The 121,896-nt window shown below is 41.8% G+C and overlaps 5 protein-coding genes and 3 non-coding genes across 9 annotated transcripts; 3 read left to right on the top strand and 5 right to left on the bottom strand.

Moving 5' to 3' along the window:
• Nucleotides 1–11,796: 11,796 nt before the first annotated feature.
• WDR43 (WD repeat domain 43) lies at nucleotides 11,797–35,821 on the bottom strand. The gene is made up of 18 exons (XM_059469159.1): nucleotides 35,604–35,821; nucleotides 31,084–31,221; nucleotides 28,602–28,723; nucleotides 24,806–24,926; nucleotides 23,527–23,666; nucleotides 22,942–23,044; nucleotides 21,802–21,866; nucleotides 21,265–21,433; nucleotides 20,676–20,762; nucleotides 18,836–18,967; nucleotides 18,247–18,384; nucleotides 17,360–17,446; nucleotides 16,084–16,115; nucleotides 15,214–15,277; nucleotides 14,250–14,363; nucleotides 13,719–13,788; nucleotides 13,056–13,111; nucleotides 11,797–12,958 (listed from the first exon to the last, which is right to left on the bottom strand). Exons 1-18 carry the CDS (start codon nucleotides 35,796–35,798, stop codon nucleotides 12,839–12,841), a joined length of 1,953 nt encoding a protein of 650 aa, XP_059325142.1. The 5' UTR covers nucleotides 35,799–35,821; the 3' UTR covers nucleotides 11,797–12,838.
• On the bottom strand, nucleotides 19,832–19,908 carry LOC132071898 (small nucleolar RNA SNORD53/SNORD92). The gene has a single exon (XR_009418241.1). It is a non-coding gene; the product is annotated as a small nucleolar RNA SNORD53/SNORD92 (small nucleolar RNA).
• Nucleotides 23,343–23,426, bottom strand: LOC132071901 (small nucleolar RNA SNORD53/SNORD92). Its single transcript, XR_009418244.1, has one exon. It is a non-coding gene; the product is annotated as a small nucleolar RNA SNORD53/SNORD92 (small nucleolar RNA).
• Nucleotides 28,130–28,207, bottom strand: LOC132071900 (small nucleolar RNA SNORD53/SNORD92). The gene has a single exon (XR_009418243.1). It is a non-coding gene; the product is annotated as a small nucleolar RNA SNORD53/SNORD92 (small nucleolar RNA).
• A 169-nt stretch (nucleotides 35,822–35,990) lies between the features above and the next one.
• On the top strand, nucleotides 35,991–42,270 carry TRMT61B (tRNA methyltransferase 61B). The gene is made up of 7 exons (XM_059468193.1): nucleotides 35,991–36,536; nucleotides 36,642–36,744; nucleotides 39,209–39,399; nucleotides 40,585–40,676; nucleotides 41,081–41,316; nucleotides 41,897–41,977; nucleotides 42,159–42,270. Exons 1-7 carry the CDS (start codon nucleotides 35,991–35,993, stop codon nucleotides 42,200–42,202), a joined length of 1,293 nt encoding a protein of 430 aa, XP_059324176.1. The 3' UTR covers nucleotides 42,203–42,270.
• SPDYA (speedy/RINGO cell cycle regulator family member A) lies at nucleotides 41,744–49,358 on the bottom strand. The gene is made up of 7 exons (XM_059469636.1): nucleotides 49,275–49,358; nucleotides 48,473–48,719; nucleotides 47,403–47,461; nucleotides 47,066–47,151; nucleotides 45,303–45,474; nucleotides 44,112–44,403; nucleotides 41,744–42,556 (listed from the first exon to the last, which is right to left on the bottom strand). The coding sequence occupies exons 2-7, from the start codon at nucleotides 48,699–48,701 to the stop codon at nucleotides 42,468–42,470; spliced, it is 927 nt and encodes a 308-aa protein (XP_059325619.1). The 5' UTR covers nucleotides 48,702–48,719; nucleotides 49,275–49,358; the 3' UTR covers nucleotides 41,744–42,467.
• An 11,243-nt stretch (nucleotides 49,359–60,601) lies between these two features.
• EPCAM (epithelial cell adhesion molecule) lies at nucleotides 60,602–66,132 on the top strand. Its single transcript, XM_059469203.1, has 9 exons — nucleotides 60,602–60,849; nucleotides 61,173–61,280; nucleotides 61,860–62,100; nucleotides 62,380–62,445; nucleotides 63,666–63,729; nucleotides 64,093–64,194; nucleotides 64,347–64,544; nucleotides 64,932–64,973; nucleotides 65,631–66,132. Exons 1-9 carry the CDS (start codon nucleotides 60,786–60,788, stop codon nucleotides 65,670–65,672), a joined length of 927 nt encoding a protein of 308 aa, XP_059325186.1. The 5' UTR covers nucleotides 60,602–60,785; the 3' UTR covers nucleotides 65,673–66,132.
• Nucleotides 66,133–71,992: 5,860 nt separating this feature from the next.
• MSH2 (mutS homolog 2) lies at nucleotides 71,993–120,645 on the top strand. 2 transcript variants are annotated; one of them, XM_059467808.1, is made up of 16 exons: nucleotides 71,993–72,212; nucleotides 74,391–74,545; nucleotides 74,885–75,163; nucleotides 75,469–75,615; nucleotides 76,617–76,766; nucleotides 78,932–79,065; nucleotides 97,841–98,040; nucleotides 103,037–103,146; nucleotides 105,167–105,290; nucleotides 106,305–106,455; nucleotides 109,305–109,402; nucleotides 110,950–111,195; nucleotides 112,678–112,882; nucleotides 113,686–113,933; nucleotides 118,025–118,197; nucleotides 120,240–120,645. In XM_059467808.1, the coding sequence occupies exons 1-16, from the start codon at nucleotides 71,993–71,995 to the stop codon at nucleotides 120,408–120,410; spliced, it is 2,811 nt and encodes a 936-aa protein (XP_059323791.1). In that variant the 3' UTR covers nucleotides 120,411–120,645. The 2 variants fall into 2 exon arrangements, with proteins under 2 accessions (XP_059323791.1, XP_059323792.1); XM_059467809.1 differs by lacking the exons at nucleotides 109,305–109,402; nucleotides 113,686–113,933; nucleotides 118,025–118,197; nucleotides 120,240–120,645 and having other exon boundaries at nucleotides 112,678–112,883.
• The last annotated feature ends 1,251 nt before the right edge of the window (nucleotides 120,646–121,896 follow it).

Raw genomic sequence — 121,896 nt, 5'->3', positions numbered from 1 at the left:
CAGCTTTGTTGTAGATTCTTTTTGATCTCTTTGTAGCTAGCCTAGCTGCTCTGCAAAACCTCTCTCTATATTCTTATTAGTATAACTATAATGTATTATATCATATATTAATAAATTCAGCCTTCTGATTCAAGAAACAAGATTCACCGTCTCTCTCTCACCAGCTGCGCCCACACAGGCGCGGTAATATCTGGTGACCCGACGTGTGAGAGCAGAAATTAATTTAATAAGACCAGAGGAGCAAAATTGCTGCACTGGGTAAAATCCTGTATGTGTGGCATTTGATGGTTGCTTTGAAGTGACCACAGAAAGTGGATTCAAGCCAGGAGCTGAAGAACTGAAGATTTGGACAGAGTTCACAGCCAAGGCTGACCACAAAGAGAACCTTCTTCTGGAAAACAATCAGGAAAGATGATGGAAAAGAGCAGCAGACCTGTGGAGCTGGCCAGAGCTGGACTCTTTCAAAAGGTACTGTTCACTTTTCTATCCCTGATGAACCAGCCCTTCGTAGCTTGTGGCTTTTCGTATGGCAGACACATGCCTTGCCAGAAGAGATTCAATTGTCCCCTTCAGAGGAGAAGCTTATTGCCCTCTGGAAACATTGGTGCAGGGAAGACGGTTTCCTTTTGTCAGAAACAGATATCTATGAATTCTTTCGATGGGCAAAGCTTTTTGGGTTCTTTGCTGATGTCTTATATGCTTTAGATGTTTTTGTCTGGGAATGCATGGACTCCATTATCCAGCGCGTCTACATTGAGGGACGCGTGTTGCCTTCTATCTACCCAGCATTTATAAAGCTTTTCCCTGTCCTGAAACGCAGAGCAGCTTGTTTTCAATGGATCTCTAATTGTTATGGCCAGGCTCCGTTTCCACCACCCTTGGCAGAAGACCCGGTGGGTGATGACTTTGGGCTTTTTTTCCCCCCCTGCTTCACGGCGGGGGGGGCGAAACTTCGCGGTGCGAAGAAGTTTTTTTTTTACTCTTGCTCCGGAGCATGCTCAGATGGAGCCTTCTCCTTCCCCCCCTTCTCTCTCTCCGGGGGGATGGGAGTGGCCTCTCAAGCCAGTGCCGGCCTCTCAGACTCCGCCTTCAGACATGGGGGCGGCACCGGTCTCTGAGGTTTCCTCCACGCCCCTGCTAGAGCTGTCACTCCAGGAGATCCCGTCTCCGCCTCTCCAGGTGGTCCCGCCCGCGGTTTCACCGGCCTCCCCGCCCCCGCCAGATCCTGTGTCGGAGAAGGCAGAAGAGACAGCACTTCCGGCGATTGATCTGTTGCTAAGCAACAGCGACGCTCCGCTGCCTCTCCCGGCTCCGCTGCTGCCTGTTTACGCTGCGACGGAGACTGCGACTGCGCCTCCGCAGCGGACCCCAGAGTCAGCGGCAGAAAACGCCGCTGAACCTGCGGGACCCTCGGAGCAGCCCGCGGCGGATCCCACGCTCAGCGCGGTTCCCTGCCCAGTTCCGGTTTCCCCCCCGCTGCTTCCACCGGACGTCCCAGCGGCTTTGCCGTTGTCAGAGACTGCCCCAGCAGCCGCCCTGGTGAGGGGTCTCTCCTTCCGTGGAGCGGGGGCTGCCCGCCAGCTCACTGTTGTGGCAGTCCAGCTGCCTGTTTTTAAGATCAGCATTCTCAGCGGTTTGGGGGGTGGTTTTTCAGGGATTGTCCCATGGAGGCCGCCGCCTCTCTTGTGCCCTAGTGGCATGGGGGCGCAGGTGCATCCAGAGAGTTCTGCCTCTGATCCCCAGCCCGGAGGGGATGGGGATGATGCTACGGGGCGGATGAGAGACAAACCCGATGCATTGCAGAGGGAGAGGGCACAGTTGGAGGAGACCATAGCTGGTTTGCTGTGGGAAACAAACATCTCCAGACCCCAGATGGGATTGCTGGGGAAGGCTTCTATTTCCCTGCTGCTGGCATGCCTCAGTGGTTTAGGGGAAAGGAAGCATCTCACTACCCGTGCTGCCATTGTGTTGGCAGCAGGGTTCAGGCCTGCGGGAATGCAGAGCCTTCCTCATGGGTTTGGCCTGGGCCGTTTGGCTCAGGAAATTCCTGGGCCAGGGCCATCACTTGGCCTCCTTATGTTTTTGGGGATTCTGGTTTGTCCTACCGGTCCTGGTCCCCCTTTGGGAGCCAGTTTTGGGGTTCCTGGTCCAGCATGGGCCAGGGCCCCCAGGGCCTTTCCTTCTCTGGCACTGCTCTGCCCGGCTGCTGCTCTTTTGCTTTTTGATAAAAAAAAAAAAAAAAAAAAAAAAAAAAATTAAAAATTAAATAAAAAAGATTGAAAATAGTGGGCAGCAGCTCTGAAGTGCTGAAGCATTGAAGGGCCAGAAAGGACATTCCAAAATTGTTCAAATTGTTTTAAATTGTTTTAAATTGTTTAAAATTGTGTTATGACTGTCAATGGTTTTTTGATACCTATTGATGGGATTCCTTTTGCAGCAAGTTGTTTTCAGGACCAAAAAGGACTCTCAGATATTCCAAGGGAAACAACTTCGGCTCTTGGACTGTTCCTGAAACTCAGCTGCATGGACTTCAATTTCCTTTGCATTGTTTTTGGCAATTTTCTTATATTGTAGGATTGTTTTAGTGAATTGTTAGTCTTCTATATTTTATAGGTGAAGGAATTTCCTGTTCATTCCACATCAGCATTTTTCTTTTATTTTTATACAATTTAGAAAGGTGAGATGTCACAGACATTTCTCCACAGAAATCCTTTCTTTCGGATTTCTGTGTCTTCGGGAGGCCAGAGGCCTCCGAAGACAAGGTGAACAATTATTATCAGCTGCTGGGGAATGCAACAGGGGCACCTATTTTGATTGGTGATTGGTTCATGTTTTATGTTTATAATTAAGGGCCAATCACCAGTGCAAGCCAGGGGACTGAGTCCTTGGCCACAGCTTTGTTGTGGATTCTTTTCAATCTCTTGCTAGCCTAGCCTAGCTGCTCTGCAAAACCTCTCTCTATATTCTTATTAGTATAACTATAATGTATTATATCATATATTAATAAATTCAGCCTTCTGATTCAAGAAACAAGATTCACCGTCTCTCTCTCACCAGCTGCGCCCACACAGGCGCGGTAATATGCCTGGGCTTGGACAAACAGATTTCTGCCAGGAGAGCCCTGCAGACTGCTCCTCATATCTCTCATAACGGCCTCAAACAACTACAAACACTCTGCCTACAGCAGCTTTCACAAAGAGCTGCAGAAATCCAGGACAGCTTAAAGTGAGCGGCAGAAGGCTTTTGTCTTGTTCCTGCCACCAGAATTCTTGATGATCTGATGCAATTTGATTCAGATCTAACATGGGATCTGAGTTTTTCCACTGAAATATTTCATGATGAGTAACAAGCCTTGGGAGCAAGACGTACAGGACTGACATGTGAAACCATGAGCATATCCTCCAAAGTGACCAGTTTAATTGTCCATTTTATTACTCTTGTATTTATTGCACAACTAATCAGCAAAACCAAGCTTTGCTTGGAGGCAAAACAGGCATGGGATAAACTACAGTCCCTTACAGGGTCACCAGGGCTGGCAGTGACAAAGCAGGCAGTCTGCTTCATTGTGAACCACTACAGAGCTAGATCCCAATGTGGTTTTAAGTAGTATGGTATTATTAAGCCCCCTTTTTCTGCATGAGATACAAAAAGGAGGTCTGTTGTGGTTTGAGAGGAAGTAAGTTTTCTGCGATGCTGTGGTCAAACCAATGGGTGTTCAGATTTGAATATTGGCACCTGGTGTGGCCACTGAGGATATGGATACGCCTCTGAGAACACAGGGGTTAGAAGCAGAGCACTCCCGGGGCAAGCTCTCTTGGGTTCTGGTGGGGAAAGGGTTCGGACCTCCCCCCGGCCCAGCTGCTGCTGCTGGGCGCGGGAGGGGAAGCCATGAGGCCGAGTGAGGTAGGCCGGGCCTTGGACAGAGATGGGAGGTGAAGAGGCCCTTGAGGATGGAAGGGTGGAGAAGCGCCAAGAGGCATCGGGCAGCCACCCCCCCCCTCCAGAGGAGAGAGAGAGAGAGGGGGAGAGAGAGAGAGCAACAGCCTGTGCCAGTGCCACCTTGAAATTTGATAGCATGGCCTGGAGAAGGAGAAGGGGGGTGTGGCGAGAAGGTGCCAGCAGGGCAGTGGGAGCCCTGAGCAGGCAGAGCCTGAGATTTTAACCCCTTTCTCAAATAATGGAAACCTTACAAACACTGATCCTCCTGGATCTGAATGAGAAGAGGGATAGATGTGAAATGGAGGAGGAAATGGGCAAGTGTGATGAAAGTTCGTGCAAGTGAAGGATGTCGGAAGAGTGGAAAAGAATCTTAGGTGGGAAGAGATGATGGAGTGGCCTTAGCTGCACTTTTCTTGTATAGCCATGGACAGAACCATGTTTCCAGTGACACAGAGATTGCGTCCAGGGGGAGGCAATGGCTCAAAGCCAAGAGAGTTCAGTGTTGAGACCCCTCGGCCCGAGGGGGTGAAATTTGGGGGGGACAGGTGTCCCAAAGGTGAGAGACTGTGCTCTTTTTGCAATGGGACAAAGCATCCTTAAAAGGAAAACCCTAGAAATAGCTCTGGTCCATGTGCAGTGGTGAGAGCACTGGGCATGGAAGGACGAGGTCACGATGGCAGATGTTCTCTGGGCGGTGCCAAGAATGATATGGAAACACACGAGGTTTCAACTGTGTTTCCTGGGGAAGCCTATGATACAAGAGGGACTCCTCTCCTCTTGATGAACTGAGAATTGATTACCTAAAGGGTGGTGATGGACTGAGAGTTGGTGATCTTAGGGATGGATGTAGTGGAAATTTGGTGGGGGGAGGAGGAAATGTTTTTGGAATGTTTTCATTTTTCCTGTGTGTTTCTTTTTATATATAGTTGTAAATAGTTAATAAATTTTTCTTTTCTTTAATTCTAAGTGGGGGTCTGGTTTGCTTATTCCTGGTCACATCTCACAGCAGACACCAGGGCGAGTGTATTTTCATGGGGGCACTGGCATTGTGCAAGCGTCAAACCATGACAACGTCTCAAATTATTTTCATGCAAGCATGCAGTAAAGAACTAATCCTGCTCTCCTAAGGAACCTTTGGCTTTGGAATTACACTCTTCCCATTCATCTTTTGACTCAGACACTCCAAGTTGCCCCCACACCCCTGCAAGGCTGGCAGTCACTGTTTCCCATTTACTGTTCTTCCCTAGAGCCAGTACAGTGGTTGCTTTGAAACTAAAAGCCCCGAGATCTGGATATCTTGAAGGAGCATGAAATGCTATTCAAGTGTTCCCATTGGTAATACCCAGGTCTGCACTCCCCAGAGCTCTGAAGCAGCAGCAGGACGACCATGCGTCATTGCTGTTTGTGGATGTTCACGTTTCTGGTGTGCAAGAGCAATGGCTTTGAGGAGGGACAAGAATGCCCCTCTTCCAACAGTGGCTGTGAAAGGAGATATGAAGTTTCACTGCCTTTTCTAGGATATTTCTGAAAGATATAAGAGAATATTGCAGCATAGAGCTGGTCCCTAATTGTGTCTCCAGAGAAATCCCCAAAGGAGACATTCAATCTCCTGCTGATGGCAACCCCATAAGCTCATGGACCAGTTTTCCCTGAAACATGCCACCCTGCCTGGGCTTTACTAGGCCAGGACTAAACCCATAGCTAAGCAAACACATGCAGCCATAGAGTTTTTCCATCAGAAAACATAATTAACACATTCACATGCAGTTTCTTCTGTAACATCAGAAGCTGGCAACCATGAGGACTTTGCTGGCAAAAGGTTGCAGTATGCACTGGGACCAGAAGTGGTTTTCTTTAAGGCAAAGCAAATTGAAATGTGAAGTATAAAAGCTTCAAATGACTATGAAAGAAAACTGCAAAATAATTTCTGGATAGGTGTTCTGGTTTGAAAGCAAAACCAGTGAGAGACTCCAAGTAAGAAATACAATTTATTAGGAAAAAGGGGGGGAAAAAACCAAAAACCAAACCAAAACAAAACCAAAAAAAAAAAACCACCCACCCAAAATACATGCAATAATGTAAAAGAAAAACCACTGACAGAGTCAGAATACAAGCTCTGACACACCGTTGGTCAGGGTACTGGTAGCAGCCCAGTTGGATTAGTGGCTGCACTCCTCCTGGAGTGGCACATGTGAGCCTGTAGAAGGGTATAGTCTTCCTCTGAAGATCCAGTGGAAAAGGCGGCCGTTCCTCTGGGAATCCAGTGGAAAGGCTGCTTGTTCTGTCCCAAACTCCAGATTATATGCATCTCACAATGGGCTCTTATCATTCCATGAGTCATGGGATGGGTCCATGAGACAGAAAGGGCTCCCAGAGGGAGTCATCTCTGAGTCATGGGGAAAGGCATTGGTGGGCCCATTAACAGGAGATAAGGAAAAGAACAATGCCACTCCTGGTTTCAATAGCTCTTGAAGATGGGAATAGAATACATCTTTATATTGTAACCAAGGACATTAGGAAGCATTGTCAATGATCATGCAGCCCACAAAGAGCTGGAGCTGAATCCAGAATTGCTTGCTCCAGCTACACAGGAATTCATTGCACTGGCAAGCACGGCCAAGGGAACAAATGATCTCTCATATTTGGGATGAATGGCACCCAGACTGGAGTGTAAATAGATTTGAGGAACCCTTGTCGCTTGTTTTTGGCCTCACAGTCCACTCATCCTTCTGCAAACAACTTGCAAACAACACAGCTGGACTGCTGTCCCGGATAAATATACATACAGATGGCTTTTCCAAAGCAGTGCATCATTTCCTAGGGAAATACACAACCTCTTCTTACCTATGAAATTGTGATTGAAGACACCTGAGTGTCGCAGACATTTCTCCACAGAAATCCTTCCTTTTGGATTTCTGCATCTTCGGGAGGCCAGGGGCCCCCGAAGAGAAGGTAAACAATTATTATCAGCTGCTGTGGAATGCAATAGGATTCACCTTGATTGGCTCATTTTCTATGTTTATAATTAAGGGCCAATCATCAGTTCAAGCCAGGGGACTGAGTCCTTGGCCACAACTTTGTTGTGGGTTCTTTTCTATCTCTTCTTAGCTTAGCTAGCTGCTCTGCAAACCTCTCTCTATATTCTTTTTAGTATAACTATAATGTATTATATCATATATTAATAAATCAAGCCTTCTGATCAAGATACAAGATTCACCGTCTCTCTCTCACCAGCAGCGACCCACTCAGGACGCTGTAATACCTGAGAGCCAGATCTGTGTGAGATTGCAAAGGAGCAAAGCTTTGCCATTTGGGCACACTTCTCTTTGTTTCTTTGCTCAGGCCTTTGGTGAGCACAGAACACACCCAGCTAGAAAACTTTTGACTAGACAGGATCCTTTGGATGCATTGTCCCCCGAACATATGAACAGGTGGCCCCTTTGTTACTTAATGCCAAGTAAGAAAGAGCAGCACAAATGACACAAAGAAAACAGGGCAAAAGAGGAAGAGGAGAGGCCCAGTGAGGAAAGGATGTGGTGAGACACTGGCACATCGAGTGAGCTGCACTCCCAGAATCTCTAGGCTAGAAGGTCCGGGTCTTGAATTGTCTTCTTGGTTTATTGGAATTTATTTTATTTAATTTTTTTTTAATCAAGATAAAATACATACAATTAAAAATATATCATAGAAATTTAAAAGATAAAACACATTTATTCAAAACTACATCTAAATATCAGAACATATGTGCATCTGCAACTTTAAAGCCTAACACAAAAATTCTCTTCTTCAAACACTCTTCAGGCAGGTGGCAGATTCTTCCTTCAGTTGTCTTTCCTTTTCTAGTAGAATCCATCTTCAAACCCGTGCTTCTGCCAGGCAGAAGTGTCAGGGTTTGAATCTGGGATGGCTCTCGGAGTTGGCAGCGACGGGAGCTCGGTCCCAGCCTCAGAACAAGGCCGGGTGACTCCAATCGCCGGCGCTCGGCACACAGAGGCAGAGCCAGACGCGTCTGCTGCCGCTGGGGCCGTGTCCAGCACAACCTGCACCAGCCCAGTTCTGGGTTGGGTTTTACTTTTTGGGATTTGTTTGTCTCTCTTCACAACAAAAAGAGTGCTGGCACATGAACAATAGCACCACATGTTAGAAGTAAAAGAAGCTTTGCACTCCCATTAGATGTCCCAAGTATTCAGGGAGCCTCATCTGCGGGGAACAAATTGACCATCCAAACATTCCACTTTTGCTCTACTTCCTAGTTCCAGGGGCTTATTCCCTGCTTGCTTTATTGCAGAGACACCAAACCAAACATAAACATGATCTGCCTCAAAGCATTTCTGATCTTGGCAGTTCCTAACAATTCAAAACTTTCTTAATGGAAATAGCACAGGGGAGGTCATTCTGAAATACTGTCCAACAGAGCTGTTAGAACTCAGAGAGCTAATCATTCTTTACAGGACTTCACAAAGGGTAAAACCATGTGGCAGCCAAGCAGTAAAAAAAAAAAAAATACCTTTCTTAAATCAGGATTTTTATCCCCTGTAGAACAGCCAGGTCAATAATAAAAGAGCAACAAGCAAGTTTTAATGTTACAGCCCATTTCTAGTCCAGAATTTATCCAGCAAAAACATCACCTAAATTACTAAGCAATACTTCTCCCCAGCTACATTCAGTATTCCAGCTGCATATCAGCAATAAAGGAAGCATTCCAAGAGGGACCATGCCCAGGATTTGGAAGAGCTAAGCCTGAGCAAAGGGACCAGAGGGTCTGCTCCCTTTTTCTGCATCTGTGAAATTATTTCTTCAAGTCTCATCTCTCCTCTCTGTTCAAAGAGGGTTTGCACTCTGCATCAGATGCCCCCAGTGTTCAGTGGGCTGATATGATCAGTGTATCTGTAGGGTGCAAACTGGCCATGTGAAGCTCTTCATTGTGCAAGGGGTTTATTCCTGCTGTCTTTCCTGCAAACACACCAAAACCAACCATTACAATATCTGCCTCAAAACAACTCTCATTTTGACTGTCCCTGAGAATTCAAACCTGCACTCAGAGCATTTTCCTGTCCCCAGGGACAGGCTTCAAGGCTGGGTTCTCACCTGCACAGAATGCAGAAGAGCTGCTGCACTTGCCAGCGGCTCCGGGGTCTCGCTATCAGCGCTTGGAATGCAGCTTTGGTACACACTCTGCCCCCTGAGCCCAGCAGCATTGCTGGGACCCTGCAGCACCACTGCAGGCCAGCGTGCTCCAGGCACAGCTGCAGGAAGGAGTTTGCAACAAGTCCTGGCTGAAGGAGTCTCCAGGCTGCCGCAGCCCTTCCCCTGCGGCGGGATCATCCCTCGCTGCCGTGGGGCTGACGGGCTCTGTGCAGATGAGCGTCTCCTCCGTGTGCTGCTGCTGCTGGGCTGATGCAGCTGCTGCTGCCTTCCCCCACAGCTGGATCAGGAGCCTGCCTGGGAAAATAACACTGCCAGTGCCTGTGCCAGCCACCGATCCCTGCCAGGACCCTTGCACACAAGGCATCCTGCCCACCAAACTGCTCCACTCAGGTGATGTCAGACAACATCCAAATACATCCAAATGATGTGTTTTCTACATTCTGGCATAATCATGGCCATACAGGCCACATGTTGGAGGCAGACTGCTGTTGGCAGAATGGGGGAAGCCTCAGCAGCTGTTCTGCCCATGGCTGGATGGCCACGGCAGCAGAGGCAAGTCTCTCTGTGCCCACTGCCAGGAATCAGGAATTCTCTAAGAACTAGATGTGCATCCCAAACCTTTCCTTATTTTCTCCCTTTCCGTGTCATCCTCCTCCTCTTCAACAGCATGTTTTACTTTTGTTTATACTTTACCAGGGTCATTGAGATACTTGTTTTGGGACAGAGAAGCCATTAGCAAAAGTTTTTTAGAGGATGATCCCAATTGCTGGGGTTTTTTTAAAAACAAATAAATCACTTCCCATAGCACAGAGGGAGGCTGAAAGTAAAACATCCGTAACTCTGACACTGCACAACATTTAACAGACACAGGTGCTCATCCCACATGGGCAGCTCTCATTCCTCTATGAAACTTGCAGGAATCAGACAGAACATTGAAATACTTAGGAAGGGAGGCAACAAACACTTCTCACCCCCAGTGCTGGTGGGGTACTAAGTCCCTTTGGAAGCAGGAGCATAACAAGAGGCATGAACGTGAAGCACCCCGCCTTACAGCAGGGTGCATCCAGTACCGACGCGCTTACGCCATCCACAAAGGCGAGTCACGGGCTGTTCATGTGATGCAAAGAACTTTGTGGAGCTGGTCTGGCACCCGCTGGCCACCTCCGGTATTGCTCCTTACCACAGTCAGTTTGTCTGCTTCTCTAACTGGGAAGGCCACTGCATGAAACACAGCAAACAAAAATCCCAGAGGCCCTGCAGTGGTGCCTGGACATACATTAAACACACACCTATAAATGAGACATGGTAATAGCTGGGCAAATAAAACCCAAAGTTACACCTGAGGGTTTCCATCCTATTGGTTTCTTGGCTGCTTAACTGCAGAGGTTTGCACTGGACTCCTCACAAATTCTCATCCAACCTCCACTGCTCCAAATGAACAGCTGGTCTGTCCTCTTCATTCTCTTCATTGTTCCCAAACTACCAGGATTAGATTAGAAGGGAGGACCTCTCCCATGTCCAGTCTCTCTAGACAGACACAGTTTAGTCCTCGACTGGCCAAGACCTTGGCTTTGCAGATAAAGTTTTCAGGATTACAAAGTGCCCAGCATGGTCAGTTGGCAGCTCTCAGGTGAGGGCAGTTTCTGACCAAGGAGCCCAATTGTTTGCAGCTGGCACAGCCAGTGTCACACAGAGCAGCTGCTTGAGGGCTGAAGACAGGGTGAACTGATTGTCCTAACCCCAAAGCAGGAGACCAGAACTCACCCCCTGCCACCAGCTGGCTGTCACTGAAACAGATTCACAGGATCTAAATGTCTGTGAGAACCAAGAATGAACAAAATGCTCTTAAGATCCCCCTGCTCTTCCTGCTGCCAGGTTCTCCCCCAGCTTCACTCCTGGAACAGTTTCTGGTGCATAGGAATGATGGGCACAGGCTATGCCAACCTTACAGGTAACAAGGGGCAGTGGTGGCAAGTTCCCAATGCCACCATTGCCCACACCTGAACAGTACAAACAGGATATTCTGCTCTATCACCCCAACCCAGGACTTCTGCTTCAATTCCTGGAAGGGCTGGGATGCAGACACAGGGAGGACCTTGCAGGACTCAGACACAGCTGGCTCCTTGTATTACTCCACATATCAAAAGCTCAGCAGACCAGCACTCACCCCAAGGGAACACCCCTCCATTCCCACCCCTCTTTTGCCCAACCCAAAGCCTGCCTGCACACAGTGACAGCAGAATTGCCTGAAAATCTGACTCATCAGTTCAGCTTCCTCTGGGGGCTTGAGTACAATGTACAAGTGTTGGCACTTTCACAGCACCTCAGAACTGAAAACAAACAAAGCCCAGCTGTGTACAGTAGTAAGACTGATTCACTGTCAGTTTAAAGACTGTGAAAGCTTCCACCTGCTGCCCTTTTACCTCCAGCTCTCCAAATCCAAGAACATTTCTCCCAGCTTTGTCCATGACACAATGCCCTCAATCCAGATAGCGCTGCAACCCCAGTGCAAGCCAAGCTGTGGACAAATCCATGGATATGACTAAAAAGGAGGGAGACAAGTCTGTAACAACAGGTGCTTTGCAGAACATCATAACCTTTTAGGCTGCCTTCCTCTCCACTAGAAATCTGCTTTCTACAAGCATTTCATCATTAACCACCACCTGAATCTACCCAAGGTCTCTCTCAACAAACACCACAGGACAGGTATTTGGTAAAAGAGATGTATATTTATTCACTTTACAAAGAGGGTGGTATTTAGTTGCAACAGCTCCATTTATAGACAAATATATTATTGTACATTATAGTGGTGAATGGCTCAAACCTTTACCTTGTTTTGCTCTTAAAAACGTGTTTGCACCACTTCAGCTTCCGTTAGCTGAGCAAATAGCTGTCCTTGTTCTGCCACTGAAAGATTAAAAATCCATAAGAAAGGTATAGCTCTGTGCTATGTATTCACAAGCATTCACCTTCTCCTTTCCCTGTGCCACTCCCCTCTCCCCACCCAACTCAACTTGGTCTGGCCTCTGGGTTAGCATTAAACTTATATACAGCCTCCATTAAAACAAAATTAGGAGCCAGTGATAGTTCTAATGTCCTTTTAAAGCACAAGAAAAGTCATTGATTTACACATATAAAAGTCTTGAGTTCAAATTTGTTAAAAAAAAGGAAAAATCCATTTTTAAGTCAAGTTGGCATTTACATATTGCCAACATATGGCTAAGCCAATGAAAGGGGGGAAAGAAAAGAATTTCAAGACAGAATTTAAATATTACAAAAATATCTTTTTTTTTCTTTTTTCAGTTTCCTTTTTAAAAAAAAAAAATCAGAAGGATGCCCACTTGCTATTGCTAACTGAAGCATGGAAAGAAGGTACAGACCAGTTGTCTTTGATCCTTGAATATCTGAAACAAATTCAATGTAAAGCTGAACCAAGTTTCCCACACAAACAGCGGTGGCAGATTTATTTCACTTGAGATACAAATGCATGTCCACATGACAGGCATAATCTGACCAGGAGGTGGAGGAAATGTTTCTCTAAGTAAGCGCAGGGAAGGAGGGCGAGAGAAGGCTGGCACGGTTAAACATTCTGGATTCAGAAATGCAGTGCCCCACAGGTGCCTCTGCACACAGGCTGTGCAATGCTCTGCACTCCTGATATGCAAGTACAGCATCTTTCAGCAACAGGATCCAGAATCAAAGAGCTTGGTGGCCCACTTGTTCAAACCGCTAAAATTACTCTTTCGTGCTGTTACTCTTCTTCACTTTCATTTTCTGGTTCCAAATCAGAATCACCATTGATTTCCTTTTCAACAGTCATGTCTTGTTCATCAGATTGCTCCTCTTTTTCTTCATCTTCATCCCAGTTTTCCTGGGGGGAAAAAAAACCCAGAAATGTTTGAACCTTTGTCAGTCACACTATTTCTGCTACAAGCAAATGGGAGAAGATCTGGTCCAACTCCACTTACGTCAGAGTCTTTATCGGCAATCATCTCATCATCTGAGCCTTCCTCCTCTGAGGACTCTGCAAAAAGAAAGCAATCTCTCAGTCTGGGGAACAGGCTTTAAAATGTCATTGTACAAACAAAGTCCAGTCCCACGTGCTGCCAAGTGTTCAAACTGTGCTATTTCCATACCAAAACTGACTCTACCTGGAGATGAGGTAACCAACACCAGTTAGAGCAGGTCACTTCTGTTACCAGTACACAGGCGAAGATGCAGAAGGAAAAAAGCCAAACTGGAAGTACACACACATAACGGACATCCCCTATATTGATGTCCTGCTGACTCAAACAGAGCAGTGCCTTCACCTTAGCACAAGGGCAGGTAACATTAGAAATTTTAGGTTACCAGGTAAGTTAAAGAAGCACACTGGATTTCCAACTCACTGATTTCTTCATTTGTGAAGCAAGGCTGGGAGGGAATTAAAGGAGATAAAAGGAAGGCAAGGAAGGAGTAACTAACTACAAGATGTCTACATCATTACCCACTGATTTTCCTGACATCTCACAAAACCCCTCAATCTGCAGACTGTACACTGTAGATAAGCACAGGTGCATGGTGAACAGCCATCAAGTGTAGGCTGTCATGTGAATTCAGGAGATGAGCTACACTTAGCATAAAACACTTACCATCCTCATAGACCAACTTTGCAGTCTGATTAACCTCAGGTACATCCTGAACTGTTTGTGATGCTGCAACCTAAATGGAATTTAAAGATTAGCCTTAAATTAAATAATATATTTCAACCTTAAAAGACAACAAAACTCCTAACAATGTAAATTAAATCTACATTAAGGGTAGCACGCATTAATTCACTCACAGTGCTGGTTTAACAGCCAAAAAAGTACAAATGAAAAGTAAAATCAGAGAGGCATCTGCTCCAAAGTGGCCCAGTGCCCCCTATGTACTCCTCTTTCAAATTCTATGGGTGAGCAGATCTATTTGACAGGACAAAACAGTCCCAGTGAGCAGGGACTGTTGGTTCGGGTTTGGGTTTAACTGAACTGTCCTGTTGACAGGACAGTCAATTGATGGCCTGCTCTGAGCATTACCAACATTCCTGGGCATTAAGGTGCCCAGGACACATCACATCAGCTGCAATCCCAACAGGAAGTCAAACAACATCCCTGCACATCCCATGTTATGTAGTTGAAGCTCACCTGGGTGACAAGAATGAAGAGTCTTCCATGCAGACGGGAAAGCTTTTGCAAAGTTTTTACTCTGCTCTCCATCAACTGGTATAACATTCCCAGCTGAGGAATAAGGTCTGGCAACTTGGGAGAAGAGACAGATAAAAAAAAAAAATGAAGCTGTTAACAAACACATCCCAAATGTTTTTGTTTTTTAAACTACTTTTGTATGTTTGGAACAAGCAACACTTGCTTATATTATTGTAGACAGAAGGGGGAGAGCTGAGCAACCACCTCCAGCCTGATCAATTAACACTTAGCCATGTTTAGAAGTATCATCTACTTTTAAAGCATGGCAGTTCTTAGCCTCCTCCTTCCCAGTCTGTGCCACACGCAGGGGCAAAGCACCGCTCAGAAAGCTGTGAACATACACCAGCGTCCCAATGCAGCCTCAGCAATGGTGCAAGTTCTGCTGCTCAGCAATGCTATAACAAATGGCAGAAAGGACTGACACTGCCCAAAAGTCTCTCTCTTAACCCAGCAAGAGTGTTGCATCCATCACTTGTAAGGCAAGGCTGGACTTCCATCCAGAAGCTACAGCTTCGGCACCCTTACCCTATAAATCTGGGCATGCCCAAGACAGCCTCAATATGAGCATTTTAAGAACACAGAAAATTTAGTTCTGTAAGATCTAGTGACACAGACTAGATTACTCTTTGGCAGTAATTTTGCTCCCTCTCACAGGTGTGACATAACCTATCTTAGTTTGACTTTGGGATGGCTATAATTATGTCAGGGATGACCGAGACAAACAATTTATCAGCAAAGTGCAGTGGGCTCAGCAAAAGTGGTGTAAGCAAAGCTCTCTATACATTGATTTGGGCACTGCCATATGCAGAGAGCAGGAGATTCTTGAAGAAAGAAAATACATTTATTTAAGCATTTAAACATAGTTTTTTACTTAAGTGCACGGGCATGAATGAAAAATACTTACTGTGGAAAGGTAGGATGCATGTACGGTAAAAACAGACTTCAGCCATCGAACCATTAGTGAGGCACTGGAAAAGAGAAATAAATTATATCCAAGAGATACTGCCTGAGAGACATCCATTTCACATCCTAGATGCTAAATAGTTCTATATAAAGTTCCTCTTTAATTAGAGAGCAAGATAAATGCTCTCTGCAGATGGAAATGTAAAGTTTGGCTATCCTCACGAGGTATGCAAGTTATTTGTTAGGAAACGAACAGACATTTCAGTGAGGGACTAAACTAGGCAAGCTCAGGGGTCTGTGCTTCTGAACTCTTTTATGGATGGTCCAAATGAATAAAAGATCAAAGCATGCTACTTTCTTCTCCACCTACAATGGGGGAATTTAAATCTAGAAAAAATAAAGTCAAACCCAAACCAACCTAACCCCCACAACTCGGCACAACCCATCTCAACAAAGTTGTCCTTATGGCAACATAACAAGATAGAGGGGGAAGCTGGTTCTGTAATTAAACGCCACATGAAGAGATGTCTAAATACATTTGATAATTACAAAGTCTCTACACCTGAGAGTTATTTTACTTATTGATCAGGTCAATAATGTAAATATTTGGGGCCTTCAGTTACATTCTCAGGGTTACATGCTTATTTCAGGTATCCTTTTCCATTTTTATTTCACTTCAGCCACCCTGACCAAGCACTGCTTTAAGTGTTTAAATTCCTCTTTTCACCTTCAGCAAGGTGAGTTTTTACCTCTAGATGGTGGAGTTTAATTGCAGTTACTATGAAAATCTATCACACACATGGTAGGAGGGACCATAGCACACACATGAGAAGTTTTAGGTGAATTGAACTGTAGCTGAGCTGTCTCTTACCTGTATGGGTTGCCTTGCAATCTCTTTGTAAGCTAAAAGGACAAGAAAATCCAGTCAGCAATAAGTATCAAACATGGTGAGTTTAAAACCCCAACATGAGATCATTTGACAGCCCCAATACTGAGGCAGAAAGTTCTCCAGGCATTTGAAGCATGCTGGGATTAACCACTGCCAGGCTTCAGAAAATTACACTGCTGGCTCTACCACCCTCTACACAGGCTGGCACCTTGCAGAAGCTGGGTTTCAGTATTACAAGAAAGCTGGAGCTTTTAACATGCAAAATATCCACTGAAGCTTAAACCTGGCAGGAATAAGTAGGAGGAAACCTCTTACTTTTCATCTCTGTTAATCTGCTTAGTAGAGCAGTTACAGGGTGGAAAAGTTGGGGAAACAAGTGAAGAAAGTAATGGCCAGGTAATGACCATTTCACACAACAAATCTCAAGCTTCGGAGAAGACAGTTACACAAAGGTCTGACCATCCACTGAGATTATAGAGCTGAACATTTGTCCTTAGATCCCCTGACAAAGTTCCCAGGGAAGAAACACAGCATCTCATTAACATAAGCCTAAGGAGGTGGTGTAAGACCAAACATTCAGCACCAGGTTATCTGCATAATTCAGTTAAGATCAGTACCATTTAAAAAATTTAATCTTATTTGTGGTCAGCACATTAAAATAGAAATTAAAAAGGAAATTGAACCATTAACTTATGCAATAGAGCATCATTCACATAACTAAGCAACTAAGCAATGTTTGGTTTAAAAAAGTAATGTCTAGTCAAGGCTAATCATTACAGTATTTCTGTCCAAATAAAGAGTTTATTTAATATCACTGAATAAGCAGTTCAGAAGCCAAACCCCTTTTAAAATTACTACTAAGTGATGTTCAAAGTTTAAGTACAGCAAAATGGACTTTCTGATCCTTCTAATTATCATCCATGTTAGTAGTTGAAAAGAAGATGTAATGGTGATTATTTGCCATGGACTAAACAAGCTTTTGCTTAATCTCTTCCCTTTCTTTTCCCACATAATCATTTAAGATCATAATACACTATCTAATGCTCTGACAGTAAGCTTTGACAGTGACACTTGGTCCTTTGGTTAAGCTTAGCCAGAAAAGATAAGAAGTGAATCAGGAATAAATTAAGAAACATTTCAGTACTCTTATGGCACCAAACCAATTTCAAAAACAAAGAGCCATATCCTGGATTTCAGCAGCTGGAAGGCAAATCACATGTGGCTTGTATGACAGTACAAGATGTGCAGGCTCTCTTACCTCATGCAGCAGTGGAATGACAGCATGTATAGGCATTCTGGCTACTGTGTTCTTTACTATATTTTCTTTCCTTGTGTTAAGCACTTTCTGTTAAAATGAAAAAAATATGATCAGAGAATAATTCAGCTTTAATATATGTATGGGCAACGAGGAAAATCAAAAATTCCTGCCTGTATCTCTCTTCCTACTCCACTACTTTTTATGCTGAGGATAATGAGTGAAAGATTAGCTATTAAAAGGAGTTTCATTTTCCAAGTCAGGTACAATTAACAAAGTCAAGGCACTCAATAAATCCATCTAAAACAATCTAGCACTGCCTCTAGTCCACCTGCCACATGTTAAAAATTATGCATTACAGGCACATGAAAATCTCCCTTGGTATTTTCTGACTTCCATAAATAAATGCCTTTCACTAGCAATTGTGACAAGAAATTTCTGTTCAGCATCAAATTCCTAACAGTTCTCTGCCCCAGTACTATTATGTCCAAATGTAAAGATAAGCTTTTCAAGTGAAACTTGTCATCAATTCATTTTTCAAACAGTACCTGCCTGAAAAATGTACCCTCAGGAGACTAGGCACAGATTATGCTCCAGTCCAAGCTAAAGGGAGCAGAGGTGCATTGGTAGCACCATTTGTAAAACATCTGAACTGTGACATAACAAATTTACCATAAACAAAGTGCTTTCAAAGATCAGGGACTGACTCAGAAACCAAAGCAGGTAGCAACAGAAAAGTAACACCAATTCATAATAGCACTGCCTTGAGCAGCAAACCAGCAAAAAGCAGCTGGGAGAAACAACAGGCTCTGAACTGTTCAGCCTTCCCTGCTTTCAGGGAGGCTCCCCACCAGTCCCAGTGCACAGACTGAACAGCTTGCAAGACTTACATTTAGGATTTCTGCATCATTGCTTTCCAAGCCCTGGACCAGCAGCACAGCAAAGCTGTCTGTTTGGGGAAGGCCACCGGGAGTTTTGACTTTGCTCACATCAATGTCCAATGCCCCGAGGCGCTCCTCGATGCTCTCCTGCACAGGGGAAATAAGGCAGTGCTGTCTCAGAGTGGCTTCTCACAAATGTCAGCTGAAAGCAAAGTACCTAACCTGGAGCATTCTCACTAGTTCTGCTGGAGAAGAACACAAATTTTGTGTGTTTTTTTAAATGTACTGACAGAAGATAGCATAAGAAAACAAAAGCAGATGAAGTTTTGGCTGAAAAGCACTAATCTGTCTTGGCATAGGCAGCAACAAGTGTGTGACAAAGTTCTGCAACAAGCTGGCAAAACCACAGGCAAGGCATAGAGGGCTTGAAAGAAATGTTTTGAGAAGGGGTAAGTCTCTTTCATATAGAAAGATGGTAACATTAACCTTTCTTCCACAGCAAACAAAGCAAATCCAAGTTCACCTAAAGAAGGTATAACGATAATTTGTGATTCTAGTCTCTCCAGTCTTGCTGAGTTTGAAATAAGAAGCCTTTTACCTCTGTCTCTCCTGGTTTCCTCTTGTTCTTCTTTTTCTCCTTTCCCAAGGCTGGAGTTTTAACAGCTGTACTGTGTCCTGGAATGCCAGGTACTAGAACTTTGGCGTCCGAGTTCACCACAGGTGTCTTTACCTGGCACACAGAGAGAACCACATTTGCATGAACTGCTGGCATCCTGAGCTTTCTTCCCATGTAAAATATGGATTTTATTCTGCAACTCTCACACATACGGTAAAACCAGCCTGACACAACCCATTTTCTTGACATGAATATTAGGCAAATCCAACATATTTAAGAGAATTAATAACCTCAAGAAACAGACAGTTACTTTTCATAATTAACTAAAGCAATGGTCTCTTGGGAATAACCTGTGAACCACTTTTCTTACAAGCTTTTGCTGTAACATTCCCAGAATTGTTTGTATCAAACAACATTTACTTGGATGTTTTGGTGGCAATAGATAGATACCACCTGTGCTACCATTCAGCTCCATAAAACCACATGCAGATTAATTCAGCATGCACTGGAATGCAATAACTGACCAAGAAAAGCAACACAATGTAACAGCAAAAGGAAGTCACTATTCCCTTCAATCCCAGCTCTCCTCTTCTAGGGATTGCTCACAGAACTCAAGTTGTCTGAATTAGGCTGTGACCAGTGACAAAAAGAGACACCTTAGTTTATACCAAACAAGCTGAGGCACCATCTTCAATGAACACAAAGGAGGTGGAATTTTGTATTTAACAACCAAATGCTCCCCTGACTCACAGAGAATGTAGAATATCAAAAGTGCATTCTCTGCTACTTCCAGAACGTTTCTCTAAACCATAGCACTTCTATGCAGGCCGCTATAAAAGTATAATCTTCCAATAATAAACTTCCAATTTCCAAAAAGTTGATTTTCTGCATCAAGAATTTTACCACAGCACACCAGTGGCGATAAAATACTCTGCCCTTAGCTCACCACACTCATCACTGACCTTCTCCCCACAGGGCATGCTCAGACAGCCAAGAGATGTGTCTTCACTGGAATTCAGCAAGAAGCGAAACCAAGATGGGTATCATCACTGCATGCCACACTGGCCCTGCACCTGGCCCTGCTACCCACCAGCCCCAGGACTGAGCAATCAGCACAAAACCCTGCCTGGCTGATGGAGCACCAGCTCCAGCAGATAATAACTGAAGGGTCAGAAAAACAGCACTGTCTGCTCACTTCACTGGAATTTCAAGCATTTCAAATCTTCAAGGCCTTGAATATGCACAACGTTTAAGAACTTTACAGCCTGTCTCTAAACACCCAGGGGATCCTGCATGAGAGAACACACTGCCAAGTGGCCTCAGTGGACACTGCTGCCATGCAAGTGCCAAGCTCACATTCCCAGGTCCCTATGAGCAGGAACACATGAAGGCCACACCAAGAAAGAGCAAAAAGGACTTGCCCATTAAGGCTCCACTACTTTTCATTTAGACTCTAAAACAAAGTCATCCCACCTTCACCCTAAGCCATCAGGGTCAAAGAGGTTGTACAAACCAACAGACTCCAAGGGAAGGACTGATCTGAGGCAGGAAAGCCACACCAATCAGTCCTGTCTCTCAAGCAGATCTGCTGAGTTACAAGAGGGCCACTGTGTGCTCTTGCACATACCAGGACACACAGGAACCATGAAGATCTCTTTGCCCACACCTGCCTGAGTGCTATGAACATCTATAGGTATTTCTGCAGCTCTGAACAGGTCCATCCAGAAATCCAGTCTCATTTTAAGAGAGCAGTGAATATTACCTTCTTAATTTCTGAAAGAAAAGAAGAGAAGCAACAAAACCACACTTTATGCAAACTCACCTTTGTTACAGCAGCATCTGTTTTAAGTGACAACACTTTCTGGATGTCCCGTACCAAACATATGTGGGATTCACTGGTGTTCAAAGACTAGGAGGACAGGAACAAAACCAGTTAATATATTTGGCACTCACACCTGTGATTCATGATGCTACTGAAAGCTGAGAACAAATTCCAATGGTATAAATAAGAATGAATGTTTTTTTCACTCTAGAACAGCAGCTCCTTTGCATATCTGCCTTTTGTTACCACATCTCTATGCTCTCCAAAGACATTTACACAGGTAAACTGGAACTGTATTAAAACCAGTTTCAATGGCCTAACTCAGCAAGAGCTGAAATGGCAAGAAACAGTCAGCAATGGCATCAACCTGCACTCCAACTAAAAAAATGGAAGAATACAAATTGCCTTTCCAAACAGCTTGGGTCCAACTGTTACACCTCTCAAAACAAGGGCAATGAATATATGTTGTATGCTTATATCATTTCAAAACAGTAAAAATAAAAATAATAAACCCAAACATTTTTCCAGCTGGAAGCAGCATGCAGTGCATATTACAGAATGCAAACCCCCTCTGTTAAGTTTTACATACCACTTTCTCTATGATGGGCTGTAAGGCGTTTCCATACACCAGCAGCAGAGACTGTTTGTCTGTGCAAAATGCAGCTGCTAGAATAGGGACTGGCTTTGGTGTGGAGTCCCCATCCCCAGGTGTTGCTATCTGAACAGTACAGTTTGATGTTAAGGGTTTTTTGCAATAACTGGAAAAAAAAAATTAAAAAATTTCAAGATGTTTAGCTTGAACACTTCAATATTTTGCACATTTAAGCATCTTTCATTAGCAGGTCCTCAGCAAACTCAGCCATTTTACACCTTTTACAGATGGCTAAGATGAGGCACAGACACACAAAATCTGGGTTAAAGCCACACAAAATACCAAAGTGCAACACAGTTCCCAACAAGTGAGTGCTTCAAAACCTTGCCCAGTAACCCAAGACAAAGAAGCAGCTGGAACCTGATTCTTGAGCATTTATGAGCTTAAAGGCAGCAGCATAACACAACTGAGCTTTGCCTTGCAGTAACCCCACACCTCTCCCAAAGACAACCCTCCAGGTGAATCCTAACTTACCCATTCAAGATATGTTCAAATAAATGCAACTGCCCATCTCTGCACACAACTGCTAACTTCACAGGCTGAAAGAAGGCACAGTAAGAGAGCTTCATTAGATCAAAGAAAAACCCTCCTGGAAGTTCAGGACATCAAGAGACCCCCTTCTGAAAGTTTAGGACATCAAGAGACAGCTGTGTAGCTACAATCTGAACTTTTTCAGTATTTAAGAACATTACACTAAATCTGAAAAGACCAAAGATGTAATCACTCAGGAACATTCAGTACAAATGTTAGAAGATTAATAAAATAACTCACAACTGTACTTTATTACTAGTAATATGCACTGAGTTAAACAGTTTGCACAGTAGCAGACACATGTCTAGAGGCTCAGCTCTGCAAAGGCACTGACTCTGTGAGTATGCTTAGAGGAAAGAAAATGAGATGACTCCTCTGAGAAACTAAATGACAGGGGCACGTTACTGAATACTCTCCCATACATGCAGGAAGAGGGAACTGGAAATATTAGAAAAATACAACATGAAATACTGCTCTGAGAAAAGGAATTTAAAGGCAGCAGGAGAAAAACGTTTTAAATAATTATGGGAACAGTTTGTGAACGTGTTTCACATTCACACATTTTTCAAAAGGCAACCACTTTGAAAGACTTGTGCTGTTAAAACTGAGAGACTTGGCAAATGTACACTGCTACTTTAACTCATTCAAAGCTAGTTAATTCCAAATGCAGTTACACTGCCAAAAACACTTGAATTCAAGAAATAAACCAGGACCATACCCAAACCAGATTTTTAGAAATAATTTATTTTGTGTTTTTCTTTACTGCCAAGTTGAAACAACCATTTTAATTACTAACTTGTTCTAAATAGGAAGCAACTGACATTTCTGCCATCATGACAAACATTTCTGAAAAAGCACACTGGATTTGAAGTTAGTAGCTTTGAAAAGGAGCACTTCAAACTACCAGCTTTATAAATGCACCTGTAATAAATATTCTTAGACCCATGAATTGGTATTTGGATCTCAACTCTGCATAACAGAACCCAAAAGGAAACCAAGCCTCTTTCTTTACACCCTTAAAAGGAAACTGATGTGGTAAGTGAAAATTGTTGAATATATTTGTTTACAAACTACTGCTCCTACCTCTTCTTTGACTTCTGATACAGTCAGGTCCACAAAAGTTGGTTCATCTGTTACTGTGAAAGACATCACAGCATTCTTTTCTTTCCTATCTGATCTGATCTGCCTGGAAGACAGAAAAAACAACACATTATTTACCAGAGCACAAACAGCATCCTCTGCACCAGACAAGCATTACAAAGCCTATAAATCGCTAGTAAATGTGGCGCTATCTCCTATATCCAAAAGCACCACACTGACATTTCAATGTTCAGCTTACAAAATGTTCTAATTTTTAAGAGCAAAGTAACTCCACAAACTGAGCAAGAAAACTGCATAAACCTTACAAGAAGTGCAAAGAACAAGGAGGTTTATTACACAGTATGTTCTGGCACACACTAGTGATGCAAATGGCACCTGGAAGCATGCTCAGACACAGCCAAGGAAAATCTCGTCTTCACTCAACAATCAGTGAGTCGAAACCACCAATACAGAGATCATCACTGCATTTTTCCAGAGTGCCCCTTCTGCTTTATCTTGTGTAATCACAGTCACTTGATGGCTCTATGCTCAAAATGATCAGTCACAGATGATGAAAAGCTTACATACCACACGCTCAATAATCGGTCATGTATAGCTCCAGACAAGAAGTAAAGTCCTGTAATTCCATCAAAGGGTTTACTCTCATTTGTAGGTTTCACTGTGGTAAACATTAATGATGACACTGATGTAGCATGGCCTGTGAAATGCTAAGAGAAAAAACAGGACCTTTCCATGATTGTTGTAAGCAGTCATATGGCAAAAATCAAAACATTAGTTAACAAACATTAGGAGAGATTCAAGCGTTACTAAGTCAACAAGGACAGCTCAGTGGTTTGTAACAAGTGATCAGTTCCCTTGCATTTCGATACATCAAGGAAGCTTTTTCTGACCTGCCAGTTATTTATCAACATTTTAAAACTTAAATGGGGAATCAAAGGCAAATTCAGTGGGACTAAATCCATGCAAAAGAAATGACATCCACCTGCTGTTACTGTCATAAAGCATTCCCCTCTGCCCCCCCAGCTTTCCACTTCAACCTTTCCAATGGAACTAGATTCAATTGCATTCTCAGCTTAAACAATGGACACACGTGTGCTGACACTAAACTTGGGCAACACACCACCCCCAAGGGCCCCCCAAAAATTGGCTTTTCAATCTACTTTTGCAAAGAGTGGTTTTGGTCATTCTAGAATGCAGACATACATGGTAGCTGCCATGTGCCAGCAAGCCCACAGTAACAGCACATGTGACACACTCACCTGACAGGAGATTCAGAGACTATCCCTGTCCTGTCTGCTAGCAGGCAAGAGAACACGGCAGCATTCACGGATCAGCTAAAGCATGGCCATTTGCTCAATGTCTGAGCCCTGCTCAGGGAACAATAAGGAGTTGCTCCTATGCCTTCCAACTGTTTCAACAGCAAAGCTGATAATGCCATCAGTTACATGAAGTTTAGCAAGAAAACTCGAAGGCTTTGTGGAGGGACTCATGATAAAACCCATGCCAGCAGTAACTGATACGGTGGTGAACAGAGTTCTCCTGACAGAAGGGTATCAGACAGGGACCCAGTTAAAAAGAACAGCATCCATCATTTTCCTACAGCCTTGAGAGAGGATGCTGGCAGCATGCTCAGAAACAAAAATTTAATGTCCTGATTCAGTTCTCAGCAAGTGGAAACCACAGTTTAGGGTACCATCACAACAAAAATGTCCAGCAACCCCAAAACTGCTAATTGTATCCTCACACACAGTGAAATGTTTTAGATGTCTGATCAGGAAACACGAGGTAGGCAGTGTCACCAATCAAGAAGGGCATTGATTTGCACCTAGTTAACAGAGGTACTTACTCTGTAGACTTCTTTGGTCTCCAAATCCCACAGTTTTATAGTTCTACCAGCTGACAGCAGCATTTTTCCATCTGGACTGATGCATAGACAGGTGACACTGCTATTGTCGCCTTTCCACTTACTAGAGTTTGGATGGAGTTTTTGTACAAAAGGAGAAAGATGGAGAAATAGAAAAAAAACAGTATTCATTAGGATAATCTCAAAACCACTGTGATGGAAAATTTAAGGTAAAATTTAAAAAACAGTGATTTAAGCAGTCAAGAAGTCAAAGCTATTCTGCTTCTGCATTTTGCTTTCAAATTAGTTTACAAAAAAATACAACTCAAAAATATGAAGTTATTCAATCCTGAACTGCTGACTTTTTTAACACTTGCTTACTCTGTTCTGAATTCCTCTCCAAGTTTTCTACTTCTGAAACTAGGGCAAGAAGAGCCATACCATTTTCAAGACTTCTCTATTCACTAATCCATTCAAAAAAGTCTTCTCAACACTAAAATTCAGAGTTTCAAAGCCTGTTCAGTTACTGACCTTCCTCCCAAGTCTCTGAAGCCACTGACAATAATAAACTTCACCTTAATATTTTGATTGTAAACAGCCTTCCTGGAAATATTTCTAAATAACTTTCACATGCCCAAGAAATTCCTCTTCTGTTTTCTAAAACAGGGATCATTTATTGTATCACCTTTGATAGAAGCTGAAAATTTTATAGCCCACAAATATGGACAACACTGCACCTTACAGAGAGTATGACAAGATTTTGTGTTCTCTTCTGAAGACAAGATCATGACTTAAGAATTTAAACCCTTTATTAACATAAATTAAGAAGGTATTTTTAAATGTACTAAAAAGATGAGTCTAAACTAGACTTCAGAATATAAAGTACAGCAAAAATACCTTGGTTTGCACTTTGGATACTCTTTCTATAATTTTTACAGGAAAGAGTTTTAAACAGAATCTCAAAAAGGACATGTCCAGAATTCCTCCAAATAGTCAAGAGTGTTTATGACATGAAAAAGCTACAGAGTGACAAGAAGTCATCCAGAACGTTTCAGTCTATCTCTCTACAACACCTTGCTTGGCCTCTTCAGCGACTCTCTCTTCCCCAACAGCTTGTCCCTCTGCTTTTTCATGTGTGCTGCACACACCTCCTGAAGTGGCCCTATGGAGTACTCCTACAGTAGCAGGTGTCAATTCCCTTCCTAGCAGTCCATACCTCTATAGGAACATGTCTACAAGCCTGCAAATCAAATTTAAAAACTTTTAATACCACTTCTCTACCCCAGGAGCAACATCCTGATTTCTCTGTGGGTTACACAAATATTAATTTCTGGGTCCTGACAGGTGTTGAGGAATGCAGGCACCCTCATGTGTATATTGGGTGTGAGCAATTGATGTGGATAATTTGTTCCTTCTGGTAGGCAAAACTTTAGAACTGATTTCTTCTACTCTTTCCAAACTGAGTTACCTTTGGTAGGACTCATAACATTAGCACAGAAAATTTTCAGGTAAAGACCATGATGTTACATTGCTCATGTACTTTCTATCTATACACTCTGGGAATGATTTTCTGTTGCCATCTTTAATTTTAAAGAATACAATGCTTCAAATTACATTTCATAACCACAGTCCCCCCATTCCGTGGTCCCTGGTATGGGAGGGGGCAGAGGGAAACATCCAAGATGTATGGCAGCAAAAACTCTCCCTTTTCCTGGGCAAGCAGCATGGCTGGGACACATCTCCAGTACTTGTACATGAACACACACACTGTGGGATACAAACAGGGTGAATGAGAGGTCCATGGGCAGCTTCAGAGCTTTGATGTCACTGGATTCACAGAACAACAGTGAGATGCCTTGCAAGACAAGGAGCTTTAGGAAGGCACTTCAGCAAAGACATGCCAGGAAGGCAAAAAGAAGAGGGGCTTCTCCACAGAGAAGTGTAGCACAAATGCATGGAACATTCCTTTGAAACAAGGAAAGAACATAAATGCACAGAATAATCCAGGAAATGAGAGGGAAGGTTATACAACAAATTCACCTGGAAACTATTTCCAGGCACTGAAAGGTCAAAAAAAGTTTCTGGGCACATCCAGCATAGAATTACAAATGGCAAATCATGTCTAACCAACCTGATTGCCTTAATGAGACAATCTCCTTGGTTGATGAGGAGAGACACATTAAAGTTGTCAAAAGCATTGCTGAAGCCAAGGTCTCACACATCCTTGCAGCCAGACTGGAGATCTATAGCCTGAATGGATGGTCTCTAAGGAAAGCAGGATCAGGCTGCATCACTGAGCTCTACCAGCTGTGATCACTGGTGTTATGTCCAGCTGGTGGCCAGTCACTGGTGTTACTCCTCCTAAGGACATCCCAGTAGTGCTTAATATCCTCCATAACTGCCCCAGTCTCCATTAATGATCTCAGAACACAATGCACACATAACTTCACACTCAATCCCAAGTTAGGGAGAGCAGCTGATATCCTGGAGGACAGGGCTGCTACTCAGGGGCATCTCAGCAGGCCTGAGAAGAAACAGGCTGTCAGAATCTCAGACCTGAAGAGGACAACAAAGTCCTGCAGGCTGGGGACAAAGAGCTAGGAAGGAGCTTTGAAGAAAAGAGACTTGCAGTCCCCTCACAGTACAGCTGAGCAGGAGCAAGCAGGGAGTCCTTGTGGCAATGAGCTCAGCTGTGGATGATCTGTATGATCTGCATTAGCCAGAGCGCTGTCAGCAGGTCAAGGAATGGGATCCCTCTGCTCTGTGCAACTCCTGAAACTGCACCTGAGCACTGTGTTCAGGGGGACAGGACACAATGTCACTGACATGGTGGAGTAAATCCAGCAGGGGGCCACGAGGGCACCTCAGGGACTAGAGCACATAATGGAGGAGGGAAAGGTGAGGGAGCTGGGAGTGCTCAATTCTGACAGAGAAGGCTGGAGGGGGATTTTACAGCCATCTCCTGCTACTTTACATAGGGCCTAAACATTATACAGCCTAAAGATCTCTTTCCTAGGGATACCAAAGAGGCTACTGATGAAGGGCTGCTTGCAGTGCCCATGCCAGCCTTAATAAAACCAGGAGCACTGCAGTAATAACCAACAGTGGGAAACATCACAGAAACAACATCAAGAGAAGGATCAATGGGCTATCAGTAGGCTTTTATTGAAGAAAAGGAACCAGGATGTTCATAGAAATCCTGGTTTCTTCTTTAAAGTTTAAGAACAATTTGACTTCATTACAGAAGAAAATAACTGCCTACACCAGACATTTTGTTACTCTGCAGTAAGCTCAGTTTTGCTCAACAGTACTTTTAACAGTAGCAGCCTGCTCAGACAGCCAAGTGGAAGTGTCCCCACTGCACATCAGCAGCAAGCGAAACCAAGTGGGTTATCATCACAGCAAGGCCCGTTGAGCAAAGCTGGGTGCATGCAGCAGGCTCTACTGGAATGAGATCTTCCAGTATCTAATCAAGGATTTTTTTCTAGAATTTAGATTTTTCAGCATTAGTGGGACTTTCAGTCTTTCAGTGTCACTAAAAGTTAGCATGGAGGGATCCCAACCCCTCTCAGAACAGTTTCATCGAGCCTTTCCAACACACAGAGGAAGATACCTAACTATGACAACTATACTTTCATTCCTTAATAAAACCACTTCTGATCTCAGAAAAATAACAGCCAACAGTCACTTTGTGGGCACAAAGCCTGGAAAGTAGAGTGCAGCATTTCCAAAACCTGCAAGGGAGAAAGCACACAAAAACAAGAGTAAAAAAATTCAAGTGAAAAGCAGCACCACTCACCACTTTACTTTGCAGGTCTGTGTGTTCCATTCCACAATGTGTTTGTCATCTGAACAGCTATACAAGCAGCAGCTCTCTTGATGCCATCTCACACAGTTTACTCTACTCTCATGACCACCATCCTACAAAAGATAACACAGGGTCAACTCACTGGAGTAGTCTTGACAACTTGTCCACACCAACAATGTGAACAAGGCGCTTTTGAGAGCTAAATTCCAATCACTGGCATCTTAAAGAGTGTGTGTGATTTTAAAGAACATACATGACAGTTATATAAATTAAAGGTATTTCACATTTTGGTACATACACATAAGTATTTTGGCTTGGGTTATAGAGCCTAGAGGAGAAGAGACATTGTCTGCAGTTTTCTCACACAGGGAAGCAGAGGGGCAGGCGCTGATCTCTTCTCTCTGGTGGACAGTGACAGAACCAAAGGGAAAGGCAAGAAGCTGTGTTGGGAGGTGGTGAGCCAGGATGGATATTATGAAAAAGTTCTGCAGAGGCTCCCCAAGGAAGTGGTCACAGCCCCAAGCCTGCCAGAGTTCAAGAAGCATTTAGACCATGCCCTCAGGTGCACGTGTGACTCCCAGGGCTGTCCTGTGCAGGCCACGTAGAAGACAGTCCATAAGATAATCTGATGTGTGTGTCTCAAACACTGACAGCCAGACTGCCAGGGAGCCAACCAAGGACTGCTGGTAAGAACACACTGGGAAAGAACAGGACATGGCTGGAGGAGGGGGCATGCAAAGGAAGGGCAGCACTTTGCTGGTCCAGCCTTGTTCTGGCTCCTGATGATCAGCACAGCACAAGCACAGGAAAGACTCAAGAACTGGGCCTGGACTGTTGATAAAGGCATTCCCAGCAGGGGGGATCCAGACCACCAAAAACCTCCCAAAGCCCTCCAGCCCATTTCCAGAAAGGTCTAGAGCAAACTGCACATGGTAACTAATTCTCATAGAAAGTGACAAACTCTGCTCCAGGGTGAGCAGAGCTGGTCTATAAGAAATGCTCCCAACATTGAACAATGGCTGCCCCTGGACACCCCATCAGCTGGTTTGATGCTGGAGCCAGGACTGGTGACTTTTCTTTCTTCATTCCTTCCTTTCTCTCTCTCTTCTCTTTTGCCCTACCCCTTATTCAAAACCCACTGCAGTGCACTTAAATTAGAAGACACCAATTTCCATGCCAAGTGTATAATTCACTGATACAACTTTGTAGATTTTGTGGGGCTTGTGTCTTTTGTCATTCCTTTTTGACCACAAGCACCTACACACCTGCATGATCCCTTCAGTTTCCAGGTGGATGCTACTGGACAGGAGACCGATTTTGTTGATCCCTTCCAAAAAAAAAAATTGTCTTGCCTGCTGTTTTTACACACACAGCCAAACAAGGCCAACCATATGAAATCTGCTCAAAGGACAGAACAGCCACAGGTGTCTTGCTGAAGCGATCTAAGTGCCTCCTTCCTTAAGGGCACTCAGAGGTGAGTAGCCTTCCTTCCCTTTGTATTAGCATTCAGGAACAGACTGTCATCAGACCAGAACACCCCTTAAGCAGTATCACTTCTCTTAACAACCAAAATCTCTGCAGCTCCAAATATAACCCTGAATTATTTATGAAAATATTTAATGGAGTCCATTTCACTATTTGGATTGTAACAACCTGCTCAGATTACTCCCGAAGGTATTGATGCAAATGAGCTTTGAGCAAGACAAACTACACTGCAGCAAGATACTCTGTTCAATAAAGATAGCTAAAAGTAACATCTCTTATTTTAACAGGAATAATCTTTTAATTCAACCTATATGTAAAAAGCAAAGTACTCATATAACCTGTTATCTTCTATGGAAAAAGAGTGTTTTCAAACAAACTACAACTACACTTTTCAAACACAGTTCTTCCATATGATGGAGTTGATATCATTAGTTACTGACACTTGCAAGCATCATAATTCTCAGAAGCTGCTCCTTTCTCTAAATTCATGTATGTTTATCACCCTACCTACAACTTTTGAGTTTAGAAGCAAAAGTATACCCAAGTATCTCAAAAGTATTGCACAGCCATTCATATGGATTTATTTTGCTTGTTATGTAACCCACAACTAAAATGGAGGCTTGGGAGTTTAGAAAGGCAAAATTAAAGTCACTGTGTATTATTCAAAAGAGATCATGTGCTGAGAGCTCAAGAGCTTCCACAAGGGAGGTAAATTTACAGAACAGTCCACCAGTGTGACACCTCCCCAAGCATTGATGAGTTCTCTGCCCTTCCAGAATGCCATGCAGGAACTGAGGGTACAACAGTCCCACCAAGGATTTAACTCTCCAGTGAGGAATTTCATCATTACTGTTATTTTTAATGGAAAGTAGCCAATCCATGGACAGTGTTAAGATGTTGCACTAACTTAGAAACCAAGATTTTTTTGGCCTAAACTGACTGAAACCATCAGTGTTTGGTAGCATGTGATGAAGAGTGCAATACTTACTAGCTTGCTCTGTAATTCTCCTTTTACTGTGCTGTACAACAAAATGCTACCAACTGCTGTACCAATAGCCAGGATATCTAACTGCTTGTCCACTTCTCCTCCAACTTCAGACTTCCGTTTTTTCCTCTGGGGGCCATCCTGGAAAACCAAAAGAGACAAACTGTGAAATACATCAGTCTGACTGGCTAATCTCAGTGTTAAAGCAGAGGGAAGAAAAACCTTGAGAGAAGTCTGAGATCCAGACAGCCTCCACAAACACCAATAAAATAATGAACACTGAAGGGTACACAATCCTTGAAACTCATCTTGCACCTCCATGAAAAAGGGTAACAAACTTGCTATGAGTCACTTGGAAACACCTGGTATGGACCATTTTGCTACCACCCCAACCACATGCATGTGGGGAAGAAAAAACACATCAAAGTTTTTTACAAATTTCTTGTCCAGAGGCAAAAGTAAAGATTAACACATTCAGAATACTTCATCCACAAAATGGAAATGCTTGATTGTGATCAATTTAGTTTTTTCTCAAAAGGGTCTTGCAAATCTGAAGCATTCATAATGCTTCTTACAAAGAAAGTGCTACCACATCCACAGAGGGAAGTGACTGGGATTCAGAGGAAAGTGCTCTGCCCAGGTCCTGCTGTCTGCACCAGAGGTCCTCAGGTGATCAGGCAATTCATGTCTCCAAACTCTTGCTCTGCAAAGCTATCAGCCACCTCAAGGAGGGATTTCACTTTGTCTCCCTTAACCAAAAATGTGAGAATGCAGATCACTGAGAACGGAAGAAGGAATAAAACTGGTTCTTAAGCACATGAAACTGAAATAAATAAAGAGGGCAGAAGAAGTAATCATATTCATTCTCATTGGGTTAATCACTAATTGCACACACACACAAAAAATAAAAAACTATTCAAGGACATGAAAAGAAAAAAAATCACTAATGCCACTGATTAGTTTTTAAATTGGACCTTGGTAAGCCTCCTTACATTTCTTATATCACAGCAAAGCATTCTCCCCAGTTTAAAAATTACACACATGCTAATGCTTCCTCTGCACAACAGATCTATTTTCACTGACAAGCAGCCTGAAGAAGCCCAAGGAGACTGATAAATGTGAGCAAGCAGCTCTGCTCAGATTCCATGTCGTGTAGCTCATCTGTTTTACATGACACATGACACAGTGAAGACAATTTCTACTCAGGTCCAGAAATATGTCAATCAGGATGTGGTAATTTTCACCACAAGTAAGATATCAAAGTTTGATAGTGAAGGATAAATATTTTGGCTCTTTGAAAAAGGATTTTCTATTCCTTCTGTACTTAACAGAGTTAACACCTTCTGCAAAGAAAAGTGTTTTGGTTTAGGCCAAAAAATACAAAGTTGCTGTAAAGATAACTTTTACATCAAAAGCAGACTATTGAGATAAGAGATTACAATTAGGGGTGTTTGCAAGTATTTGTTTAGGCTTTATCTTTGCTGAGAAAGAAAAATACATTAATTATAAAATATTTATAAAATATTGAAGGATATTTATAAAATATAATTATAGGATCTATTTATAAAATATTAAAAGACAGATGCTGAGAAACTAATGGCAATTAATTGAAACTGCAGTCTGACATGCAAAGCCAAAGGCCACAGAGCAGAGATGCAAGTACAACCTCTGTGTTTTCAGGTACTTTTCCATCTTTTTAAGTAGTTTTAGCAATCAGCCCACACACCCCTGCTGCAAAGCAAAGCCAAACTTAATAACAGACTTTATTCTCTTCCCCTGAATAAATCTTTCAACTGATTTTTTTTTTTCAGTTTGCCATAGCAAATTTCCCTGGAACAACTCAAAGGCACAAGAGAATTCCCACAAGTACAGAGTTATTTCCAGGGTCAGGAAAAAGCAAGGGACAGTAAAGGTTTCTCCAGGTTTTTTTCCCACATGGATCTCTTTACTGAGCACACCTTATCAGCAATATGAGGGGAGTGCTTTATCAGAAAGTTCTGCACAAAGAAATGCCAGTGGAAAATTCAGACACCTGTTAACATTTGAGATTATTTGGAAAAAAAAAACTTTAAGAACTTAAAAAAAAATCTAACTTCTCCTCCCTACATTAAATTAGTACACAGAGCAAATGACCAGTGCCCTTAACATCCATGTGGGATTCACTTGTGGATGAGGGTCTTAAATAGAAGAAAGAGCACCCTGTTGTCATGGACAGGATAAATATCAGTTTCCCTGTCATTTGATTTTTCAGATTTATGGAAGCTTATTTAGAAATCCTTCAACTTTGCCTGAAAAAGCACAATATTTTAATTAGTAGACATATTAAAAAGAAGTTACTTGAAAAGGAACTGTGCACACATTTTTCCATAATGTTCTTCCTTGACTTGATAAGCCACGGAGACTTTCTAAACAGAAATCTGCTGCTCACAGGTGAAATGAAGCACTTAGAGCACTGAAATGGGGAGAAATCTAAAGGTCTGGACACCTGACAGTGACAGAGCAGCTGCAGCTTGTTGGGAAGAGAATGGAAGGAGGTGTTTTGGATGCTGGAGGTGCACTCCTGCACAAGGCACCCCGTGCAGCAGGAGGTGATGGAGCTGCACACAGGAAGCACTGACTGCCACTGGAAGCTCGTGGGCAGGGAGCATCCCAGCAAAGGCAGCCCTGCATCAGCAATTCCAGAGCCTGCAGCTCCAAACGTGAGCTCTGATATTCCCCTGCAACACACGGCCTCCATGAAGGTGGCAGCAGCCCAAAACATACTGAGTTTAAGTGTAATTTGGCCAAACACCATTTATAGCTACCCACTGGCAGAGCTCTACCCCTGACCACCTGATACAGAACTAGACAGATATCAACTCTCCAGGAACAAAAGACTAAAAAACACCAAAAAAAAACAGATCTAATAAAATGGTTTTGGCATAACTATGCCAGTTTTAGTTCTACAACTCAGTCTAAGGGAAAAACCCAATGAATTTTAAAGGTTTTATGGTACAATTGTTGTAAGAAACAGCATGTTTCCCAGCTCCACTTCAAAATGGACTCGCTTTGGAGCAGGGGACAGGATTCAAACTACTGGAATAACTAGAAAGCACTGAGAGGTGCATAAGGTTACTTTCAAATAACCTTAAATCAGGTTAAATTCAAAGACTTGTGGGGCTTAGGAGTGTGCCTCTAGAAAAGGTTATTTTAAAAAAACAGTTTTAAAAGCCCCTCAGAAACTTCCTGTGCTTGACTTATGGCACCACAGCAGCACAGTGTGCATAGTTAAGTTTTGTTTCATGCAGGACAGATTAACCCCATTTCCACATGCCAGCTTCAGTGAACTTAAGAGCAATGAACCTATACAGCTTTGCAAGTGATGAACGGATTGTTCTTACTGCAAAACTCCATGAAAAAGGAACGGGTTCAGGCCACCTAAAACTGACTCTTTCTACTTCATTCTTCACATGTCCTGGGAGGTTTCAAAGCTGCTCAATGGATCAAAACAATATTGCACTTCTTTGGGTTGATAATCTGTGTTTTAAGCATTTTAAAACAGCTTGAACAGCATTTAAAATACATTGAATTGCTGATATACTGAAACACACTTTAAAAACCCTTCCCTACTTCTTATGATAAAGGGGGTGGATTTCTCATATTTTATGCAGGTTCTGCATTCTTTTTTTCCTCAGGAAATGGTATATTCCAGCTAAAAAATTACTTCAACATAAAGAAGACCAAAAGGCACCCCAGTACATACTCTAGATATTTTCAGGTTCAGCGTTCACCTGAGGTGACGTTAACTAAAACTCGATCCAAGGTGGAGAACATCCAAGCACTCCCCGATGCACGCTGTGAATTAAAACTACTGAGCACCTTCTTGCAGGATTCCTGGACTCGGGAAGATGAATCATAGACAGTGTAGCAGCTTGCACGGGAGTGCTTCCAAGGCTAAGGAAGCGTGGAGAGAGCCTGCCTTTACCGGAGAGGTACCTAAAGGGGTGCACAGCAGCTGACCCGCTCTGCAGCATCGCCTTTTCAATTACTCAAGACGTGCTATCAATTAACATACCTCGCTTCTTCAAGGAAGGCTTCGTCCACGCAGATAATATGAGAGACAAATGGTTTTCAACAGTCAGTGCTTCAGTCGAATTTTTGTTTTAAAAACCACAAAATTAAGCCTCCAGCGCCGCCTCCCCCACCGACACGTGAAATTTACCATAAGCAGCGCAATCCTGGGAGGGGGAGCGGCTCCCCCCGCGCCCCCCCACCCCAGGGCGCGCCACACGTGGGCACCCCGCACACCCCGGGGCCGCAGGGGGACGCGCCGAGCCGGTGCCCGAGCCCCGCGGAGCTCCGGGACCCTCGCCCCGCTCCCCGGCCCGCCCGGCCACATGGCGCCGGGAGGGCGGGGTGAAGCCGAGCGGGCCGCGGCCACGCGTCAGCGCCGCTGGGGTGGCCGCCATCCCCATCCCCATCCCCATCCCGCTCCTCACGCGTGCCCCCCTCCCGCCGCCTCCCCGCTCCCTCCCCGCACGCACCTTGCTGGGGGGCTGCCGCGCACCCGCCGGGGCCCAGGCCAGGCACGTACAGGCGGCGCTGAGGTGGGCGGAGGGCACGTACTCGTGCTGCAGGCGGCTGCCGGCCGTGTCCCACACGCGGAGCCGCCCATCGGGCCCGGCCGAGGCGAACAAGCGGCACCCGCGGGGGGAGAAGGCGCACGGAGAGGCCGCCATGGCGCGCGCGCTCCCCTCGCCTCTGCCCGGCCCGCCCCGCGCGGCGCATGCACGGCCCGCGTGCTCGCCCCGCGCGCCTGCGCCGCACGCCCCGATGACGCCGTATGGCGTCATCGGGGCGTGCGGCGCAGGCGCGCGGGGCGACGGTAGTGAAGGGGAGCCACGCCCCCTTTTCCCGCCCCCGGCCGCTCCATGAGGGCCTGGCGCGCGCTGCGGCGGGCGGTCGCCTCTTCCTCCTCCTCATCATCCTCTTCCTCTTCTTTTCCTGCCGAAGGGAAGCCTCGTAGGCGGGCATGGGAGACTTCGCTGTCGCCGCTGGAGCGGGTAAGGCGGCTGCTGCCGCCCGAGGAAGCGGCGGCGGTGGCGCGGGGCGCGGCGGCGGCAGTGCCGGAGCCGCCTCAGGCTCGCCCTGAGAAGGAGGAGGAGGTGGCCATGGTTGCCCCCCGTCAAGCGCTGGCTGGTGCGGCGGGTCCGCGCTCCGGCCCTTTTCGCGCCGGGGAGCTGGCGCTGGCGGAGATGCCGAGGAAGAACAACTGGACGCTGAAGGTGTTGTGCCGGCTGGCGGCGGAGGCGGTGCTGAGCAGCCCCGGCGGGTTCCTGCCCCACCGCGACATCATCGGGCAGCTGCCCGGGCAGGTGCTGCGCACGTCGGCCGGGAAGCGGCTGCTGCTGAGGCGGCCCTCGCTGGACGAGTACGTGCTGCTCATGCCGCGGGGAGCCACCATCGCCTACCCCAAGGTACCGCTGGTGGCTGGCAGGTCGCTGGCCGAATCTCACCTTTAATTTCACCTTTAATAATATTAAAGCGTTAATAGTAACGTGCCATGGTTTTCTCGCTCGCAGGATATAAGTGCTCTATTAATGATGATGGATCTCCACCCGGGAGATACCGTGCTGGAAACTGGCAGCGGGTCTGGTGCTATGAGCTTGTTTCTGTCAAGAGCAGGTGAGAACCTGGCTTTAGACAACACAGTATTCATTTATTTCCTTATCACAACTTGGGGGGTTTTTTTGCCCAGATACTTATGGTTCTCGTGGTCCTTACTGTTCAGCGTATGAAAGCTTTGCTGCAGTTCATGTATATTTTGTTGATTTGAAGGAAAGTTATATCAGCACAGGGACTACAAACCATTCTGACTGTGCTTAGAGGGCCGTAGTGTAAATGGTTGCTACCAAAGGCCCTGCAGAAAGCTGTTTCAGCTATGCCTCAAGATCGCTCAGCTGCAGCTGGTCTTGATATATTGGGCCCAAGTTTCAGGGTCAGCAGTTGCACCTCTGCTTCCTCTCCATCCTTCTGCCTCCTACTGCTATTGCTTGGTTTCTTCTGATCATCTTTGTGGAATAAGCTGGTGTCTGGGGTTTTTAGTTCCATTGGTATTTTGAAGCTAGCATAGGATTATCCTCAAAGCAAACATTGCTGCTCTAGGAGCTAGAAGCTGACTAAACAGCAGATAAAGATCAGCACTTCTCTTTCCATTTAGAGAGAGGGAAAGTAGGAGTCCTTAGCTTTCCCCAGCTTGCCCTTCAGGCAGACCCAGAACCCAAAGAGATGGAACACCTGCTACTGGCTAAGGCAAAATACAGCAGCTGATCTTTCTGCCCTGGGTATTCAGCCTGCTGTGGCCATTTCATACAAGCACACCTGAACTTGCCAATTATTCCTCTCATTTTTCAGTCTTGTCCAACAGTTTTTTTCTAATCACTTTAATTTAGCTGTAAATGGGCCAAGTTGGCAGAATCATTGGCATTACCAGGCTGTTAACCCTATCCAGGGAAAGAGTGCAGTTGTCATGTGCCAGATCAGCTCTATTTGAGGAGTGGGAAAAAGGTATAAAATTGCATTGCTATTTTCAATTTATTGAATTTAAATTGGCCCCAAATACAGCCAGTTTTAGTCACAGCTGAACACACTTTGGTGCTGACACAGAAATAAATAGATTTGATTTGCTGGTTCCTAGTGGTGGCTGCTTTTGCCCCCATTGAATACACACCAGTGATACCCAACAAGGAAAACAGCTGCTGTGTGGGTAAATGCTGGAATCCAAATCCAATGTCCATGGAATTATTTAATTTCCAAAATTCTTGTTGATTCAACAGATTTCATTCATCTCTTAATTGTTATTGCTTTTATATTTTCCATTATTTCTTTAATAATTCCCAGAAACTGCTGACATGAAACAGGAGAGTTGAGAGAGTGGTATTTGTCATGACTTTAAAATCTTTGAGAACTGGAAAATATGATGTATGCAAATTGTATGTATACTGTAGCTTCACAGTAATGAAGTTTTGCCTAGCTATTTCACCTTTTTCTTATTTTTAAAAAAGCATTTTCAAAAAGTAGAAAATACTTTGAATGAGTAGGGGTAAAACTGACCCCCCCCCCAGTGGGAAGAATTTAATTTTTCTGATGTTTCTAAACTGATAATCTAAGGTAACAAGGAGTTGGCACTGTGACTCTACAACTGCTTCAGGTGATCAAAGGCAATGTGCTGCAACCTTCTCTTTCTTACCAGCTGGTTCTGGCCTTTGTCTGATGTGGTGTGAGCTGGATCAAGGAAAAATCCATCCCTTCTTTTACTCAGTTATCTGAATGGATTCGCAGTGGGATCACATAGGTGAGGGAAGGGACCTGGTGACTTCAAACTGAAATGGCTTAAAAAGGCACAGAAGTGACCTGGGGAGCTGCTCCTTCCTGACAGCTGCCTGCACCCATTCCAGAGTAGCAAGGAGAGAGAAGTGAGCAGTGACATAGGCTTGAGGAATTGGAGTAATACAAATATGGAATAATACAGCAGTGCACACCCTGCTGTCTGCCTGCACAGCCTGGAAATGCATCCTGTATGAGAAACAGTGTACATTGGACTCGTGGTAAATTTCAGAACAGTAAATTTAGTCTTAATAATTTATTGCTGTTGCAGACAGTAACAGGAAGCTTACACAAACCTGGGTAAATCAAAGAGTACACTGGAAAATGTGTCTGTGTGGCTGAGATCAGTGAGCAGGTTTCTGTGAGCACTGGTGCAGCATTCCCAGCTGGTACCTCTGGTTGCTCTAGCAGAAGGATCTAGCAGGGGCCACAGATGCTCTACTTGTGTTTTGCTGCACGAGTGACTTCAGGAGAACATCTTGGAACAGTCTGTACTACCATAACTACACTTTATTTCATCTGTGCATTGATGGATTGCTGTCTGTGAAAGAACTGACATGGCACTTTTTCTGCATGTTTGTTTGAAATGTAAAGAAAACACAGATTGTTATTGATTGTTTCATGTGTGATAATTTCCCAAAGTGGAGATGGAAAGGTGTGCTTATGTTATAGGCTATGGTTTTTGCTTTTGTTGGGTTTTTTCCCCAAGTCCTTGTAACAGCAGTGTAAAGTGGTGAGTGGAGTGTGTTCTGTTTGTTTGCAGTTGGGCCCCAGGGCCGTGTTCTGAGCTATGAAATCAGAGAGGATCACCATAATTTAGCCAAGAAGAATTACAGGCACTGGCGCTCTGCGTGGGGAATCGGACACACGGACGAGTGGCCAGATAATGTGGAGTTCATTCTGAAGGACATTTCAGCAGCTGCTGCAGATCTGAAATCTGTAACACTTGATGCAGTGAGTGAATCCAAACAACTCCCCCGTGTGACACCTGGCTGTTCTCCATCAATGAAAACCTCTAGTGCTCATGCAAGGGATTCCCATATCTAGCATGAGAAATAACACTCCAGGTCCTCATCAGTGAAAGAAACATTGTAATTTTTTTGTCAGATACAAATGTTTTCAAGGTTCCAGTTACAGGTTGTCAAATGAAAGAGTGATAAAGCTGTACAATAGAAATATTACAATTAATTACTGCTGTCTTGTAAGCAAATACCAACTTGCTTTCCTGTAAATTTGAGAAACTGATATTTTTATGAGATACATATTTCAAGCATTAAATTTCAGAAGAATACAGAACCTTATTTATATGCAACTATGTGACCACTTTTCTATCAGCTGTATAGAATGCACAATGTAACTACACCATAATTTAGAGAATGCTGTGGCTTGTTCTCCTGTCCTGCTTCTTTGTATCCAGATTTCCTAAAAGGAGTTTTGCTGAGGAAAATAGGTTGATGTTTACCATTCTTCCCTGTAAAGCTGACAAACTACTTACAACTACATACTAAATGCTTTAAACAAATAGCAATTTTTAAAGTGGTGCAAGCAAAGAAATATAAAACATAGCATAAAAATACCTTTTGAAAAATGTTTTAAATAACAGTTCTGCAGGAAGGATCAGATATTGCATATCCCATTGTTCTACAATCTGGATAGCTTCCTAGCAGAAGATGGATAAATTACCAAAGACAAGAAGTAGTTTTAATCTTGAAATTACAGCAAGTTAGACATTGTGACCATCATGTGTTCTTTTTATACATTTGAACAATCTTTTTCTTTTTTCATATTTGAGAAATAGGTATTCAAATGTGTTAGTAAATGTAGTCTTTTAAAAGTTTTTAGTATTGTCAGGATTATGTGATTTAATTACTAGGAGGCTTAACTTCCTACAGACCTACTTAGTTGGCCAAATGCTACTTGCTGTTTTAATAGAAATTCATTTGGAAGTAGAGAGGACTTCATTTTGTGTAAGTGCACCTCAGGTTTTGAGAGGCAGTGATAAAACTGGAGGCTGATTACACACTGCTGTTGTATGCATCTCTTTTCCATAACCTTTTATCACCCCAGCATTGCTGTATGTTACTCTGGTAGAGGTACATATGTTCTCCCAGTGTACATTAATATGTCTTTCTCTTGCAGGTAGTTCTGGACATGCTGGACCCTCAGTGTGCTCTGCCTGTCGTACACCCAAGCCTGAAACAAGGTGGGGTGTGTGCTGTGTACTTGGCAAAGTAAGTATTTCTTTCTGGCACCTTTACTCAGGCATTACCTGGCCTCAGTACAAAACCAAGCATCTTCTGCAATACACATCCAGCATTAATGAAATGGTTAACAAAGTTGGGATTTTCCCCATGTAACTTTCTTTGGGAGTTGTACTCAGTATAAATTACACTTGGCCAAATCCTTTGGCAGCTGCCTGGGGAATGTTCTCATTCTGGTCAGTGACGTTTGACCTTTATGGCATCCTCAAAGTAACTGCACTGTTCTCCAATGCAGTAGTCAGGTTGCTCCTTTACCCTAAAACTGAAGGACTCATGTAACCCCAAAGGTAAAGAATGTGCCAAAGTCAGTAAAACTGAAATTTTGTGCTTTGAGTTTTCAAAATACTACTTTACCCTTTGCATTTCTTCAAAAGCATCACACAGGTTATTGACCTTTTAGACAGAATACGGAGCTGCAAGCTTCCCTTTTTGTGTGAAAGGATAATTGAGGTAACTCACAGGAGCTGGTCAGTACTCCCTGCTAAACTCAAGCATAACAAATCAAGCCAAGTGGTGGGAACTCAAGAAAATATTGAAGAACCACCTCAAAATGAGTATGAAGAAATCCATATTCAGGATGAAGCAGTTCTTAAGGAGAGCGAATACAATGGTAAGGACTTCACTGCTGGTGAGATCCCCTATTACTGCACTTTGATGATCCAGTGCTTTTACCTAGGTCAGCTGAGAATAGGCAAGAACGCCCTAGAACTTGTCAGGTTTAAAGAAGACTATTAATTGTTATTTAAGTTAAAATATCCTACTAAAAATCTGGGCTAAAAAAATAAATTTCAATCTGCAATAAAGAATGACTGCCCTTCTACTACTGTTCTCAAATTTTAGATTCTTAAGAAAATTCAGTTCTTTATACTCACCACAAAGCTGCTTTAGAGGACCCTGATGTATTTAAGGATTCCTTAGGAGAAACAGTGGCCAGTGAGCTCTGTTTTGGAATTATGCTGTTCTGGCAAATCCAAAAATGCTGCCATATATATATATTATATTTATATGACAAATGTAAATATATATACTGTATAGATCTGCAAAATGCAAAGAGTTCTGAATATTCTGATAGGTGACAACAAAAAAAAGAACATATCAGAGAAAAATATTACATGTACGTTGTCTACTCTAGGCTGCATGTAGGTCTTAAACTTGTGGGAACAAAATAAAAAGAAATGTCCTTCTCACAGAGTCACTCAGTGCTGCTGCTGAAACAAACCACTCAGTGCCTTACATTGCCCGACCATCCCACTGGCAGGAAGCTCATTCAGGTGAGACTTGGAAAAAGTTTATCTTAAATGTTTAGTGGTATTTTTATTTCAAATGACCTTTTTTTTTTTTTTTGTATTAGTATTTGGTATTTTCCTATATCATGAAACCATCAAACTTATAATAATAAAATAATCATTGTGTATTGAAATACTAAAGTAGTAACTTTTGTTTTTTAATTAGCGTTCCTTACCAAGCTGAGAAAGTTTCAACCGCTGCTTTCTTGATGCTGCTGCTGCCTCCTTAGCTGCTAATTTGAATATTGTATCAGAATGAAATAAAACATAACAAAGTAGATGCTACATTTTGCAAGTTGTGTAACTTTTAAGCAATGACTGCTCTGATTTCTACCTTACATCAGGTTTGAAACACCAACTGTTATCCCACTACGTAAAGGGAAAAGTTTGAAGTGAATCATCACATCTGGTGTTGTGATGCAGCCCAGGTTGTTCTGCAAATCACAGAATCTGTTTCTGTCTTATCAGGTGCACTTCATTCCCCGTTGCTTGTAAACCAGTCCATAGACTTATCCTGATCCAGGGTGCGGCATGGTTGCCTTTTGCTGGACAGCCTCAGACAGTCTGCCAGAAAGAAGGAGAAAAAATTTTAGTAACGAAATGAGGGATCAAAGGCTCTCCTTTGAAATGAATATTTTGCTGGCTTCCAACTATAGGTTTCTTTAAGAACAAAGTTCTTAAAGCATAACTTTAAGAGAAACTGAAATTCACTGAATGTGTTCACTTGATAAAGCTGTGCTTATTTCAATACCAGAACAGTTGTTGACAGGCACAGCTTTGGTTCCCTTCCAGCACTCATGCTGCCAGTTGCCTGCTTATTTGTGAATAAGCTTCATATAAGGTATTCTCAAGTGGTTGGAGGAAACACCATTTTTTTCTGGCCCTTGAGAGATGAGAAGCCAGATCTCTCAAGTAAAAACAGACTTGAAGTCATTTTAGGTCTTCCCTGAGTAAGTGGTGATGTTTAACACATTAAATTATTAAGTTTTGTTTTGTAAACACCTGACTTGCTTTATATCTCAGGAAATAGTCAAGTGCAATTTTTTTCCAAGTTGAGAATCATATTTGTACTAAAGCTGTCAAAAACAGTAACAATCTTGCTGTAATGGTGAAAATTTGGATATTAATGAGAACACATGCAAATAAAATATACAGAGCTATAAATAACTACCTCTGTATTAGATAAGTATAGTAGGAACTCTGCACTGGTTAATTACAGGAGAGTCTTTGCAGAGCTGAGGCCTTATCCAGATGCCTGAGGAAGTTTACATCTCAAGTGTGTTTAACTTCTAATAATAAATTTAATAATGGGTTGCCCCACAGCTGCTGTATGTAACAGAGGGCCCTAATGCAAAGGCTGAGGATGCCATTGTGAGTAGATTAATGGGCAGAGATTCAATTCTTGCAATAAGATCTTGTTTTCTACTCATACCCCAGTATTAAAACAGTCTTGTATAAATTGTCAACAAATCAGATACTTAGAGGAAAATGGAAATTGTGATTTAACCTATGTCCAAACCCATACCACAAATGAGCATCCTAGCCTGTCTCAAAACATGCTCTCAGCAAGAGCACTTCGACTCACTTTACACATACCAGTATTCTTATTGTTCCAGCCATAAAAAAATCATTTAAAACAGGACTCTCAGTTTCTTTTAGAATGCAAGAATAGCAAAAAAATGCCTGAGTAGACTGGAATGCAGCTGAAATCTAACATAGTAGGTGAACGAAGAGACTCACTGTAAAACAGTTGGTAACTAAAGCATGCAAATATACTGAAATACTGAAATGTGCCCAAAATGTACCGTAGTAGGTGAAAGTAACATGAAGAGACTCAATGTAAAGCAGTTGGTAACTAAAGCATGCAGATATACTGAAATATTGAAATAAGCTCAAAATCTACTGTAGTAGGTGAAAGTAACATGGAGAGACTCAATGTAAAGCTGTTGGTGCTTCCAGGAAGTCAAGATACACTATGTGAAAATGAATCCATGAGGGTAAAAGCACAGTTCTGCTGAGGTGTAATAGGGAGGGACAGAGCAGTCCCTGCAGCACTCAGAAGGACAAGTATGGAAAATTATTCACAGCATTTTCCTGTACCATGAAACCCACACCATACCTTGGGCTTTATGAGAAGGAGAGTCGATGAACATTTTGTCAGTGGCAAAGGCATCCTTTGATTTCTGGGAGGAGTGCAGGTCCATCATCTCCAGCGTGTCGGTGGAGGAGGAGGAGGATGACAATCCCAGCCGTACAAACCTGCCCTTCTTCCCGCACAGCAGGCAGTCTGTGGGGGTGGCACTGGGGCCCCGGGGCAGCTGCACCCGATCCTCATAACTCCTGAGGGCGCCGCTGTGCTGCACCGAGCGCTCTCGCTGCCAGATGTAGTGTGTTGGAGCGATGGCCATCACCTGTGGGAACAGCCATGGTGGCATCAGGAACAGCAAACATGATGGGGAAACACACAGCTGAAAACTAGATCCAGATAGGGTATGGCAGGGAATTAACCTAGCTGAAATGGGCATCATCTCTTATCTGTCTCACTGTCCTTAGGCAGGGGTAAGTAATCCTGATACAGTCAGGTGTGGAAACATCCCAGCTTCCAGCCCTGTATGTTCACCTGAGTCATCACAAACAGCAGCTCATGTTGGACACAAGCTGGTCACTTTGGCCAGCTCCAAACATCAGCTGGCAGTGTTCATCATCACTGAAATAACACTGGTGGGAAGCTGGGAGGGTGTGCAAGGAAAAGCATCCTGCACTCGCCTTGTTCCTTTTGCTTTTCCCATGGCATCTAATCCCATCCCCAGAAATGGGCCTCTAGAGTAAATGGGAGATTTTATTTTCCACCATCTGGAAGTAAACATTATGTTCTTAGAGCATGACAAGGGTTTTTCCAGATACACACTTCACCTGAAAAGTGAGAAATATATTTTTTCCTTATCAATTGTAAAGCACACAAAATTATTTCTAAAGTGGATGAAGTGAAACAAATTAAGGTAGATTTTAAATAAAAAAAAATATTTGCACAAAGCAAATACTAGTCAATAGAAACTTCAATTTTAACAGTAGTGCAATATAAGATATTCTAGTTTACTTAAAAAACACTGTTTCAAATAATGTATTTTAAATGGAGAAGGAAAAACTATGGAGGATAAATAGACCATTATGTTTTAGCAGCATCTTTTCTTTCCCATGGGTTGTCTGTTTACTTTAGGGAAGAAACTAAATTAGCTGTACAGAGCTAAATTGCAAGCTGGTGTTACTTGTTATGATTTCAGCATCTACAATATGAAATCTCCCTCCCTACCTCTTCACAGCAGCGTCTGCTTACAATAGCCCTGTAGTCAATTCTACTCCAAAGTTGATCCCTTAACTTTAGGAAATCAGGGAACAGCTTTCTCCAGGCTTTGCCCAAAGCCCATGGGAAAATTTCATACTTTGCTTCTTCATTGTCTTCTTCAACTGTGTTTGCCAGATACCTTTAAATATATATATGTTTATGTTTGTAAACATTATGCAATCTTATAGCACTATATTAGAATGATTTCTAACATAAAGTAACAGGTGTGTTGCAGTGGTTCTTTTTTCTAGTATTGTGAGGAAAAAACACTAACAAAATACAGCCTTCTCTCTGGAATACAGTATTTCTTAATTAGTTCCATATGCATCCTTTGGGTAAAAAACCCAAGCTTCTATAGAAATTGTTTTACTCTTGAGTTTCCTAAATTAATGGATAAGCAAGAACTAATACATCCTGACATCCTTCTCCAAGCTGGCAAGAAACCCTTCAATAAAATGAACAATTTCTGATTGATGCTTTAAATTCTTTAAATAAGGCTTAAAACTCTCCTGTGAATTCTTAAACTCTTCACTTTTTACTTTATGGAATTTAGCTATTCTTGGAAAATTACATTGCTTATATTAAATTATGAGCAAACAACTAAATACAGGTCTACCTTTAGTTAGAAATGCAAAACTTACTTTTTTAATGTCTCTGTTCTTCCCTTTGTTCACTACCTAGTTACTTTTAGTTTTAAATTGTCTTCTCAGACAACAGGAAAATGTTTATTTCCTCTGGACCCACCTGATACTAAACTCCTGTAAATCACACTTGAAAAATTAGGACTTTTGGTCTCCTCCCCAGTTTTCTCACTTGCTCCTGACCCCAATATTCTCTCTAGTCCCAGCCTCACCACACTCTCTGTCCCCCTCTAACCTTTTCACTGTTCTGGCCTGGCTTTTCCCCCTTCAGGGGGCTCAGAGGGCTCCCTCCTCCAAGCTCTGTGGGTGTCACCCACAGCACCAGTGACAGCAGAAGGAACAGCCACCTTTGCCCCCTTTGTGTGCAAATCAGAGCATCTGAGAAGCAATGGAACAAAAGATGACCTGAGCACCATAACACTGTAAAAATAAAAAAAAATTGCAGAACACTCTGCAGGTATAGCCAAATAGAGAGGGTTATGTAGGCCTGGTAAAGCTGGATTACTGATTCCACCACTGTTTCAAAGCATAGGCATTTTACAACTGTTCAAAAAAGTTCAAAGAAATTCTCTAGCAATGTTTTTACAGTTGATTTAAATATATTGACAGAAACTTTAATAACAATTTACTCCTGAGATGCCATGGTGAAATGTTTTGATACAAATGCCCTAAAGGCTGGCAAAGATATGAAATAGGGTTTTATATGAGCACCTGGGAGCCACCTACATGTTGCAGTGTATTGCCTTGAATATATTTCTTGAAATGCTTTAAAAAGCTCCCAGATTCAGTTTGGTGGGCAGAATGCTGCTGTGTGTATCACTGCACAAATGCAGGCAAGCCCTGCCTGCTGCTCAAGCTTGTTCCATCTCAGGAAGAACAGTGACTTTGCACTGGTTATGTACAGTATGTAGATTATCACAGAACCTCAGAATGGTCTGGGTGGGAAGGGACAGCCCCCCTGCCACCCCCTAGATCAGTTGTTTCTATATTCCTCAAGGAAGTCTCATCACCTATTATAGTTATCAGTGTCAGAAAGAAATACAATGCAAAGTTTATTCTAATAAAACCAGATAATTTTAAAGTACTTACAGAGCCACAAAGAAATTGATTCTGGTATGCTCGCTTGGTGTGAAGTTAGCTCTCTTGAAATAAACGAAAGTCATTGCCAAGAGATACTGTTTTAAAATGTAAAATGAAGTATCAATGTGTTACTTAGATACAGTATTTCCTACATCGATTCACACATCTTGCACCAAGATATTTTCATCATTTTTAACAATGAGGAAAGCATGAAATAACTTTCTTGAAACTTCCACCTGAAACCATTAGAAAAAGATGTTCTGTATTTGCATTAAAGTATCAAGTAACTAAGGGCAGATTTCTCACTCAATGAATGTTCTGTTTACTGAGAAGGAAATACACTTACCTTGTCTGCAATTTCACAGCAACAGTCCATCCAAAGGAAGTCTTGGATTAGATCATCATCTGTAACAAGAGAAAGCTGTAGTATTTCAAACACTAAATCTGTTTATGTCAGCAGGTATTTATAAATAAATAGCAGATGGTCTTTCATTAAACCAAATGAAAGAAAAGAAGCTAGACCAGCCAGCAGGGAACAGAGAAACTGCTCCCTACTGCAGTAGGAGAGGTTCAGGTGTGAAAAAAGCTTACATGACAAAAGGAAACAAACTCTACCAGAAAGGCAAGGTGGAAAATCTGGTGGCTGCATTTCATCCATTCTCAGTAACAGCAGGTGAAGGTGGAAAAATAACCAGTATTTTTCCTATTTGCATAATTTCTTCCTGCATTACATGCTTCCAGGTGGTAGCACACCATTATTTCAGAGGAACTGCTGAGATCCTGCACCTTCATTACCTGGCAGCCTTTATAGGGCAATACTTGCTTATTTTTGGTCAGTGCTTCATTGTCCATGACCATGTACTGCAATTACCAGCAGCTCTCTCTCATTCACTTCTGTATTTAAGGGTCAAATAAAAACCAGCTGTAATCTTCCACTATTACTTAATGTCTTGCTAAATTAAATAAATACAAAACTTCATGTGAAAGAGACACAAATAAAGAAGAGGTGCTCCAACTCCTTAGATCATTCCACTTCTTCCCCCAGAAGTTTATTCCCACAGTAAAGAACACATTTAACAGACAAGGCTTTTTTTAAGCCTTGTGTAAAACAAGATGCACATTGTTTTACATGTATTTGTTGAAATATAAGAGAAAATAGTAAGGAAAATTATAATAAAATAAAAAGTAGCAAACCACCTTGGTTTCATTTGTAATTTTAAAAAGATACTTTTCATCAATTTGGTAGCCCTTGTATTTTTAACTTAAACATTAAATATTTCTATACCAAACTATAACAACAAAACCTTTTGATAAAGAACTGCCATTACTTTCAATATGAAAAGCACTCTCAAAACTCCTGAGCTCAGAAAACATTCTGTTCAGTCAATTCATTCATATCTCACATTATTAACCTACCAAATAATTTAAAGAAAGATGTCATTTCCTGACGCTGAATAACTAGGCATGGTCCCTTTGGACATTTATATTTCTGACTAGGAACCCCTTTTTCACAATTTCCTTGATGGTCTTTAAAAGCAGGTCTCTTTAGTCTAGTAAGTTTTTTTTGCTGATGTGATCTGGATGCACTCGATTTTACATGAACAGTGACAGTGGGAGGTGTCTGACACACCAGATTGTGTTTCATTTCGTTTAGCAAAGGTTCCTGTTAAAGAAATAAGAAGAAATTAACTACAAAATTAGTCAGTTTCGCCACTAGTACATTTCTTTTGTTCACATGAACTTTCAGTAGAACTTCTGTCAGATGATGAAAAATTAATTTCATCAGTACTGATTATCTAAGTTTTATGCCCTGAGACAGCCAACTAAATCAGAGTTCTTTGATTTAGTTCTAATTTTATAAAGCTTTATTTTTCCCCAGTAGAAGGAGCCTTCAATTTTGCCTTTTTCTATCAACTTTGGAAAATAGGAAAAGATGTGGGAAAAGCTGCTGTTTGTCAGATCCTTGTAGCTCCACACACTTCCTTAGATCTACCAAAAAACCTGTGTTCTCACCCTCCAATTTGTGATTGTGTCTTTTTCTTTTTTTTTTTTTTTTTTTTTTTAATAAGGAATATTAATAGAACTAAGGGAGCAGAACTGTGATTGAGCCATGTTGATAGATTAAAATCAAGTCTTGAGCTCCTAATTGCCCTTGGGAATTAATCTTATCCCTCACGCTGGACATACCCTGAAGGCACAGGCAAGGAAACCAACATACCTGTGGTGTTTGTAACCGCGAAATGTGAGGGGATACCAAAGGGACAGTGAGCAAGGGTATTTTTTGGCGGGATGTATAAATGTATTTAAGCCTTCAGGAGGTCTCCCAGCAGGGGGCTGTCGGAGGCTGGCTCACCGCAGCCTACCTGGCTCCCCAGCTCTCGGGTGCGTGCCGCATGAGCACGGAAGGGCCCTGAGGGGACGCCGCGCTCTCGGCTCCCGCCGCCACAGCCCAAAGCCGCCCCTGTCCCTTCCCTCACGCCTCCGCGCCTCGAGTGGCGCCTCTCGCAGCCAATCAGCGTGCGCGGCGCACCGCTCCAGCCAATCGGATGGCGTGTCGCTCTCTCTTCCCGCCCCTCCTGTTGGCGCCTGGGGCGCGGCAGCCAATGGGAGCGGGGCACGGCGGGAGCACCTCCTGCTCGCCTCGCCGCCAGGTCAGGGCTGCCTGGGGGCTCTGAGAGCGCTCCCTTCCCTTCCCTTCCCTTCCCTTCCCTTCCCTTCCCTTCCCTTCCCTTCCCTTCCCTTCCCTTCCCTTCCCTTCCCTTCCCTTCCCTTCCCTTCCCTTCCCTTCCCTTCCCTTCCCTTCCCTTCCCTTCCCAGTAGGCTTAGATTAGATGTTCGGCAGAAATTCTTCACTCTGGGAGTGGTGACAAGGCATAAGTTGCCCAGAGGAGCTGTGGATGCTCCATCCCTGGAAGTGTTCAAGACCAGGCTGGATGGGGCTCTGAGTAACCTGCTCTAGTGGGAAGTGTCCCACCCTGCCCATGGAATGAGATGATGTTTAAGGTCCCTTCCAACCCACATTATTCTGTGATTCTATGATTAAAACATCTCCCCAGACTGATAAACGTCTCCCCAGGAGAGATGGGACACGAAGGAGAAGGGATACCTGACTCTAAAGATCATTTAACATAGAGGTGCAGGATGCACTGCTGCTACACGGGCAATTAATGCAATTAGTCTAAGGCAGTCTATTGAGACGTAAGAACAAGAATGAAAAAATCCTTTTGCTAATAAGATTCAGTGTGAAATCTTACTGTTGCCTTTTCTTAGAAGAGCTAAAGATTTATCCTAGGAAGATGGCAAGACATACATCCATTTCACTGTTTCCCCCTGCTCAGGCCAATTAAAGTGTAAGTGGCCTCATTTGTTATGGTAATGAGGAGAGAGGCCTCTTTACACCTTCCTCATATTCTATTAATAATTTGCTAAATTATTTACGTGCTCTGAGTTAGATTAAGGGAAAGATCATGTCAAGTTTCTGATCAGGGAGAGAGATAAGAAAAATACCAAGTGGTAAATGCAGCAACAACATCTCTGTATGGAACAGACTGAAGGGTGGGGACAATACCAAATACATGGGCAGGGATAAAGTCTGCTTCTTTGAAATTCTCTCTTCTTGGACACATATTCACAGTGAGTTACCTCACTGTGAGGTAATTGTTCTCTCTCTTTTTTCTTTTCTTTTTTTTTTTTTTTTGCATATTACTTTTCATCAAGGAATTTAAAGTACTCATCAATTGATAACTGTGTAAAACAAAGGAAGGGCAGGTTACAGAAACTTACACCTAACCATCTTAATCTTTTAAACCAGGAAAAAATATCTTCTTTTTTATTCCCTATTGCAAAACATGAAGCTGCAACGATAATTGTGACATGCATACTTCCTTATTCTTTACACCTTTACATCAATAAAAAGTGACTTACAGTGTCAATCTCTACCCACACAGAGCTTCCTGTAGGTCTTCCATCTCTGAAATAATTTTTGAGCTGGTGGTTCAACAACAACAAAATATTAAAATGCTTCTTCTTTTTTTCACTCAAAAATCTGTCACAATCAAGTCACTGAACAGCAATTGTGACCTTCCAGCAGTGTATTGTCCCCAGCCTGCCAGGACTCGGGTCCTGCTCTGATTCAGAACATTGCACAGCACTGGATCAGACCCTTGAGGAAACGGAACCTGTGAGAGGGAGCTGTGAGAATGTCTGGGACTCTGCCTTCCCTCCCTTGCAGGACTCTGCAGCCTGAGATAGAGCTGAGATGGGGATGACTCACGGATTCAGCTTGGAAGCATGATGGAAAAACATCAACATGGAAATGCTGATCCCTGAACCCAGTGAGAATAAGGAAACAGAACTTTACCTGACTCTATAGTCCAATTAACTGGTTCCCAACTTTGCTTTTTATTAACTACAATTTTCAGAAGGATGTTGAACAATTCATCCAAGAATACTGGGAAGAGTGGATGGAGCTTCTGGACTTCCAAGCCGCTTGTTGGACATCAGGGAGCGCTGTTTCACCACCAGCGATTTGAACCGAGACAATGCAGCGCTTGTTACACGGAATTTCATGCTGTACCTCTTTCCTAACCCTTCCTGTAGGTGTCCTTAAATCAGTTTAGCCACTCTTCATCTCTATATGTAATCACAGTTTGAAACTACATTTTTAATATATACCAATTTATATATATATTTATATTATGTATTTGTATTTCTATTTCTATTTTTATATTTATTTCTATATGAATTTATAAATAATTTTATATAAATATGTGTGTATATATTGTTTTATTTGACATAATATTTCTATGACTAAAATGACTAAGACCTGGGCTTGAAAGACCTGGGATTCTTACAAAATCTTATTTCTGGAAAAAACAATAATTTGACATATAAAAATATATAAAATAAAAAATAATAATTTGAAATATATACTGAATAAAAGTTTTATATATACACTGGAAAAAAAATATACACTGAAACTCCATTATGAGATATATAGTTATATACTTGTCCAGAATTTGGTCCAAAGAGGCAGCTGCAGAGCAGTTTGATTCCTTTAAATAAAAAAAGGACTTAAAGTTTTTTCAGTGAATGAGTTGTTTACAGATAGATCAGGAAGCATCACTGAGGAAAAACACAGGGATAGTATTTTTATAAATTACATTTAGGATATAGATACTTTTTTTTCAGATTTTTATATTTTTGAAATGTCTTTGGCCTCTGATATCCTTTTCAGTGAACTTTTTTTTTTCCTTAAGAAAGATAATACAGGTAAAACACCTGGTATTTCTTTTCAAACAAAATCATGAAGAACCACCATTGATTCTTACAAATACAGATGATTATACCAAATAAAATATGCATTTTTCGATTAGAGACTTTTCCTACTTCCTGCAGAGCGCAAAATAGGAAAAAAACCTCTCTTTCCTGTAGAGATGACTGCTGATCCTGCTGGGGGAACCTGCCTGGCCTCTCAGTCAAATACATTTTAAAGGAAATGCTCATGGATTGAGAGCTCCATTCCCAAAGACCCATTGTGAAACTGAAACACACATCTAAAAAGCAAATTTTGGACATGAGGTTAATTCTTTCAGAGTAAAGGGTGTAGCAAGTAACAGGATTAAAGTAAAGAGGAACAGATGAACCACCTGAACCCACATCTGTCACCAGAAACCTGTTTCATATGTGGGAAGAGAAAGGAAGGATTCAGATGAGTTGTGAGAAACAAATTTTTAGGGCATCAAGGTGCCTGGACCAAGACTAAGTATAACAGACTGAGCACATTTTACCAGTTTGCTACTGGAGCAAGTAAGCAAGGATTCTGGAAAGGTACCTTGCAGTTAAATCCTAGTTTTTGACAAAATTACAATATGATTAAAATTAAAAATAGTTCAGTGCCACTTAAGTATATGTCACTGATGGATTAATGGGCAGGGAAATTGCTTCCTGTTTGTTTACTAGAAAAGAACATCTGAGCATACAGCAGTGTTGTCTAATATTTAAGTACCAGAACAGCTGTAGTTATTCTCAGCTACTGAGAAATTCAGGAGCAGCTCTAAGGAAAAAATGATTTGGAAATTATGCAGTGCACAAGGAGAGTGGTGACTAGGCTAACAGAGCCAGTGGTAAAGGAAAGTGGAGGCTGCCAGCAAACACAGTGCATGTTTAAACATGCTGCTCCTGCATACTGCAAAACAGCCAAGCTGCAAATCTCCATAAATCTCCAGGGACATAAGTTTGAACTTGTTCATTCCTACTGTAAATAGACTGATACATCCTGTAAGAACTTAACTAATTCCAAGCAGACAGGGGAAGCCTTTAAGATTTATTTTTAAGGATTGGCATCTATATGCTGGTTGTAATTGAAACAAAGTAGTCTTACCTGAAAAGTTCCAATTTCTCTGTAAAACTAAATAGATTATATAGACTACATTAGGTCTTCACCATCATGTCACAAAAGATGAATGATACCTCTCAACATCAGTACCTCAAAACTAGCCATGCATATTTTACATTACAGGGAAAGGAGATGACCTGCAGTGTTTTCCTTTAGATGTTTCTGAACCTTCTGACATCATCCACCACATTCTAAGTATTTTTTAGCCACTGAAGATTGCATTTTGGATTTGCAAGTATTTAATAACCATGGCTATATTTGTTACCCATGTTGTTTCTTCATGCTGAATTGCACAAAGAGCTTTAATAAACAGGACTCCTCTCTACCTCCATGGCCCTGGAGCCATTTGTTCCAGCTGCCAGGAGCAGGAGGCTTCCTGAGAGGCAGGTGCAGGAGCCAGGAGCACATGGAGACAGGTGCAGGAGCAAGGAGCAGGTGTGTGCAGCTGAGCCCAGGGCACTGCCCTTGTGCATGCGCAGAGGGGCCGGGTTGCCTACGTTCACACTGCAAAATGGGAACTTTCCACCCCTTCCTTTCCTCTTCTTTCCTCCCAGAAACAACTAACAAACACCAGACTTCGAAAATCTCCCAGCTGAAAAGGTAGCTGGACACAGAAAGTTTCAAGAATTTGATGTAAGAAATCTTTTTTATAAAATGGCATCAGCTAAAAAGTGTTTCATTCCACCTGGAAATTAACAGAAATGCTTTGCCTCGCTGATGTAATGTTTAGGTACACATTAATACACTAAACTACAAAACATCCAAGCAACCCATTATCCAGGAAATATATCTTATGTTATTATCTACGGACATCAAAAGTAGAAAAACATCGGTGCTTTCAAAATAAGATCCTAATCCTTTTCCTGAAGGCAGGTTTCCTAAATAATGGCTGTTTGAATGGCTAAAGAATAGGTGGGAAAGGTTCAATGGTTTAGCTAGCTGGCTTGTGATTCTATAACTGGGCAAAATGTGTAAATTTCATCTAATCTTTCTCATCTTGTTTTCCAGTTTCAAAGTTTACTGGTCACATAGGTCACGAACTCTTTCAAACTCACTATCTATTTATTCTCTGTTTTTATAGTGTTGAACACAATTGAATTTTTGCCCATGACCCTTATAATATGAAACAATAGTGGTGATTAAGACAGGACAATTTTTCTGTTGTCAAGAGCTGTATTTGCGTGGCATGGCATTCAGAAGACTCACCCCATGAAAGGATTAATCAAAAGTAGTGTAGCTGTAGTTTTTGAAGCAAGAGGAAATTGTTTTCATAGGCAAACAATTTGGCTCCCATGCTCTTGCGCTGCTAGGAAAGGAGCAGCATCAAGTTCAGTAGTGGGAAGGCAGAACTTCAAGGACAGCCCTTTAGAGACTAAAACCAGACAAGTTAAAATGTGACCTGGAAAAAGTCCAGGATTTGCTTTTTTTACCTCCCTTCCAATGGTCCAGGCTCCACACAGTTAAATTAGAACTGCCACAGTTTGTTAAACATTGAATGCCCCTCCCAAGTAGCAATAGGGTCTATAATTACTCCACAACAGGTCAAAAAGCTTTCTTGTTTCACCAAGTTCAGTAATCACAGGTTGTAAAAGTTCCCTCACTCCGAGCTTGAAGCAATAAAGTGACTAGTACAAGGACTGTAAATTAAAGTGCACAGAGAAACAGATGAACTTTGGTAACAGCTTTTGCTAACTGGAAAAAAATAAGGGAAACTCACGACCTGTGAAAGTAGTCACAACACAAAAGCAATTTATTTCAGTGAGGAACAAAAAAAGCAAAACACCAATGACATGCCCAGCTCTTTTAGCCCCACTCTCTGCTCTCCATTGTGTCGGTGCTTGTGGGATGAGATTTTCTGCCCAGCTCATGGGTGTATTTATTCACCTTTGCTTGGGGTATGACTGTGCACACAAATTAGAGTGAGGCAAGAGTGGGTGGGGATTTACAGCATGTTAACTGCTCCCTGGAAACTGCCTGCTGTGTGCGTGCTGTGACCCTGTTTGCATCGAGGAGTGCATGGCTTCTGCTCCCTGCCAGGCACAGCCCTGTATGTGGCTCCTACTGGGGGTTACCTGACAAACTCTAAGTCCATGCCCTCACCACCCCATGGCAGCCTGCACAAGCCCAGAACAAGCAAATTCAGTGGCAGGCAGGTTTTATGGCAGCAGAACTCAGTGTGCCTTCTGATAACACCACCCTGAGGGACAGGACAACTGTCTGTGCAAACATTTGCTTCAGTTCTGCCTACAGTCCACAGATGTTGTCACGCAGCAAAGCATGGTACAAACTGCTTGGGACCATCTCAATTTTCAACAAGTGTTTTGGCAAAGTTTCGTCTCTATCTTCTTTCACAGAGGGAAAAAATAAAGGATCTTAGATATCAAACTGTAATAATTTTAATGTAAAAAGAGCTTCTTTTACTACAGCTTGTGATCTCGTGTTTTCCCCTGAGCCGTTTCCAAACACTACAAACTTGAGGAATTGGGCACAGTATGAAATTAGGTTTGCCTCGCTGCTGTGCATTAGTCTGGGTGAGGAGTTATTACAATTTTTACCTCTAATGCTGTTTATTTTGAGCAGTTTTGAATGCTGACAAAAGATGTTCTAAAAAGGCTGTCAGTATTAAAGCCATGAAAATGAATTTTCAGGTACTTAAAGATGAGGGTGACAAACCTGTTACTGGCCCCACCCTCTGCAGTTAAGACTAAGCCCTGGCAGAGAGGTGAGGATGCCACAACATATCAGACATGTTGGTTTCTATAATCCTCAAAGACACAAATAGAACATACATTAATTGCATGAGCATTTCTCTCCTGTGGCTACACCCTGTCTAGTTTTGTGAACCTCTGAACCAACAGCCCTGTACCTCTTAGCAGCTACCCTTACTTTCTAAGGTCTCCAACCTTGTAGAGACCCAAGCTGTGGGGTTCTGGAGCTGAGGACAGCTTTGTCAGGGTCGCCACTGCCTCTGAACTAATTTCCTTCTTCAGTGTGCATGACAGTCTTGTCAAAATGCACAAACACTGTGTTATTATTTAAAAAATAAGTCATGATCTAGAAACAGACCAAAAAGACCCAAACATGTAAAATAGCTTAATTTTTTTTCCTGTTTTGTTTGTTTGTTTGTTTTGGGTTTTTTTTGTTTTGGTTTGGTTTTTTCTTTTTTTTTTTTTACAGTGTTTGGAAGTAGTTTAACAGTCTAACAGAAAGGCATGACTGCTCTTTTTTTTTTTTTTTCTTGGCTCTATACTTGACCACCTCCATACAGACAAGACATTTAACTTCTCCAGGACTCCAAATGTTCTCGTTATTCAAATTCAAATCCGTGTAACAAGGCTTACCTGCTTACTAGTGGTTTTCAAAAGGTAGGAAAAGTAAAATAGCAATAGAAGCAGCAGTTTTATTACAGTCCTTTGAGCAGCAACATGTGTCAATTTATAACAACATGGGATCTTCAGAAAAACACACAATGCATAAGGTACTGTACATGATTTCTCAATATTGTCCTCTTCCTACAGTTCTTTCAAGGTTTCATTCTATGCAGATGATGAGGTCTGACAAAAAAAAAAAAAAAAAAAAAAAGTTGAATGTAAGCATTCTGAAGCTGTCCTAATAAAAAGTTCCTAAGCAAGTCTGTAATATAATGACATATGTAGCAATGTCTGCTGTCCAAAATACCTGTTGGCACTTTTGAGCATCAGTGTTTCTGGTTGTTTCTACCTTTGCCAGCCGTAACCAGTTAAAATTCATGAATTTTCCAAAGCCAATAATTTTGTTCGAAAAAGACTAACAAGACTCTGCTTCCCAATTTGGTGTCATACATGGCCTATTTTCTAGGGATGAGACTCTGGTTATCTTTGGGAGGGTACACCCAAAACCAATCAGGTTTGCAGCCTCTGAAGAATCTCAGACCGGATTGCCAAACACCCCAGTGGCATTGATCACGCTGAGGCCACTCATCTCTGCGATCTGCTGATCACAGTGCATGTCACAGCCCCACCTTGCATGTTTCCTGATGCCTCGGGAGTGACTCACACATCCTTTCGACTTTCCCTGAAAGGAGATTCTGTCGCTTTTCTGTGCCTGGGGAGTTTCAGAGACCCCACTTACCTAATTTCTAGTGAAGACCTGGAAATGACCTCACCTCATAGCCCAGTATCACATTAATTCTTACTGGCTTCAGCAAGAGCTGGATTTATTTCCTTGGATCTGATTCCAAATTCACTGAAGTCAATAGAAAATCTCCCCCTGGAGTCAATGCCTCTTGAGTATTTTAGTGAACTAATACTTCATTCTCCAAACAGATCAGGATCCAATGTAAATTACAAAGCAAAAGTAGAAAAATACAGATCACTTGAGTTTTCCTAATGTAAGCTTACATACTTTTTGTATGTAGAGTTTAGTGACCAAAACATTTTTTCTTTTTGCTATAAAGTAGAGCCAGTAAAGTGCTCTTAGCATTTAAATTATAATTTGTCTGAGCTGTAATTATGCTTTAGTAAGAGAAAGCCACAATGAGCCTACACTGCCCTGCCTAATCAGCAGTCAGCTATTTGATAAGAGGAGGTATCTCCAACAGTCGATAAAATTATCCTGTTTATAACCAATATGCAAGGCCTTACCTTTAGAGCTGTGTGCTGAGGAAAGCTAATATAGAATAGCCATTGAACATGGTCATGTATTTCAGCACAAAGAGGTACAAGCACCACAAAAGGCACAAAAAATGACACTGCCTCCCAACACCCCAGACATGAGTGTCATAAACTTCAGCACTCAGGCCCTTGTACCTGTTTAGCCTCGTGTCTGCTCCAGTGGCTTTGATTCTACTGAGAAGATGCCCTCAAAATAATGTGGAAAGAGGGTAAAATTAATTCTGCTGTGAGTGGTCCCTCATTTCCATTGCCTTGCTGGTGAGTCTAGAGCAACTCTCCTTCAAAAATACTGAGCATCATTTAAAAAATCATTTCTTCACATCTGGAAATCTGGCAAGACCACAAAGTAGCAAGGTCTTTATTAACCCTGCAAACTGGAGCCAAATTAAATGTTATCCTACAAAAATCTGCATGATGCCTCTATGTCTGTAGCAGAGTTACCAAAGTACTTTCTACAGGCGCTAACTCACATTTTACTCCATGTCACAACATAACAGTGCCAAAACACACTGTGAGAGGCTCTAGTCCACACAGATACTCTAAGACCATTCAGCTCCTAGATACTAAAGGTTGTAGCTATTTTCTGATAAAAATATGCCTATGTGGTATTTGAAGGTGCTTGTAGAAAGAAGGAGGGCAACTTTCAGTAGTAGTCACTCCAAGATTTCAAAACTGCTTAGATTTGTAAAACTAGGCACAGAACAAGGATCAGGAGAAGAAAGGGAACTAGCTGTACCCAGCCTGTTCTGTTCCTCAACATTTTACATATTAAAAAAATAAATTAAATAAAGGCAAAAGCCTGTCATAAAGTTTATTGGTCCCTTTTATCAAGGCTTACATAGGTCAGCTTGACAATTCCATAATGACAAGAGAGCTCTTCTGTTTTTGTCTCATCTTGACAAAAACAGTACTTTAACATGGAGTAAGAGGTTTTTAGTAAGGCAGGCATTTCTGAGCTTATTGATCCTACTCATCTTTCTGGAAAATGCCATCACCTGATGAAAGCCATACAAGAAGTCCATATCTGAGACTTTAGCCTTGTCAAGTTTTCATATTGCTAGGCCAAGCTTTCCTTTTGAGTCTTTGCCAAGTGTACCTAAGAATATACTTATCGTCAATCAGAAATCACAGAAAACCACACAAAGAATCAAGACAAATGCCGCAAAACTCTGATTTGGGCTGTACCAGGAGCAAATCCAAAGAGCAAAACCATACTCCTTTAACTTGGACCCATCTGAGACAGCAGCAGGGCTCTGGAGATGAAAACAACACACAAAACCAGGTACAACACAAACACAGCTGCACAGAGACAAAAACACCAAGATAGCTCACCGGCAGTTTCACTTCAGTCACACAAAGTTTTCAAACAGTTTCACTTACTGACGTCTCCACATGCAAAAGCAGAGACATTTTTTTGTTGTAGAGTGAACTGGTAAGAGGAAGCTTCAAGTCTTTGGGCAGGATGTCATTCTGGTTATATCCTGTACTAAAATAACTTGTTTTTCTAGGGTGCTAACGTAGCTACCTTTTAGAAAGATCCATGCATATTTTTAGCTGAATAAATAAACTCAAGGCTCATAAAGCATTTCCAGAGTACCATACCTATCTTTTTTCTTCCATTTTGACATTGCTTTTACACTTTGGAAAGCCATCTTAAAGCCTGCAGCCGGCTTTTCCTGGGCAACCTGGCTGGGCTCTGGCACTACCTCCCATTTTGTAGCTTCCCACAAAGCTGCGCTGCTCAGAAACAAAGCACCCGGGACTGCTTTTCCCCGAGCGAGGAAATGAGGATCCTGCAGTACCAGGAGTGAATCTTCAGGGCAACCTTGAGCAAATAGAGCAAATCTACTATGTATTCCAGAAAGGAACCAAAACCGAAAATAAAAACTAAACGCGTGATCAGTGAAGAACCTTACGAAAGTATTTATTCTATACAGGTAAGCATTTTAATAATAATAATAAAATCAGCTTTTTAATTTACTGAGGAATTATCAGAATTTATGTCAAGCTCGGAGTAGTTCACACGGCCGCCTGGATGCGAGCAAAGCTCACTATAAAGTGCGAGCATTCCCTGCCCCTTTATGTCCGCTCTCAGCTCGCCGAGCGGGGAGTAGAAACACCCCTGAGGGAAGAGCCCGGGGCCCGCCCCGAGGCTCCGAAGGTCAGCGGCGGGCGCGGGAAGCCCCGAGCCGGGAGGGCTCCGCTCCCCTGCCCGTGTGTCACAGGACAAACACGCCCGGGAGCTCCCGGGATGAGTAACACTTTCCCCTGGGCGGCGGGGGCCGCTGTCCCCCGGCTCGCCACCACCCTCCACCCAGGCGGGGCGGTTTCACAGCACGGCTGCGGAGCGGGCACGGCCGCTCCCCCATGGCTCCCGCAGGAGAGGCGCTGCTGAGGCCGGGAGCGGGCCCCGCCCTGCCCATCCAGTTTCGCCCAGGTGCGGCGAGAGGAGGGGGCGGCGGTGGTTTAAGAGCGCGCCCGGCGGGCTCGGGGGAGGAGCCGCCGCCGCCGCTCCCCCCGCGCGTCCTCCCAGGTGTAACCGGAGCCGGGAGGGCGCGGTGCAGCCAGCACCAGCACCTGCGGAACCTGTCGGGCGGCTCACAGCGCTCCGCCGCCGCTCCGCGCACACACCGCTCTCGCTCTGCCCGCGGCCCCGAGAACTCCCCCGGCCTCCCCAGCCATGAAGCTGCTCTGCGGGGCCGCGCTGCTGCTGCTCTGCCTTGCCGCCACCGCCGCCCAGAGCCGTGAGTGCCCCCACCCGCCCGTCCGCTCCGCACCCCGCTCCTGAGGGAGCTCCGCGTCCCGGGACCCCTCCGGGCCCCGCTCTTGGCTGGGCGCCCTGTGCCCCGAAGGCGACACCATTCCCCCGTAGCGGGCAGGAGGGCCTGGCCCCGATAGCGCCCCTTTGTCCGCGCCCCGAGGGGAGCCCCGCCGCTCGGGAAGGGAGGGAAGGAGGGAGGGAGGCCGGGGGGACGCGGGGGACGGGCACGCCACGCCCGGCCGGGCCGGGGCCGCTTTGTCCTGCTGTGGCATGGCGGTGCCCCTCACGGCCGCGCTTCCCTCGCAGCGTGTGTGTGCGAGAAGAACAAGCGCGTCACCGACTGCAGGACGGACGGCAGCGGCCGGTGTATCTGCCAAGCCATCGGCTCCGGAGCCACCGTGGACTGCTCCACCCGTGAGTAAAGGGCCACGGCAGGGTGGGTGGCACGGAAGGGAGCCCGCGGAGCGCCGGGGGATTTGTGGGAATGACCGCTGAGCTCCCAGCAAACAATGGAGGCAAGGAAGGAGTTGTTCTTCCTGGCCTCCCAGGTCAACTGGTGTTGGAAGAGAAGCGATCAGGGTTTCTCTGCTTGTACTGATGTAGGCTCACGCCTGCTCCTCAGTATTTGTCCTCCAGTGGCAAGAATTTCTTGGAAGATGAACGTTTAGCTTCCTTACAAGCGCATATCCTCACTTTACCTACAAATCTAGAGGGGACACCTCTAGACAAGACCCACTCTGGGTTCAAGCTCAGCTGTGAGGAACGGAAACTGTAAATCCCAAGGCTGGGCTTGTTGGCCTTTGCCTTGAGAGGCTGCCATAGCCCAGTTGTATTGATTTTATACACGACCTACACATCAGCCATCTGCTCTGCCATGCAATGGCTTCGGATCTGGTTGTCGCTGGTGTAACCCGGTGTTTGTGCGGACTCGGAGCTCTGCTTTGGACATTCGTGCTCTGCCGCTGCATAACGCGACTTTCTGGCTGTTTTTAGTGACTTCGAAATGCCTGCTGATGAAAGCAGAAGTGATGGGCTCCAAGTCGGGTCGTCGTGAGAAACCAAAAGATGCGTTTGAAGATACCGATGGTCTTTACGATCCCGAGTGTGAAAACAGTGGCGCTTTCAAGGCGAAGCAGTGCAATGGAACCACCTGTTGGTGTGTGAACACAGCTGGAGTTAGGAGAACTGACAAACACGATGCTGACCTGAAGTGCAATCAATTAGTCAGAACGATGTAAGTTTTTCAACAGGGTGTGCTGTGACGTGAAAACATTCCTGTGTGAGGCTCTGCCTTGTGTGAATGATGCACTGGGGATGAATGAAGATGGAGCAATCAACTCTTGGTTATTTGGCTGAGGTGGTTTTTCCTTCAGAAACAAGGAGATGTTGAGTGGGTTTGGAAGAGACTTTGCTTGCCTTGGTTTTGTCTCATTGTTCTGGTTTTTTAGCCTGGGGTTAGTTTTTTTGTTTTGTTTTATATGCATGTACTTCAAGACTATTCATTGTACTTCAGGTGGATCATCATTGAAATGAGACATGCTGAGAGAAATGCTCCTCTGAACGCTGAATCTTTAAAGAAGTAAGTGATGATAGTAATATGTCATGGTAGTGTATGTATGTCCCAGTAGATATCTAGTGTGTTTCTAAATAGTTGCTATAAGCAGTGACAGACCTGTGAACTCACTTGTAAGACATTTTAGAAGCAAGCTGCAGATTCTTCATAGAATTGCTTTTATTTGTATTTGGAAACAAAGTAACTGCTAAAGAGATTCCCTTCCATTTAAAATTGCTAGTTTTTTCTCCCCTCAAATCAATATACTAAAAGAAATGGAAGGTACTGGGTGAAACTGATCAGGAAGCAAACTGACAAAAATGGCAGAATGACTACATAGAAGCAGTAGGAGGAAAAGGAGAATTTAGCTTTTTTTTCTTTTTTTTTTCTTTTTTTTTTTTTTTCTTTTTTTCTTTCCATTTTGTTAAAACCCCACTTGTCGCTATTAGGTCGCCTCCTTTCCAAATCAAAAGCTGCTGCCCTCTAGCTCTTCTTCTGAGCTTTTCACACTGTAAAGCTCTTTTGTCTAACACAGGTGATTATTTTACAGTAAGTGCATCTTCACTGTTTGGAGTTATTGAACTCTAGCATGAAGAGAGTGCACTGGGTTAGGTTGGGGCAGAGTTAATTTTTTTGGTAGCAGTTGGTGTGGTACTGTGTTTTAGACAGAAACTGTGTTGATGAATTCACCAGTGCTTTAGCTGCTGCTGAACAGCACTTACATAATGCCAGGGCCTTATCAGACTCACTCTGCTGCCCCAGTGAGTAGGGTGGGGATGGGCAGGAGGCTGGGAGGGGGACAGGCTGACCTGAATTGACTGAACAGATAGCCTATATTGTATGATGCCACGTTCAGCAATAAATCCGGGGGAAAGTCTTTTGCCAAGTGGCCACTGCTCAGAGGTTGGCTGGACGTTGATCCACCAGTGATGACTGACTGCTTTTACATCACTTGAGGTTTTGTATTTCCCCCACCCAGCCCTTTCACTTCCCAAACTGTCTTTATTTTAAACGATGAGGATTGTTTTGGTTTTTGGTTTTTTCCCCTTACTTTTACCTTTCTGATTCTTTTCCCGATCCTGCTAGGGGGAAGTGAGTGAAAGATGAGGTGAGGGTTTAGGTGCTAGCTGAGCTCCACCCACCACAGAGACTGCAGGAGAAAACAATTGCACCAGTCTTCTCTACTTGTCAAATGATACATGTGACAAAATGCAGTTTTTACAGCCATGGCTTTGGTGTCCTTGCAGGTTTTTCACGGACACCATCATCAGCCGTTACCAGCTGGATGGCCGCTACATAGCCAATGTTCTGGTAAGGGGCACAGGGAGTGTAGCAAAGTATCAGAACTTCATTTTGTTTTCAAAACTCATGTTTGACTGATGCAATACAGCATGAGTTCTAGTAGAAGCTCTCAAAATGGTGAGCAGTTAGCCAATGGCTGTATCTGAACAGAAATGCTGAGAAATGACACTGCTCTCCTTAGTCTGTAGATAACTTCTTTGCTTCACTAGAAATGGAATTTGAATCCTACTGTAAACAGTTGGCTTGAGTTCAAGAACTCTAGACTTTATCCAGGATGCAAGTTCACAAACTGGATCATAATGTTTTGGTGATTATTCAATAGCTGGATTCAAAGTATCTCTTTCTTAATACCACATTATTTTTTTTTTCCAGTACGAAAACCCTTTAATTACTATTGATTTGAAGCAAAACGCATCACAAAAATTAGCTGGAGATGTGGATATAGCTGATGTGGCCTACTACTTTGAGAAAGATGTAAGTGTGTCGTGGGTCAAACCAGAGGCTGGGTTTGTGTCTTGCACTGCACTCGGGTGTGCTGGCTAAAGCCAGGTGAATTATTCCTGTGATGAGATAAATGCCTTACTGCAATGTGAATGAGCAAGTCTGTCTTTTCCTCTCTGCTTTAGGTGAAAGGTCAGTCCATCTTTCATAATAATGCTGGGATAAACATCAGCATTGACAACGAGCCAGTGAAGCTTGAGAAGACAGTGGTCTACTACGTTGATGAAATAGCACCAGAGTTCTCTATGAAGTCCCTGACCCCCGGCGTCATTGCTGTCATTGTGGTGGTACTGGTGGCAATAGTGGCTGCAATTGTTGTCCTGGTAAGCTCCAGCAAAGCAGAATGGTGCTGGTGACAATTTGGGAAGTAACAGCACACGTGTTTGGGTTCTGATGGAAAGTCTTCCTTTGTAAATTGGCCTGTTCTTTCAGTCGTGGGAGGTGGGAAACTGGTGATGGGCACGCTGTCACTATTTCAGGTTACAGCTGAAGGGTGTCACCCGGAAAACAAGTACTGGGAACAATTCACAGAGGTGAACAAAGTTCTTCCTGGTTTAAAGTAGTTGAGAGTGACAAACAACCTCCTTTGTTCCTGCCTCACATTGGAAGGATAGGGAACAGGCAGCTCCAAGTTGGTGCTTTTCAAGTCAAAACCAGATAAAGTTACTTGTATTTCAAGACTTTAAAAATATTGCATCCTTCTGTTACAGGTCGTGACAAGGAGGAGGAAAGGGAAGTACGTGAAAGCTGAGGTAATTAATTTCTGTTCCTGGTGTATGTGTGGGAAGGAGCTTGACCACAATCCAGAAACTTTAAAGTTTGCTTTAGGTTAAAAACTGGCTTTGGGTGCCTCAGGTGTGTTCAAGGAGACTGAAAGTATTCAAATTCTGCAGCCAGTTTTCACCTCTGTGTAGTTCTGCACTAGTTTCAAAGGCAGCTGGTGATTGCTTTTCCCAGGGCTCAGGGGGTGGGGTTCGGTTTTTCTGCAAGTTCTGTTTTACATTTGTATAGCAAAGGGCTGTGCAATCCACAGGAAGTGCTGATAGTCTTGATCTGTGACAAGGCCTTTACTGAGGTATTTGCATTGATCTCTCAGTTCCCATTGAGAAGCTATTCCCAATGGTGCTTCACCCAGGTGTGGAGCCTTTTGTGGAGGAATCCAAACAATGTTGTAGCAGCTAAACAGTATTGCCTGCTTCCTGCATGTGCCCGAAGTAGTGATTATTTTTCTCCTTTTTTTTTTCCTCCTTTTTCTTCCTCCCGTGGGTTTGTCACGATTGGTTCTGTTAGTGTTGCATCAAATCTCTTTGCTAATGAAAATCCAGGCTTTTAAGTCCTAATGATTTACTAAGCCTTAAAGTTTAGAAACAGCACAGATGTTGATCTCTCCTCTGCCTCCTCCCCTCCAGGTGAAGGAAATGAACGAAATGCATAGAGGGCTGAATGCTTAACTAAATCAACTGAAGGCAAACCAGATTACAAGAAAGAAGACAACAAAAACGTTGGAGGCATGAATCTTAATTTCCTCCTGAAAGGGAGGCAATTGTGCTCACTTAATGATTGTTAAAACTCTTTTAACAGCCAAGGCTGGTAACCATTCAGCTACTTTTACTATTTGTTGAGAGTTAAATGCCCCATCTTACTCAAGTAAAACTTAACTGTTGCTCCCTGATTTTATTTTTATGATGATGAAACGAGTCAACAACTGCTGTTACTAGGGTTTTGGAGCATACATGCCTAAATGGTTATTTTACCCTTGTGGGAGTTTTATTGAAAGTAATGATTTTGTAGCCATGTTGTAATGAGACTGTCTCCTGTGTAACTGAACACAACCTTTTTATGGCAGTTTGTACATATTTGAAGTTGCTGTAACTTTTTTATGACTTGAATTAATAAAACTTTGAAACAGGCTTCTAATTCTTCCATGGTGAAATGATAATCTGCTAAATTATCATGCTTACAAATTTGTAGTTTGATTCCTTAAAGCAGGAACCTCAGCATAGTTGAAAATATTCTAGAACTCCAATTAGTTTTTATTGGCCATCTAGTATCTCACTAGCATGATATTTTTTCTAAAAGCTGTGAAAAGTATGCAACAAGAGTGAAATGATAATACACAGATTGTTGTATAAAAAAAATCAGCAGGCTGAGGATGCAGTCATTTCAGGAATTCACAGACTGATCTTTCCAATGCTATGTAGCTATTTAAAATAAACCTCTACCCTAGGACATCTCTGTTGCAGGGTTTTGGGTGGGCAGGCCTGGCATCTGATGGTGAGAGCAGTTTTTACCGCATTTACTGTGATTTTGTCTGTGGCAAAGCTGCAGCACAGCAAGGAGCTGTTTCTGCTGTTATTCCTGTTCTCTGCCATAGCTGTGGCCCAGACTTCCATGGGCTCTGAGCCTCCCAGGACAGGAGAGCCTGCTCTGGCTGTCAGGAACCTGTGCCTGGGATGTTGGCTAGCAATCCCTCCAGCAAATCTGATTTATAAAGGAAATGCTGTAACTCCTGTTGCCAAAGAAATAATGAGATTCAAGATAAAGAGCTGAATGACAAATCTTGTTACTAATGTGGTGTTTTGACCTACCCTGGCTAAAACAGGAAAAGTAGGATAAGCTCCTGGGAGGATATTCTGAAATGAAATGTGAAGCATGCCCCATCAGTGTGCCTGCTGGATACCACAGGGATCTTGCTGAACTGTGCTGGTGTCACCTCCACTGTCACAGCTCACCAGTGTCCCCTCTGCCTCTCAACAGGGTGGTACCTCACATGCATGCATGGCTGTGGTGGAGATTGCCCAAAAATCCTAAAGTAGGGAATTTACTGGAATGTTTTGCAGCCTTTTCAGGCAGCTTTGTCAATGATAACTTCTGCAGGGCAGGCTCTCCCTCTGCTGATCTGTAGCATTCCCTTTCTCCCCAGGTATGCAGGCTGTCTGCTGAGGTGTGATGAATTTTGTACCATTCTGTAAGCTGTTAACCAAATAAAGCCAAGTTTTCAGTAAGTTGTTCTTGTGGTGAGCTGTGTGTATTTCTGTCTTCCCCAATGCTTCAGTCTCCATCTCTACTTCCTCAAATGTCTGCAATATGGTATCCTCATCATTTCTTTCTTCTCCACAATATTCTAATGCCATTGTTTTCTCTCTCCTCCTCCCTCCCTCTCCATTTCTCACCAGGTTTGTTTCTGGCCTGTGGGATGGAAGGAGGTGTTGTGTGCTGTGCTTGGGCTGGAGCTGCACGTGTGCAGACTTGACTGGACAGGCTGGTCTGTGGCTGCTCTGTGGCCTGGACCTTGTCCCAGTTGGTTTGTTTGAACATCATCTTCTCCCTGCTTTTCCCACACTGCAGGGAGGCATTCAGATAGTTTTTCTTTCTTTTTTTTTTATTTAGTGGAGCTTTTCATGTCAGATATGAAGCTTAGTGCTGTCACCTTGGTGCTGTATTATTGTCTTCTTCCTTGTCAAATTTGCCTGAAACTAGCCAAGGGATTAGAAAAGCAGAAGGTTTACAGAAATTCTTTAAAAAACAGAGTTTACTTAAATCCACAACTGAAACAAATGCACAGTTTCTAAATTCAGTTACTATGGTACTAACATGGTGCTGCTCAGCTCTCAAAGTGGTGGTCAGTGATAGTTTTTTCGTTAGTTTCCTGTTCTAAATATTGGCTTTTGTGTTGTTCTATTTACTAAACACTGCACTTTTTCAGCTGCATAGAAGCGTGCATTTATAGGAAAATAGAAAAGGATGAGGGGGAAAATACCTCAGAAATTAGTGTATTGGTATCCTGCAGCTTATTGTGTTTTATAGATTTTTATACCAAAAGGAGTCTAATGTGATGAAATTCAAATGGAAAAGAAAGTCATTATCAGATTGTGTCAATTCTCCACATATGCATGTGATAGTTCTTTTCATATATAGAGCAGTATGGCAAAAAATGATTGCTACTAAAAATTAATATGGTATTAAATACCAAAATATTAAATGGTCTCAATTTTAATACTTGGACGCCATTTCTAATACTATTAGAAAACATTCAGCAAAGTTAAAAAGAGAAACGGACAAATAGAACTTAATAAAGGACTAGTAGTCTCTGCATCAATTTTTAACTAGGTAAATATTCTGATACTTCCATCTGCCTTATTCATTAACTTCCTTACGTGAAGGAGCATATTTTTAAAATCTAAAGCTCCCCACAAAGTTGAGATACCACGTTTCCTCTCTTTTCACATAATGTCAATTTTGAGAAAGCATGTGAAGGGTAGATTGAAGGTGTATTAAGACTGGATAAATGAGGGGGTTTTGTTACAGAGAGGGGTAGACACAAACTGCAAGAAACCCTAGTAATAATACATATCTTAGTGCCTGTGTACAACACAGGAAAATAGTGTTTGTATAGGCAAGGGCAAATCTATTACTTCCTTATGAATTATTACATTAGCAAATATGTATTATTATTATTACTGCAGAGTAAAATTAAATATATGTTTATGTAAAGACAATGACAGAGTTTTTAGAAGAGGGTATGCTAATAATATATTTGAAAAAGCATGACCAATAAAGTCTATACAACTTTATTCAAAGACCTGAGTAATGCCAAAGCACATTTTCCACAGCTAGAAAATGAAAGGTCAGTGTTGCATGTGTGGGGTCTGTTGACTATACCCATTACCCTCCTGAACAGTCAGAGTAGTTTCGTAAGAGAAAAAACACTGTTTGTGAGCCATGTTTATTTATATCCTCACCTGCTGGACTTTGATCACCAGAGCACACTGACTTTGGAAGACATGAAATGGCCAGAAGAATATTCTAGGAAACTGAAAATGCTAGCAGCTCTGCTGCTCCAGCTTTACAAGTGCTAGTCAGGGAATTCTAGCAGCTCCCAGGAGAGGCTGCAGTCTGGTCCAGGTCCATGCCAGGGCATGCAGGCAGTCAGCCACACTGCAGGGGTGCCCTGTGTGTTGGGAATTGTTGATCCCAAACCCATAGATTTTTATGAATTTTGTTAAAATCCTTGTCTTAGCAGGATCGTGCAAGGGCAGACATGCACAAAAAGGAGGTGGTCTGTGATGGTGGAGGAAATGCTGACCAGTTCAGAGTGTGTGAAAACCTCACTCATGTAAGAAGTTATTTTTTTTCCTCTACTATCCTCGAAACACACTGCAGAATTCACACTTGCCTGCCAAGTAGAGCATGGCTGTGCCAAATCTGAGTGAAAAAAGTAAACAAAAGAAAGTTAAAAGGTTCTCAACAAGGCAACAGCCATATTTTCTATTTTCAAACTTACGTTATCTAAATATTCTTATCCTGTTAGTGTTAAGTGTCTGCTGCACAACGCCTGTGCACACACAGTTACGCATCAGTCTGATACCAGATCTTCTGGTGACATCCCCACCAGCTCAAAGGCATTAGAGCTGCCACAGATCACAGCTTATACCAATTAACCACTGGTGAAAATAATTTATTTTTTCTCTTTTTTTCCCCTGTAAAGTGGTTAAAGGACACCCATTTTCCTAACTGAAAACCAATTGTAACTTTCCTCTATATGCCTAAGAAGGTTTGTGGTGGTGTTCACAGGGGTCCCAGGATGAGGGAAGAGACGAGAATCTGACTCCATGTTTCAGAAGGCTGATTTATTATTTTATTTTATATATATATATTATATTAAAAGAAAATTATATATTAAAACTATACTAAAATAATAGAAGAAAATATTTCATCAGAAGGCTTGCAAGCAAAGGAAAAGAATGGAATGATAATAAAATGTTGTGACTGACCAAAAAGTCTGAGCCAGCTGGGCTGTGATTGGCCATTAATTAGAAACAACCACCATGGGCCAATCACAGATGCACCTGCTGCATTCCACAGCAGCAGATAATCAATGTTTACATTTTGTTTCTGAGGCCTCTCAGCTTCTCAGGAAAAAAATCCTAGCAAAAGGATTTTTCATGAAATATCATGGCTACAAAGGCAAAAACAATAATTCAGATCTAGGGTGGCAGCAGTTTTCCACCTGCCATGGGCATAACAATTACAGACATCTCATTCCTGTTGCTGCTGACAGGCAAGAGGAAAAGCAGGGAGTGTTCTGGTGCAGCACAGGGAAATAAATGGTCCCAGTTCAGAGCTGAGCTGTGTGGAGCTGCCCAGGAAGAACAACGACACACAGAAACAGGCAGGGGCTCCAGGGGAAGGCGATGGGTTGTGAGAGACAAAGTCTAAAATTGTCACAATTTTAAATTTTGAAAATTTAAAAAGGTTTATTAAACCTTAACAAAAATACAACAAAGGACTACATAAGGAAAAAGCTGCAGTGCTGGGAACTGCCCCTTGGTCATACACATAGCTTGTTCATCTTAAAGAAGGATGCTCAGTGTTTTATACCCCCGGGGGTTGCATCAGCCAGCCCTGGCCCCTCCCAACGTCTGTCAGTCAGCTCTTCTTTGCCATTTATCCGTGGAAACTGCTTTCTAGTAACTTGATTGGAGGTCAGGTGTTGCCATGCTGCACCCCCTAAGCAACAAGCCTTTCTGTGAAAAATGTGTATTTTGTGATTGGCTTTTTTGCAAATATTAGAATGAATATTATATGTGTTGTGTTAGAAAGTAATGCTGTATTAATTCTCCTAAGTAGTGTGTTAAATATAGATTTAGGTTATAACAAAATGTTAAAATAGAAACTATGCTAAGTAGGATGCTTTTTTTCTAAAGAAAGGACTCGCAGTGAGATAGCAGCCACAGGACACCTAAAATCTTTCACAGAAAGAGAATTTATTGCTCCATTATGAGGAGAAACGAACTTCTTCCTGCTTTGCTCAGGTAGGACGACGCTGTCAGGATTAAGAGGAAGAAGCTGACACTGACCAGACAGAATCCTGTGTTTGAATGGGATTTATGCATCATGTATGAGCTGTATGAATATGCAACAGGCTGTTGCTTTTAAGGGTTAATCCTCTGTTAACGTGTGTCCTTTTTTGGGCTTATTTTGCCCAGAAAAAGGTACCCAGACGTCAGTAACTCTTTGTTTCTATTGTCTCATATTGTCCTAATCCTCATTGTCCAAATTATTATTATTTTAATTATATTGCTATTTTTGTAACCATTTTATTGTCATACATGATGCATAAATTCCTTCAAACACAGGATTCTGTCTGGTCAGTGTCAGCTTCTTCCTCTGAATCCTGACAGCGTCTTCATGACTGAGCGAGGCAGGAAGAAGTTCGTTTCTCCTGATAATGGAGCAATAAATTCTCTTTCTCTGAAAGATTTAGGTGTCCTGTGGCTGCTATCTCAGTGAGAGTACCTCATTCCTTTCTTAAAAAAATATCCCACACACATAGGTCCTGTTTTAACTACAAAAGTTACCTTTTAACTACAAAACCACATTTATCGTACTATTAAAATGTTAATACAGCACTACTAATCAACACAACAAAACATATAGAGTAAATATCTGCGTAGTGACATATAATATTCACTTTTCACAATTCTGTAATTCCGAGATGAAGGAGCGCGGACCCCCGGCCACGCGGCCCCGGCGTTGCCATGGCAGCGGTGGCGCGCCGGGCTGGCCGCGCCTGCGCGCTCCCGCCACGCGGGCGGCTCCTCAGAGGGGCGGGCGTGACGCGCGGAGCGGGCCCCGCAGCGATTGGGCAGGGCGGGCGTGACGCCAGGCGCGGACCGCGCGGCGATTGGGCGCCGCTGCTGGCGCGCCGGCGCGCGGCGTGCTTGGCGGGAGGCCGCGGCGGCAGCAGCAGCAGCAGCACCGGCACAAGATGGCGGTGGAGCCGCCGCGGGAGGCCGTGTGGCCCGAGGGCGCGGGGGCCGAGGCGGGCTTCGTGCGCGCCGTGCTCTCGCTGCCCGAGAAGCCCGACACCACCGTGCGCTTCTTCGAGCGCGGCGACTACTACACGGCGCACGGCGCGGACGCGCGGCTGGCCGCCCGCGACCTCTTCCGCACCCGCGCCGTCATCCGGCAGCTGGCGGGGGCACCGGGTGGGTGCGGGCGTGCGGGGAGCCCCGGGAGCGCGCCCTGAGGGACGGACGGACAGCGGCGGGGGGGGCCCGCCTGCACCAGGCCTGGCTGCGGCCGGCCTCGGGGGCCGGGGGAGCGGAGGGAGGTGGCGGTGGCGGTGGTGGCCCCTGGGTGCTCCGGTAGTCCCTGGAACCCCCTGGCAGCCCCGGGAGGCCCTGGCAGGCGGTGCCCTTTGCCAAGGCCGAGGCCTGCGGGTGTCACAAGCTCGGCTCACGGTGGCATTGCGGGGGTGGCGTGGGCCCAGGCCGGGGCGGTGCTGCCGGTCCCTTCCCGCCCTCCCGGCCCGCGTGGATGCGGGAGGGGAGATGCTGAGAGGTGGCCGTGTCCCGTGTCCGCTCTGCTTCATGGAGGCCGGCAATCACTGAGAACAGTTCTTTACTTTCACGTGTTTCTGTGTGCTTCATGAGATTTCCTTTTCCATCCGCTCCGTGCTGCTTTTTGTTTATCGCTTGGTGTAAGGCAGTGCAGCTTGCAGGTGTGGGTGTAAGAGCATCATGATAAATTATCTTGTCAGACGGTACAAACCTTAATATTAGCCTTAATCTCGAGGAACACAGTGTTGTGTAATTGATTTATTGTGTTATCTGAGTTAATGGCTCAGATTTTGCAAAATAAACCTCTTTTAATGAATCGATTTTTTGCATGTGCAACAGCATTAAAACATGGCATTCTCCTATGCTTTTTCCTTTGTATTGTGACTGATGAGGTCACAGGTAAGAAAAACTGACATTTAAATACCCCAGCTCTCCTCAAAGCTTGATGTGTCTTCCAGACTGAAAGCATGCATCAGTATCATTGTTGTATTCAGTTTAGAAGTTATTTTGCAGTTATTTTACATGATTTTGTAATCATGTGATTATCAGCTCCAGTATTAAACCCTCTAAAGCCTTATCTACCATATGCAACTAAAAGCATAAAACTGCACTTGTTGCTTTCAGGATGATTTCAAAGTACACGTGAACTTCAGCTGCTCCCCACCCCCTGCTAGTGTATTGCATTGTTTCAACTGAAAAAATAAGAAAAACTGCTTTGTTGGGACAGTTCTACACTGGGAAAGAGAATATATGTTAAATGAGGGGTTTTTTATCTGTTTCAAAAAAATCTTACTAGATGTTTGAGGAAAGAAAATGAAAAAAATCCTATTTAAAATAAACCCATAAGTTCCTGTGGGTGTGGAAGTTTGCTGTTTAACATTTTTGATGGAAAGGGAGGAAGAGCCTCAAATGTGATTAAGGCATGCTGCTAAAAGAGAGATGTGATACTCCCCGTTGCTTGTGCTTACTTGGTGTCTCACCTAACTCCAGTGTGTCTGATGCCATTCTGAGTTATTTCCACTTCCCAGCCTGGCAGAAAGCTTAATCTATTTGCCTGCAATCCCCATTTGCTCAGCAGTGGAATTACCTTGTTCTGTGAGTAGGCTGCTGCTGGAGTTGGGGAGGTGGAAGTGGTGTTGCTCCTCTGGGCAGCTCCATGGAATTAAATTTGTTCAGCTGCATCGTCTGCTTGCACATACAGGAGCAGAAACAAGAAATTGGTCAATTAGGCACTTTCTAAGTTAGGTTTTAATGAAAACTGGTTTTTTTTTTGATGATATGTTGTTTTTACTGGATAAATTAGGATGAGAGAGAAGTGTCTTGGCACACATGTTGTGTGAGTGTGAATAGGGTGGCAGTCTCTCTTGTCATCAGAAGCTGCTTATTCAGGAAAGACAAGATGTACAGCAGGAGAACCTGTAGCAGACTTCTAATCCTCATTAAATCAAAATGTGTGAAATATTGATTAGTAAACTAAGTCAAGAATATTGTGAGAGGGGAAGGGTGAGAGGAACATATCCTTTTGTATATATTAATGTGAATATTGTACATTATATCTTATACTATATTATTTATATATTATACTTATTAAGTGATATTAGGAATTGAACGTTGTTTTCATTTGGAGAGAGAGAGTATGCTTTCTTCATTAGTATTAACCTGTTTTAATGTTGTGGATTTTTGTTGTTTCATGGATTCTATAGGTTTGCTTCTTTGATGTTAAGACAGTATCTACTGAAGACTTTTCTTGGGGATTTTGATTATAGAAAATAAGCTTTATTACAAATTCAGGTATCTCATAATTTTCTTTTTGTTTTTGGGCAGGAACTGAGAAGCTTGAGAGTGTTGTGCTTAGTAAAATGAACTTTGAATCCTTTGTGAGGGACCTGCTTCTGGTTCGTCATTACAGAGTCGAAGTTTACAAGAACAAAGCAGGGAGCAAATCTGTCAAAGAAAATGACTGGTATTTGGCTTACAAGGTACAATTTTCAACCTTCCTTTATAGTTGTGAGATGAAAGAAAAAAGCCCCATAGCGTTTTCCTGCTTGGAGTTTTGGGATTTTGAGGGACTGATGATGAAAAGTCATGTCACTGTATTTTCTACTGCTCTAAGGTTGAAAGAGCTTGCCTTAGGTTGGGAAATAAAGGAAACCTAAAGTGCTTTCCTCTGTGTTAGATTCAAATGGTTAAAAACCAGAATAGCTTTGTATTTTGTATGAATGGACTGTGCAACTTTGATCAGTTGTTATTTTGAAAGAAAGAAAGCAGGTGTGTGTGTGTACAATTATTTTAATAAACATTTCCCTTTTTCTCACTAGGGTTCTCCAGGAAATCTTGCCCAGTTTGAGGAAGTTCTCTTTGCCAACAATGACATGTCCACAGCCATTGGGGTTGTGGGGGTGAAGCTGTCTGCTGCTGATGGACAGAGGGTGGTAGGAGTGGGCTATGTCGACACTACACTGAGAAAATTGAGTGTTTGTGAGTTCCCAGATAATGATCAGTTCTCCAACCTTGAAGCTCTGCTGGTTCAACTGGGCCCCAAGGAGTGTGTGCTGCCAGGAGGAGACACTGCAGGGGAGATGGGGAAACTCAGACAGGTAAGGGAACCACTGTGGCTGACAGACAAAACCTCTAAAAAGCTTAGCTCTGCTTTTTTAGCCAGGCTCTGATTTGTGGAAAAACCAAGGACCAATATCTTAGTTCAAGGAAGTTTTGATTTATGCATACAAAATTTGATTTATTTGCCCTTTAATCAACAAAACTTCTAAAATCTTGTCTGTCATTCCTTTCCCTGCAGCCTAGCAGTAAATAAGTATCACTTCAGGGTTTGCTTCTATGTGGTCAACATCTGTCCCTTAAATATTGAAATTAATGGGTGACTGTGTGTGTTTGTGAACAACAGGTCATTCAGAGGGGAGGAATCCTGATTACAGACAGGAAGAAGGCAGATTTCACAACAAAAGATATTGTTCAGGATCTCAACCGCTTGTTGAAATCAAAGAAGGAGGAGCAGCTGAACAGTGCAGCACTGCCAGAGATGGAAAAGCAGGTGAGCAGTGTTCAGTGTGACTCTCTTTAAAAAGTGGAGTGATGTGTGCACCTGGTGTGAGCTGATCTCCTCTGCATTCTTGCTGAAGTGTTCAGCAGTTCTGCTGAACTTGGGTCTGTGTCAGAGCTGGATACCAGGGCTCCTGGAGGAAATGGAAATGGAAAAAACATTCACTTATGGCTTTAAAGGAGAAACTAATAGGTAAGCAAATAGGCTGCAGAAGAGGTGCCTCCTGTTCATAGTCTGTCTAGCCTAAGGACTGAAATACAATACTCTGGTTATTTTGCATGACAGGAAAATTGGTATTTGAAAACAGAGTAATGTTTATGATAATATTTTTGAGTTGTCTTACGGCTTAAGTATATGATTTAGTGCCTGCATGTTTGTTCTCAGCTGCAAACAAGAGGCAATTTGTTGAGATAAACAAGTTTGAAAATGGCCCGCACTGCTGATGCTCACTGCAGGTGTAAGGTTCACAATTATCCTCCCTTAATGTGTCATTTCATAACAGATTAGGGTTGTTTGAAGTGTGTTGCAGCTGAACAAGCCAGTCGTGCTGCTGCCTCTCCTTTGTGCTGGCACTCAGCAGTGCTGTGCAGTGAGTCAGAGCAGATGCTTGTTCTGGCTGAAAACTAACCCTGAAACCATGTCCTGAGATGATCCAGCATATCTCGCTGATCTGTGCAGTATTACTGGTTTGTGTTCTGAGCTGGAAGCATCCTGATAACAGCTTTGGGAAGCTGGCAAAGGTGTGCAACTTCACATTTTGTTGATCAGATTATGCAGATGGCTCGTGTGTTGTTCTTGCACCTGCCTAGAAAGACGTAGAGCGCCCCTGTGGAAATGAAGTCTTGTCAAACAGGATGAGTCTCTCATAGCCCTGCCAGAGTTGGCATGGCTCAGAGTCCTCCCCAGCTGTAATTTTCTAGGAGCATTTATCAAATCCTCTTGGATTCATGGGTGTTTCTAACTAGAATGTGTTTTTTTTAAAACAACTTCAGGTTGCTGTTTCATCTTTGTCAGCTGTTATCAAGTTTTTGGAGTTGCTGTCAGACGAGTCTAATTTTGGACAGTTTCAGCTGACTACCTTTGATCTAAGTCAATATATGGTTCTAGACAATGCAGCTGTTCAAGCCCTCAACCTTTTTCAGGTAAGAAATGCCTGGTTTACAAAATACTTAATTACTTTGCTGCTTGATAATGAGCCAGACTGCCCAATTGCAATTCCCCAGATCCTGTTGAATGGCAACTTCTACATTTTAGCTTTGTTCTCAGTTACTCTCCTGCAGTGTGTGTTTTAAACATTTGGATACTCTTACCACCTTTTTAATTTTTGTTTCTTGTTGGTTTATTTTACATGTAGAAGGGGAGAGAGGATCATCAAGGAGGCCACAATAGTGCTGTTCTTGGGAAAAGAATGCAAACCTCAGTTAGATGGTGTTACTGGAACGTGTAACACATGACAGGAGCAGTGCCAGTGGTGTCAGGAAGGGAGGGCTGGCAGCGAACAGGACAGCACTTGAGAACAGTCTGAAAGCACCATGTCATGTTAACTGTCATGTTTTGATGTCAGTTTTACCTGTTTTACACACATTTTCTACAAATCCAGACAGATTGACAGACTCCTTCATACCTCCTGCCAAGTCTGCTTTTCTGCTTTGCCCATTCCTGCAGTTAGAGGAAAGCATGGACTCAAGGTGGTGTGTTGTATCAGCTTTTGTCCTGTTTCCACATTAGTAAGCCCTGCTTAATAATCTTTGCTTGGACCTAATCTGCTTGCATTTCAGATTTATAGGAAGATATCACAGATTATGGCCCCTGTTTACTTTGGAGGAATTTCTGCAGGTAAACAGCATATATTCAGCATCTGAGCTGGGTTAGCCCCTGAAGAGAGGTGTTCTGAATTTTGTCAATTTTTTTTTTAATTTCCTGCTGCTGTGTGCCTCTCTAGGGAATGAAGCAAAAATTATATTTCTTCTCAAGCATTATGGAGGGTGTTCTAGGAAGTTCTATTTTAGCTACATTCCTTTACAAGTCCTTGCAGGTGTTGCATGTTTTGTGATAGGAGATATGCTGCTGTGTTTTCAGGGGCTTTTGTTAGCCTTGGAACAAAGGTTTTCCCATGCAGCAGGAAGCTGCCTGCATGGTAGGATGTGTATGTGGAGGTTTTTGGACAGAAGTAAAGCAAAGTCAAATTATTTTGTAATTTGAGTTGCTCTGTGAGGTGTGTAGGTAAAAATCTTATGGAGCTGCAGATGCAGTTGGTGGGATGGAATGTAACCCTAAACATTGGATGTGCTGAAGTAGGTAATTTGTGTATGATATATGTATGTGTTCTGTGACACTTTCTTACACTCAGAAGTTTTTAGTATGTCATACTGCCCAGAACACTGAGAATATACCCATACACTTTAGATATCAGATATTCTAGGGGCTGAATGTGTCAGTATTGCTTCTCATGGTATTCATTTCCTCTTCTTGTGACTCCAGATCTACATACAGGAGCATCCAGACCTGCTCCTGGTTGGATGTTTGCCTGCTGTTTTAATTGCAGCTTTTCTCTTGTAGAGGGGGTTGAGATTTTAATTTCAAAGTCAAGAGTTGAAACGAACTTGTTAGTTCAATATTAACCAAAATTTTTGCTTTGTAGCTGTTTGTGCGAAAACCAAATCAAACCACAACAAAAATTCCCAAAAGGCTGTCTGAAGTCCAGCTAATATTAAACCTGAATTATGGGTAACGAACTGTAATTTGAGCAGAGACAAGTTTAGAGGTGTTTATAGCACTGCAGAGATGATGTGGAGAAGCTTGAGAGAATTCAAGTATCTGTTCTTGAGAATTCAAGTTCTTCCCCACTGCCTGATTCTGTTGTGTTGTTCCCCCCTCAGCAACCCCAAAGTTCTAAAACCAAACCCCTTGAACTCAAGTCCTGTTCTTGCTGTTTTTGTGATGGACAGGACCCCTAATTTTTGACTTTAAGAAGAGCAAACTAGCAAATATTGTAGATATATTTCCACTTTTGCTACTCAAAGTGCAAACTGCCTCATGACTAGGTACACTTTTAACTTTGCTGTTCAGTCAGGATTGGCTCCAAAATAGACAAACCTTCTCTTTCCTTCCCATGTTCCAGGGACCAGAGTGTAAGTACTTTAGTGCTGTTTCATTTACCATTTTTGTGGGCATGCTGAGTTTAATGGAAAAAAAACCCATGTTCTGTTCCTAAATAGCTGTGTGTCATTCAGTGGGTGTCAGTAAACTTCAGTAACTATTTTTTTTTTCTTTTGTTCCTTTATTTTTTTTCTTTCATTTCTTCCAGAGTTCTGTGGAAAATGCAAATTCTGCCCAGTCTCTAGCTGGATTACTGAATAAATGCAGAACCCCTCAAGGACAAAGACTGGTTAATCAGTGGATCAAACAACCACTTATGGACAAGACCAGAATTGAAGAAAGGTAACAATATTATGTGTTTAATAGACTTAAACACTTTAGTAACTATTTTATATAAGGCCCTTTCTTTTAAAACACAGAGTGCCACAACCTAGAAACAGTAGTGTTTGGAGTCTTTTGTGTGCTACCCTGTAATGCATTGCACTTAGAGCTGAATATATTTTTCTTTGAGATGCAAATTGACAGGTTACTGTTAAATTAAATGCTTTCTACAATTATACATTTTAAAGAGGAGGTGCAATATGTTTAGATGATCTGAATGATGCTGTGCTACAGGCTAAGGCAGTGCAGCAGCCACTTACTGACTTTGTTCATATGCAAATGCTCAGTCTGTATAATAATATTTTGATGTCACTTCAAGTTTACCAGTTAAAAAAAAAAATCAACAAAACACTCAAAGAATTAAGCAGTTGTGACATGCTCCTGTTCCCAGAAGAAAGCTATTTTTGGTTACAGTGGGTCACTCTAATCATGCCTAGATACTGTGGGGGCTTTTTCTTTCCTGCCCTTTGATCTTGACCTCTGTCACAGTGTGGCTGCCCTGCCAGTAGATAACAGTATCAGTTGATAAGAAGCCTTAGAGAATCTGGTAAATCTCTGCTGAGAATGCACAGATGATTCTCCACCCTTCTCAGAGAGGAAAACTGCAAAGGCTGTGTTCCTGCTGTGTGTGTTTGTCTTGAGGATGTTCACCACACAAATACAAGTTACATTTTTTAAACTACTTCTATATATACTGTCTTTTAATGATCTAAACCCAAATTTCATGCAGCTCTAGCAATCAGCACTACAAAATGTGTATTAAAGTGTATCTTGAAAAAGTAGAAGAGGCTGAAAAGTTGAGTTTAACTTTGATAGATTCTCTAAGGCTCATATTTCAGATAGGGCATTGCAGATGTATCTGTATATGCTCTTGGGCACAGATCCCTGCTACCAAAAAAAGAAATCTTGGCTTGGATGTGCTGATATTTAAATAAGTTATGCAAAGAGTAGTTGTTTAAGTCCAGCTGGCACTAAGCACAGAGCTACCTGCTCACCTCCCTGGTGGAATGGGGAGGAGAGGCAAAACACAGCACTGCACTGGCTACTGAGAAAAAATAAACTCTGTGCCAGCCAAAATCAGGATGATAGTTTTCTCTCTAGATTTCTGGAGACTGAATTATTCTGCTTCTTTTCAACAAGTTTTTCTACTCTACCTTTCCTCATCATTTACAGAATGGTGTGTAGTAAGTAACTTGATCAGAGCCCACTTAGAAATGTTGTTAATGTGACACTGAAATATTTGTTCCCGGGTTTGTTGAATGCTGTATCTTACTTCTTCATGTGTTACAAAAGCTTTCATTGTTGGTTCTTGACTAAGTATCCAAGATCATCTTTGGCTGTCAGATGATCTGACAGCTTCATATCTGAACCAAATTTAATTTTATGATTTTGTTGGTTTTAAAATTTTGAAGGTTAGAACTCCCGTCTTGTAACTTTCTTATGTCAAAGTAAACATTAGAAATTTAACTTTTGTGTGACATGTTTGCTTATTACTGTACATCAGAAATCTTCCAGGTTTGGAAGAGACAGTATTTTCTTTATAAAACTGGGGTCGAGTTGTAGGCAGAAAATGTAACTTGACCTGTTTTGTAGAGTTACTGTCACCTCTGGGCTTTGTGTTGCTATTCTCTGTGGCTGATGTTGGCTGCATGTAGGAAGAGGTGTATTTAAAGGAGGAGGGGAGTAATTAAATAAAGTTAAGCTCTTAGTGAAGCTGTAAAGGTCATTATATTCAAGTGCTATGAATTTGAGAGAAGTCCACTGATAACCTCCTGTATCTTGCCCAGCTGCAGAGACCTTGGAGCTGCAATTTGTTAAAAGTGCTTTGCTTTAACCTCTGCTAATGGGCACTGAAATGCCATAGAGACCCTTTTCACTTCATTCTGCTGCATTCTGTCTGAATGCATTTTGCTTTCAAGTACTACCTGGATGAGCTCAATTCTCTGAGATAAAAGCAATGTAATTTACTTGTAAGCTTCATCCTCCCAAACTTTATGCTTTTCAGAGGATGTAGGACTGTTCTTTTTTTAATCCCAAGGAACAAGTATGATGAGAGAAGCTGTTAGTGAGATGTACTGACAGATTTAAATATCTTTTAAAAGATAAGATGCGGTTGCCAAGTTGTTTTCTGAAGACTTCACAGTATATTGTGGTTGTTTTAAGGATTTAAAACCACAGTTTAGAGCATAAGGTGCCTTGAGAAGGAAATACCTGGACTGTTGTTCCTTTACATCTCCTTTGTCATCAAGGGGAGCTCCTGATTGTTTCTCAGCTTGGAGTGTGCCATGTTGAAGGACCCCATTTAACACTAACCAGAGCAAAAGTCCTCAAACCATGCAGAACTTTCCAAGCTGGACGGATGTTCAGTGGCTGTTTTGAAGGAAGCCTCCTGTTTTGCTTATACAGGAGGTGTTAGACTTAACTGTTGTCCCAGTAGCGTAAAATTGGTGTCTGAAAGTTTTACTTTTTCTTTTTTCCCCCCCCAAAGTTAGATTGTTGTAACCCTCTGCTAAGGCCTGCAGGTGGTGCAAGTCATCTTTTGGAGATAAAGGAATGCACTTGTTTCAGTAATCTGCAGCGTGCTGTTAACCTGCATGGAAAAATGGAGCACAGACTTGAATCAGCAGTCCATGTGGACTATTGATACAGTAACAGCACAAATTAAAGTACATGGTGCACATGCTTCAGATGAAATTATATTTACTGACAGGAGCAGCTCCTGATGAGAACTGAGGAAACAGAGGCTCCTGGTAGCTGCCTGTCTTGTAAGACTTGGGGTTCTGCCAGTATCCAGCTGGTTTTCCTTGATTAAAAAAATAATTATCAGTCATAAGTATACACAATGCAGCCCTACCTCTCCTGTGTGGTGTGTTCAGAAGGCAAGTACATGAGGTTCTTGCTCCTCATCTCACAGTCAGCATATTTGAAATTAAAATGTAGTCGCAGAGGCAGCATGTGCAAATACAAGTATTAATTGCATAACCAAATTGACTGCAATACAGCTTCAGTATGTCATGTTTATTCTCCAGGTACTGGAAAGTCTGAGCAATGTGGCACAGTGTAAAATAGAGCTTGTTCTGTTATGTCCTGAGAAGAGAGTTCATGCTGAATATATTTAACTTTTTTTTCTGTGTTTGGGATAAACTCTATCTGACATTTATACACCCCATAAATAAAAGATTCCAGCTCACCTTTTTAATGCTTTATGTATACTGTGGTTGAACCTCTTATGTGCCTGTGTCCCATGGAGAAGGTGCAGGGGTCTCAGAGGAGCTGAAGGCTGTACTCAAACATCACTTGCTCTGAGCCAAGCCTATTTTGAGCTTTCCTCCTGTGTTTCTAAATATCATGCTGCATGGAGGCCACAGTGTAGAAACAAACCCTGTCTCTGGCAGAGTCAGCAAGTAATGCATTTCGGAAGCTCGAGGTGAATAAATGGCTGGAAAGGTAAAACTTCCAAATTTGTAGAACATTTTCATGCATCGTGATTATTTAAGTAGCAATTTGTTTAAAAAATAAAGAAAACCCAACCATAGCTTGTTGCTTGAGACAAGAAGAAACATAATCCAAGGCCCTGGCACTCTTGGAGCACATTGGGTGAGGTATGGGGCTGGTCAGACTCTGGAACGTGTGCTCAGAGGGGTGAGGGCATCTCTGTTGTTGCTCAGTGTTTGGCTGAAATTAGCCTTGTTTTGAGCAAGGGCTGTAACCAGAGGCCTGCAGTTCCAGTGGGGGCTGTTCTGCTGTTAAGGTTTCACTGCTGTTGTGTTCTTTTCTAACCTGCAGCTGTCCCTGCAAAGCTTTGTTGCTTTTGTTGTTCTGGTTGGGAGCTCTGCAGAGACCTCCAGTGCTTGTCAGGACCTCTCCAGAGGCACAGAGTGAGCCCAGCTGCATTAGCAGTGTGTGCTGGCTGTGTCCTCACTGAGGGAGGGGAAGATGTGACCGCCTTGGAGGTTTGTGACCGTGTTCACAGGGGTCTCAGGTTGAGGGAAGGGATGAGAATGTTGACTCCATGTTCAGAAGGCTTGATTTATTATTTTATGATATATATTACATTAAAACTATACTAAAAGAATAGAAGAAAAGTTTCATCTCAGAAGGCTAGCTAAGCTAAGAATAGAAAGGAATGAATAACAAAGGTTTGTGTCTTGGACAGAGAGTCTGAGCCAGCTGGGCTGTGATTGGCCATTAATTACAAACATCCAACATGGGCCAGTCACAGATGCACCTGTTGCATTCCACAGCAGCAGATAATCAATGTTTACATTTTGTTTCTGAGGCCTCTCAGCTTCCCAGGAGGAAAAATCCTAAGGAAAGGATTTTCATGTAAAGATGTCTGCGAGAGAGGTTTGTCTAAATTACCTCTTCAAAATGCATTTTAGGCTCTGGGAGTTCTCCCAATGCCTCTAGGGGAGCTTCTGAAATACAGATTGGATCTGAGCAGATTTGAAGACAGAAATGTGATTTCTTATTGTCATGGAGATCATGGTGCAATAAATATTTCCCATGAAAGAAGTTGTCACTCCAGTGACATGAAAATGGTGTTGGCTTCCAGTAAGCCTTGAAAAATGTCACCTTTGTCATTCCGAAAGTTACCATCACCAAGTTCCCTAGAGAAATGTTTGGAGCTTGAAGCTCTCAGTGCTTCTTCTTTAACCCTCTTCACCTGTGTTTACTGTTTTCAAAACTACTAATTTACCTCTGTTTTCATTTGGGTTTGCTTGTAAAACTGAGTTTGCCATTGAGTGCTGCCTAGAGGCATTAAACTGGAGCTCTTCTAGTCAAGCACACATCACACAGGCGTGACTCCAGGAAGGAATTGCAATCAAAATCCCAGGCTCTCAAAACCTACCCAAAGGCTTAGATTGTTGTGTTGCAAAAAGACTTATATTTAGTTTTTTTGTCTGAGGAGCTGAAAATAAGACTCCTTTCATGGCACCTTCAGGTGTGGGAAAGACATTGTTGGTGTTTGTATCCTGCTTGTTTGTATTCTGTTATCCAGATCGTTTGTCTGCTGGATCAGGGATCAGCAATCAGTGTTACAAATCTGTAAATTATAGGTGGCATTGAGTGGTGCAGCACTGGAGCAGGTACTCATAGTATCTCCTCATTGATACTTCCAGCTCACCCACTTCCTCCTGACAAGTCCTCACTTGGTGCAAAATAAATAGAAGGATTAAGCTTTTAGTCATTTCTTTTGTGTCTGAGTTTTGAGGCTGAACAGAAATGAAAATTAAACTAAAATTTGATTGAAATGTCAGATTGGTTTTCAGACTTGTAAGACACGATGAAACTGCTATTTATTTAGGGAAATGTGAATCTGTAGCTGCCATACTGTTCTTTGGCTCTCATCCTGCCAAAATGAGGTGAAAGGCACTTACTGCCATAGTTAAATTGTGCTTAGAATCTGTTTGAGTATTCATTCCATTAAGTTTCCATTATGCATATAAACTTAATATGCACAGGTGCAAAGCTCTCAGGTTTGTAACAGTGTCCTTGGTAGTCACTGTTTTGAACACTGGATACAGGAATATGGTTTGTTTTCTGTGACAGAACAGTGACCACATTATTGCTTCTGCTTTGCTTAATTTATGTCCAAGACCATTAGAAAGGTGGCATGTTAGGACACTGCAATGGAAGCTCTTGGCAAGAAATTTTTGTCTTGGCTTGTAATTTAATTTTCATTTATCATGTGTGAGGATTATAAGAGTCTTTAATGGTTTTGTTGACATACAGCTTTGAGTTTCTTCAGTACAGAATGAATGCAAATGAAGAAATATTTGTTTTTCGACAGCTAAGAAATAGAACTTGTTCAGTTTGCTCTGAGTTTGCACAAGCTTAAAGAAATGCACAAGTTAGCACTTTAAAAGGGTATTAAGGTTGATGGAGTAGTGTAATAAATGTAACCTCTTAATTTTAATAATGTATGGAAACTTGTAAGGAATAAAGCACAAAAAAATAATAATGAAAATACCTTTTCCTCAGCTGACTCTATTCTTTGAAGACCATGCAGTAATACGCTTTTATAACTGGATCCCAAAATGCCATATTTAATTAAAAAGCAAGACTGGCAGAAAACCTCCATGGTTTAAGGCATTAAGCTGGGACACAGCCTCTGCTGCTTTCCATCTAGGGTGGCTCTGGCAGGTTTTGGGCGGAGCAGTTTCACTCTGTGGGTTTAATGAAGGTGCTCATGACTGCATTTGGTGAGTCCTTGCTCCATCCTCTTCATTGTCCTGTGTTACCATATAAGAAATGGAGGTTCATTAGGAGTTCTTAAAAGATGGGCAGTTGTTCTGTCTGGAAGCCTAAATACTGTGTTGCTCTTGTCTTTATTCAAATTAGCATCTTTTTGCCTTCATGGCCTTGACACTTGCTCACGCTCTCTGCTGTATGTGGAGTTTCTTGGGTCTTCAGGATTTAGTGTGAAAGTTCTTCATTTGTTTTTGACTCTTGTGCACCATGCAGCAGCCTGTGGCCCTGAGTTGTTTCATGGATGGCTCACACTTGAAATCACTTTAAATCAAAAGGTTCAGTCATCCTTCACTAACTGTGGACTGCCACCTGCTCCCTTGTAATTGGCACTGGTGTTCCTGTAGCTGACTCCTTCATCTTGTGATGGGGAGTTTATCATGCTTAAACAACCAAAGGTGTCATGTTGGATAGCAGATAATCCAGAAAAACTCAGCAGTTGCCAAAAGGGGCACTCCATGCCTCCTACTTATATTTTTTTTTTTCTCTCAGCTAAAAATCAGTTTGATTTGGCTTGTTCACCTGATGAAAACTAGTCCATGACAAAGTGAGGAAAGTTGTCATCCAGAATTAATCCTTTTGCTGCTCTGCAGCTGGTCCATGAGCTGCTCATGAAAATCCTAAGTGCAGGTCAGCAAGTACCAAAAGCCAGGATTTGTTCAGATTTAATGATCTGACTTGAGTTTGCTTTGTGCTGGCACTTTGACTTTTCCAGAGATTATGCCAGTTGATTTATGCTGTGAGTTATTTTGCCAAACTTGCTGCAGGAGGATAGAATGGATATTTGCTTATCCTTAGATTGGAATAGTGAGTCTGTGAAATGGAGCTGTGCACTACCATTGCTCAATAAACCTGCTGCTTTCCTGACTAATTAGCTGTGAAGATGCTGTTAGAATATTTTTAGCTCCTACAGAAAACAGACAATGAAAATTTTATGAAAAAGACTATATGTGTGAAAATAAGCATTGGGAAGACAAAATATACATCTCTTACAAAGATTTCAGGAGATATTTCTTGCTTTATGAGCTATCCTCATATCACTTTTGTCTTGAGGGTAAGAGACTGTTTAGTCCAGCAAGGTTGCAATGGGGTTTGAGGTAGGAGAGGATTTGCTGTATTGAATATTCAAAATTCAACTTTGGTGATAGATCCCCTTTGTTTTCTTCTATAAACATGCATGTTTAAACGTTGGGAAGACTTGTTTATCATTCTGTGAAGTAGTAATTTACTATAATGTGAGAATTTCCCCTTTTTATGCCAGTTCCTCTTCTGATGAGCTGTTTAATTCTTTTGGGTAATAATTTTGTTATTCCTTAGCTGTGAAAGAGGAGAGGAGGGGAGGGGAATCAAATCTTTTTTGATTTGTGCTGTTACATAAAACTAGTTTGAGTGGCAGTTCTTGGTAATAATTAAAAAGCGCTTTGTTCTTATTTGGCAAATCCAGCTTTTGGGAAGAGAAAGTAATGGTTTATTTTCCTTGTCTATCAGTTTGATAGGGACTGGTACTGTGTGTAACGCACCCAGGCTGAGGAGTGGGAAATAAGAGACACCTGGTTCTGGTTTGAGGTGTGACTGGGGTAATTTGGATGAACAGGTGTTTGAAAGTTTCTTCAGACTAGACAGGAACAACACTCCTTGTTTTAAATGCTCTGATACTTTCAGGACTCAAGTTTTGAGCCAGGGCTGATCTGCCATGGGAATGTGGACTAGTCCCAGCCATGAGATGGTGACAGGGAGATGTCCCTGTGTCCCTGCTGCAGGGCATGGGGGACCTTCAGTCTCACCTGGAGGGAAGCAGTGACAGCCATGGCAAGCTCTGGTCACCTGCTGCCTGCAGAAATGCTCCTGCAGGTCCCCTCTGCACTCTGAAACACAGCTCACAGCTCTGCAGCTCCTGGCCATGGGCAGGGGGCTGGTTAATGGGCACTGCTGCCAGCCTTGCCTTGGGAATGAAGGAAAGATTCCTCTTCTTCCTCTAATTCCTCTACTTCTTCTTCATCTTCTTCATCTTCATCATCTTCTCCTCTTTCTTTCTTCTCCTCTTTCTTTTCCTCTTTCTTCTCCTCTTTCTCCTCCTTCTCTCCTCCTTCTCTCCTCCTTCTCTTCCTCTTCCTCCTTTCTTCCTCTCACCTTCTTCTTCTTTCTCCTTTCTTCTTCTTCTGTCTTCTCCTCGTAGGGAATTTCTGTGCCTGCCTCCCAGTCCTGCACTTGCTCCTCAGTTCTGGCTGGAGCTCTGCTGCTGTGGTGCTGCTTAATTTCATGTTCATTAGCATGATGCCAGGCACTCACTTCCCTGAGGCTCTAAAAATATTGCTGCAGTCTGCTTCAGGAGCAAAGTCTTAATTGCATCAAGTGGTACTTTGCTGATGAGAATTAAGACCAAGAATTTTATTTTTCTGCTGAAGAATTGTTTTCTTCTTTACTTTGCTTGATCTGCTGAGGTTGGAAAGTTCATAAGGACTTGTGCAAAGATAGTGAATTATTGGTAACATCAGACTTGAATAAGTATCTTGTGGGGAAAAAACTACAGTGCTATTTTAACTGCTTTTCCTGATAACCTCTCTTATTTTTTATTCTGATCTTATTATCTTGCCTCATAGTCAAAACATGCAGTTTTCAATGCTTGATTTCTGTAAAAAATTTTCATGGTTGATTTTTATAAAAAATTTGTGCCTGGTACCCCTGATAGAATCCCAGGGCTTTAATTTGCTCTCTAGCCTTTGGCATAATACTCAAATAGTGTACTCAGAAATTCATGTAGGGTGGTAAAGAGTCTGTTGCTTCCCTGATCCATATTAATTTTATGTTATATAAATATAACTGATATAGAGGAGTGTGAACTCTGTTTGTTTGGAACACTGCATTTATTTGAATTAGAAAATTTTTCTGTAAATGGACTGTCCTGAAGTTAGAAATATCCATTATTGTTATCATGGTAGGATGGCTTAGGGACTAATTAGGGATACTAGAAAAGGCATGAGACTGATGTTTGACTGTGGCTTTCTCTTACATTGTTGAATATTACAGGTTTAACAGCAGGGAGCCTGATCTGTGTAGCTGCTTAGTAGCACTCTGTGTACCCAGAGCTCTGGAAAGTGTGTGCAGTTTGATTTCTGTGGCTCTCCTAGGCTCTAAAGCTGCTCTTCAAACCTTGCAGTCCGTATTACAAGGGATTAGACTTCAGCAGGGCTGTGAAAAACAGGATATTCGTGGACTTTCCAAGTTACATTTAAGATTAAAGGACAATAGGAGTGGGTTCAGAGGAGCTGCACTGTCACAATGGAGTGAAAGGCAGTTGTTAGTGCTAAATGCTTTCTGAGGGCTTCAGATCCATGCCTGCAGGTAGATCCTTGGTTTAGTTCATTTAAAACCTCATGGGGAGAGTATGGAGGTAGGAGAGCAGTGGGTAGCAGCCCTACCTCACACTTCTCCTGGTGGCAGTGCTGCTTTCTGCCACCTTGGAAGTGCTGCTGGGACTCGGGCTTGGGGGCATCATTTCCCAGCCACTCCAGGCCAACATCAGGGCACAGCTGGGCATGTCCACAGCTGGCAGGGCCACCCCAGGGTGGGGTGCTTCAGGGCAGCCAGAGGTGAAGAGCAAACCCAGCCACAGCAAATGAAGATGTCTGTTTGTGTCTTGGTTCAGAAAGTCAGGAGTCTGCTAAGGAAGGCAGGAGCCTCCCCTGAAATGGAGAATGTAAAACCCTCCCCACCCCTCCGAATTGCTATAAATTTTAAATTAGGGGCTCTCAGGCAAAAAATATGGGAGCAGGAAATAACAGCTCTTTATAGGGAAGAAAAATAAAAGGGTAAAATAAGCAATGCAGTACACTAGAACAGCACTGACAGGGTCAGAATCCACCCTGACACCCTGTGGGTCAGGCTGTTGGTAGCAGTCCAGTTGGGATTGTGGCTGCAGTCCCCCTGGAGTGTCAGGTGTGGTTCTGCTGGAGCAAGGGGGATCTGTAGAGAAGAATGTAGTCTTCCTCTGAAGATCCAGTGGAAGGAGAGGCAGCTGCTGTTCCTCTGGGGAATCCAATGGAGAAGCTGTGTGGTATTTCCAGAATCTCCAGATTATATCTGGGTAGCAATGCTTGGCTCCTCCCTCTGGGTGGAGCATCTCCCAATGGGATGCTGTAGTTCTTATCAGCCATGAAGTGACATTCAATAGCTGTTATCAGCAGATGTCCCCTCCGGAGGGAGGAATGACTGTGAGCACTCAGAGAGAGAGAGATAAAGCAAACTGCCTACTTGACAAAATATAATCTGCCATACAGATGGTAATAGAGTAAGTCTTGCCTTGCAATCTGGAACAGTTTGAGGAGGGGCTGCAGCTGTGAGCATCCCCCTCAGTGGCAAGCTGAGGTGGCCACGGGTGCCTCTCCCAGGTTTTGTTCCTCTCCCAGGCTTTGTTCCTCCACACTTTGTGGCTGGGCTGTGAACAGAGCAGGACAGCTCCAGCTGCACCCCTGAGCCAGCTCCTCTTTGGTCTCTCTGCCTTCTTTGTTTCAGCAGAGGGCAAGTTTTGGTACTCTGTTTGGGTCTAGAACTGTGAATGGTTGCAAAAGCTTTTAAGGAGCTACAGAGGTGATCAGAGTCCAAGGAATGCTGTCACCTTCCTGGGGTGACAGCATTGTCTCTCTAAGAACACAGGCATCACAGGTCAGCTCTGAAAAATGCATTCCCTTGGGGCTCTTTGTTCCTGGTTTGCTGTGTCTGTTCATCTACTGTATGATACAATATCTTCCTATTTGTTAAAAGCCTGCAATTCCACATCCCTCACATAAAACTGTAATGCACTTCAAATTCTGGATTGAGGAGGAATATACACTGTTCTACTTCTTCACTGTCATCTTCAAAGTTGTCTTTTGTAAGCAGTTATCTTTTAGTGTAGCTTTTTGGGGGTGCTTAGGTCGTGACAGTGGTTTTCAGGGAGGGAAGCTGTGAAGTAATTTAATAATACAGTAACATTCAGAAACAAAACCAACTTTATGCTCATGTGGCAGGAGCAAACAGTGACAAGGTTTGGGCAGGGGTGGGTGGGAAAGGTTTTGAGCCATTTAACATGGAGGGGAGTCCCTGTGAAGGTGCAGGCTGCTCTTTTTTTGGCAGACAGCAGGGAGAAGTCTTCAATACCTGAGCACAAGCCTCCCACCTGGGTATCTTGGCATTGCCTGGGTTGTTTCTGAATTTATAGACCCTTGTGTGTCTATATTTGGGAGGGCTGGAGGAGAGCTTGCTCTGCTGAACAGGTTGTGATACTCAGACACAAGATTTTGGATCCTGAATGATATTGGATGGCCAAATTGCTACAAATTCATTAAAACAGCAGTAAGATTCTGACCCCTTGCTTGGGATATTCTGTCTCATATGTAAGAAGTGCTGGAGAGGTGTGTGTACAACCCATCCAGAAAGCAACATTCTGAGTTCCTAGGGAATCAAAAACCTGGATTCAGATCTAGTGTCTTCAAAGGAACTGGAGCCTGTTGTGAGCCCCTTCCAAGGCTATTCCTGTGGCTTGGGTGAATGTTGCCATCAGCTGGAGCTGCCAGAAACCAGAGCAACTTCTGGCTGTGCAAAGGCTCCAGTATGAGCTGAGTGGGGACTGAGATCAGTGATCCTAAGCCTATGATGTATAACTAAAATAAAATGGCTTTTGATGCTATTAGTCTCTCTAAAGCTGCTGGTTCTTTATTCCTCAGGATTTGTGTTACATTTATTTCTAATTGTTTGCAAAGACTGCTCTAGTTTCATAAAAAAAAGTCTTTTATGCATAACCAAGCACTTCCAAAAGCATGCGTGGGTTGCTTAGCTATTTTGCATTGTTATTTCTTTGTGCTTGTCTGAAAAATTTTGGATGTTATTTTTATAAATGCATGCAACAGCTCTGATTGTCTGAGGCAAAATGACCTGGGATGGTCAGTGTGATTTTTATGCTACTGTGTGCTGAATTACTAAAGTAATTTTTAGTTATCAGGGTTCGGATTTCTGATTTAGGCTCTCATGTGCCAATCTTAGGTGTCTGCTTTAATGCTTCAAGGGCTGTAAAGCATACTGAAGTTCTTTGGCATGGAAAGAGATTTGTAAATTTAAGGCCTCTACTGCTTACCTGAGGCAGCAAATTGGATTATGGCTGATTTTTGGGAGAGAAATGATTGTTTAGGGAATGACTTGGTCGCCAGGAAAAGTTTTTAAAGGGAGCTTAGGAGACAGTGCCTTGCTTATTTCTGGTTGGAAAAAAAAAATCCTGGTTTGAAAAAAAGAATTTGAAGTATTTATCTACTACAGCAACTTTCTGTAGACTGGGCTTCCTGCAGGGTGTTAAAATACTGTGTGCCTTGTGTGAAAAAGAAAACCCAATAGAGCAGGTAAGGTGGTGGGTAGCATTTCACATGTCTAGGTTAAGCATGTCCAAGGAGGATTTGCTTTGGCTGCATTGGTTTAAGAAGAGATCTGAGTTTGAGAGAAACCTGAGGGAAACAAAATAATGGTATGTGAGGTGTTTTTCCACTTTCCTTTGTATGAGGAGAATATGAAATTAAAATATAAAATTAAACTGATACAGCTGTGCATATTCTGAAAATCATGGTGAGATGAAAGTCTCAGTATATTTTGAAGCAGTCCTTAATATGCTGCTTTTGTAAGTGGTATTTCTTGATTAAAATTCTGCATAATCAAGTAGAACAGTTGGACAGGAAGGTTGGTCTTAATCTACAGTCAAAAAAATTCATTTGCAGGCAGAGAATTTATGCTCTTCAGAGGACTCAGCTGTTAGATAGTCAGGGGAGTTACAAACTTTAAAGTCTTCTTAAAAGTAAGTCAGCTTCTCCTGTAAGAGAGGGCATTCCTAGTTTATTTCAGTATTAACACTTTAACCCCATTTGTTATGTGGAATTCTTAGTACAGTTTTTTTTTCTGAAAACATCTATGAGTAGTTGGGATTTAGAGTCACTACCCTGAAGTAATAACTAAATATTTATTACTCATTATTAAATATGTATTAGTGGGTTACATATGGATCTCAGTTTCGTGAAATGATAGAAAAAAACCTCAGAGTACTTTTTTGAAGCAGAAGTGCTTGAGGGAAATGTTTTCTTTCCTGCATGGACAGAGAGGTGCAGAGCTGTCCAGGGTTTTGCAGGATGTTGGTGGAGGAGAGAATAAAATTCTAGGTGCTTTATAACTAATCTTATTGCACACTGGTTTGTTGGGGTTTTGTTTGTTTTTGTTTGTTTTGTTTTGGTTTGGTTTTTTTGTTTTTCTTTTGGAGTTTCTTCTTCTTTTTCTTCTTTTTCTGCTTTTTCTTCTTCTTGTTCTTTTTCTTCTTGTTCTTCTTGTTGTTTTTCTTGTTGTTGTTCTTGTTGTTTTTTGGGGTTTTTTTGCTGCTGGGCAATCCTGCTCAGGCATTATAAATACTCTATTCCTTTATAAATACTCTATTCCTTCTATCTGTGATCTTTTATTTTAGTCTGTTTAGTTATTATTTCTACACAGAGAATTCTTTTCTTTCTTCATAAAAATCTGTATACAAATCTGGCATGGTTAATGCCTTTTTTTTTTTTTTTTCTATTTTCCTATTTTCTTAAACTATTTTTTCTACTAACTGAAACTTTGATATTCTGTGTAGAAATCTAGAAATAGAATTAAACCCTCCTGACATCATCTGTGTTGAGGCACCTTAAAATGGTGGTGGAAAGTGCTGCACAGGTGTATCCAGGGAGGCAGAAATCTCTTTTGATGTCAGATGTGATGCAGACATCGGTGGAATGGAAGCAGCCTGTCGAGGCTCAGGCAAGTGTGTGACATACATTAGATTGGAAAAACCCCAGATTTTTGTTGTCTTTTTCTGTGTGTGTCTGTGGTACATTGGCCTTCTGTCAGAAGCTGGTTCAAGAGATGCTTATTAAGAGTAAAACTGAGGGAAAGGTGGAATGTTTTGAGTTGGAATATCCAGCAGAAACGTGGACATGAGTGAGGTTTTTTCCTCTCTCTGTCTCCCAGGGCCCGCTAACCCTAATGACACTTGTGAGGGCACAGAATTCAAAGCTGGTAAACAGCCGTGGTTGTGCTTAGCAGGGATAAAAGGTGGTTACTGTTTCTAAATTAAAGAAAAGCACTTGTGCTGATTTTCTGTTACATTTGCTGCAGTCTTGTTCTCTAGTTTTGCAGATTTAAATAACCGTCTTGAAACAGATTTCCTTGATGTTCTAGCGTGGTTTCACTACTTATAATTGTTTTTGTTATCTTGACTGTGCTGCCTTAGATTTAGGGTGGAAAGATTTGCCCTATTGTCCTTTCCTTTTGGCTGTGTGGCAGAAATGAATTATTTAGTGTTGTCAGCTGTTCTTTGGTTACACTTTCTTGGATTTTAAAAATTTGTTTCTTTTTGTATTTCCTTTTTTTTTTTCTCCCCTTAGTTGAACTTTATATTAAAAACAATCTGTCATTTGATTTCATTATTACTTGTGATCATTATTCATGACTTATAGTTGCATTACCTTTCCATTCAGCAGCCTTGTATGCATTCCTACCAACAGAAAATTGTTATGCAAAATGTGGCATGAGCACAAACCTGTCAGATGTATCTTTGTGGTTGGCAAATGTAGCGGGGGGAGATAGAACAGTACCAGGAAGGTCATGAAATGTTAGTCTAATTATCATGGTTTTGGCAGAGGAAAATTGTTCATGCTGATCTGAGAACTCTGAACTTGTCATTGTGGACAAAAGAGGAGGGGAAAGAAATAAATTAGAGCTTTCAAAATGCCTTTGGCAGGTCTTATCCAAGAGGCTGTTGAAAAAGGTGAGGGAGTCGTGGGATGAAAGTGAAGGGTTTGTTTGTGCAAAAGGCACAAATGGGGAAAACCCCCTAGATCCTGGTAAAGATGAGCTCAAGACTGAGCTCATGGGATGTTCTAGAATGACTTACAGCAGCTCTGCAGAATTTAGTAAGTCTTCAGAAGTGATTCTGTGCATGTATCTGTATGCTAGCATTACTGATTTTCTAAGGACCTCTTGGAAGAAATTGAAGTTGTCTGACTTTAAACATGAGCCATGAGAGCACAAGATAGCATCTCATGTTGATGGTGAACTTTAATTTTGCAGATTCTTGCATGTGTGAAGTTGGTCATCAAAATAAGAAAAAGAAGTAGTTTTTATACTTGAAATTTCAAGGTTGAAATCATGGGGTAGTCAGTAATTTAGGCAGGTGGGATAAACCCAGAAAACTCTTGTTTCCTGCTACAGGCAGGAACAATATTTCTCTGGATTAAAATTCACTTTGATAATGGATAAAATTCCAAGTGTGTCTTCCTGGTGCTTTTTTAAAATCAAGACATATTGGGATTTTTTTAAAGTGAAGTAAGGTGGTTTTAAACCAGAAATTCATGCCATTTTCCTCATAGTAAAACTTGAAGGTATCTGCAACTAGTTCCTCTTTATGGGTTGATGGTGTGGTGATATTTTGATAATGGAGAAATAATAAATAAGTTTACAGATATTGCATAATAGCTGGGAAGTGAGAGGACATAACATCAGTGCAGTACAAGCTCTTGTGTGTTTGCCATGACTGTAACTGCTGAAGACCAGGGAAGGTAACAGCAGGAATACATGGGTGTGCTAAATGGAGAAGTTTATAATAAATCCTGCTTTGTTTTTGCCAAATTTCCAGATTAGAGGACTAAAAATGGCCAAGCTGCTTGGTTCCTGTGGGGAGGTTCATGTTGGCAAGTTGGTTCCTTCTCTAATCCCTTGGGGGGAAGGAGCACATCTGGTTAGTGGGCTCATTTTTAGGCTGTTGTGTCAGGTGTCTTTAGTTTGGTTCAGTTCTTAGTGCTTTTCCCCCTCAATATCTAAACAATATCTGGTGTTTAAAAGCTGTGTTTGGTCACTGGTGGCTGCTGGCACTTCTGAGAGAAGAGTTTGTGATGTGAGCACTAAGTGAGGTGTGCTGGTAAATGGATTTGTGATAAGCATGGCAGTGTATCTGCTGTGGGGAGATTGTGTAGCTCTTGTTATTCCACCAAACCATTGTCAGAAGTCTGAAAGCTAAAAATCATGTTCAGAAACACTAGCAGGGATCAGAATGGAAAATTGCTTGGCTTTTATGATGTTTCTGATACAAGTCCTGTTCTGTGTTCTTGCAGTAGGTATCTTCAGTGTTTTCCTGTCTGTTTCTGACAAGCTCTGTGTACATGCTGAAACTTTAATGTTTCTTTTGGAGGTAAAGCACCCTTATGTGTCAGTAATGTCAGTCTCTCAATTTATCTATTAAGGCTGTAGTTGAATGGATAAACATAAAGGTAGGATCCTTCTTTCATGTTTTTAATTGATTTTTTTTTTGGGTATAATACAGAAGATTCACTGGAGTGTGGGAGTAGAATACTTTTTGAAACAGAAGGAATTTTTTGTATACAGAAATGTACCACTGCCTGTCCAGGGCTCTCTGCCTCGTCTTGCTTTAGCCAAAGCCTTTGTTACCTGTCTTTGCTAATTACCTGGGGCAGTGGACTGTGTTAACCCCTGTGTGGTGTTGCCAGTCTCTGGCACTCTGCACAGCACTGCAGTGTGTAATGTAGAGATTACTGCTGTCAGAATGACAAAAAATTGTAATTTCCAATGCAGTTTGCAAGTGCAGATGTTATGGTAATTGAAACAAATGCATTTTTCTGTCAGTAAGCAAAGCAGCAGGAATAATGTGGTGGAAGCTGTCCTTTCCTTGCTTGCATGTCTTTAGATAAAATTAACTTCTCTGCTGAAGCAAAGATATTGATAGATATTATTAACCAAAAATCAGCACAGTATGTAATGTGGGGAGGTCTCTGAAGGAGGCAGAGCTCTTCCTTGGTGTTCTGAAAGTGTGATCAAAGAACACTGACCTTCCCAGTGTTCCAAAATTAACAATATCCAAGTTCTTTTTTTAACAGCAAATGCAAAATGTGTAGAGATGACAATATTAACTGATGCAAAAACCCCCAAAAATGCATGAAAATTCGTTCTCATTCTAGTGGAGAAATACAATTTAATGCTCTGTCACTTCTTGTTGAGATTTATGCTTGCTTTGAGCACTTAAAGAATATTTATTTCACTATGTTAAAACCCCCATACCTTAAAAAAAAAAATCCAAACAGAAAAAAACTCCCAACAAAATACCAAACCAAAATGTCAGGGAGTAACAGCAAGGGCAGGCAAGCTGGGAGTCAGGGGTGACAAGGCTGGCAGGCAGTACCCTCATTGGGTGAGAATGCAGTCCCCCAATGCCTGCCATGAGGCAAACAGTGGTTTGGAAGTAGTTGGCATGGATTTACAGAGGGAAAATCGTGGCTGGCTAACCCAGTAAGCTTCTACAATAGATAAACTAGGTGGTTGGATAAGGGAAGAGCAGGAAATGTTGCTTCTTGTGGCTGGAGCTGTTGCTGTCCCCTGTTACATCTCAGAAAGCAGGGCTAGGTCAGTACAGTGTGGTGCACTGAGAACTCAGCCAGCTGCCAGGCTCAGGGCATGCAGTCACTCTCAAGGGCTCTGTGCCAGAGCTTGACACTGGGACCATCCCTGGGGATACCCAGGATGTGCAGCTGGCTGTAGCTGGGACCCTGCTTTGAGCAGGGCTTGGAGTGGTCAGGACCCAGAGGTGCCTTCCCATTGTCACAGACATCTTTTGTGAAAAATCCTTTCCTTAGGACTTTTCTTCCTGAGAAGCTGAGAGACCTCAGGAGCAAAATGTAAACAATGATTATCTGTTGCTGTGGAATGCAACAGGTGCATCTGTGACTGGTCTCATGTTGGATGTTTGTAATTAATGGCCAATCACAGTCAGCTGGCTCGGACTCTCTGTCCAGGACACAAGCCTTTGTTATCATTCCTTCTTTTTTTCTATTCCTTGCTAGCCTTCTGATGAAATCCTCTCTTCTATTCTTTTAGTATAGTTTTAATGTAATATATATCATAAAATAATAAATCAAGCCTTCTGAAACATGGAGTCAGATCCTCATCTCTTTCGTCATCCTCGGACCCCTGCGAACACTGTCACATCCCATCCTGTGCTCCAGGCTTGCACAGCTTCAATGTCCATGTTGGCCTTGACTACAGGGAGATAAACTTTGCCAGCAGAGGGGTTATTTTTCCTGCTTAATTCCTCTTCTTCCACAGACTGCTGGAAGACTTTTCTGCTCGTGAAGGGAAAGGATTAATCTCCAAGTCAGTTCTGAGTCAGCTTTACCTACAGGATGGATGTTGGTGTTTGCATCTGGAACAATTGCAAATACCAACAATTGCTGTTCATTAGAAAACCTGACTGTTCAAAATTACAGAAGCTTGACATGGGTAAAATCTCCTTGCTTTCTCAGCTCATGTGTTGTCTGTCCTGTTTTCATTGGATTTTTTTTTTTTTTAAACTGAGAAAGTACAGATAGAAACTGTCAGATAACTGGTGACATAAAAGAATTACAGATCATGGCATGCTAATCATGGTTATGAATTTCTTGTGTAGGTTGAATTTGGTTGAAGCTTTTGTGATGGATCCAGAGCTACGTCAGTGCCTCCAGGAAGATCTGTTACGTCGCTTTCCAGACCTCAACCGGCTGGCAAAGAAATTTCAGAGACAAGCAGCAAACTTACAAGACTGTTACAGGATGTTCCAGGCTATCAATCAGCTGCCCAATGTTGTACAAGCACTAGAGAAACATGAAGGTATTGCTACCCCCATCTATTCCCAATGTTTTGTGGTGTACTGATGATGCAAAGAAATAGAGCGTAGCTTTCCAAAGATGACTTTTTTCCCTGTGTGCTTTTGTTGCAGGAATAAAGCTTTAAACACATTTGAATTTTAAATGAGCTGAAATTCCAAAATGCCAATCAGATACATAAGAATATTCATAGCCAAATCTTTGCAGGGAAATGTGTTCCAATTAGTGTGTAGCTGGGATGCTTGAGCTGTTGGGTGGTGGTGTGGGAATCTTTGACATGGATTTGTCTCTAGGAATTCCTGACCAACTGTGTGTCTGCTGTGATCTTACAAACAAGATGCCATTCATACAATAGTGTTGTCATCCACTTTGGGTTGTAATGACACACAAAATCCCCCCAGTTTAAGGATTAGTGATATAATTCAAATGGCTTTTTTTTAATCATAATGTTCCTGTGTTTGATACAAGTAACATGGCAGGATTTCCTCCAGTCCTCATTAGTAAGAAGTACAATGCTGTGACAAGCAAGTCTAGAAAGTACAAAAGCTGCTATTTTTTTTTCTTTTTCTGTGTATTACCAAGAAAATACAGAATAAGATCAGCATTCAATTTAGCAGTAGCAATTCTAACCTACCAGAAAGCTCATTTCTATTGAAGCCCATTAATATGTTAGAAATTCCCTTTGTGTAAAGCAAGCACCAAAGCCTGAAAAACAAATATTGTTTGAAGTGGTATGGTTACAAAAAATTATTTCCTCTATTTGATTAGAAAATAAAGCTACCCAGTGTCTTACACTTTTCTGTACTACAGTTTTACAAGTTCAAGTAATGAAACTTCTACAATATTAATCTTAAAGTAAATCAGTTTTTGATTATTGGCTGTGTTATTTCCAAGAGCAATTTAGATCTGAAACTCTGAAGGAACTGGCAGATGTAACTATTTTTGCTTGTTTTTGCTTTTAAAGAGCTGTGTCACTCTTCAGCTGCCTCAGTTGTGTCCATTTGGCTTTTCCAAACAGACTCTGCTTGTTTTAGCCTTGACATGGAGCCCTTGGATTCCCATCCTATACTGAGGTGTTAGTTCAGAATGCTGGCTTCCTGTCTTTACTTCTTTTTATATTAGTTGCCATTTGGATCAACAGAGTTCCTGTGTCATAACACTGGGGTAGGAAAACAATTCCATTTTTAGAGTTTTGAGGAGCAAGCTGTGTAAGGCAAACTGCTCACCATATGGAAAAGTTAATAGACTGCAAAAGGTTCTTCCTGTTCTACACATGAATCAGTTGGTCTTAGGGCAATCACCAGCAGTATATTAAAGATAGTTTAAAATAGGTGGTGTGTTATTTTTATTTTTCTTTGTACTTGTGCCACCTGTTCAAAGTACATGAATGGTCTGGTAATTCTCAATGTACATGAATGATTCAGACTGGATCTGGTAATTTCTCTGTTTCTGACTGTACAGAATGTTGTAACTCATCAAGGGATGGAAAGTCAGAAAGATTTTTGACGATTCTGAGTACTGCCAGTTTCAGAATTCCCTTGCCTATGAATGGCTGTGGGGATATAGAGCAGCTATGGGGATGCAGAACAACCACAAAGCCATCAGCTGTGACTGCCTTTCCCTCAAAATGAGACATTGTTTTGTTGAAATCCGTGTTTTTATGGGTGGTGAAAGCTGAGGAGAGGGGTGATGAGTGAAGATGGCTTTTTTCTGGTTTGACCATAAGAAGTCTGCATAGGATGGGAGAGAACTCTGAGTCATCAAATCATTTTGCTCTAGCTGGCAAAAGGGAGCAGTTGTTCATTACTCAGATTGCTGGGGCATGAAATTTGGGTCCTTTACAAGATTTCTGTCCTCAAGAAGCTGCTGAGGCATCTTCCTTCCCATCTCAAACTAACACTCTTAAGTGTGTAAATGTGCAGGATGCAGGAATAGTGTGCTGGCTGTCAGGTGTGTTTTTACCATACTGTACACAGTGACTGAATGCCCTTATTGCTTCTTTCAGTCCTGTTCTTTCCCAGCCTCTTGTGATCAGACTTGGCTGTTTCCCATCCTTTGTCAGATCCAACTGATTATTCCTTACTCATAGTGGAAACACATTTATCTATCAATGTGTCATCTTACTCAGTGCTACATTTTACTTCATTTCTATTAGCCCAGTTTTCAAGGTGTTGATCTATTTCTGATTTATCTAATTCCAATATAAGCTACTGACAGCTTCCATATTGTTTATTTTAGTGACATTTATAAGCAGCCTTCTTTTCTGCATTAGTATGAATTCACACCTCTTAAAAAGATAAATGCTTCTGTGAGCCCTGGAGGAGCTGATGTCCTTTCAGCTTGTTCATCTTTTGCAAGTGGGTGATGTGCTCTTTATCTGCACTCTGGTCATGGCATAAATCACAGATCCTGCACCTCGGCACCTCCTGTGACACCATGCTGAATGCTTTAGAAGAGCCCAGATTCGCTCTGCAGAGTCCCCTTTGTCTCAGGCACTCAGTATTTCAGTCAGATGTTGCACCATATGGATATTATCTGCCTGTAGAAAACCTATACTGTATTTTATCCCAATTTCCATTGTTCTTTTCCTTTTATCCCACTTTCCATTGCACTATCAAAATGTCTGGTGCAGTTAATTGTTGGGATTGGTCTGTTTTGCCTGGATAGTGCAGTGTCATTTTGCTGCCAAACTAACTGTGTGTTTCAAGCCTGAAGATTAGTGTTTTATTTTAATTGCCAGACAACATTTTTAAACCATATTAATAGTCAAGTCTTTAACATGTGTAATAAACACTTGTCTGTGCTTCAGTAAGTAAATTATGGTTTAAATTAAAACCTGCACCTGGGCACAGATAGGCTCTGGGATCAATATGCATCTCTGCTTTTGATGGTGCAAAGCTCTATTAGTCTTTCTCTGTGGCTACTTTCCATCCTAATAATGTTGAGTAGGTGCAAAAGAGCATTTTTTTTTTACTATGCATCTTTTCTATGAGTTAATGAATACAGGTGCAAGACATGTTGGAGTTTAATTTAGAATTTTTCAGTGGTATTTCTTGCTCATATTCTTGTAATGCCAGGTGTTTTAAGAAAAGCATGTGCAAATAACTTTTGTAAACCCTCATTATTTGCTGACTCCACTGTTTTACTTCCTTCAAGTGCTGGATACCAAGTTTGAAGTTGGATTAAAAGTGAAAATAAATTTTGCAGTGTATCAGTTGGACCCATATAAATGAATGTATGTAAATACATCAGTATTTTATTTATTTAATAAATAATAAATTCTAGTTCTAATATATTCCAACTTTTGAATGTGACATCTTCCTGTGGTGTCCAAGGTGTACCCTTCTAGTTTAAATAATGAAATGGCATCATAAAGCTTCCCTGCGCAAGAAAACAAATTATAATAGCTACTTTAAGTTCAAGCACAATTGTTTTCCATTGAGTCAAGAATATTGAAGCTCATTTCATTGTGTGTGCCATGTATTCTGTCTGCTGGGAACTGCTAAGCCCACTCTGAAGAATGGACATGAAACTTTTTCTGCCCTTCAGTTTCTTTCTTCTTTGTTGGCTGCTTTTATTTTATAGGTTGGTTTGGATGTGTCTTCTTACAGGAGGAGAAAAAACAAGATATTAAGAGAGCAAGCAAGAAATTTGGAATTGAAAACAATATTTCATATCTGTTGGTTTTGAAGATTTTTAATCAGCAGAAAACTCCATTTTTGCAAGTTCAGTAATCTCCCAACAAGATGTAATTTTTTTTTCTCTATTAATAGATATTATTCAGTTTAGAGTTTTCACTTTAAAAGTTTGAGGGACTGGGGAAGCAAAAAGGCATGGTAGAAAAAGAAATCAAACCAAACTTTTTCTTTCTACTTCAACTGAGAGAGGAGAGATTCACTTGGGTAATGGTGTCCTCACTGTGTAACTTCTATAAATTTCTGTGGTACTTTTTCTTGGGAGAGGCTGGGATTTTTTTCTTAGTCTGGTAAGAAATTAAGAGGCTCTGGAATATCCAGAGCTTAATTCTATATTTCTCTGTTAATGTACAAAGCCTTGCCTGTAAGCATTAGAGGCAGCAACATGATTCTGTACGTAATTCAGTGAGTCTAAGCTCATAGTATTGGATTCATTTTGAGGCATTTTTTGTATATAGTGTAGTCAATAATGCTAATCTTTCTGTGATTAAGTCATAACTTGAAGTGGCTGCAAAGATGTAAACATGCATTTACTGACAGAACCTTTCCACAGCTGGCTGCTGGATATAGGTGCTTATGTGTAGCTTATGTGTACCTGAAGAAAATACTTCCTTCACAAATTTGGCAATATCTGTGCATGTTAATTTAATTATGAACTGCTGTTGGTGTTCAGTGCTTTTGGTGTTCCATGGACTTCCTGCCAATATGTGTTCTGTGCAGTTTGACTTGATGCTCTAGAGTATCTCTGTTAATTTTGATGCCTTCCTGTCTAGTGGAAGGAAGTTACTGCGAATACCTGGTTTTAATATGTGGTCTTTTTTTGTGGAAAACAAAAGCTGGTAACATACACTTCAGTTGCTACGTCCATATTGTAATTACCAAATATTCCCAGTATTATGTAATAATTTATTAAGAAGAATTAAAAGCTGTGAGTGTGGAAGATAAGACCAACATTTTTTGCAGAAGGCATGTCAACATTTTATGTGCAAAAATTGGTAATACTCAGACAATGGGTTTGCTTTTATACTATTGCTTGTTGTTTTACTCATAGTAGAAGGGAATTAATACCCCCAGTTATGAACAAAGGTGACAGAATAGGTACAGGCTTAATCAGAACGTAGATGGGATATTTAGAAAAATATCCCACCAATTTTAGAAAAAGGTACATGTGTTTCAGTGAAATAGTCATAGCCCATCTTTGTAAAATTAACCAGCTAAGCAGTTGTGTTGTTTATCTTGGGTGAGTGAATTCTGGTAAATCTGTGGGGGTTTGTGAATGATAATTTTCTTGTTTGTTCCTAACAGGAGCTCACCAGATGTTGTTGTTGGCTGTATTTATAACACCTCTTAATGATATCTGCTCTGACTTCTCAAAGTTTCTGGAGATGATAGAAACAACATTGGACATGGAAAAGGTATGAAATGTTGTGTGGGCAGAGTTTACTCAGCAATTAAAGTTGCTTATTGAGCTTTGCAATCTGCTCTATATGAACTAAATTTAATTGATCATCTGTATTAAGTAGCTAGTGATAGTTTAGCTGTATATAGAAATATATGCTGCATTTAGAAATATATGAAGGCTGTTATTAATATATAGGGTACTCAACAGGATATTCACCCACTATCTGAAATTATCCAGCCAGTGAAAAAATGCTTTGGGTGCATTGATGTTGTGGACCTGAAACGATTTTTTAAAGATCTCATCACTATTGAAAGTGGAGAAGTAGTTTTGTCATTTCTCTACTCTATTTTTGAAGTTACAGTGATATGTCTCAAATCCAGAATGTAGCCCAGGATTTGTTTATTACTTGAGGAGTCTTTTAGGATTTTCTTTTTTTTTTATTAACCAGGGGTTAGGATTATCCTAAGTGAAGGTCTCAGCTGACTGCAGAAGTAAGAGAATTACCTAAACATGTGCCAGACCTGGTAGGAAGGGCCATTTGTTGAACTTGTGAGAACTGCAGTGGGTTAAAAATTTAGAACATGAATACTTTTCTCCAAAGGCAGGAGCACTGTGGTTTCTTCCTTTGTATTGTGTTGTGCATCCATCAACTGCATTTTGCTGTTTATGGAAGGACTTGTTTGATTGACATGTTGCTGTAATTTGTGATGTATGGTAATGAAGAAATTTATAGCTTTATACCAGTTACAGACCATCTGTTGATGCAGTTTGTGTGCCCTGGGACTCTGTTTTCTTTAAAAGTAACAGCTGTTTAAGCCTTCACCCTTCATAGTCCAGCTCTTCAAGTTTCTTTTCAGGTTCTACTTTAAAAATGTTTTGTTGTCCTTCTAAACAGAATAACAAGTCAGTTATTTTTAGTCAAATCCCATAGAATCTGGCATGTTAAGTTTGATTTTTCCCCTCCTTCGAGGTACTGGAAAATGTCTATAGCTAAGCCAACACTGGTTTTACCAGAAGAATAAACCTTGTCCCTATGAACACCAGAATCTGAACTTTGACTTGAAATTCCCCTTGGATTTTGAGGGAGTTCAAATAAAATAGGCAGTTCTATTCTGAGTGCAATTGAAGGATAGGTTGTCATAGCAACTAAATTATGTCAATAATCCATTCTAATATAAAAAGAAACATCTAAGTTCAAAAAGCGTGGGATATGGTTATTCATTTACCTAGCTGTAATAAAAGTTGAGAAACTGTCACTTCCATTCCTATTTATCTCAGAATCATAAGGGCCCTTTGAGAAACCATCTACTCCAACCTCCTCCTCAAGTCAGGGCAACTTCAAAGTTTGGTGGTGCTTTTGGTACACAGCCACCTGGCAGTGGAAGCACAGGGAAGGGAGAGAAAAGAGATGAAATACAACAAAAACATGAAATGCTTCATCCTTGCCTCTGAAAATTTAAGCTTGGAAGGAACCATGTCTGCTTTTCAACTCAAGAGCTGGGTTGAAATTTGTGGGATTTTTAGTGATGCTATGTAGATTCCTTCCTAAGTCTCTAGAGTCCCTTTTGGGGCAGAAATTACTGATTCAGAAACTTCACTTTCCAAAGGCTTCTTGTTTGAAACACCCCATGCTCTGTCTTGATTAGCTGCCTAAGTCCAGGGTAGCAGAAATGATCATGTACATGACAATTTCATTCCCTCTGGCTTCCCTTTTTGCCCTGCCTACTGCTCTGTCATTTATTTACAAATAAATGTGCAGGCAACTCCATTTCAGCAAAAAGGATTGTGTTAAATTGGTATATTTTGTGTGTATGGAGTACATTATGTGAGAAAACAAGTATTTGAGATGTGTTTGTTTTGCAGTTGAACCAGACACCAACTATCACAAACAGCATTGCATGACAACATTATGTATTTATAAAAAAATTTTGTGTGAATTGTGAAGTAAATTCATTTCACTGTGTATGATCAGAAAGATTTTTTATTATTATTACTTATGTTCATATAAATCTTTTCTTGTTCTTTTTCTCTAGGTGGAGAATCATGAATTTCTCGTCAAGGCTTCTTTTGATCCTAATTTAACAGAATTAAGAGAGAAGATGAATGAACTGGAAGAAAAAATGCAGTCCTTACTAAAGACTGCAGCCAAAGAACTAGGTAGGGTTTGAACTGCCTTTCATTCATGTCTCCTTTGTGAAATGTTTTGCAATCAGGTGATGAAGACTGGTATAAAGAGGTTAAAGGGTTAAAAGATTTTTGCATTATTATATTATTGAGTTAGGCTGACTTGAGTTGTTGCAGTACAAGCTGTTGAAAACACGGATTTGTGGCTTATAACTTTGCCTTAATTTTTTTTTTTAAACAACATTCCAAATTATTTCAGAAATGATCATATATGTTTCAGGATCCATTTTGTAGAACTGTAACTCCTCAAACTCTTGGCCAGCTCTAGTTCTGTTTTACATTCTTTGAGGACCGGCACTTTTTCCCCCCCTTCTGTGCATTATCTTGAGTGTCCATTCAGCTTTCTTTTGATGTTCCTAGCAAAATGTAATTCATAAGCAAATGAGACATTTAAAGTGTTGATTGTCCTATGCAGAAAATTCCATGTGCAGCTGATGAATTGGGCATTGTAATATCAACTTTAAGAAAAAGAAAAAGCCACCAACTTTTAATGCAAATATGGCAAGGAAAAATTACAACACTATACTTACTTGCTTACAACACTATACTAAGAGCTTGCAATTTTTTTTTTTGTTTTGATTTTTTTTTTTTTAGTGTAAAGATGGTACCTGGATGAGAAGAAGGAAAGCCAAGATTATGTAGGGATGGAATGAGAAATCTTGTAACAGAGCTATGTGTTAGTAGAAGGATCATGATAGTAAAGGTGCTGTGCTAACACCAACAATGCAGAGTGTCCTTGCATTTTGAGAACCTGATTTGAATATGCAGTTTGAGAGCATTTTAAAGTAAGAGCAGAGAATGAATCCATATATATTTGTATTTGGTCTGGGTATTTCTCACAGCTGTACAGAACCAAAGCAGGTCCACTCAATTAGGTCATGTAAGAGGCTAAATCATGGGAACTGAGGGCTAGTGAGCAGGAATAGCACAGGATGCAGGATTTGTGATAATACAGCTGGTTTCTTTTTCTTTGTTTTCATCTGAAAGGTTTGGAAGCTGGCAAAAGTATCAAGCTGGAGACAAATTCACAGTTTGGCCATCACTTTAGGGTAACTTGTAAGGAGGAAAAAGCTCTCCGTAACAATTCAAAATATGGAATCATTGATACACAGAAGAATGGTGTGAAATTTACTAACAGGTATGAGATGATATTCGTGATTTTTTAAGCCTGTTCTGAAAGTAATAGAATTGTTCCTTTATAATTATGCTGATAAACTGCATTCCCTACAAACTGTCACCTTTTTAATTGACTCACAGATTGAAATATTGAGCAGGACTGGCATAGAGTTTATGTTAAAAGCTGCATTCCCCATTTATGTTGCCAACTGTTATCTATTTTTGGTCCTTTGACTTGGGGTAATTTCTCTGTTTTAGCTGCAGCAACCATCATAATTGCTTTTACTGTGAGTGTTTATACAGACACAAATTGCACTAGGGAATTCGTGTTTATCAGCGAATGTGACATGCAGAATTTTGTTGCTGATTACTTTTTTTCCCCCTTTGTTCCAAATCCTCTCTAATTTCTGTTAGTCCTGTGTATTGAACTTCAATTCTGTGCCACTTTTAATTGAGCTGTTAAAAAAATTTAAATCTTCAGGCTAATTGCATTGAGGCTGTTTCAGTGTGTCCTTGTCTGGACAGCAGTTCTGACACAGATCAGCTGAAAAGTCTCTATTTTTTTGTTGAATTTTTGCTCTTTCAGAGTGTTTTAGCAGGAGCAGGGGCTGTATCAGTCAGATGTTTCTCTGTTCTTCAGTGTTTTGATACAGAGGAAACAAAGTAGAAAGTTGCCTGTGCAGAATTGGGTAATAATTTAGGTTGAAGGCTGCTTCTTATCACTCACTCAAAGCTGATGCACTTGGAAATTAGATCCCATCTCAAGCTTAGATAGGGTAGCCCAAGGCTTTGCCTAAGTGCCCATCCTCTAAGTATCCCTCACAGCCTTGTGGCACAAGTTCCAGTGCTGAATTACTGTTTATGAAAGCTCTCCTGATCAGATCTAAGGAGAATTTTCCTCACAGAAACTTGGATCTTAGGATCTCATTCTTTTGCTCTGCACGTCCAAGGAGAGTCTGTTGCCTCTTCCCTCCAGGCTGACCCCAGATCCTCAGCCTGGGCTGGAATCTCTCTCAGCCTGGTCCTTGTGTGCCCTGTGCTCCAGCTCTGTGCCTTTGTGGTGAGCATCTGCTCCAGGTTCAGTGTTGGGAAGACAAAACGCAAAAAAACAGACGCAATCTCAGGAGTGCTGGGTAGAGGGGAAGAATGACTTCCTTCAACCTGCTGGGTCCACTCTGGCTAGAGCAGCCAGCATGGCCTTGGCCTTCTCTGCCTCAGGGCCACACTGCTGGCTTGTGTTCAGCTGCTTGATGGTGTAGAGGCTGGTTTATGTTAATCACTCACTTCCATAGTTATAAATCCTTATCTTTGAAAAGGAGGGCAAACATACTGGTTCACACCACCCAATGTGCTGGTGTCCGGACCCAGGATATCCTTCTGGCTGTCCTGAGCAGCCAAGACCCCTGCCAGGGGGCTCAGAGACCCTGGCACAGAGCCCAGAAATGCCTGTGGTTTTGATTATGACCCGTGGAGCAAGTTGCCTACCTTAGATAAAGATCTGCAAGCCATGAGAAATTAAGTAGAATGATAGTGAATTTATCACAAGGTGAAAAAGTAGATTTTGGGTTTTTCAGAATGGGGATTCAGTGGGGCAAGATGGAGGGAACTGGGCATGTCCAGCCTTTCTCCTTCTTCTTCTTGGCCTCCACCTTCTGCTGTGATGGTGGCACTTACAGATTGGTTTAGAGTAGAGGCTCACTGTCTAACATAGGTGATAGATATTGGAAAGTAAACATTGTATATGTAGTTTTCAGTATAAAGACATAACACCGCCCTGGGGCAGGCAGAGTGCCTCAGACTGTCTTGCTGAGCAGACCTCAGCAGGTCAGGAGAAAGAATAAACAACCTTGAGACTGAGAAATGAAGAGCCCTGACTCCTTAGAGTGTTGGGCTGGGAAAAGAGACTTTGGAACTCTTCTTGGGGTCACTCTGACCAGCAAGAGACCCCAACATGCTGTTGTATTTCACACCAATTTACTTACATGAACAAAGTGTAAACCTTAATTGCATTTTGTTTTAACATTTACTCTTAGGATATTTTTTAAAAACATCCATGAGATGTAAAACAGCTTTTTTCTGGTTCCAAATGTGTTGCGAATCTAAATGTATGATGAAGTTAGGCTTTTCTGTAACTGAGAAGATGTACTTAGAACCTGTACTTTGTCATCTGCTACTTTCCCTTAGTGAGGCAGCCCATGCATCACTAATAAAAAAGAATTCTCTGTACTTAGTTAAGTTATAGTTGCTTCTGTAGGTGGTACTTGAAGCACAAGACTGACTTCTGTCTGTAGTGTGGGCACACTACTTGGGTGTGTTTCTTATTCAGTCTTGCAGACTCTTGTTCTTTGTTTAGGAGACAAGCTTGAGAAGAATAAAAACTTGTTTAAACTCTTGTCTTTATTTCAGCTTACCTAAGTTGGAAGATCAGAACCTGTTCATAGTGACAGTAATTAATTTAGGTTTTTACCAAATGAAAGAAGCCAATGCCTTCAGATCTGATAAGCCTGTTGTAGGACTCTGGGCTAATTACACAGTTGCTTAGCAGCAAAATGTAGCAAAATAGCCAGAAATTCACTTTGAAGAGCTAGTTCTTATCACACAGCAGCTCTATAACAAACATAGATGATGTCATGTGTTGATGCTAGAATTTCTGGTTTGGCCTTTATGGGTGATCTTAAACTTGGAATTAATCTTGAGGCTGCCTTGGTGTGGATGAATTGTAGGTCAGTTGCTTTGTGGTCTTTGTGCTGAACCTTGCTGTTAAAACAGCTGGGGACACTTGGTATAGACTCAGATGAGGAGGCCAAAAGTTTGGCACTATAGGTGAAGGCACAACATCACAGCTTCTAAATACTCTTGTTTTGTTCACAGCAAACTGAGTGCCATCAATGATGAATATATAAAGAACAGGGAAGAGTATGAAGAGGCTCAGGATGCAATTGTTAAGGAAATCATTAACATTGCTTCAGGTGAATATGCCACTGTTGATGTGTGTCAGTCTGGAGTGCTGGGAGGGAGGACTTGCTGTTTCTTTGAGGTTTCTCTTTTACAGAGACAAACTGTAATATTGCCCAAAGAATTGGTGTCAAAAGTGAGATGTGAGCTCACTTTTGACACCAATTGAAGAGAGGTGCATTTGAGATTTTTCTTTTCTGGGGAATCTTAGTGGAGAATTGTCACACTGACATTTTCTGAAAAATTCCTTCTCCCAGGATTTTTTGAAATATTAATTGCTTTCTGTAACCAGACCCTTTCCTGGCATTGCTGCAGATGTGCAGTGATGAGGTGTGTGCAAATGCTAATCCCATAATAGGAACAAAAATAAGGCCATAAGGGTCACATCTATCCTCCCTCCACCTACCTGCCTGACTCTGGGCATCTTCACAGCAGAAGAGGTAAAGGAGAACAGAGGACTGAAGGAGCGGGACCTGAGGTCTAAGAACATTGATAAGGAGTAGAAGATCAAGTTAGTCACTGCTTATATGACAATAAAAATTACTGGTTTCCTAAGTTTTTTCCATATATTTTGCTCTAAGATTGCCTACTTACAGGGCATTCTTTACTATCCTTCACCAAAAGCAGAAGAGACACTGGGGAATTTGGGCTTTAGGCTCCAGTCCCTCATCCCTTTCACAGAAGAAAACACCAAAACTTCAAAAGCCAAACACCAGAACTTCAAAAGCTGGTACTGGTGATGCTGGGCCATCTATCCTGGTGTCACAGGCTCTGTATCTGACAGACCTCTCCCCGCCATCATTCACACAAGCACAGATGGCTGCTGTGTCTGAAGTGTCTGTGCTGTGTCTGAAGTGTCTTTGCTTGCATGAGCATCACAGTGCTGTGTATTGTTCATGAAGGAAACTTACTGGATTTCCAGATGAGGAAAATAATCAACATGGTGTGGTTACTGGGCTCGTAAGGGTTCCTCAGGGGTGAAGAGAGAGACGAGAATCTTGACTCCATGATCAGAAGGCTGGATTTATTATTTTATGATATATAATACATTAATACTATATTAATAGGAATAGAGAGAAAAGTTCAGAAGCTGCTAAGCTAAGAATAGCATAGGAAGGAATAAACAAGGGAGCTCTCTGTGAATCTGTCTCAGAGAGCTTGGTCCCTGATTGGCCCTTAATTGTAAACATGGAACATGGGCAAATCACAGCTGCACCTGTTGCATTCCACAGCGGCAGATAACCATTGTTTACATTCTCTTTCTGGGGCTTCAGCCCTCCAGAAGAGGGAAAAATCCTAAAGAAAGGATTTTTATGAAAGATGTCTGTGACATGGCCTCACCTCCTCCTTTCCTTAGTCTGAAGAAGTGTCCTTGGTATTCAAGGCATGGGAGCTTCAGGATTGCACCCTAGGCTCTCCCAGGGGGTGACTTTCCTCTTGAAGACAGTTGTTACTGCAGATGAATTACCTTGCTGGACTCAGCGTAGGCTTCAAGGTACCTTCTCAGCAGAGCAAAAGAACAGCTGATGGCCCTGACCCCCCATCCCCTGTGTGCACACAGGCTATGCAGAGCCCATGCAGACCATGAACGATGTGATAGCCCAGCTGGACGCCATTGTCAGCTTTGCCCACGTGTCCAACGGGGCCCCGGTGCCGTACGTGCGGCCTGTGGTGCTGGAGAAGGGCCGGGGCAGGATGGTGCTGAGGGGGGCCCGGCACCCCTGCATCGAGGCGCAGGACGACGTGGCCTTCATCCCCAACGACATCACCTTCGAGAAGGGCAAGCAGATGTTCCACATCATTACTGGTAAATACTGCCCTTCTCTTCTTTGTTTGTTTGTTGTTTACTTTGTGAATGTCTCGCGTGTTTCCAATAATGATGTCTTTTTAAAGAGGAAAAAACCAAACCAGCAACAGGCAAAACAAATCAGCGAGCTAATAAATTTCTGTCAGAACGATTTCTCTCATCAAGGGCGAGCAGCTACTGAGTTATCATCTTTCTACATGGGGAGTAAGATTTAGCTCTGGAAAAGAAGGGAGGGTATTTGTAACCTATTATTTATTGCTAGTTTTATTATATATTTTTAAAAAGTGTCCACAATGTTCATGTTACCCTTTGACTGTGGATATTCTATATATTTCTGTACATACAAGCACAGTTTTCATAATCCAGACTAACTGTACTGGAATTAGTTATTATAATTTTAGTTGTAATGTACTGTTTGGAGAAGGTGATCACTAATTTACAAAGAGTCATTTCTGGAGAAAAGAGAGGCTGCTGGACAGTAGAAAATAAGAAATTAGTCCTTCCCTAAAGTAAGAACTTAGTGAATGTAACTGCACAAGCCAGGCAGCTTCAGGAGCTGGAAAGCCTGACCCTGCTAAAGTGATTTGGAAAATTCCACTAGGCATCAGTTGTGCTTTGTTAGTGTTTTCTTTGTGAAGCATTAAAGATTATTTTCAATGCAATACATGTTTCAGTGACTGTACCATTTTTTACCCTTTTCTCTGGTGTAATTAAGATAATTTTACTACACACTAAAACATTTTAAGTGTTTATAGATTTAATTGAATCTTAATTTCCATCCAGATGTCCTTAACATACGTTCTGAGTGGCAAAGATCTGAAATTAGAGAATAATTAATGAGCACTTCTAACATAATCAAAAAGAAAAATAAAAAATCAGAATTAATGCATGGTAACACGCTTCTTTTGCTGGTTAGCAAAAGTGTAAAATTGGTTTTAATTACTGGTTTTCTGGATAATACTTTTTATTTCATTTGTATTTCAGTTACAATTAACTGCTTAATATCTGGGTTTGCTGATTCTGAGCGACCCATTAGCTTGTACCCAGTCTGTAACTAAGCTTTTCATTTTTACAGAGAAATGTTAATAGTTGTTTGAGGTAAAAATAAATTATTACAATTCTTAAGCAGAAATAAATACTGATAATTTTTTAATTTAAAGCTTATTAGTTTTAGGTATGAATACATGTTTTAGATGACTGCTTATACTTTTGAAAAGTCCCAAAACTAATGAAGGCCCCTGATTTTCTGTGTTCACCTTTCTTTTGAAAAAGGAGCATTCAGTAAGACAAACAATCAAGCCTTGTTAGCCCTGGAGCCACTTGTTGTACCTGTTAGACAAGTTTGCTGCTCTTTTCTGGCAAGAGAGTAATAAATTTAAACACTCTTTGTTCTAATTTAGAGCCTTTTCTCCTTTTAAAAAACTGTTGAATTGTAAAAAGATGATGCTTTTTCAATTAATTTTTGGAAAATTTCTCCTTTAGGCCCTAACATGGGGGGAAAATCAACATACATCCGGCAGACAGGGGTGATTGTTCTCATGGCCCAGATTGGGTGCTTTGTGCCCTGTGAGTCTGCAGAAATAACCATTGTGGATTGTATCCTGGCTCGGGTGGGAGCCGGGGACAGCCAGCTCAAAGGAGTGTCCACCTTCATGGCTGAGATGCTGGAAACTGCCTCAATCCTCAGGCAAGTCCTGGGCTTTTGTTTGATTGTCTTGTTGGGGCTTGGTGGGAAAAGAAGTGCTCTGAGAGAGGTGCATTTGAGATTTTTCTTTTCTGTGGAGTCTTAGTGGAGAGTTGTCGCATTCACATTTTCTGAAAAACCCCTTCACCCAGGATTTTTCTCCTGGGAAACTGAGAAGCCTCAAAAAATGAAAACAATAAATATCTCATTTGCTTCTCCTCTGTTTTGCTCATGTGGAATCTGTTTGGAGATTGTTTACCAACACGTGATTGTTTCATTGATTTTCTGTGAATTATTTTGACTCATTGGCCAATCACTGTCAAGCTGTGTTGAGACTCTGGAGAGAGTCATGAATTTTCATTATTATCTTTTTAGCCTTCTGTAAGTATCCTTGCTGTATTCTTTAGTATAGTTAATATAGTATTTTTTAATATAATACAGTATCATAAAATAATAAATTAGCCTTCTGAAAACATGGAGTCAGATTCATCATTCCTGCCTTCATTGAGGGGAGTGCACATACAATAGAGAATCTCAAATTCTTTTTAGCTGGTGCATAAGTTCTGGAAGTAGCCTTCTGTTTATTCCAGTGGTCAATACAGAGTTTCTACCAAGAGGCCGAAGTCTAAATGGGACCAAGAGCCTAGTGTGGAATGATCTGTGTGATGCTGTGTCTGCACTATATTTGTAAATAAGCAGGGTCTTTTGCCTCTTCCATGCTCTGCATCCACAGCAGAACTTGTCATATTCCAATATCCAGAGTTCATGCTGCTCTCAAACATTAACAAATGCTCTTGTGCTTTTAGGACAGCAACTGAAAACTCCCTGATAATCATTGATGAGCTGGGAAGAGGAACTTCCACCTACGATGGCTTTGGCTTGGCCTGGGCTATCTCGGAATACATTGCCAGCAAAATCTGTGGGTTTGCCATGTTTGCCACACACTTCCATGAGCTCACAGCTCTTGCTGACCAAGTGCCAACAGTAAACAACCTCCATGTCACTGCTCTGACCAGCGATGACACACTCACCATGCTCTATCGGGTCAAGGAAGGTAAGGCCGGGTCTCAGCTTTGAGAAAAGTCTGAGAGTCCTGAGAGAGAAAAGTCTTATTGTGTGGATTTTCTGTTTTGGGTTTGTTGTGGGTTTTTTGGTTTTTTTTTTTGGTGCCTTTTTGTTTTGTTTTGTTTTGTTTTTTTTTTTAATTTTGTTTTGTGGGGGTTTTTTTTTCTTTTTTTTTTGTTTGGTTGGTTGGTGTTTTTTTTTTGTTTTATTTTTTGAGGGTTTTTATGGGTTTTTTTGTTATTGTTTTTTGGTTTTGTTGGTTTTTTGTTTGGTTGGTTTTTTGGCCTTATTTTGCTTTTGGTTTTTTGGAGATTTTTTTGGAGATTTTTTGGGTTTGTTTTTTGTTTTTTTTTTTTTTTAAGGTTGGGATTAAATGTGTGATCTAGAGCTTTTTGTTCAGATTTAGATGTTTATTAGTGTTTATTTATGCAACAGTCCTATAAGTTGTGAGTTCTGCAGTGCTTTACTAATAAATTAAAAAATGGAGATGTATTTCTTTTTCTAGAAGGTTTTTGAAGGATAAACTGTTTAATTAAGAAACGGCACTTAAATTATTTTTTACTTAATAACTACACAAACCCTCAACGTGGACTTTATCTAATTACACATTACTTAAACTCATGAAGAAGAAGGACTAGCTTCTGCTCTAAAACTTCTGTTTTGTTTTATATATAAAAAATCTTTAAACTCCCAAGTTTTTTGCTTTGTGATATTACACATTTCTGTTCAAACTACACACTTATAATCCTAGTTCTATTATTCAATTTTGGAAGCTTTCTCTATGGCTTCAGGTTAATTGCAGTGTTCTCTTGGGGGTCAGTGCTTGTCAGCACAGAAAGTTAAAAATTCTCAGTAATCAGGGTTCCAGCATTAATGGAAAAAAAAAATCCCCCCCAAAATTCGTGTCACACTCCAGGCTTGGGGTTTATAATATATATTTTATATATATATATATATATATATATATATATATATATATTCATTCTTCTCTGTCCATGGACAGTGTGTGTGACAGGAGCTCTGTGTGAGCACAGTAGGTGATGATGTTAATGATTATTTCTTAGGGTGTCTAGCCTATTTCTGACACTCAGGTTGATGCTTTTGAGTTGTTCCCTTTTTTAAAGAAGAAGGGTTCCAGAAGGTTATTTTCAGTTTTCCTAAAACAGCTATTTTGACCTGCTTATGGAAGAGACTTACATTTCTTAAACTGTTCTTTTAAAAGGAATGAGTGCACCTTTTATGTGCTGACAGTTTTTAATAATGGCTATTTCATTGTAATAAGACTTAGTCTTACATTGCCCAATTTATATAGGAGTTTGATGTAGGAAAAGTCATGTGGGTAATTTTTAGCAAATGGCATCACAAGAAAACAACAAGAAGCCTGTTTTGTTAGTACAATTTCAGTTAGATGTATTTAATTAAAGTCTTTTAGTGGATCCAGTTATTCCTTTCAGTATTAAATGAAACAATTTTTAATCAGGCATAATTTCATCTATTCCTCCTGTTTCCCTATATCCCCATCATTTGGTTTTGTTCCCTTCAGCAGGAGCCTGTATTTATTGCTAAATAAAGCAGAGCTGTAACTGTGGCTTGCAAGGTGTGCCCATTTATGGCATTCTAATTTAGTTGTGAACTCTACAGTGATTTTGGATTGTTCTCACTAGAGTATTTCAGTCCAGCTGGCAATCTCTGGGCTGAAGTTTTGATTTAAAATGTGGGCAGAGTGCTCCTTCTCACTCTGTGTACCTCTTAATTTTCCTCTTCTGAGTTGCACAGCAGAGGAATGGCTTAGGTAACACTAAATGGGCAGAGCAGGGTTACTGTAGAACACTGGCTATCCTGGGTCTGATACCTTGCTGGTTTTACTCCTATGACATCACTAACTGCCTACTTCTTACTCATTTCTTCTGGTTTTAAATCCATTAAATTACATCATTTCTTGCCTGTAGATTACATGTATGACCACTTGTAATTTTGTGTTCCCCTCTGGCTATAATCTTGGAGTTAGGTTTTGGGTACTTTTCTGTAAAGCTGTGGGAGGCTGCTCTGAGCAAGGGGAATCACAGCAGGAGCAGAAGTAAGGAATGCTCCTAGGGAATGCCCAGTTTTTGCTTGAATATTGCTCCAAATTGCTGTGGCTCTGGTTCCCACTGGAGAGGAGGTGTCTGTGGTTCTTTCCTAGTTTGCTGTTCCCCATCTTCTCCGGCACATGCTGAGCTCCTTCCACAAAGTGAATGTTCAGGCTCAAATTGGTGCTTAAAAGGGGACTCAGTGTGGCATTGGAACTGAATAAAAATAGTCATAAAAATAGTCATGAACTGCTGCAAGTGCACATTGGGTACCAAGGGGATTTTGAACAGCAGGAGATGATGTACAGAATATGCCAACAAGCCATCTTTAGGTGCCTCAGTTTGAGCATGTTGGTTGAGGAGAGAATCAATACACACTATATGAAAACCTTCTACATCTTCTGGAGCAGCAGCTCCTACAATAAAGCCCCCTGATATTCCCAACTCCTTTTGTTTTTAAAACCTGTCTGTATTAATTCAGCCATTCTGGTTGTGATAAGAACTGTAGAAGCCCAGTTTCATATTTTTCTTCAGTCAGTTTTGCCATTTTTAGTCATACACATCTTTGTACATGCAATGTCTTTTTGTTCCATCCGTTTTCTTGGAAGTGCTGTTGAGCATGGAGACACAAAATTTTTATCTTTCTACTTAAACCTCTGTCACAGGAGATGCAACACTATGAAATCTTCATCTTTAAATACCTGGTCTCCAATCAGATAACCATCTCTCACCTAAGTTTCTGCATTAATGTTGTGCTCTTTCCTTTTTGGGGTTGTCACATTGCTCTATCAGGGATGTGCATACAGGCAGCTCAGATACAGCTGTGTTGTGAAACAAATAGCAGGTTTGATGTCGTTGGAAATGTATAACCAGACCTGGAAAACATGATAAGGAACTTCTATACAGTGTTTCCAACCATGTCTTTGTGCTTCAAGAGTGACAAAATCACCAGAAGAGGAGACTCATGAAGTGAGGCCTCTGCTCAGGATTCTCTGAGCTGAGAACTGAGTTAGCTCTGGGTCTGGGCAGGTGTGTCTTTTTAAAACAAAATCAAGAACATCAATTCCTGCTTAAATGGATTCCTTTCCTTTAAGAAACCTGAGAGATCACAGGGTTAATAAAACAGAAAAAGTCTAAATGCTAAGTTTTCCTTCACCTATTCTTTGGTTACTTGGTATTTAATAGATGATTAGTTAACAAAAAAAACCAAAAACAATTGACATTTTGTAAGTGTAATTAATTTATTCTTAACTCCTTGCTGGAGACCAGAATTAAAAGGATGTAGCAATATCTGTGGGAGGACAAATGGAATTATGATAATATAAACAAATAAGAATTGATAGATTTTTATCAGAGGGCTTTTGATACTGAAGTAAAAATTGTTTTATGTAAGTGTGTATAATTTACATATTCTGAGTAATTAAGAGGACTTTTCTCGAACATGTTATGAACAGTGTATTAATTGAAGTAAGTGTGAAGTTACAGTTGAGAGATTTTGATATAATTAAAGATGACTGCAGACTGAGGAATTATGTGGTACAGATGCAGAGGAGGAGAGAGATGATCTAGAATACAACATTTTTAATATTTGTCTATACACACACATATATATTTATATAGGTATAGAGTAAATGTCAAAGGTACCTATTAAAAACATGCAAATTATTATATTCTACAGACTGTGCCAAAATACTTTAATAAAAACCATTGTTCAATTTGATTCAAATACTAGAGGGAAATTCTCTCTGCCTGAAGAGTTTTCTGTTTCTTCTTGAAGCACTTTGGAGCTCTACAATTACTGCTCTAATAGAGCTTAATTAAATAAGAGCATATTCTTTGTTTTATCATTTTTAGTGGAAAAAGGAAATCAGAAAATGTTGAGGACAAACAAATAATGTCCTGCACCTAATTTTTCAGAACAAAGAACTATTACAAGCATGTCCATATAATCTCTGTGTAGCCATATTGTCTTCTAAGAATTCTTAACTGGGTTTTTTTCCTCTGCATCCAGGTGTTTGTGACCAGAGTTTTGGAATACATGTAGCAGAGTTGGCGGCTTTCCCAAAACATGTGATAGAAAGTGCAAGAGAGAAAGCACTGGAGCTGGAGGAGTTTCAAAACATTGGCAAGTCCAAGGAATCCGAAGGAGAACCACCAGCCAAGAAATTATACAGAGAAAGAGAGGTTTGCTGTCAGAAATATTTTTTTAAAATTTGAATTGCTGAAGCAAAATCATTTAAGGATTCAGATCCCCCCAAAGCCTGAGGATAATTACCCTGTAATGTATTTTTCCATTACAAAATGGCTTGGCTACTATGTTTGTTAGGAGTTGAAGAGATGGTCAGGGGTAGTGAGTTTGATTTAGATTAATTTAATGTAGGCAAGAATTTTATCTAAAAATATAGATTTAAAATACAGCTTTTGTTGCCATTGTGTAGAATATTCTTGGCCCTGCAGTTGGGTCACACCTGGTTTTGCCCCCCCTTGTTTGAGTGTTCATTGGTGCCGTGGTGTTCTTGGAGCCCAGTGTGAGCAGATCTGTTCACACCAGAGGAAAGGTGAACACCCAGCCTTCTCCTTGGTGCCCTTCCATGTCCCATCAGACCTGTCACATCTCAGCAGCTGATCATACCAAATTACACACCAATCAGTACCTGAATGGCTGATTTACACTTGATTTATGGATGTCACAAAGCAAAGTTGCTTTAGAGAACCTTCCTTTGCAAGTAGTGTAGAGGAAAGCAAAGGCTCCAGGAAGCTTTCACAGAACATCCTGTGTTGTCTTGTTGCTGGATTACGAGTCCTGACAGTGGCATCTGTGGCATTCTCCTGGGAAATCCAGTGCTGCTGCTTTGTGGCTTGCATTGGTTTTTGTCCAGTGCAGCTGGGTGCTCCTGGCTGCATGCACACAAACCTGCAAAACCACAGAGCTTTGTTTTGTGTCCCAGCAGCCAGCCTGAGGCTCCACAGCCTTGTACCACCCTGATCTCCTTCTGGCAGAGACTAGGGACTACTCCAGTGTGTGGAAACCTTGAAGTGTTAGTCCACATCCAGAACAATTCCTACATTTAAAAAGCCTTTGCTCTAGACAGAGGCTGTTAGCTGTTACTTTATTTTCAGTTTCAGAGGTCAGCTGCATTTGTTGTTCATCTAAAGCATCAGATCCACTTACTGAACCAGGAACAATCTCTGGTTTGTTTTGTTTTTTACTGACAGAAGGCTTCCCTTCCAGCTACCTCAGTTGCTCCACTATTACCTTTCCTGTGTCAGGCATCATGGTGAGGGAATTTTGAGATCAGTTGGACCTGGCTGCATGGTCCTAAATTGGTGTAAATTGAATTGACATAGCAAAAGCTTGTGACAGATACATCATCATGTTTTATTCTTGGCTGTTTCAGTAATAGAATATATACCATAAACCTTCTAGGCAATAGGATGGCAGAGCTTTAGATGTCTCACCCAGGAAATTTGATTTACATTGTGTGTAGAGGGAAAAGGGTGCTATTACTTTTTGGAAACTTCTGCACTGAAAACTACTGCATCAATCTTAAATGATCAGAGGAAAACTCAGTGAACTTTTCAGTAGAATTCTACAGTGCAGAGGAGTGGGCAAACTTCTGCATTCTGGACCAGTTGTTTCCAGTACAGGGATTCTGAATGCTGTTCATTGCAATGTTTGTTCTTGCTATTTAAGTCAGATTGTTTAGAAGTCCCACTTTGCCTGTTTGTGTAAAAGCATATGCATAAAGCTTAATTATCATCTGTTCTCCTTGGTGACGACCACTCTGCAGTTGCTTGGTTACAATTTGTCCTTTCCTCTTGCATGTTGAAGCATTGCTTTTGACTGACAGTCCCTTCTAAAAGTAACTGGTTTGGGTAATATGACCATTCTGGTGCTGTTACTGCTGGCAGTGCTCACCTCATGTTGCTGCACACTGGAATTAAGTGTGGAACACTTACAGGAGATTGCAATGTTAAATACTGTGTTTATGCTGATCAGCTGGTGCTTTTTGCTCATGCATGGAAAAAGAACTTCTGGTACCAGTGTAAGTGGTTTGTTCTGGTCTTCAGAACTTGATAGTAAGGACAAAAATAGCCATGATTTTTGCCTGCACTGAGTTTCTGCTGATGAAAAATACTTTGTGTCTATAGGGAATTTGGAAAATTCCTGCTTGCAATCTGAACACCTTTTCTGTTTTCTTTTCCTTCTCTTCTCTCCATTTCAGGAAGGTGAAAAGATAATTCAGGATTTTCTCTGTCAAGTGAAAGCATTGCCCTTGACAGATATGTCAGAAGAAGACATCAAAGTCAAGTTGAAGCAGCTGAGAAATGATGTGCTGGCAAAGAACAACAGTTTTGTGAATGAAATAATTTCTCGAACGAAAGTTACATCATGAAATGTGCAAGAACAGGATGGAGCTTCTGAAGCATATTTTGTATTGAAAGAACTATAATTTTCTTGTCTTGTAGCTTTTATACTTTATGATACTTGTGCTCATTTATGTAGGCATTTTTTCTTGGATTGTAATTATTTTGTAAAAAATTATGAGCACATTACATGCCAGATTCCTGCTTTAGTTGGGATCATTTTGTCCTGTTAGAAGTTTGCAATAAAATGGTTTTTCATATTGAGTGCTATTGATTGCACAGACAGAATGGGTAATGCTTTTCCAGAAGTGTGCTAGAAAGTCTAACAGCTGAGGTGTCAAACAGTTGCCAGAGCCTTGGAAAGCAGCAGTAGGTACACAAAAAATCTTTGTCCTAGACTATGATTCTTTTTTGTGTGATGCAATTATATCAGTTAATTCACTGAAGATTTAGTAATGCTATGTTAGTGCTCCATTAGAAAAAAAACAACATCTGAAGTATGTCCAGGTGGCCAGGAAGGCCAGTGGCATCCTGGCCTGTATCAGCACTAGTGTGGCCAGCAGGACCAGGGCAGGGATTGTCCCCCTGCACTTGGCGCTGGTGAAGCCACACCTCCAGTGCTGTGTCCAGTTCTGGGCCCCTCACTAGGGGAAACACACTGAGGTGCTGGAGAGGCTCCAGAGGAGGACAGTGGAGCTGAACAGGGGTCTGGAGCTCAAGGCTGATGAGAAGCAGCTGGGGAGGCTCAGTCTGGACCAAAGGAGGCTCGAGGGACACCTTGTCCCTCTCTACAAGTCCCTGGAAGGAGGGTGTAGCCAGGTGGGGATTGGTCTCTTCTCCCATATAACAATGATAGGATAAGAAAAAACAGCCTCAAATTGCACCAGAGGTGCTTTAGGTTGGGTATTAGGAAAGACTTCTTCCCCAAAAGGGCTGTCAAACCATGGAACAGGCCACCTGGAGGTGTTGGAATCACCACCCTGGAGGTGTTAGCAATGCACATGGATGTGGCACTCAGGGACGTGGCTCAGCGGTGGCCCTGGCTGTGCTGGGTTAATGGTTGGATTCCACAGTCTTTGGTCTTTTCCAACCAGATGTCCCTGCAGTTTGTCAGAGATTTTTTTCTGTATACCTGCACAGGTCTTGGAAGGGATGAGTTGGGTGACTGGGTGGGAGGGATTTTTTTTGTTTGCTATGTGAATGGTAATGCTTGAGTCAAATACACTGCAGGCTGCTCTTCCTGCCTGAGTTGTGGTTTTGTAATGGAAGCAGAGGTTGGGGTGAAGTTCCATTTCAACTGGAATGTCTGAGCTGATCATGATTAGTGAGGGCTGTCTACAAAGTAAGAATACATTGATTTTTATCTGATGTGCTTCTCTCATTGAGGCAGTTTGAAAGCATGCTGGTACAAGTTTATTTTCTCCTTGAAATTTAGCATTTTAAATTGTAACTGAAGAATGCTACCTATATTTAAAACTGTCAGCGTTGAAAGACTAATGGGAAAAGTTGTTTGTC

This window comes from Ammospiza nelsoni, chromosome 3 (genome assembly GCF_027579445.1).
Source record: "Ammospiza nelsoni isolate bAmmNel1 chromosome 3, bAmmNel1.pri, whole genome shotgun sequence".
Taxonomy (NCBI): Eukaryota; Metazoa; Chordata; class Aves; order Passeriformes; family Passerellidae; genus Ammospiza; species Ammospiza nelsoni.
Note: the sequence above shows the minus strand (reverse complement) of the source record. Positions and strands in the feature narration are given on the sequence as shown.

What these genes read in the sequence shown, in the direction of transcription:
- WDR43 (XM_059469159.1), bottom strand. Translation starts at nt 35,798, where the DNA reads ATGGCGGCCTCTCCGTGCGCCTTCTCCCCCCGCGGGTGCCGCTTGTTC. An exon ending in GAGAATTACAGAGCAAGCTA is followed by an intron (nt 28,724 to 31,083) that starts GTAAGTATTGCA and finishes TATCTTTTGTAG; the next exon opens with GATGGTGGTCATGAGAGTAG. An exon ending in TCTTCATTCTTGTCACCCAG is followed by an intron (nt 13,789 to 14,249) that starts GTGAGCTTCAAC and finishes AATTCCATTTAG; the next exon opens with GTTGCAGCATCACAAACAGT.
- TRMT61B (XM_059468193.1), top strand. Translation starts at nt 35,991, where the DNA reads ATGAGGGCCTGGCGCGCGCTGCGGCGGGCGGTCGCCTCTTCCTCCTCC. An exon ending in CCACCATCGCCTACCCCAAG is followed by an intron (nt 36,537 to 36,641) that starts GTACCGCTGGTG and finishes TCTCGCTCGCAG; the next exon opens with GATATAAGTGCTCTATTAAT. An exon ending in TAAGGAGAGCGAATACAATG is followed by an intron (nt 41,317 to 41,896) that starts GTAAGGACTTCA and finishes TCCTTCTCACAG; the next exon opens with AGTCACTCAGTGCTGCTGCT.
- SPDYA (XM_059469636.1), bottom strand. Translation starts at nt 48,701, where the DNA reads ATGAAACACAATCTGGTGTGTCAGACACCTCCCACTGTCACTGTTCAT. An exon ending in ATCAATTTCTTTGTGGCTCT is followed by an intron (nt 45,475 to 47,065) that starts GTAAGTACTTTA and finishes ATATATTTAAAG; the next exon opens with GTATCTGGCAAACACAGTTG. An exon ending in GCAGACGCTGCTGTGAAGAG is followed by an intron (nt 44,404 to 45,302) that starts GTAGGGAGGGAG and finishes CTGTTCCCACAG; the next exon opens with GTGATGGCCATCGCTCCAAC.
- EPCAM (XM_059469203.1), top strand. Translation starts at nt 60,786, where the DNA reads ATGAAGCTGCTCTGCGGGGCCGCGCTGCTGCTGCTCTGCCTTGCCGCC. An exon ending in AACGCTGAATCTTTAAAGAA is followed by an intron (nt 62,446 to 63,665) that starts GTAAGTGATGAT and finishes GTGTCCTTGCAG; the next exon opens with GTTTTTCACGGACACCATCA. An exon ending in GCTACATAGCCAATGTTCTG is followed by an intron (nt 63,730 to 64,092) that starts GTAAGGGGCACA and finishes TTTTTTTTCCAG; the next exon opens with TACGAAAACCCTTTAATTAC.
- MSH2 (XM_059467808.1), top strand. Translation starts at nt 71,993, where the DNA reads ATGGCGGTGGAGCCGCCGCGGGAGGCCGTGTGGCCCGAGGGCGCGGGG. An exon ending in AAGCCCTCAACCTTTTTCAG is followed by an intron (nt 76,767 to 78,931) that starts GTAAGAAATGCC and finishes CATTTCTTCCAG; the next exon opens with AGTTCTGTGGAAAATGCAAA. An exon ending in AAGACCAGAATTGAAGAAAG is followed by an intron (nt 79,066 to 97,840) that starts GTAACAATATTA and finishes TTTCTTGTGTAG; the next exon opens with GTTGAATTTGGTTGAAGCTT.